General features: G+C 43.3%; 1 protein-coding gene across 1 annotated transcript; it reads right to left on the reverse strand.

Annotated features, from left to right (window-relative positions):
• Positions 1 to 21,228: 21,228 nt before the first annotated feature.
• Positions 21,229 to 96,518, reverse strand: LOC147890504 (uncharacterized). Its single transcript, XM_087390995.1, has 18 exons — positions 96,321 to 96,518; positions 95,206 to 95,287; positions 88,900 to 89,020; positions 78,840 to 78,925; positions 78,552 to 78,628; positions 68,975 to 69,031; positions 68,714 to 68,826; positions 58,531 to 58,628; positions 58,310 to 58,396; positions 58,119 to 58,199; positions 39,076 to 39,252; positions 38,485 to 38,913; positions 37,952 to 38,362; positions 37,740 to 37,820; positions 37,336 to 37,473; positions 37,151 to 37,237; positions 35,547 to 35,600; positions 21,229 to 21,715 (listed from the first exon to the last, which is right to left on the reverse strand). Exons 1-18 carry the CDS (start codon positions 96,383 to 96,385, stop codon positions 21,401 to 21,403), a joined length of 2,559 nt encoding a protein of 852 aa, XP_087247121.1. The 5' UTR covers positions 96,386 to 96,518; the 3' UTR covers positions 21,229 to 21,400.
• Between the last annotated feature and the right edge of the window lie 47,661 nt (positions 96,519 to 144,179).

Here is a 144,179-nt window from a genome sequence, read left to right on the forward strand (position 1 = left end):
CAGTGACTTAAATCAATGCAAGCCCAAAATATTGTTGCAGGATTACCTAAATTCAAGGTTGCAGAAATGCATAAGGTTTTTGAAGCCTATCAATTTGGAAAACAGGCAAGGAAACCATTTCCTAGGCATGTTCAAGAGAGTAAAAAGCCATTGGAATTAATCCACTCTGACGTGTGGACTACTAAAGCTGCATCTATTGGAGGCTGTCACTATTTTGTCACTTTTATTGATGACTTCAGCAGAAAAGTTTGGATGTATTTTATGAAAAAAAAAAGTGAAGTGTTTGGGCACTTCAAAGCTTTTAAAGCTATGGTTGAAAAAGAAACAGGCCTGCAAATAAAATACCTAAGGTCAGATGGAGGGGGAGAGTACCTCTCAAATGAGTTTGCAAGGTTCCTACAGGAGCATGGCATAAAGCAGCAATATTCATGCAGTCATACCCCACAGCAAAATGGACTTGCAGGAGAAAGGAAAAACAGGCATATTGGAGAGGTATCTCGGGCCATGCTAAATGAAAAAGATCTACCAGATTATTATTGGGCTGAAGCAGTTGCTACAGTAGTTTACATAATGAACAGGACTCCCACTACAGCAATACATGGCATGACGCTAGAGGAGATGTATACTGGTAGGAAACCAAACATTTCATATTTGAAAATTTTTTGTTGCATTGCCTATGTTCATGTGCCAGATGAGTTGAGGTCCAAGTTGGATCCAAAAGCTAAAAAGTGCATCTTTATTGGTTATTCTTTGCAACAGAAAGGGTATAAATGTTATAACCCTTCTATTCGTAAGTTTACAGTGAGCAGAGATGTTGTTTTTTATGAGATGAGCAGCTGGTATAAACCAGTAAATGTGATGATTGATGTAGATGCACAAATGGTAATGCTGCACAGAATTCACAGCAGCAATCACAAAATATCAGTGGACCTGCAATGTCCTCTAGTAGTGGTCCACATACTTCACCATGGACAGGCAGATTGAGATCAGGAGAATCTCCTCAAAGCAATGTAGCTAGTGGTCTGCAGGTATCATGAAAAAGAAAAGAGAAGGTAGATCAGCCCATGTTTGATGTGAATGCAGGTCACTCTTATGTGGATGGTGAATCCAGTGGCTCAGAATAGAGCATTGATGATGAGTTGGGTATTCCTTCTGTTGTTACACCTAGAGTAAGGAAGACCAAGGATGTTTTGAGAGAACCTGGAATTGAGCCTATTTTGTGCAGGTCTACCAGAGCTAGGTATCCTGTGGATAGGCTGAAATATGATGGATTTATAGCCATTCACTATGCCTATATGGTCAAAGTGATACAGGAACCAGAACCCACTTCTTTTGAGCAAGCCATGGGAAATGAAAAATGGGAGAAAGCCATGGATGAAGAAATGGATGCCTTGGAAGCAAATGCTACATGGGAATTGGTGTCTTTGCCTAAAGACAAGAATGCAATTGGCTGTAAGTGGGTTTATAAGATCAAGCACAATGCAAATGGTTCTGTGAACAAATACAAGGCAAGATTAGTTGTCAAGGAGTATGCACAAACATATGGCATTAATTATGAAGAAACATTCAGTCCGGTTGCAAGGATGGCGACTGTAAGAGCAGTCATTGCTATGGCTGCATCAAAGGGATGGTCTTTACATCAGATGGATGTAAAGAATGCCTTCTTGCATGGTGATTTGCAAGAAGAGGTCTTTATGGAGCAGCCACCAGGTTATATTCATGCTATTCATCCTGAGTTTGTTTGCAGGATGAAGAAAGCCTTGTATGGCTTGAAGCAAGCACCTAGAGCATGGTCTGACAAGATAGGATAGTATCTTGTCACTATTGGCTTTCAGATTTCCAAGGCAAATTTCTCACTCTATGTGAGAAAAACAGAGAAAGGTATTATGCTACTTGTCATTTATGTTGATGATTTGATCATCACAGGTGATAGTGATGAATATATTCTTCATGTGAAAATGCTATTGAAGCAGAAGTTTGAGATGAAGGATTTGGGAGAGCTGCGTTATTTCTTGGGCATTGAGGTGATTAGATCACCAAGTGGGATACAGCTCTTGCAGAGGCAGTATGGATTGGACATGTTGTCCAAATATGGGATGACAGGCTGTAAGCCTATTTCAGCTCCTTTGAAGTAGAATGTGAAGCTAAGCACAGATGCAGGTGAGCTTCTGGAAGACCTTACTATGTACAGACGCATAGTAGGAAGTCTGATTTATATGACTATTACCAGGCCAGATATAAGCTATGCTATTGGATTGGTAAGTCAATTTATGCAGGCTCCAAGGAAACTGCATTTGGATGCGGCTAGACGCATACTCAGGTATGTGAAGTCCACATTGCAGTATGGACTATTTTATGAGGCTAGGGTTCAGATACAGTTGCATGGATACACTGATGCTGATTGGGCTGGTAGTACTTCTGATAGACGATCTACCAGTGGATATGTGCTCTCTTTAGGGAGTGCTGCAGTCACCTGGAGCAACAAGAAACAGCCTACAGTTGCCTTTCGAGCATAGAGGCTAAGTACAGGGGTGTAGCAATGGCTGCATGTGAGGTAGCTTGGTTGCATAAGCTACTTTATGATATGCATCAGTCTATAGATGGGCCAATTGTCATTTATTGTGATAACATGAGCAATATACACTTGGCAAATAACCCAGTCTATCATGTTAGAACAAAGCACATTGAGTTGCATTATCACTATGTGCGGGAGAAGGTTTTACTAGGTCTTATTGATCTAGTTTATGTCAGCACAGAGAATCAGGTAGCTGACATATTCACGAAGGCATTGGGCGCAGAGAAGTTGCGCAAGTCCAGAGACCTGCTTAGTGTGCAAGAATTGGGATTGAGCTCGAGGGGGAGTGTTGAGATATCGAGCTCCACTTGCAATATGCCAGGGTGACCGTTGTGCATTTATGTCACCGACTTGTTAGCTGCAAATGCAGTTGGTACACTACCCACGAATAATAGCTAGATGACAGCTATCCTTATCTACTCTAGTTCGTGGCTTAGTTAGTATGCCACCTTAGTTAATTGAGTTTGGTTTGAGACCCACATATAGGGTTCTTCTATTTCTTTGTACTAGAGTTCTTTTGGCTTTCACAACTAAGAAGAGGAAAACTGTTTTCAGCCTCTACCTGTGTGTGTATTCGCCCATTATGTATGTGAGAAAGCTGCAAGTGAGACTCCTTCCCTCTCTCCCACTATCTTCATAGATGTAACATCTTCAAACTACACACATTTATTTTCAAATTCTCAAATTGAACAACTAGAAGATATACTAACCTCTAACACGTGTGCTTGTTGTGAACAAGCCCAAGATGGAGACGGATTCTTCATAGAGGCCCAACAAGATGCCCTAGTTGGATGAGCAAGTGGAGGGGGAGATGAGGAGAAAGACAAAGGGGAAGGCAATGATGGAAGCAATGATGAGGATGATGGGAGCGACCCGAGAGCGATGAGTCCATTTTGTACTCAAACAATGTAATTACATAGATAAAATGGCCAAAACATTGTAATATAGGCTTTTATACAAAAGGGTAGATTAGGGTTTGGCAAGCCCTAATCTACCCTTTAAAAAATTCACTCAAACAAAAGCATAGATATTTTCATCAATATAGCCTTGAAAATTTTATCAGAGTTGATATTTCCAACAAAACAGTTTCTAGCATAAAAAATACAGTCAATATTTCAATCAAAAACATGATATATCGATGGAAATATGGATGATAATATCAATTGAATTCCCAACACATTCTAGACATTTAAAAAAAATGTAAATTCCCTTGGAAACAAGATGAATGATATCTATGATTCAATAGGCTTCCCTGAGAGGAGGAAGAAAGAGAGAGAAAGGAAGAGAGGGACTCGGAGAGAGAGAGAGAGAGAGAGAGAGAGAGAGAGAGAGAGAGAAGGAGGGAGGGAGAGAGAGGGAGGGAGGGAGGTAGGTAGGTAGGGAGGGAGGGAGCGAGCGAGGGAGAGAGAGAGAGAGAGAGAGAGAGAGAGAGAGAGAGAGAATCTTGACAAAATGGGAGAGAGGGAGAGAGAGAATCTTGCCCAAATAATAGCAAGCAATTAAGGCAGCCAATAAGAATGCAAGGCCAACAAAAAATGAAAATATCTAATTTTTCCTTTCCAAAAACTAGAGAACATTACTATACCCTACCCATAGGGCAGGCCAAAAAGTCAATATTTGTTAAATGGTTATAGTGTAGCACCCCTTTTCAAGGGTGCGATGACTCCACTTGTGCCTAGGATTTTGTGTCAAAGCTTGGTAGGGCATGCTCTTTACAATGGTCACGTGCTTAGTCGCATGGGCCCTTGTAATAACCTTGGTTTCATTATTTATAGCCCTTATTATGTGTTGCTGGATGTGGTTTAGACCATAAGCACCTATACTAGCTCTCTAAGTCAACATTCTCTATGGTTTAGACCATAAAGACCAATACTAGCTCTATGTTAAGATTCTCTATGGTTAATACCACAAGGACCTATACAAGCTCCCTTTCCCTCTTCATTCTCTCCATTCCCATTTCCCCTCTTTCTCCATCTCTCGATCCCTGTTGTCTCTATGCCAACATGGACTTAGGTGCAACAAAATGTGTGTGTAGAGTGGCGGCAAAGCTCTACTTGTACTTGCATAAGGCTAGAAATAATCCCTCTTAGAAATCCAACTTGCATGTTCTACATGCAAGTTCTACATGCAACTCCTACATACAAGTTCTACATGCGAGTTCTACATACAACTTCTACATGCAACTCCTACATGCAACTCCTACATGCGAATTCTACATACGAGTTCTACATGCAACTCCTACATGTGAGTTCTACATGCAACTCCTACATGCAACTTCTACATGCGAGTTCTACATGCAACTCCTATATGCAGCTCCTACATGCGAGTTCTACATGCAAATTCTACATGTAGAGAGAGAATGTGTTACAACTCCTACATGCGAGTTCTACATTCAACTCCTACATGCAACTTCTATATGCAAGTTCTACATGTAGAGAGAGAATATGTTACAATTCCTACATGTAGAGAGAGAAGCTCTCCAACTTGTATAAATACCCCATAATGGAATAAAGCCCACACTCTTTGGGGCATTGTGTTGAGTTCTACTTTGGTATTACAAGCAATTGTCTCAAGTGTCCATGCTTCCTTGCACTCCACGTCCAAAAGCATGTCCTAACCTTTCAACCCATCCTCTCTCTCTCCTCCTCCCTCTTCCTCCTCCTCCTCCTCCTCCCTCTTCCTCCTCCTCCTCCCTCTTCCTCCTCCTCCTCTCTCCTCCTCCCTCCTCCTCTTCCCTCCTCCTCCTCCTCCTCCCCTCCTCTCTCCTCTTTCCCCCATGCTCTTATACCTTCTTCCTCTCCCACTCCTATGCTCCCCCTATAGCCTTAGTTCCTGAACCCTTAATCTCCATGATCTACAAGGGAGACGAGTTCTCCACCACATACTCCTTCTAAACCTTGGAACTCCTTCTAACCCTGGAACCACCTTCTAAACTAAAAACTCTTCTACTCCTTCTAACCCTGGAACCTCCTTCTAAACTTTTGGAACTCCTTCTAACCCTGGAACCCCTTTGGACTTTGGAACCTCCTTCTAACCCCAGAACCTCCTTCTAACCCTTAAACTCCTCCTAAACCCTGCAACCCCCAATGAAGACGAAAGCCTTCACTACCTTAACCATGATGATACACGTTCCTTTTACACATGCATGCACTATGTTTGCTTACCACACTTAAGCCTACGTCTCTCAATGGAACATGACTCTCCTCACAACATGTTTTGAATCTTTCACTGACTTGTAAGAATTCAACAACTCCTCTTTCGCTCTTGGCTGACAACCCCAATATATTTGTAGGTGAACAAAAGCCTCGGAACCCTGCACACTGAGAAAACCCTACTCTTCCTACGGAAGCCATGGGAAAGAGCCAACATTTGGCACTGTTGTTGGGGAGACTAGTGTCTCAAGTAACGAGTAAACATACATACATATGTGTAAAAAAAAACAAACTACTTCGAACTTTTACGAGCATAACACTCAAGGGCATGGAAAGTAAAATCCATTTCTAGCCAAACATATCAACCCCAAGCATCAACCTTGGGTTACTACCTTAAGAAATTTTCTTATTTTCTTAAACAGAAGCCACTTGGTGAACAATCAAGCTAGGTAGTGGACACGAATACATAAAGCTTGCAATTTTGATAATTTCACCTTTTTGTAGAAGAGCAAACCGAGCTATCCATAAAAAGTTATGGCTCAGGAAGAGTTTAGGGCTTAACCGTAAACCTAAACCCATTTCCTATAAAAAGCCACTCCACCCCCTCATTCTTCATCTTTCCTCCATCCTCTTCTTCATTCTAAGCCCTATGCAAGACACTCCTCCCTCTCAATCGACCACCACCCTACTCCCATCCTCACATGGTAAGTGACTTCAAGCCCATCTCATAGTGATAACCTAGCCATCCACCCCACCGTCCATTGGTCCTCGACAATCCATTACAACGAGAAAGACTTGGAGAGCATTCAGGTGACCACCTCTTTCTCCCTTTTGGATTTCCGTCAAAGTTTTCCACCCGTCAAGTTTTTTTTTCTTCTCTATTTCCCCCCCCCCCCACCATCACCCCTCCCTCCTCCCCCCTTCTACCACCACCACCTCCCCCTCCCCCCTCCATCTCCTCCCCCCCTCCCCCCTCCATCTCCACCACCCCCTCCCCCCTTCCCCTCCATCTCCTCCCCCCCTCCCCCGTTTTCGCCTCCCCCCTCCCCCCTTCCACCACCACCCCCTCCCCCTCCATCTCCTCCCCCCGACCCATGACAACTCCAAATCCAAGTGAGAAATAATAACTTGTCACTGATCTCCTACTGTCCACGTCTCCTACCCAATCCGAGTCACAAAATCCGGTCAAGATGTTGCCCTTGGTAGAGGTGATGCCATAATCAAGTGTGCCTTTGATGTATTTCAGCACCCGCATCCCTGCCCTCCAATGGTTCTCTTGAGGTTTATTGAAAAACTTGCTTAGTATGCTAGTCGCAAAACTGATGTCCGGCCGTGTGTTGCACAGGTAAATCAAGCTGTCCACAAGTCTTCTGTACTGGCTTCATCCACCAGTGGTGATGAATCCTCGTTTGAGAGCTTCACGTCAACCTCCATAGGGGTCCCAATTGGCCTCCCCCCTCCATCTCCACCACCACCACCACCTCCCCTCCCCCCCTTCCCCCTTCCCTCCCCCCCCCCATCTCCACCACCCCCTTCCCCCTCCCCCTCCCCCCTCCATGTCCACCACCCCCCCCCCCTCCCCCTCCATCTCCACCATTCCCCTTCCCCCCTCCCCCTCCATCTTCACCACCCCTCCCCCCTCTCTCTTTCTTTCTCTCTCTCTCTTCTCTCTCTCTCTCTCTCTCTCTTTCCCTCCCCCTCTCTCTTTTTTTCTCTCTCTCTTTCCCTCCCCCCCCCCCCCCTCTCTCTCTCTCTCTCTCTCTCTCTCTCTCTCTCTCTCTCTCTCTCTTTCCCTCCCCTCTCTCTCTCTACCCCCTCTTTCTCCTCTCTCTCTCTCTCTCTCTCTCTCTCTCTCTCTCTCTCTCTCTCTCTCTCTCTCTCTCTCTCTCTCTCTCTCTCTATCCCCCCTTGCCGGTCGCTCCCTACACTAACCTAACTAACCTACCTACTAAGCAAGGGCCTTAAGGCCCTTACTGCCAAGGGCAGTGCTTGCAGTGATGCCCGCGCACAGCGCCAGACCCCAGGGGGCGCCTACCCCACCAGCGACGAAGCCCGCCTAGTGCCACCCCTCCGTAGTGTCGCCCTACTCCCGCGCCAAGCAACCCACTCACTGCCCGCTCGCCCCGCCACCCTCTTCTCCTCTACCCTCCTCACGCCCTCGACCTCCCTCCCCTCCACTCTGTCTCCGCTCCCCCTTCCCCTCCCCTTGACCTCCCTCCCCTCCCCTCTGTGTACGCCCGCCCCTGCCCCTCCCCTCGACCTCCCTCCCCTTCCCTCTAGCCTTTCCCCCCCGTGCAAAACCACCCCCCCACCCCTTCGCCACCGCGCAAAACCACACCCCCGGGTCGCTGCTGTGACACCCCCCCACACACAGAGTCCAAGCCAAAAAAAAACACCCTACTCTAAACCTAACCCTAGGTTAGTTAACCTAGGTTAGATTAAATTAGGTTAGTCTAACCTAATTAGGTTAGTTTAAGCTAGGTTAGTTACTAACAGTTAGGTTAGTATAACTAACCTTCAATTAGTAACTAACTATAGTTAGTAAACTTAGTTAGGCTAACCTCCCAATTATAATAACTGGGAGGATATAGGTTAGTTAATCTAACTAGATTAACTTGGTTCCAACCCCTCAGTGGGACTTAAAGTCCATTCACACCACCCTTAGGACCCCCCAAAAAGAGCAAATTTTAACCCTTCTTTTACCCCTCATAACTCATCCTTTTGGGACCTAAGCTGAACCCCCTTTGAACCTAGATTTCACACACAAAAATACCATGCTATGGGGTATTTTCCAGCCCATTGCACACCATTTTTGCATCCCTAGCACTCGCTCATTCGTGCCCTCATGTGGGCCTCATTTTGCACAAATTCACTCATATCTTCACGCTGTGACCTCCGATTAATGATCCATCTGCACCAGCACAGTTCCCTAACCACAAAGGACAATCTTAGGCACATTATTAGCACAATAGTCCCTACACAAACTAACACCACTCTAACCCTCCCAACAAAACTTCATCCACACCTGCACTTGTGGCAGAGACACCCTTCGCAAATCTCGCCCAATCTGCATGCAGCTACATTTCGGCTAATGCCTCTGACTCCACCACTCGCCAAATCCGCATAAAACTCTGCTGCAACCACCGCCCCTGACAACCCTCTACCCTGAATCCCTCCCTCAGATTCAATCACTCTCTTTAACTCCTCCATGCCCCAACATGGCTAGATGCCATCATGACAATGATGGGGATATTGACCTCGATGCAGAGGCTGACAATTTCTTTAATCAAAGAAATAATAACAATCAAGGCAGACACCCCTTGGGAAAACTAGAACTTCCCAGATATAATGGTAGGGGAGATCCAACTTGATTCCTCTAGCATTTTGATGCCACATGCCGAGCAGGTGGAGATCAATCCCATGAAACCAAGGTGGCTTGGTTTCCCATTGCCTTAACTGATGAAGCATCTGAATGGTACCTAGACCTTCTCGTGGAAGAGTGCGCCACATGGGACCTACTTCAAATGGAATTTAAAAGACGCTTTCAAACGGAAAGGCTACAAGATGATCCCGCTCTCCAACTAAGCAAGATCGAACAAGGCCGGCGAGAAGATGTACGCACATACCTAGGTAAGATGAAAAGGTTAATCACCAAATGTGACCCACGCCTAGACGCAAAGTACCTCATGGCATGGTTCATTGCAGGACTAAGAAATAAAATCCAAAAGGATATGAAAAAGATAAGCAGCTATGAAACATTTAGTGTTGCTCATGTGGCAGCCATTGATATCGAGGATGGCATGACTGACTCATACACAAGCAGTGATGATGGCAGATCTAGTACATGAGATAAGCACTCGAAAAAAGGCAAATCCAAGTCCACTACCGAAACATCAAATGAATATTGCCTAGAGGCCATGACCATGAAGCTGAAAGAAGACATGATGCAGGCCATGGAACAAAAACTTTACTTGTCTCAGCTGCCAACTCAGACATATCCACAGTGAGAAAATGTCTAGTGTCCACACTGCATGGCCAATCATACAGCAAATGAGTGCCCGGTCCTAATAGCTAGGATCACTGCACAAGAAAATCCACTGCCAAGATTGTGGTGCCATATCTGCATCGGCGGTGGCCATGATGAGAACAGTTGCATCTTCAACATGTGTAACAACCCGCCTCGACCTCAACAATACCAAGCGGCACCCATGCCAGTATACAGGCAACCGGCACTTGTGCAAGTGCCCCCAGCTTCGAGACTAAATCTTGTTCCCGTTCGACACAAGTCCCACAACTACTTAGGAATCCGAATCCATGACCATATCCAAGAGCACCAAATCCAGCTCCTCAGGTAGTTCTAATACATCAATTACAAGCCAAGGAAGTAGACTCGCCATTTGAGTATAAAATAGAGTACCTAGCGTACTATATAGAAGGTGCAGAGGGCCTAATACCAGTTTATGCAAATTAAGTATGTCCCAACACATATCGAGCACCCATCAAGTGCTACTGTTGTGGCAAAAATCACCGGATCGTAGAGTGCCATCATCCTGGTAGCCCCGCTACTTTCCAACCACTTTGCAAAGATTATGGCATAGGACATGCTTGTATGAATTGTCCCATGAAAAATAAGGTCCCAGAACAAACAGAGGTTAAGCCTGATGTCCCAATTAGCATCATTGGGGTGGACCATCAAAGTCTGGGTCTGGCAAGTGTAATATCACAACCTATAAATGTATTTACATGCCAACATAAAGAGGCCACCAAGGACCCTAACATTTCAATCCAACCAAAGCGACTTCAGAAAAAGAAAGCACAAGTGCCTCCACCTCTGCTAAGCAATGAGCAGCTAAGCTCATCCACATCAACTCCTGAGCCTCAAATAAAAGAAGCTCCATACCCAAATGCAAAGGTGGAGAAGGCTCGTTTTCAGGCACTTCAACAATGGGTACAAAAGGAACAAGCTCAATTTGAGGCTGAGAAACAAGCTCAAGACCCAATCCATGACTTGGCTCCACAAAGTATTGATACTGTACTCGAGCCTTTGTTCCAACAACAGACTCCACAACATAATGTACCACCACGTCAACTTAAAGGAGCTACACTCTCTAGCATCCTGAGTTGTCCTATGTCAATTCCCATTGGAATCCTCCTACAGAATCGTCCCAATCTCTGGGAGAGTTTCAAAGGATGGATTGAACTCGCAAATCCCCCTCCACCTATGAATGACATTGAAGATATCCCTATGCGGATGGGTGAGAGAGATGACATATGCAATATTACTGTGCCTTTGATCCACAAGGCATATAATGAAGTCCAAGCCATAGTGGATAGTGGAGCAGGTGTAAATGTCCTATCAAAGGAGCTCTACAAAGAATGGGATCTCCCACCAATGCAAAAGACTAATTTGAATATACGGCTTGCCGATGATTCATGAGCTAAACCCTTGGGAATAGTGAATGGCATGTCCACAAAGATCGCAGGAGTCCGCTTTTCCCTTCAATTCACAATCTTGGATCTCCCCAAAAAATCCTATCAAATCTTACTAGGACGTCCTTGGTTACGGGAAACATCAATCCTCCATGACTGGGTAACTAATAGACTGACAATCCAGAATCGAGACACCGTAGTCATGGTGAATGTGGGAACAGAAGCTATAAAACCAATTGTGCCTAGAGCATTGGACGACACATCTTCCACGACAATCTCAAGCACATCAGCTCCCTTGCAACAACATGCCATAGCGAGTGACTCACAAAGCAATGTCAATAACTGGATACAAAGATTGGCAACCATCGACAAATTCCATTCATTAGACCCCATCTTCTCACAGATAGATGCTAAGACGCTACAGGTAGATCCTCCACTCCTAGATGAAGAACCAATTGACCTAGAGATGCCATTATTTATGGCTGACCTCGAGTGGGATAATGAACCTGAAGAAGGTACCCATACCAATGATGACTCAGATTTTCCTTGGGACCTTGAAACTGGAACATTTGCAAGGTGAGGCTAACAAGGGAGGGAGAGGTTCCAATGGGAGGGGGGGTGAGTGCTTTCTATAATTACTTAATCTTGAGGGAGGGATGTTATTAATAGGTGCACCTTACCGTAAAATCCCTAATTAATTTGATGGGGGGAAGTATTTTTTTATATTTTGTTCAATGGGGGGGACATAATTACTTAATGACACATTGAGTAATACTACCCAAGAAGATTGAAATTGACTGTTTATAAAGGAAAAAAATAAAACTTTGAATGGCACATAGGTCACCCATCTTACTACTATAAGAATTACCATCTATATTACTACAAGACTGACCTTCTATAATCACACGAATTAGTTTTCAAAAGGGCCATCTATCCTCTAAGCACAAAGATCTAAAATTCTACAAAATCATCTAAGAATCAATTATACAATCAATAAATCACTCCATCAATATAACAACAAAGGTGATAATGAGCACTGACCTTCTTTAGAAACACAACGAATGGATTGAGAAGTAGTAAGATGGAGATAGCCTTCTTGAGAAACAAGATGGAGGTAACATTAGGGACTACAACAAGAACTTGAACATTGGTAGCAGAGCAAAAAGAGTTCAAAATGGATGATGATTCCACTTCTTTAGATGGCATCCATCCAATCTCTACTCGATCCACAAAAAGAGATCATCAAGAAGAAGAAGAAGAAGGCTAGAGTCAAAAGGGATAAGCCCAATGAAGGATTAGATCACAATTTATTCTTTTTCACAATCTCAATAACCATCCTTTCCAAATTTAGGTGAATATTCAGATCTTGACATAGACAAAACATCTTCAAACTATAAGGTTCTAGATAGAGAATGACTTAATTTGTAACTAGAAGGAAACTCAAAGAAATTAACTTCGATAACCATAGCCACTCCTAAGGATAGCTCCATGCATCTCATCAAGATCATTATATCCTTGCAAAAGGGGATGGCCACAATTCTACCAATTAAAGCCTATGAGTGCATAAGTGCATGAGTGCAAAGCCTGTCACACCTTATTGTAATTCAGCAAAATTTCTACAAAGCTATAGGGAATCCCACCTTTCGAGAATATTCCTTTGAAGTTCAAGCTATCAAACCAAGGTCCAGCCTCAGGCCTCATGTATGACATACCAATATATATGACCAAGCTATGTTTCAATGTCACCCTTGTGGTGATGCATGTTCCACACACTCTCAAAGAATTAGATGCTATCTTGGAAGGCCATAGATGAGATGATCTCACTTAATTCACAACTAGGTCACCAATAGTTTAATAGGGAGCATACAATAAAGGATGGCCTAGATTCATAGAGGACAAAGCCATCCAAGGTTACATGCACTGATGCTTTTCAACCTCAGCTCAAGTGTCTAAAGGAATCTTTTATCGAGATAAGCTACATCAAATATCCCTCAACCCCTCAAAATGATAATGTATGGTAACTCATGCTATGACATTTTGACATATTGTGTCCCAATATGGGATACCTACTCATGGATGAAAATCAAGGTGATCTCATAACTACAACCTGTGAAGAACTATAAAGGTATACAGTGTGACATCTGGGCTAGTACTAACTCTCATCTTCAAATTTTCCACCTTTGGCAAAGACCATGTAGTGCATGTCTTTAAATGGAGTAAGGAGTATGAGAATTCTTTAAAAGCTTAAAGAAGGCTCATCATAGTGCCTAGCCTTAAGCCTCATGACTAGGAAAAAATTTTCATGTGCATATTGATGCATCATGTACTAACCTATCTAAGTGAATTTCAACTTGATTATCATGTGTAGTTTCCCGATAAATAGATAGCTAATGATGATGAGAGAAACATCACCACCACCATTGAAAAAGGGCGTATCCATAGTCCGTGCAATTAAGAAATATAGGCACGCTATTTGTTAGCAAACAATTTTAACTTCTATGTAGATCATCAAGCATTGTTTTGCCTTTGAGGAACAAGCCATGCGATAATTTGGGGTTTCTTTTGAATACAAGTGAATAGCCTACAAGGGATGAACATGACATTGTTGATGCATCTCTCTTTAAATTGGACATCTCCTCAATGTGGTGTAGGATGTATCAACTTCTTGACTATATGATGGTCCTAGCAGAAAATTACCAAATTAGAGGCATGAAAATTTATAAATAATGCCACTCTCTAGAAAATCATTATAAGAGTAATTTATATCCAAGATAAGGGTCATGTAATGAGGGTCTGTGTCAAGGAGGTTGAGATAGAATCATCTTGCAACGAAGCCCATTGTGGCATGGCATATGGACATTTCATAGTAGATGTCACTACCTATAATGTGCTCCAAGCAAGACTATGGTGACCTCGTTTGTTCAGGGATTCTATTGAAATTGCTAAGAAATGTGATGTGCCAAGGAGCATCATCTTTTCTTGGACATGACTACATGCCTCAATCCATTCATTGCTAAGTTCATAAATTAAAACATCATTGTCAGATTCAATAGTTGTGATAGTAAGGAACCGAGATCCTCACTTTGTGAATGAAGTTACTTTCCATCGAGTCTCATAATTCATGGCAACCCACCACAAATCCAAATGTCAATATACCCAAGGAGATGGTCAAGCCGAAGCCACCAACAAAACTCTCAAGGGTAATCACCAAAATGATAGAAGTGAAAAAGACTAATTGGGAACACAAATTTCAAGCTGCCCTATGGGCATATATAATTACATTCAACATAAGTAAAACTCATACTCCATGCAGTGAAAAAGACTAATTGGGAACACAATGATAGAAGTGAAAAAGACTAATTGGGAACACAAATTTCAAGCTGCCCTATGGGCATATATAATTACATTCAGCATAAGTAAAACTCATACTCCATGCAGCTTGATGTATGGGTTGGAAGTAGTTGTACCAATAGAATTCACTCTCCTAAGCTTAAGGATAGTGGTTTCGGAGAGATTGGAAGGAACTGCTATGGCATAATGCTATTGTAGGTAGAGAAGTTGGTAGAAACACTCTATTGTTGATAATAATAATTGTGATGGAATAATCATAATGTTATGCTTCTACCAAATCAATTAAATGGGAATCAAGAGGAATAATTGTGATGACGAGAGATGGTGCTAAAATTATTAAGCCATCTATATTGGTCACGTGTTGTGTTTCCATAGGGGTGGGCATTTACACTATAGTAGTGTAGAGCCTAGACTTCACTTGCATATGAGGGTTATTTCAAAAATAGTCTAGCTTTGAGATCATCATATCAGGGCCATGATGATAATACAAAAACAAAGGCGAGACTACTAGGCAAAGCCGCCAAAAAAGAAAGTTGAGGGTGGAGGTGAACAAAAAAGGAGATGTTGGAGTGAAGAAAATTGAGTCATCACAATGTTGAATGCCAAATATGAATATCCAACCTATCATGATGAAAGGGTTTTAATCTCCAATGTCGTTCAAGCCCATGTAGTATAACCAATCCCCTAATAAGATGTGCCTCCACCAAGGGCACTGTATAACTTCCACTTGCCATATATGGCCACTCACTAATTGAGACACTACATAATCTCTCTCTCTCTCTCTCTCTCTCTCTCTCTCTCTCTCTCTCTCTCTCTCTCTCTCTCTCTCTCTCTCTCTCTCTCTCTCCCCAAAGGACTTTTGGTGGAGATTCCTAGAGAGGCGGTCCCCTTCACCTCTCACAAATACTAGAGTCTGCTAGGACTATCCTGATCATCCCAACTCCTAACATGTCACACATACCTCGCCCTACCTCCTGTACACTCTTCACTAAGGGGGGAGTGTTATGGACACGGTGATAAAGCTTCATAATGGTCGAGCGAAAGATCATGAGGGTATATGCTATGAATTCATTGCACTAGCAAAGCTATAATGAAGCCGTTTGCCTTGGCTTCCCATGCACTTAGACTCTTAACACTATCTCACCTATCCACCACAAGGTAGGGGATCCCATGAACCCGGGGAACTACAGGACCATTATGATTGGGAATGTCATGTCCAAGATTTGTACATCTGTGCTTGATTTTGAGGTCAGTCGATTTGCAGAGATGCGGGGACTCAGAGCATATGGACAGGCTCGGTTATGACATGATCATGGGACCAAGGACCACATTCTCTTGCTCAGATGTATCATTGAGGAGGCGACATCGTGGAGACAGAGGGTTTAGTTTTTCTTTAAGGATTTTCGCAAAGCCTTTGACACCGCTCCCAAGGCCCACCTCATTAGGTGCTTACAGCACATGGGTTATGATCAGGAGGTCATTTGGGCAGTTATGGCACTTTATGAGAGAGTCTTAGGAAGGGTTCGAGACAGGGGCTGGATGGACAGATGAGATTCCGAGTACGATTGGGGTCAAACAAGGATGCCCTTTATCACCCACCTTGTTTGGCCTTTATAAATCAATGAGCTTCAGTCATGTAGACATTAGGGGGGACAGGATGCTCTCTTGCTGGTACTATAATTCAGATATTGCTATATGCAGATGATGTGGTACTTCTATCATCCTCAGTAGAGGGGCTACAAAGACATATTGATGCACTATAGTATTTCTGTGAGTCTCATGATTTGAAGGTCAACCTTGGTAAAACCAAGGTTATGATCTTCAATACATCTCAGGTCGTGATGCATTGGAGAGTTTTACCTTTGACGGGTCACCAATAGAGATTGTTTCAAAGGACACATACTTAGCGGTTATCTTTTGCAGACCCATTTTCACCATGAGACCAGTGATACAGGCTCAACTGAACAAAGGGTATCCTTGTTAGCTAGGTTCGAGAGGCAGTGCTTCCGTTCACATTTCCAAGACCCTCAGACAAAATGCCTTCTATTTGACTCCTTGGTTCGACTAGCAAGGATGTATGGCATCCCATGTTGGGAGCCAAACCTTTCAGTTATTACATATGGGCCTGTGTGGAGCGGCTTCGAGTTCTTATGCTATCACGAATGATTCGGAGTAAGCCATCAGTACCTCACCAAATCATTCAGGCTGAGTTTGGGTCTTCACCATTGTAGCTTGATGCAGCTTTCCAATTCATTACCTACTTATATCGAGTCAGGCCATACAGAGATCATACCTCCAATCACAGTAGACTACCATGGTTAGCACTGTCCTCCTCCATGGCATTATTAATTGAATGACCAGAGATGCTGGTATGTGCACATAGTGAGATGGTTTGAGTGACTAGGGTTATATATGGATAGACTTCCTCCTTTCCCAGCATTGATGTGCCATTCTCCCCACTGCAGTATCATGAGGTCAACCAACTACACACATTTCGGACCTAGTTGGAACTAGCTAAGCTCCCTGTGAAGCTTCTCTTCTACAAAGATCACTGACTACATATTTTGGATGAGGATTTTATTGACCCACCGAGGTATACACGGGTTCACCTACCCCATTCATTGAGGATTTTCATTGGGTAGTTTTGGGTCTCTTCAGAGAGGCTCCACACTGAGAGTGACAAAGCAAAGAGGGCAACCTACAAGAGGTTGAGTCGGTGGAACATTTCATCTTCAGATGCCCCATTTACTATTAGATCAAGGAGCAATTCTATTTTTTATTTAGAGATGGCTCTAAGGTGTTATCCAAATTCCTCTCTTATCCAGATCGAAGATGCCTGGACGCGTTCTTTCATGAGGCAATTAGGCATCGTGAGCATCTACTCCGACTTTAGAGACATGAGGAGCAAACCCAGTTGGACTCATCTCAGAGCATGATCACTGAGTTCTTTCAGTCGAATCACACGGATGCCCATTCCACAGGTCTAAGACATGATCATGACCCATAGCCAGTGACACGATAGCTCAAACGGAGGGTTGATGCATATATTACACTTGGGGACATTCCCTCCATGTACAGACTGGGAGCCAAACCAATAGATGTGACTGTTACCTCATCACACGCAAAGCTGTGACCAAGAGATAGCGTAGGATGACACCTATTGGGGGTCACCGGCACTCATTTGATTTCATGCTATCACTCCCTCACTCTTGACGAGGGGAGGGGCCACACTGTCCTATAGCACACTTCATTATGTCTTATGACAGTAGTGGAGGACGGTTTTGTTGTAGATGACTACTCTTATTATTTGATGTAACTATGTATGATACACTTTTTTGTTTCTACATGGGTGTGGATGCTCGGTTAGTAGCTCCACCCCTCTAGCTGGATTTGTATCAGGTCTTTCACAATCTCATAAACCCATTGGTCTTCCAAAGACTTTAATAAATCTCTCTCTCTCTCTCTCTCTCTCTCTCTCTCTCTCCCTCTCTCAAGCGGATCAACATAAACTCGAGGATATATCATACCTTAACATGTAAACTTGACAACAACAAAAGGTTCTTTCTATTCATACATGCAAAAATCAAGGTTCAAGAAACACTAATGCACTAATAAAGAACTTGCATAATTAGTTATACAAGCATGAAGTCTCTCTGCCACCCACATGATGAAATAAGGAAAATAGTAGTATAAAGTAGTAGTTCAAGATGATAATCTTTGGCGTTGCTATAAACTCTAGTAATAAATCAACTTAGTCAGAAGGGATCCTTTGTTCACTAAGCACCAACAAGATTGGTGCAACTCTATAGTAACCTTTTATGGTGAACATTCTTAATTCAAAACTTGTTGAGTGGTTCTCTCAATCAATCTTGATTGTATCTTCACATCGAAGTCACATTTTTGTTACATGCAATCATGGCACAAAGGTTGAAGGCTGGGGACCAAAAGATAGAGTTGGTGGCAATTACAGTTAGCATTATTTCTCATGTTTGATCATCACTATTTATTGCAGCACTGTGTACTATATACCATGAAAGATCTCAACATTCATTTGAAGAAATCAAGAGGCTTTTTTTTTTTTTGGGTGGTGTTGGCTATCAATTTTTGCTTCAAAAGTGACAATTGAATGATGCATGTGGGAGCATCGATTAAAACCTCTAGTAGTTGCTCAATGCTTGCAAGTTTAACAAGTGAAAATTGCAAGTATGTATGATGCATATCCATGCATTAATCAAAACATCTACTAGTTCATAGATGCTTTCAAGTTCAACATGATGCTCGATAACATCTTTCGGTGAATGGAAATTTTGCTCATATTTTCCACTAATTGCACATTTTATCATGTTACAATAGTTGAAATAATGTGATCAAATGCCAAGAAAATATGGCATCCACTCATGCGATCCTGCATCCCAATATGTAGACTTGACATATTAACCAAAATTTTCTCCCTTTCTTGCCTCATTCTTCGCTTTCATCTTCGTTCTCTATTTTCAACCCTTAAATGTATCATTGCATGGCATAACTAGAAGGCACATTGAACTCATTTCCTTGATCATAGTCAAGCTTCTCTTTCAGATGTTCAGATGCTTAGGTTGGCATTTGCTCCAACTTGATTCACTCTCTTTTAGACCATTGTCGATAGTTCTCGGGCTCCAAAGATCATTGTGAACCTTTTTTGTGCGCTTCAAGTAAGGCTTTATTTTTACTTTGGACGTTACTCCAACATCCTAACATTGAACTTGGGTTTGGTACCTTGTAGGTATGTTTGTTGATGCAAAGGCTACTTTGACCTTCATGGTCAACCCTTGTGTTACAATTTCACCATCGATCATGATCATTCATGAGCTTTCATACGTTACGTTGCTTTGTGCAACCAATGTGCATGCACACATGCTTATGCATGTGCAAGTGTGTGCACAGACGATGAGTTGCAAATATTATGTAATGGCATGGAGGTTTATGATATATCAAGGCCTTTGGACCAATGCCATTTTCAAGTAAAGGGCATTTTGATGTGGACAATGCATGATTATCTTGCTTACATAATTGCTCATGTTGAAACATTTTGTTCCGCTCAACTCACCAAAATTAATTTGCAATTGCTTGTGTTCTTACCCTTCTCAAGACTATCTCAATGTAGCTTGTTGCTTAAACAAGTCTCCAAGTGTCTGGATACTACACATGTCCAACTTATGGAGATAGTTTGTCCAGTTAGTATTCCAAACATCTTTCAAAGATGGTATATGAGAAGCACATACGGTTTCTTCCTATGAACCATCCATATGGAGCGGATCCATATTTTGGTGCTGTAGAACTAGCTGACATTCCTCCGGTCATACAATCCAAAGATTGGGAGTAACTTTGGCATGATCTTGAGGTCACAACACCTCCACTAGGCATGTAACGTCTTTCCATATTTTACACTCTTGCTTATTGGAGGCATCATAAAGTCACATATCTATTGGACTCAATGCACATATTCCAAAACATGGAAAAAAGTGTATGGAAGCATATGATTGGGGATAGAGACAACGTGAAAGCATGAGAGGACTTGAAAATGATGGGAACCAAAAGGACCTTTTGGAAAAAACGCATCAATGGCAAGGCAATTTTACCAAAGGCACCGTGGGTATTGACAAAAATGGGAGAGAGCTATGTGAAAATTATTATTATGGGTATGAAAAACCCAACCAGATATATGCATAACTTGAAGGGTGGGTTCACTTCTAACGGAAAACTAAGTGGTCTCAAGTCGCATGATTGGCACAAAATGATACTAGTAACATTATTTACTCTTGAATTCAAAATATTCAAGAACTCTTGGAAAAAACGCATCAATGGCAATTTTACCAAAGGCACCATGGGTATTGACAAAAATGGGAGAGAGCTATGTGAAAATTATTATTGTGGGTATGAAAAACCCAACTGGATAAACCTACATGTATTTCAAGATGTGGAAATAGAGGATGAAATGGAAATCAAGAAATAGATGGGTTGGAAGCTAGCACTTCCAATACCCCTTCTACTAGAGTTTTGGAATGCAAAGATAGTTTGAGTATCTCAGAGGGTTTCTCAGACACTAATTTTGAGGGTTTCTCAGACACTAATTTTGGAGGCCTCAATCTACATGCTAAAGATATGCAAGACCTAGCTACGGATGATCGAGAGGATGAGAATCATACTAACAATGAAGATTCCGGTGAGTCTTTGATTGATTAAAGAATGAAGAGCAAATTGATGCAATTTCTCAATGGATTTCATTATTTGAAGTTTTAGGGGTAAATTCACGATTGTAATATGCCTAGTAAATATGGACGCTTTTATCGACACGGTGAATTTTCCAAAGAAGTTTTCAACGCTAATATTGTCACTAATACCGACCTTAATATCAAGGCTAACATCGATGCATGCTATCTCTCAACTTATATTGCCAGACGTCATTTTCATTGCAAAAAGAAGTAAAAAGCATCATTGAAAAATGTCAAAAAAGAGGCTAATGGTAGTAGTGAATAGCCCTTTGGTGGGCTTACGTGCCGGTGTGCGTGTTACTTTTACTAAAAATGACTCTCTCTCTCTCTCTCTCTCTCTCTCTCGGGTTGGGGGGGGGAGATAGAATATAGCTGTAATGTCTGTGCATTACCTCAATTCATCCAACACATGCATAAAAGTTTAAAACAATAACCTAAATGCCCTCCATGAAAACAAGCTTTTTTTAATACTAAATATATGGAGCTGCGCTGTAAATAACACTCCCCCTCTCTGATACTTTACATTGCAAGCTCCACATAAGAAGTGGGCTTATTCCTCTCTCTCAATTAATATGAATAAATTTACACTGAATATGCACAAGATAATAACACAATCTCCTTGCCACGAGAATCACCCAATTTCAATATTCATCATACTCATCATCTCCATATTCCTCACCGTAAGGCAATCGATAACTTGGAAGCTGATCATCTTCCATGATAACTACGTTTTCATCCAAAAGTTCTTCCTCATCATCTATATCCTCCTTGCTGATGCCTTCCTCACTATTAGCAACCACCTGATCTGTGTTTATCTTGGTTTGTTGTACATCTCCAGCAACAGCATCCACAGCCCTATCTGCCCACTTGACATGTTTTCCGTTCACATTATGTGTCTCCTTATCCTCACCCTTGATATCATAGGTGCCACTTGTATTTACAGCTTCAGCAGTATCCTGTTCCACATGGGCTATTGTGAAAACTCTCTCTCTCTCTCTCTCTCTCTCTCTCTCTCTCTCTCTCTGTGCATGCGTTGTTAGCCCATGCGAGAACATATGTGTCTATGCAGTGGATGTCTGCCCATGCAAGAAGGCACAAATATGTACACATGGATACATGGGAGTGTTAGTCGATGCACCCATGTGAGCATGGCTTTCCTTTTTTTGAGTCACAGAAGGGAAAGAAACGGCGGAGGCACTTGATGGTGACCGCAACAAGGGGGAAGGGATGGCTAAGAGGTTTAGTTCCAGCATCAAGAAGGGGACAAAATGGTTGAAGTTCGGAGTGGATATAGATGACATCCCAGAAGAACTATGTCAATCAAGGAGCCAGTGTCACAAAGCATCGATGCCCCATCCATCCAATCGGCATCCAAAGGCAGGATAGCTAGGACAGCCACAAAGGGCTATCAAAAGATAAAACAGAAGCAGCAGCCATGAACGCAGCCATTTGACAGGCAACTGCAAAAGACAGCAAAGCAGCACCTGTACAGGGATAAAAAAGGTGCAGCAGCCACATCGCCAGCTGTGGCTGCTGTGTGGGCATTGACAGCAGCCAAGACAACTCAGTTGCCACATCAGACGGGAGTTCAACCCCATGCTTGTTTTTAAAAAAGATCAACATGCGCAAAAGCCCAGGGTAAGAGAAAATCTCATGACGTAGAGGTGGAAACTACGATGGAAGAAGGCCAACTGAGAAGAGAGGACGTGCAAGCTATGCTTGAACAATGGTGGAGGATGAAGCTCGCATACTGGCCTATAGCAGCGAGTATGGCTTGAGCACATTAGACTAAAGTTTTGACATCCATAACTTGCATACTCTTACCCTCTATGCCTTTTTGAATTAGCCAAATTGCAGACATCTGGAAGCATAGAAAGTATTCATTGGAAATCTTGGAGCTAACAAGTATACCTTCATAAGACTACAGAATATCCAATGTTGCAAATTAGAGTTTTGTAAGATTTAATAGATGAATAATGAGAGAGATAGACAGACAGACAGATAGATAGATAGATAGAGAGAGAGAGAGAGAGAGAGAGGCTATTTAGAGCTGTAGCAAGAGTATCATATGGTATAGCTGTACCTGTTCATCCCATGGATCCTACTGTGTCTACAGAGTACATTGTGGTAGAACCAAAACAGCAGACCTTCATGGCATGCCCGACAGTCTCATATAACAAAGAGGTACAGCAAGATCCTCAAGACAGTTCTCTGAACTCCCTGTTAAAGGGACCATTGAGACCTAGTTTCTAGAGGTACTTAAATAAAAGCAGAGTCGAGTGTGCTGCAGCTTTCCTGTCAAGGCCTCAGCTCACTGTCTAAAGTACCCCAAAAACAGGCGCCAGCAGCCAACCTGGAGGGGTATACAGCCAACGGATACCTCGATCCCTGAGAATATAAAAGCTACTTGCACGACAAGCCTCACAAAAATGATCATGCCTTTCAGCAGTCTCCCAAGAGTCCTCTGTACGTGCTCCTAGACAGCATGCAGTGTAGATGACATCATGCCAAAGGATTTGGCAATGCTTGTCTGGGGGACTTATCCCAGCCAGCCCATGGTGTTATGAGGAGTTTGACCACCAGCCCCTTCTCTGGCATACGGGAGGTCCAAGATAGGAGGGCTACATGCTAGGGCAATGTTGGACATATATTGCTTGGCACAGTGGGACATTAGCCCGGCTAGGTCCTATGGAGCATGGAGTCATCTCTAGTGTTTTTTTTGTAAAATCCCCCTCGAAAAAAGAGCGCCTGAGTGGACTTTCCTACTATCCTCAGCCTTGAAAAATGATAGCCTAAAATGGTCAATCATGCTGTAAACTTGGTGGGAAAACTAGCCATAACTTCATAAAATGCTTATTTTCATGTACATGTGACATAACTTTACTAAATGGTGCAACAACCTGTTAAACATATAAATCATGTCTTTGATATGCTACATGATTCCATTTGGATTTGTCAATCAAAAGATATAGGTTTTCAAAGCTTGGCGGGTTTTGGAAATCAACATAGATTTTACAACAGCAACAAAATGAGTGCCATGGTCACGCAGCTTTTTGTCCCAAATCCAAATGAGTAACTAATTGCTCCCCCAAGAGACGAAGGCACATGCAAGACCTCTCTCACCGAAGGGAGGTGGGTACAGTTCATAAAATTTAAGCTTCAGAAAGACTTTAGGGTTGGTGATTTTATTACCAAAGAAGGTCTTGAGGAGACTCCAAATCTGCTTAGCTGTTGACTTGAAATCCACATGATGGATGAGAGAGCCGGCTAAGCAAAGACCAATGAGGGCAATGGCCTTAGAATTTTGCTTCCAAATCTTTTGGTGTTGTTGATCAAGTAGCTCAACCTGATCATCCTCAACAACATCCCAAACTCCTTCACGCATAAGCAGCAATTGCATCTTGGTTTGCCATGTGGGAAAACCTTCCCCCTTAAACTTCTCAACAAGGATAGAACTTGAAGACAAAGAAGTCATGATTGAAGAAGAGAATTGCGTGAAGGTGGGAAGAAGCCTCAAAATGAAGGACAGCTTTGAAATGCAAAACCGGCTGTCCAAAGTACACCAAGATGCTACAGCAAGTCTTCAAGGAAAGAGTCGGCTGATTTGTATGAGCTGGAAGGCTGGAAACACCTCGAAAATGATGTTGCTGAAGGCAGATATGTAGTAGGAGCACTGAAACTTGGAGTTCGGCGATGGAGAGCTCCACACATGCACCAAAACCTTGAAAAATGTGCCGACTAGCTAACTAGGCGCAGCTTGCAAGATAGGTGCGACTGACAGGAGCCGGACTGGTATGGCGCATCTTGCAGGAGCAGAGCTGATATAGCGCTATAGGAGGAAACGGTACAGTACAATCCGTACAGCTAGTACGGATTCTACAACTAGCTATGGAGGTTCTATGTGGGCAGGTAGGAGTACGAACTGAGGCGAAATTGACGGAGCTGCAAGAGGAGACGGCGGAACTGAGGCAGCTGCGAGGCCTTGAGCTAAAATGACGATTTTAGGGTTAGGGAAAGGGTGACATGGCAGCTTTGATACCATGTTAGTAACATGGTGGAAGAGGAGAGAGAGAGAGAGAGAGTTAGGGTGACAAAATGGCAAAGCTTACACTTGGGTCTATGGCTTGAAGAAAAAATCAGATATAGTTATGATGCATTTCAAACACTTTGTGCCCAAGGTTGAAAATGAGACAAGACTCAAGGTGCACACACTTCGCACTGGCAGAGGGGGGGAGTATGTCTAATGAATTTGAGGCATTTTTAAAGCAGAAAGGCATCACACATCAGCTTATAGTGAGGCTTACCCCTCGCCTCACTGATTTTGGCTCGAAGGTCTCATGTGTGCCAATTATGTTTTGAACTCACTCAAGTGTATCTTTGTTGGGTATAGTGCAGAAAGCAAAGACTATCATCTCTACAATCCAGCCACTTGCAAGATTTTTGTGAGTACAAATGTGATTTTTTCAAAGAATTCATACACATGCTGAATTCACTACTCCAGCTTCTTCAGATGATGTTTTTTAGGTTACCTTCCTATTGTTTTTGGTTCCCCGATTGATGCTCATGCTGAAAATTAGCATTTACAGCAACCTCCAATCCCTCCACATGCTGATTTTGTTCCTCCACAGGCAGTGGATGATGTTGTCAGGCAAGAGATTCAAGAGATACATGCAGAAAAAACAGTTCCGAACTGGTTGCTATAGACTCTCAAGGAGAGTAGACTTGAGAGACCTCTGCTTAGCAAGACTCGTAGTGCAGCAAGGCACGCAGAGGGGGCTCTTTCTATTGAATCAACTTATGCAGGTACTCTTCTTGATGAAGAAGAACCTGAAACTTTTCAAGAAGCCAAGGATGATGTGCACTGGATGAATGCTATACACAATGAATTGTAGTCCATTGAGAAAAATCAGACTTGGGATGTTGTGAATTTACCACCACGAAAACATGCCATTGCTAAGCCAGATGGGTCCATTGATAGGTACAAGGCACGGCTGGTTACCAAAGGCTATGCTCAGAAAAAGGGCATAGATTATGAGGAGACTTTTGCTCCTACATCCCGGATGACAACTATCATATCAATTATTGCCATGGCTGCAACTTTTGTTTGGAATGCCCATCAGTTTGACATGAAAACAACTTTCCTTAATGGGAACTTGCAGGAAGAGGTTTATGTCAAACAACCTCTTGGCTTTGAACTTTCGAGCAATGCACTTGAAGTTTGCAAACTGAATAAAGATTTATATGGGCTGAAACAAGCCCCACGTGCATGGCATGCCAAGATTGATGCCTTCCTGGCAAGTAAGGGGCTACACAATAGTCCCACTGAAAGCACCCTCTACATCAAGAAGGATGGGGTGAAAGAATTGAGGGAGAGAGAGAGCAAGAGAGTGAGCTGAGAGCTGAAAGCTTGAAAGCTTAGTTGCAATAGAAGAGTGTGAGAGTACAACTGAAAGAGTGAGAGAGAAGGTTTTGTCCTAGTGACAAAACCTTAGTAGTCACTAACCATAGTTAGTGAACTAACTGCGGTTAGGGAAAAAAACCTCTTAAAGAGGGAAAAGTGCCCCTAACTAGCTTATTAAATTACAATGGTCACTGCTGAATTATATCTATAATTCTAACACCCCCCTGCAGTGCCAATGTCATGTACAAGGCTGATCAATCACCAAACGGATATAAGTTCAGGGCACTGCGAAATGCCTCAAACTTTTCACGTGGTAGTGCTTTGGTGAAAATATCTGCAACGTTGTCATGTGTGGACACAAAGATCATACTGATCTCTCCTGCATGCAACTTCTCTCTGACATAGTGATAGTGAACCTCAATGTGCTTCGTGCGAGCATGAAACACTGGATTCTTTGCCACTGCAATGGCACTCTGACTATCAGTGAGAATTGGAGAAAGACCCTCCAATGACAGATGAAGATCAGCAAATAGACGTCGCAGCCAGACACATTCAACTGTTGCTGTGAAAGCTGCCCTGTACTCAGCTTCACATGATGAGGTAGCCACTGTAGATTGTTTCTTGCTCAGCCAGGAAATGCAAGATTTACCCAAAAAGAAACAATTGCCACTAGTGGACTGCCTAGTGTCATAATCACCAGCCCAATCTGAATCACTGTAGCCATGCATCTGCAAGTCACCCCGCCTGGGAAATAACAAGCCAAAAGACTTCGTGCCCTACAAATAACGGAAGATGCGCTTAACTGCCTGCCAATGCATAGTTTTTGGGCTGTGCATATACCTGCTCACCTGAGATACTACAAACTGAATATCAGGTCTAGTGTTGCAGAGATATATGTGGTTGCTAAAGGCTATGCTCAGAAAAAGGGCATAGATTATGAGGAGACTTTTGCTCCTACATCTCGGATGACCACCATCCGATCTGTTATTGCAATGGCTGCACATTTTGAGTGTAATGTTCATCAGTTGGACATAAAAACAGCTTTCTTAAATGGAGACTTGTTGGAAAAGGTTTATGTCAAACAACCTCCAGGATTTGAAATTACAGCAAATGCACTTCAAGTATGCAAGCTAAACAAAGCTTTGTATGGGCTGAAATAGGCCCCTCGTGCATGGTATGCCAAGATTCATGCCTTTTTGACCAGCAAGGGGCTGCACAATAGTCCTACTGAGAGCACCCTCTACATCAAGATGGATGGGGGGGAAATTTTAGTCATCCTTCTTTATGTCGATGACTTACTGCTCACAGGGTCCAATGAAGATAATATTGCAGATTTCAAAGCTGATTTGCAGACCACCTTTGACATGTCAGATTTGGGGCTGCTTCACTTTTATTTGGGGATCCAGTTCTCTCAAGAGAGACGTGGCATTGTTATGTCTCAGTCCAAGTATGTGCAGAAACTCTTGGACAGATTTAACATGCATGATTGTAAGCCCATAGCCACTCCCATGGAGCTGGGGCTGAAACTCACAATGCATGATGCAGGAGAATCAGTTGATGCCACATCTTACAGTCAGGCTGTTGCCTTGTATCTGTCAATGGAGCCATCTAGCTTCCGTTTCACCTTAAAAACCCATCGTGTACCAATGGCATGTTTACCAAGTGGCAAGTCTACGACATCCCAAGTCTGATTTTTCTTAATGGACTACAACTCATCGTGCATGGCATTCATCCAATGCACATTGTCCTTTGCTTCTTCGAATGTTGCAGGCTCCTCATCAAGAAGAGTACCTGCATATGCTGATTCAACTGAATTAGCACCTTCCATGTGCCTTGCTGCACTGCGAGTCCTGCCAGGTAATGGAGCATCAATCTTACTCTCCCTGAGAGTCTGTAACAGCCAGTTTGGGACTGTTTTTGCTGCATGTATGTCTGCAATTTCTTGCTGAACTACCTGTTCCACTGCCTGTGGAGGTGGCAAGACATCTTGTGGCTGAACTGAAGCATCGGGAGGTGGCTGTAAATTCTGATTTGCATCAGAAATATCAGCAGGGGAACCCAAGGCAATGGGTAGCAACCCCTCAAAAACATCCTCTAAAGAAGAAGGCATATGAAATTCAGCCTGAGTGTGAGCTGAATTTTCTGCAAATATCACATCTCTACTGACAATGATCTTGCGTGTAGCAAGATTGTAGAGACGGTACCCCTTGCTTTCTGCACTGTGCCCAACAAATGTGCACTTAATTGCCTTATCTGACAACTTATGCCGAAATTCAACTGGCACATGAGCATATGCAAGGCATCCAAAGACCCGGAAATGATCCACTGAAGGCTTTCTCCCATTCCAGACCTCATAGGGAGTTTTTGTTTTCAAAGCCTTAGTGGGAGCCCGATTTAAGAGGTAGTTGGCACACATCAGACCTTCAAGCCAGAATTTGTGAGGCATGTGTTTGCTTTTCAGCATACATCTGTCCATCTCCATAAGAGTTCTATTTTTCCTCTCAGCTTTGCTATTAACAAGTCTGGCCCCCAGCATGGACTGCCATACATCCCTATTGGGCGGACCAAGGAGTCAAAAAGCAACCCTTTAGTCCCTGGATCCTGAAAGTGAGAGCAGAAGCACTGTTCTAGTCTAGCCAATGAAGCATATCCTCTGCTCAGGCGTGCATGCATCGCAGGTCTCATAGTGAAGATGGGTCCAAAAAAAGACGACCCTAAGATAGGTGTATGATGAAACTACCTCAACAAGGGACCCATCAAATGCAAAATGCTCATCGCGTATGATGGCTCGAGATGTATTGAAGATCATAACCTTGGTTTTATCCAAGTTGACCTTCAAATCATGAGACTCACAAAAGAACTGTAGTGTGTTAAGGTGTCTCTGGAGTCCCTTTATTGAGGAAGACGAGAGCCACGTCATCTGCGTAAAGCAATATCCGGATCAGCATGCCTGCGAGAGAGCAACCTGCCCCACCCTGTGCCTGCATCACTGTTTGAAGCTCGTCGATGTAGAGGCCAAACAAGGTAGGTGATAATGGGCAACCTTGTTTGACCCCGATAACGCTCATGATCTCGTCTGTCCATCCAGATCCTGTCCGGACTCTGTCTGACATAAAGTGCCATGACAGCCCAACTGATCTCTTGGTCATAACCCAAATCCTGTAGGCGATGTATGAGGCGGGCTCTCGGAACAATGTCAAATGCCTTGCGCAATTCCACAAAGCAACAGTAAACCCTCTGCTTCCGTGCCCTCGCCTCCTCGATGATACATCTGAACATGAGAATATGGTCCATGGTCCCATGGTCCCGTCTGAAACCAGCCTGTCCCGCTGCTCTGAGTCCTCGATACTCTGCAAATCTGCTGGCCTCAAAATCAAGTACTGATGCATAAATCTTGGACATGACATGTCCAATCATAGTGGTCCTGTAGTTCTCCGGGTTCATGGGATCCCCTGCCTTGTGGATGGGTGAGATAGTGTTGATGATCCAGGTGCGTGGAAACCCCAAGCAGACAGCTTCATTAAATAGCTTCGCTAAGATTAGGACTAGGAGATTATTCCCATATGCAATGAGCTCAGTGCATAGTCCCTCATGATTCTTCACTCGGCCATGAAGTTTCATTACAACATCCTTTAACCCACCCTAGTGAAGAGGGTGCAGGATGTGGAGTGTGGCATATGTGATAGGTTAGGGACTGGCTGATTTGGGATATCATAGAGCGTGCGTGCATAATCAGGACATACCTGAGTGTCAGTGAGTGGTGGGGGGGACCGTCCCTCTAGAAATCTCCGCCAGAAGTCCTTAGAGTTGTTACTGAACAGAATGTTCAGTAGCTCCTCCTCGTTCCGGCGCACGAAGTCAAGTTTCTTCCTGCGTACTAGAGAACGGTACTCGCATAGCGTCTTTGGTTCGCTCGAAAGGCTGTTTTTTGTTTCGAATCTGAGCTGATGACGTAAAGCCTTACACTCATCATCGTACCAGCTATTACAAGATACGGTCCCGGGTGGTGGTGGGCGGGTGGAGCGGGTGGTGTGGGGGAAGGCGTGAAGAGCAGCCTCGTGAAGTGAGCGAGTGACTAGGGCAGCATGATCCTCTAATAGGGGTATAAAGACAATGTATGCGAGAAGTTTGTATAGACAACTAAGGTAAGTAGGTGAGTGATCGCGATCAAAGCATATATCATGGTAGGTGGAGTAAGAACTCAACGGGGTAGAAAGTGATGTGCGGCGGGGGGTAGAAATGCTAAAGAAAAGATATGTATGATCAGCCCCTACAGGGAGAGGTGCTACCGTAAAGTTAGTAATGCGAGATGTGAAGGCAGCCCATGATGTAGTCCACAACACTGGAGCCACCCCCATGTGGGAAGCAAGTGAAGCCACTTGAAGCGGGCCATCTATCAAGACCATTATAGATGATGAGATCATGCATCTTGCCGAGGTCTAATAGGGCTTGCCAATAAGATGTGAGCGGTCCTTGTCTGTCAGCCGAAACTCATACCATACCTGCCGCCTCAAGGTCAATGTCTGGCAATAGAGTGGAATCATCTCTGAAGTCAAGGAGTGATGCCTGACGAGCGCCTGTCCTCGCGTTGAAGTCCCCAACTAGGAGGACTTCCCCTCGGCTAGAGAAGTCAACAATGGACTGATAAAGAGCAGCAAATGGTGATGTCTCATCCTCCCCTCGAATATATCTGGCAAAGTGGGAGGTCTCGGGGGAAAGCACCAAACTGCAATAAACAGATCCCGGCTATCCGTGTTTCAAATCCGGATCCAGAGAAACCTGGAGTGTGGATCTCTCTGCTCCACTGAGATGGCCCCCAAAAGTGTGGCTCTGTAAAGGACTGCAACTCCTCCTGGCCCTCGAACCCTCCTGTATCCCTCCACTCATCTCTGAAGGCCGACTCCCATGTATACCCGTTGACTACTGGTACTGGACGCTTTGGGCTCTGATGTGTCTCTGTGTAAAAGACTGTCGTGACCTATATAGGATTCCGAGAAGTTCCCTGGTTCTGACCATAAGGTACCATTACAGTTCCAGATGGTACAGGATAGGGTCTCGGATGTCTGGGTCTCATAGACCCCGCCTCCCTATGCGAGAGGAGAGGTGGGTGCCCGACGGGGGCCTGTAAGGAGTCGTCCATCTCGTACTACTGCCCACTTTCCCTCCCTGCGGACCTGATCCCGCTGCTACAACAGAAAACGCCTCTCCTCAACCTGTAGTGGAGTGAGGTCCTCATCTATGGAGATCGCTGGCTGGTCTCGTAAGGCTGGCCTACCTCCTGCCTCCATCTTCATCGCTACTACTATCGACAATTTGCTACTTATTCAGCCAATTTCTTGCATTTGATCTGCCGCTTGCTATCAATTGATGCCATCACAGTTGGTACATTGCTATGTACTGTTTGCTGCATGCAAATTTACAAGGAACTGCAGTCTGACTTACTCTTGGAGCAATCAATTAGCGTCATTACAGCCAGTTTTGTTTACAATTCCAAAATCATGCCTAGCCATTGAAGGTTGCACTCATTAGACTCATCATGAATCATCCTGAACAAAGCAGCAAGCAGACCCCAACCCTTGATTATTCTCTGATTGAGCTCGAGGATGAAATTGCTTCCCAGCTTAATCCACGATCTACTCTGAGACTATTATTCAGGAGATAAAGGGTTTACAAAATGAACACTGATTGAGCTCGAGGATGAAATTACTTCCCAGCTTAATCCACAATCTACTGAGACTATTATTCAAAATGAACAAAAGCCTCTTTGAAACTTTAGTCTTTTCATATCCCAATGACTGGTTGGGATAGTAACAGCAGTGAAGAAGAGAATTTTAATTGTGACTTCTCGGGATGGAGAAGTTTTGAGGTTGGAAAAGATGAATCAAAAAAATGAAAATAAGAAATCTGAAATATATTAAGCAAAACCACCATTTTGTTTATTGGATGGGAAATTATAAGATGATGTCTTGTCCTTATTAAATTTTGCCACATATATAAAAATTAATATAGGCTGTCCTTTTTTGAATAATTGCTACCATGTGATGTCCTTTGTTGAATTCATGTTTCATAATTCAATTTCTTTCTAGAACAAAGTTTTAAATGTTATAGATTTAAAACTTGTGTCTGGAAAGGCTTAAAAAGTACTAAATGTTCTTTAATGATTTTAAGAAATTTAGATGATGTTATTTCATTTTGTTAATGTCCAGTCTCATATCCAACTGCTTGTGTATCCTTGTGTTTTACACATCTTGCCCTATTACCCGTACAGGGGAATTCCCGTGGTGTAGGACACGAGAATTAGGACAAGAGTGTGAGTGATTAGTCATACTTGTACTAATCAGCCATGTTAATTGCTTGTCATATCGCCTTAGCAATAGTGACAAGAACAGTGTGTGGTTGGCTAACCCGCTGTCCATGAAAACCAAGGGATATCATTCAGTTGAGTACTGAAGATTAGTGACCTTTTATATGACGACATATACCTAGATGAATCCAAGAACATTCCCAAACTCATCCTCTAAAAACACAACATAGTGCAGTTTCAATCTCACGATAGTCACTCATAAGATTGAAAACCATAAACTCCATCACGCATAGCAGGGACTAGCTACTATGACATCCGCACTGACGTCATCAGCGCCCAATAGTGGGTGTAGACCATAGTATAAAAGTATGCTCTCACAGATACAAATCCACACACCCACACATACTTGAGCATCCATTTATACAAAGTCTTCGTACTGAGTTTCTATCGGCACTCCAGAGGTGAAGGGCAAACTCAGCTATGACGAAGGCTAGCACTAAAGGAGAAGGCTCTTCATTCAAGCTACAACTGCTTGTGAAGTCTAAACGATGTCATTTTAGTCTCTCCCAAACGAGTATCTAAATCTAAATCTAGCTGATAGGGCAACGCACCATTTAAGACAGAAAGAATTATCGCAATACCAGCAGGCCGCAACTTGGACGAAAACTTCACAAGGTGAAATTTGCATCTCCGCTAATACAGCAGAAGCATATACCAAGATGAATCCAGGAACATTCCCAAACTCATCCTCTAAAAACACAACATAGTGCAGTTTCAATCTCATTGAAAACCATAAACTCCATCACGCATAGCAGGGACTAGCTACTTTGACATCCCCACTAACATCATCAGCACCTAACATTGGGTGTAGACTATAGTATAAAAATATGCTCTCACACATACAAATCCACACACCCACACATACTTAAGCATCCATTTATACAAAGTCTTCGTACTGAGTTTCTGTTAGCACTCTAGAGGTGAAGGGCAGACTCAGCCATGACGAAGGCTAGCACTAAAAAAGAAGGCTAATCAAAAAGTAGTCCAAAATCTCTTCATTCAATCTACAACTGCTTGTGAAGTCTAAACAATTTCATTTTAGTCTCTCCCCAACGAGCATCTAAATCTAGCTGATAGGGAAACGCACCATTTAAGATAGAAAGAATTATTGCAATACCAACAGGGCGCAAATGAAGCATTTACAAGTATAGTCTAATTTAATTCTCCTACCCCGATTTACGTAGGCATGTGTAGCTTTATAGTGCCCTCGATATGCACAAATCAGGGAGGACTACCAGCAGATACTAGAGGACTCCACTCAGTTGACATCAGTTCTCTCTACTGCCTCTCCGGCAGCGTTGGGATCTTTTGTCACCCGTCTTTTGACATGTCGTCAGGAACTCATAGGTTCCTGATCCCTCTTTTTTAGGAGACTTTCTTTACATTGTATTGAGATGGTCCCATGGGTCATTTTTGGCCCCCGGTGGACATTAATAAATTATACTTCTACTTCTACTTCTCTCTCTCTCTCTCTCTCTCTCTCTCTCTCTCTCTCTCTTCTGCCTCAGTCGTACAGTGCCCTACAACCGCCATACCTGCTTGCTTACTTGCCATACAGTCGTCGTACGATCCTCGCGCAGCCGCCGTACTAGCTCGTGTACTGCTTCCACAGCCGCTGTAACAGTCCGTGCACCCACCATACAGCTAGTCATCAATTCACCACACAGCCATACAGCTCGGGCTCACCTTCATGCAACACAGGTCCTCTCTTCTTCTCCGTACACAGAGGTCTCACCTCACCCCAATCTGGGCTGAATCCCTAGCTCAGTCTTGGTGGTTAGCTTTAGCAAGGGGATCCTCATATTTGGAAAGGCCATCATGGAGTTGTTAAAAACGGAACTGTGTGCTTCTTACAGCGACGCCTAGCCGACTTTCAAGCAAAGGATTGGATCTGATCCACAGGAATATATCTATATTATTTAAATTAAGAAATTATAGAGCGCAGACTTATGGTTGGAACTCTTGGAAGAAAAGTGAAGGAGGTGGAGAGCAAAGGCAAGTAAGAAATCATTTCAGAGGTCATGGAAAAATGCAGCACATCCCCACTGCTAAAGGATTGCCTTGACTGTTTTGATGATGAGGAAGGACACACAGAAGAGGAGAAATTTACATGCCCCAGACCACAAGTAAAATGGGTTGAGAATGACATCAGCTGTATCTTCCAAAAGGGGACACAAGTACAAGTTTATTTCAATGAGAAGGAAAAATCACTGGCAAACAAACAAGCTGAAAGGTACACGGGTATGGATATCTGAAGAACTCACTCCAACTAAGCTTAAACAAAGGAATGCTGAACTTACTAAAGTGAAGGATGCACACAAAGCAGGAAAATGGGCCGTCTACCGTGATGGAATGGCTCTAATTAGAGACTTCAAATCTAAACATAAAGAACCTCAGTCTTAAACTGATGTAATGAAGGCCACTTTTGATACAGGATTAGAAATTAGATATGTGCTAAATAATCTAGAGCTGAGATGCCATGTGCACTCCTCGACTCTCTAAGTTTTAGAGATGTAGTGGCTACTCTTTTTTGGTGTGTACTTTGTCTCATAGTCCTGTGAGGGCTTCTGAAGACATTAATATAATTTCTATTTCTTTCTATTCTCTCCCCCCCCCCCCCCCCCCCAAAATCCAAACCCAAAGACTGATAGTCTTAACCTGATGTTATAAAGGCCATCCTAAGATAGAATTAGAATGTAGCTACGCTCTATAATAACTCGGATGGAGCTAAGCTTTGTGCACTCCCCCAACTCTCTGGTTATCCAAATGTAGTAAGGCACGTTTTGGTGTTTGTACTTCGTCTCATAGCCTTCTGCAGACGTTAATCTCTCTCTCTCTCTCTCTCTCTCTCTCTCTCTCTCTCTCTCTCTCTCACACACGTGCACGCGCACGGGCACATAGACACCCCCGACATGAATCGATGCAGCTTCGACTGTGCTCATATGCTGAGTTTTGTATTGACAGTACAGGAAGAAAAGAAAGGGCTCAAGAAAAAACTGAATTGAATGGCAAAACCACATACCTCTCCATCAAACAGCTTTTCCAATGCATTGTAGTTAACCTTCGAACTAAGCTTCTGCAGTGACAAAACCCTTGAAATTTAGCAAAAAATATTTCATTTACACAGTTCTGTCCTACACGAGCTGAAACATCTCTCTTGTTACACGGATAGTGATGATTCTCCATAATTACAGCGCAACACACACACACACACATCTTTTTTTGTAAAGGAAACTTTGCATTAAGAAGAATGTACATTCATAGCTGTCCCAGCTGGAACAACTACTCCTCAAAACTTAACAGTAATAAACGACTTCCAACTGGGCCTGAGGAAGGTCTCCAAGGGAATGAGCATCCTAAAGAGACCAAAGCAAAGAAGCTCGAAAGTAGAGCAAAACACACACACACACACGAGAGAACTATATGAGCGAAATAGACAGGTGTATGCATATGCACCTAGGCTTATACATGCATGATGTCAGTGCATAAAATCACAGAGCACCCAAAGTAACAGTTTACGAAGACGTCAATTTCCATGCATAGTTGTCATTACAAGCATCTCCACCTACCTACCTTATATATATATATATATATATATATTGTGCAGATGGTTTTTTCCCCTTGTCCATCCAAGTTATGTCTAGAACTCTTGACCTTGTATTTTGTAATTGCTTTTTTTCAAGTCCCATGCATCCTAACAGGTCTCCCGCGGACTTTAATACAAGCATTTCATTTCCCTCTCTCTCTCTCTCTCTCTCTCAGCCCCCATGGAATCCCCTGTCTATGAATTTTTAGTATTAGTTTTGAGTTTTGAGTTTTTCTTAGCATAGCACTCAGCAAGGGCCCTAGCCAGCCCTTTGTCTGAGCCCACAATGGCTTGTTTCAGTTACCCTTGGATTGTACTTTGTCTCCTAAGCCTGCAAGGTCTTCTGAAGAATTCTCTCTCTCTCTCTCTCTCTAGGCATGAGGGTGCATAATGAGATAGCAGATAACATGTATGCATTGGAACCTAGGCTCATATTAAAAAGCAGAAAAAATTGTCAGTTTAGAAAGACATCAATTGGCATGCATATTTGTTTCATGATTAGAAAATTTTACAAAGTCCAAAATACCATCAAAGCCAAGCAACAAAGTGCCATTCAACCCCATGTGCCATTTGGCATACTAAAGTAAGGCGGAAATGTGCAGTTGAGTCATCCATATCCTGATGTGTTCTCCAAAAACATGTTTCTATGGCATTGCATACATTCCATTTATCCTTTTCTGTTTCCAGAGACTGCGAGACATGACACCTTGGATGATAGGCACTGTTTGTCTGTCAATAGTCTATATTATTTCACAAAACCATAAATGTAACCACACAGGACAAGTCACAACAATTTTACATTCTCATAAAATACCAAGGGAGCTATTCCTTGTAGAGAGCGCAGACCTATAAACTAGATCACTCATTATCATTATCTGGGCAAGTTCGAGTAAGACTGCCTCAGTAGATGAGGAAATATGTCCCCCATGCAGTGTCAGAACAAAAGCCTGGATGTTGGGACTTGTGCTCAAACTTGCAAAACAGGATGATATTATACCTTTAGGAAGCTGTAAGGATAAATTTAGGATTTACTGAATCACCTTGCTTTGAAGCATTTGGCGAGTCGCCTCTGTAGCAGATTCAGCCGGTCCCTTATTCTTTGCTTCAGCTCGTTTTCGCTTTCGGTCCTTACATCAGAAATAATAGGCTTCAAATAAGTGCACAGCCATGCACTATACATTGCATTCAGAAGTTTATGTGTTTGTCTAGTGAGTTTCATGCGTACCTTCTTCAATTCAGCAACAGCAGCTGCAGCTGCAGCTGCCAATTCTACAGCACTGGCTGAATCTGCACCAGCAGCTGCTAGAGCAGCGGCATGGGCAGCCTGGCTTGCAGCAAGCGCCTCCTGTTTAGCTTGCTGTGCCTGCCATGGAAATCAAACATAAAGCAGAGAACATTAATAAACCAAATATATTGATCCATCTTAATTTAGCCTCCTGTTCACACTTCAAAATCAAGGAAAATGAATCAAGCTGATCAGCGTTTTTCATTCTCTTTGAATTTGAGCTAGTGTATCATACAAACTACAAATTTCATTATGCTAATCACAAGAGATCTCAAGCATTTTAAGACTTTATAAGTACTATAAGAAGTAAAAATAAGAGCAGCAATATATTGGAGAATATTTACCTCCAAATACTCTTTGTTCATTTCTGTCCAGATGATGGTCTTTAACCGAACCTCTTCTTGATTATGAAGATATCCATCAACCTTTCCATTGAGTTCATTAACATTAATACATCGTACTGAAACACCCTGACAAGTTTCTGCAGGGACTGAAGAACCAAAATGCATATGATCTACAAAAGCAGCATAGATACTAGTGTATTTGAAAAACTCACTTCATTGTCGTCAATGTCAGAAAATGTGTCTCCATCTTCACCAAGGAGCTCATTAATTTTGGCCGCTTCATCAAAACAGGAATGCTCAATATTCGTGTTTTGAGTAACTTGTACAGCGTCAGTAATGCAACTATCAAGAGCATCACCAATACCCTCCCTGATTTCATGCAGCTGAAAGCCTTCAACTGGATCACCTCCTAAGGCTTTGCCTGGTGCATCTTTCAGAGGCAGTGGAGAACTTTGTTTATCCACATCAGGACATGAATGTCCATCATTTTCCCAGTCATCACGACCATCAAAATTGATTGCTTCAGATTCTTGATTACACTTAGACACAATCCCTTCAGCTGTCACCATCTCGATGGGAGGGCAAGCAGACCTCAGTACTGTCCGTTCCTCTTCCATACAACTCTGATCAAACAGCAAAAAGAAGGGACGTTCAAAAGTTTATAGTTAGTTCAAACAAATATAAAAACTCCTCTTCATTGTCAGCTACTTCAAAGAAGTGCATTAGCCATCTGGCTTAATTGTACCAGAGGATCCGTTTGTTGGTGGGCTGTTGATGCTTCAATCTCATTTGCTACTTCAGTCGTCAATCCACTTTCACCAGATTTCCTTGTACTTGTACCCCTTCTTCCTCTGCCTCTCCCTCTGCCCCGTCGTCCTTGTCCTTTCCCTCTGCATCTTTCTGATAATTTGCTGCTAATTCCAGCTGTTTCCTTTGTGATTGTACTACTTTCAAGCCCCTCTTCACTCAGCCTTCCTGTCTTTCCCTTAGGTCTGCCCCTTCCACGTTTTGTACATTGCTCATCCAGCATACCTTCGACTTTTCTCACATCACTTTCACCATCTGAAACGGAACCCTGTTCAAATTTTTTATTTGCCCTCATCTTTTTTTTTTCGGCACGTTGAAATGCAGGGGGAGCAGCACCTCCCTGAATACCTCCCGAGACTCTGACAAACTGATGAAGTTTCAGAGCTTTTGACAACAAGTGCTTTGATGAAAATAAAAGGAAATCTCTTATAATAGCCTTAGGGAATTGTTGTTAGACACTGGTGCGAAACCACTGACTCGTTGTTTGGATGCTTTTGCAACATAACCATCAAAAGTTCAGGTTCATTACCTCTTCATAACAACTCTTGCATAGACCAACCGCAAAGTGTGCAGCCCCCAGCTCTTTGTGCTCACAAACCACCTCTCGTTGGGGATTTTGACTTTCACGGTTACTGCTAGTCGATGGTGCTTCAGAATTCTGAGAATGTAGCTCAAATTCCTTTGCCCTGGCCTCAAATTCTTCTGCCTGCAAGAAACACATTCTTAATTCAAAACTTCAGGGCTTTGGAGAACAAATATCTTGTGCATGGAATCTTGAAACAGAAACAAGGAAATAGGAGAGATGTCCGAGTGGATTCTTACCAAACTTCCTCTAAGGAGAAGAAAATAGATCACATCTATCTATCTATCTATTTATTTGTTTGTTTGTTGTTCTTTTTGGTGTTTATCCCCCCCAGCGCACTTAATTTAATGTGCAATTTGTTTAATTATTTGCTCTATTTCAACTAATTGCTAGCTTTTTTTTTCCTGTTTAATTACGTGAGTGCTTTATTCAATTTAGTCGAACTTTTATTATTTACACACATGTATACAACTAAAATGTGAAGTAAGATATCATATAACAGTTACAAATCAGTAAATAGAATGTTTTGCAAATGGTTATTGACATTTTGGAGTTTTGCCTAAGCATTTTATGGAACAAAGGACCCCCTACGATGACTCTCGCCTATACAGAAGAGAGAATCATGCAAGTGAAAAATTGGTTCTTGATCATGGAAGGCAATGGAAAGAACTACAACATGTGGAAGGGGGGTGATATTATATTTTGGCACAAACCATTACATACCGTACCAATTTGCCTTTAATTGACCCTTCTCTAGACTTCATTGTTGATTTGGCTTGTCTAGGCTCTCCTTGGGTCCATCTTGGCCATGCCACAAAATCAGATGATGATTTTAACGGAAGTTGGCCTAGCTAGTTAGACCTCAAGTGCAAACCTAAAGAGTATGCAAGAGATGAGAAATAGTGTTTAAATGGAAAGGGATAATAAGCTACTAGAGTTACAAGCCCTGGTAAGCCCTAGGTAAAATCACCCCAAGGAAGTACCAAAGAGGAGGCACACCTCAATGAAGGCAAGTCCCGTGTGCGACCTCACCAAGCACGATGGATGCCAAGGGATAAATTTGAAGAAGTGCCTAGGTGTTATGCTAAAGATGAGATAACATGACCTCGGAGGGGCACTCAACATTAACTTCCAAGTGGCCCACCTTTGTAGTGTATTTAGATTGCATTTTATGTGTATAGTGAAGAAGTTTGATCTCAAGGTCATCGATGAGAGCGATTACATGACTAGTGAGTCTAAAGGCCAAAGGCCTAGATGCTCCTACTTGTCAATTGTGCCTAGTGGCAAAAGGTATCCCAATAAGGGGTAAAAGAAGGCATCCAAGGAAGGCTTTAGAAATGGGCATGTGGCAATCTAGACTCTCAGGATTTGTAGAAGTAACCTCATGAACTGAACTAAGGATGATCTTTTTTTGGCAAAGAAAATTTTGTTTATATTCTGATCATCTGTACAATGTTGTCAAACCTTTGACAGAAAAGTTCACCTCTAATGAGGGCTACCAACATACAAAAAAGCCTCTTTCTATAAATAAGAGGAAGCAAAACCAGTATCTTAACTGTACCAAGTTGAAAGGTCTCAAAATATATATCCCAGTTAAGTCCTTGATAGTCCAAGGAGGAGACAGAGATCCATGGTAAACAGAAGAAAACAGCAGGGATTTGATGATATGCCATCTTTCAACCCTAGAGCCTTCAGCAGTAACCTGTGCATATGGAATAAACAAGTAAGGAGCAAGATCCAGTTGGAGTAGACTAATCAGCTCGTTCTTCTTTGACTGGGCAGAGTGGAGGGAGGAGAGCCTGCATGTCCAGCATTGCACTTGAACATCTGCCTGCCTCTTGAGTGTGTTCAGACAATTCTGCTTGTAGTTGAGTAATCTGATCATTGTAATCATGAAATTCCTAATCCAAGAGAAACTTTTCCTAGGGCACAATAGAGAATGTTCAGTTAGTGAGCATCAAGCAATCATACCATTTACTAAAGAGGTGGTTAGCATGCATGAGCTCATCATTGAATTGAAAAGCATTCCTGGAAATCCAAATAAACCATAAAGCATGGGCTCTGATAAGTGACCATTTGGCATAAGGAGTTTTGAGAGTATCTCCCAATAGTATGGCCTTCCAATTTATAGGCTCCCCAATTCTGATTTGCACATGTTTCCATACCTTCCTTGCTCTAGGACATGCAATGAAAATATCTTCTCTGTTTATCCACACAGGATTTGCATGTACCATCCCCCTTGCCAATGGTGAGGCTTCTACTATTAGTAAAGTTAGCCATAGCAGGGTAGACATCTTCTCACGGATTTCTCTATTCCATATCAACTCAAATCTGAGTGCCCATTTTTTAGCATTATCAGAACAATGCCACCTTTTGTTTAACTTAACTACATTCTCCTCTATGCATTTAGAGAGTGTGGGTATAGGTAAGAGAGATGAGCTGCCAACCCACCCAAACTCTCTGGTGTAGCCAAGTACTCTACCTCCCTTCCAAGAAATGTCCTCCTCCCACATATGCAGTCTTCCCATGATCAGATCTTGATCTACATTTTGAAGTCTGAACTATCTCCTTATCTCAAGCCAATTTTTCCATCTAATATTATTCCTGTCCCAAAGATCACCCCAGCAAGAGACTCCCTTCTTTACCAAATGCCAAGCTCTTAAAAATTCATTATCACTCAACTGCTGGCTTGGAAAAAAAGTAGATACCCATATGGAATCTAGAGTCATGTAACTTCCTTTCCCAGTGAGTGTGATGAAACATTTGATCTGTTCAAAGGCTCCCCACAGGGATTTCCACAGTTGGCTCCCTAATGTAGAGCAAGGCTCTGGGTTTCCAATAGCTGCCAAAACAAGGTAGTCCTTCCATCTAGGGGCTCTGAGTGGTCTGACATGCTTAAAGTTCCTAAGCAGAAGGTTAGCCCAGTCCCTACCAGGGTTGGTAATTGCTTTAATTATCCAAGTGGCACCTAGCTTACAGGCAGCCAATTGGATATTTATAACACCCAACCCTCCTTTCCTTGGTCTGGAACAAAAATTCCATTTAACTTTAGCAATCCTTCTTCTGGTGTCATTTCCACCCCATAGGAAGGATCTACATATCCTTATGAATTGTTTTGGATGGGCACCAGCAGGAGAGATAGAAAATAGATATTGGGTAGATACAATGGTTTAGGAGTACCCTCCTCCCTGCCAAGTTTGCCTGCAGCCCCCTGATATTATTCAGCTTCTTTTTTGATTTCTCAAGGAACCAATCCCATCTGTCCTTCATCTTGACATTGAAACCCATAGGTGTAGGATCGCTTGAGAGAGAGAGAGAGTACAGATAGCAAAACGTAGCACAAGCCTTAGCCGTCATGTTAAACTTGGATTAGATAATCAAAAACAAAGGAGTACAAGTACCTAGACCTAGGACTAAGTGTCCTAGGTGTCACATAGAACTAAGTGTCCTATGTGGCCTAAAAGACACTAACACTATAAGTGTCTTTATTTATGCCTACAAGGCACATACCATGGCCTATAGGGCATCACTAGAACTACTAGAGGATGGCCTACAGACCCCCCTCCATGGGAGGGCTGAAGTACTCTGGAAACGTCTCAGAATTCCTGGTATTTTCTGGTCATGGTGGCACATGTTCATCCAAAAGGATATAGCCACCTAAGGGATGTCAGATCATCTAACAAAGGGAACCAAGTGTAAAGCCTGTCAAAAGACTTCGAACTTGGGACGAGGAAGTGACTTTGTAAACATATCTACTATGTTGTCCTCTGTGGGAAGATAGGACAACTCTATGTCTCCTGCTGACAACCGCTCCCAAACATAATGATAGTGAACTTCAATATGCTTGGTAGGCGCATGAAACACTGGGTTACGCGTAATGGCCAAAGCACTCTGGCTATCAGTGTAGAAAATAGTGGAGGATGTCTGGCGAATACCAAGATCTGTAAGTAACTGTCGAAGCCAAACACACTCTACTGTAGCGGTGAAAGCTGCCCTGTACTCAGCCTCACAGCTAGACGTGGCAACTGTTGGTTGCTTCTTGCTAAGCCAAGAGATACATGAATTGCCAACCAAAAAACAATTGCCAGTATGTGACACTCTGGTGTCGGAACATCCTACCCAATCACTATCCGTGTAAGCATGCATGGTAAGTGAACCCTGATCACCGTAGAAGAGGGCTAAATCCTGAGTGTCTTGAGATATCTGAAGACTCTCTTCACTGCCTGCCAATGCTGTGAACTGGGCATGTGCATGAATCTGCTGAGCTGAGATACTGCATACTGCAAGTCAGGTCTGGTGTGACATAAATAAATAAGGCATCTAACAGCTTGCTGATACAGAGTGATATCACATGGTGGACTCCCATCATGAGTTGAGAATTTGAAGCCACGGTCCACTGGAGTAGAGATTGGCTTGCAATCCTCAAACTGAAAACGATCAAGGAGCTGTCCAATATACTTGGACTGAGACATCATGATACCCCCCTCAACATGAGCAAACTGAATGCCCAAATAATAATGGAGCCGTCCCATGTCTGACATGTCAAAAATCTGCTGCAAATCAGCCTTGAAAGCTGCAATTTGCTGAGTATCTGGGCCCGTGATGAGCATATCATCCACATATAAAATCAGCACTAAAAAATCAGATCCACTCCCACGGACATAAAGAGTGGGTTCTGTGGGGACTAGTCTGAAAACCAAGGGATAGTAAGTGTGCATGAATTTTGGCATACCATGCCTTGGGTGCCTGCTTCAAACCATAAAGGGCTTTTCTAAGTCGGCATACCTTATTTTCAGAATTAACAACCTCAAAGCCAGAGGTTGTGTGACATAGACTTCTTCCTGCAGATCCCCATGAAGAAAAGCAGTTTTGATGTCAAGCTGGTGCACTTGCCAATGGTGATGGGCTGCAATGGCAATGACACATCTAATGCTAGTAATCTTGGATGTAGGAGCAAATGTCTCCTCAAAGTCAATGCCTTGTTGTTGGGCATACCCTTTTGCAACAAGACGGGCTTTGTATCGATCTATACTACCATCAGATTTGCTTTTTTTAATTTGTAGACCCACCGCGTTCCAATGGCATGCTTGCCATGAGGGAGATCTACTAATTTCCATGTGTCATTTTTGGCAATAGATTGTAACTCAGCTCTCATTGCATCCATCCACTCTTTGCTGTCAAAAGCATCTTTATGGCACAGAGGCTCTTCATTGCAAGCTGTAGCAAGGAGTGCAAACTCAAGAAACTGACCATGCTGTCTATTCCCTGATCTTGTCCAGGCAGCAAAAGGCTGATCTTGTTTACTGTCCCTCAATGTATCAAGAAGCCATTTGGGAACTTGCCTGTCTATTGACAGCTCTTTCTTCAATGACTACATCATGAATAGTGGGATCATTTTGTGCTGGAAGAGAAACCTGCAAATCAGCACGAGGTTATGGCTGATTATTGCTTAGTGGAGGGCCTGCAGGAGGCTCATGTTGCTGGTCAAAATCCTCTTCTGATGATGGCAAAGATAACCAAGATTCAAAGGCATCAAACATGTCAACATCTGGCTTTGCTTTGCAGTCCACAAGAGGAGAAGCCGAATGTTCAGCAAAGATTACATCTCTACTGACAATAATCTTCCCAGTATTTGGTTGATATAACCAATACCCTCTGCTCTCCTGGCTGTAACTAATAAATATGCATTTGATTGCCTTGTCATCAAGCTTATGTCTTAGCTGAGATGGTACATGAACATATGCAAGAGACCCAAAAACTCTCATGTGTGAAAGTGAAGGCTTCTTGCCTTTCCATGTTTCATAAGGTGTAACAATCTTCAATGCCCGTGTAGGTGATCTATTCAGCACATAGTTGGCACACATTACTGCATCAAGCCAAAATTTATTGGGCAAAGACTTGGCCTTAAGCATACATCTGGCCATCTCCATTGTGGACCTGTTTTTCCTTTCAGAAATAGGATTCTGCTGAGGAGTTAAGGAGTAGTGCATGAGTGAATAATGGCCCGTGAAGACAGAAATGCATCAAACTCCTTTGACATATACTCTCCCCCCCTATCTGTGTTGAGGGTGACAAGCTTGCATCCTGATTCATTCTCAACCATGTTCAGCCATCTCTGAAAGCATAAGAAAACTTCATATTTGGCTTTTAAAGGATATACCCAGCAATATCTTGTGAAATCATCAATGAGAGTCATGAAATACATATACCCCCCAATGGCATTTGTCCTCATTGGGCCACACACATCACTGTGTACTAGCTGCAATTTCCTTTGTGAGAGTTTTGGACAATTCTTTTGAAAAGGAAACCGATGCATCTTACCCAAAAGACAACCCTCACACACATGTTTGGAAAATGTGTGAGTTTGAGGTACATCATTTGCCATCTGCTGTGAATGTAGCTTTGCAAGAGCTCTATAATTGAGATGATCCATTCTCTCATGCCAAAGATGAGTTTCAGCAAGCTATGAATCTAAAATTGCAAATGCTTCAATAGAAAGTGCGGTTGAGTGAGGATCAAGGTGATAAAGCCCCTTTTGCAAAGTGCCAGTGAGAACTATGGCATTGTCATCACGAAGATCATAAACTAGGCATCTGTAGCCATAAAAAATAACTCTGAAACCTGGAGTGGCAATTGCTGAAATTGAAATCAAGTTGACTTCAATTCCAGGCACAAAAAGAACATTTGTAAGAGTAACAGGATGGCTTGAAATGGATGTGAGCTGCACATCTCCAATTCCTTTAACAGCATATGAAGCATTATTAGCACATGTGACACTCCCCCCTCAAGGTGCATCAACTAAAGAATGAAACAATTGTCTGCAAGATGTGACATGCTTGGAAGCACCACTATCAAAGTACCAGGTTTGAGCATCATTAGCAGTAAAGAATGCATCAGCTTTGGAGGGATCAAATGAGCAATGGACAGCCCATGCCCAATCATCCTGAAGAGCATGTGCATGTGAAGCATCTTCTGGCTCATGGAATTCAATAGCATGTGAGGCATTAACTGTCAATCCTACTTTCTTTTTCTCCGAAGCAATGCGCTTCCTGCATTCTGAAATGTCATGTCCACGCTTGCGACAATGGTTGCATCTTTTCTTCTTTGACTTATCTGCTGTATTTTTAGATGCATGGGAGGAATTGCAGCTGCTATGCGCAGATTTTGGCTAGTTGCCCATAGGCTTGGAAGCCTTGCCTCTTCCTGTTTGTTGTGAAGCAAATGCATGATCAGGAATAATGGCTTGTCTATTAGCTCTACTTTGCTCTTCCTGCAAAAGCGAAGTCACTAGCTGATCAAAAGAATAGTGGTCTGGATTACCCATGGCCACTAATCGAAGGGTTGTAGCAAACCCTTGAATAGTATCTGGCAGTCCATTCAATGTCGTACTAACAAGCTGTGAATTTGGCACCACCTCATCAATGTTGGCAAGCTGTTTCATGAGGTCCTTGACCTTTGTCAGGTATGCATCCATAGACTCACCTTCATTCATACTGACTTCCTGTAATTGCCTTCTCAAATATGCAACACGAGCTTCATTGCAAATACGATAGAGAGAAGCCAATTTATCCCAAGCATCCTTTGTTGTCCTGCAAGACCGGATGTGTGGAATAATGATTCTCTTGCATCATAAAGCAATGCATGCATCTCTTGCATCCCATCTTGACTGTTCTTGAGTTGGAAGAGCAGCATCAGGAGTGCTAGAGGAAGAGGCATCAGGAGTAGTACCCCCTGCACAAGGATCAGCAGTAGAGGCAACCACTGTACCATTGGCTGGCCTCAGATCAGCCCCAGAAACAATATTCCACAAATGCTTTGCAACAAGAATATGTTTCATGAAATAAGACCACATCGGATAGTTGGTGCCATCCAACTTATCATCTTCACGAAGAACTCCAAATAAATCTTGATTGTTTCCAGCCATAGCAAATGTGATACCTGAAAAAGACCTGAAAACCCAAAAGCCTCAAGGCTATCACTGCAAAAAGCTGGCTGTCCAAAAATGACAGCAAATATCTGCAAATTTCCGACCCAAATCAAAGGGCAAATGCAGATCTGACCCAAATGTGACTGTAGCAGGCAATGTTCACTGCAAAAACAGCAAATCTAGCAATTTATTGAGGGCAAATAGGCCAAAAAAAAGGCAAATGCAGAAAGCCCCAAATTTTGCCGAAATTTTTGCAAATGTGACCCAATGTATGCAAATCTGACTCAATGTCCTGCAAAAGTGACTCAATGTCCTGCAATCTGACCCAATGTACTGCAAACAACAAGAGATTGCAGACCAAATCCCAAAGCCCCAATGTTCTTGCAGGAATTTACAACCAAGGAAGCTGAAATGAACTGAAAGCCCCAAAAAATACCTATGTCCAGAATGTAACCTTGCACGTGCAACCACCTGTACGGGGACCTTGAAAGATGTACTAGCTGTACGGACAGCTCAAGTACATTGTACATTAACTGTACGGATCAAGTACAGATCAAGTGCACCGTACGATGTACGGTTGAAGTACGGAGCTAGTACAAGTGCAATGGTACGCTGGTACGAAAACTGTACGGAACAATACATTCCCACATGCATGTACGGCTTGCAGTACGGACAAGTATGCAGGGCAAGTACGGAGTTGTACACCTGCTCATGTACAGAGCTGTATTGCATTAAGTACGATGGTAGGTACGAATCTGTACGAATGCAGGTGCGATACCAGTACGGAAACGTACTGATGAGTACTACGATGCAGGTTCACCTCTGTACGGCTGCTCAGGTACGTTGTACGAAACTCAAATAGGATGTATGGCGCAAGTACGTACGGACTGTACGAAACCTTCCGTACGCTTGTACGAAAGATGTACGGCGCAGTACAGGCATGTGTGAAAGTACGTACGAAAGGTGATGCAGGGAGTCCGGGGACAGGAAGACGAGTCAAAACCAACTCTGATACCACTGTAGGATCGCTTGAGAGAGAGAGAGAGAGAGTACAGATAGCAAAACGTAGCACAAGCCTTAGCCGTCACGTTAAACTTGGATTAGATAATCAAAAACAAAGGAGTACAAGTACCTAGACCTAGGACTAAGTGTCCTAGGTGTCACATAGGACTAAGTGTCCTATGTGGCCTAAAAGACACTAACACTATAAGTGTCTTTATTTATGCCTACAAGGCACATACCATGGCCTATAGGGCATCACTAGAACCACCAGAGGATGGCCTAAAATAGGGATACCTAGCAGCCTAAATATTTGTCCATGTGGTATCTTTTTGCATCCCAACTGATCTAACAAGTTTAAGTTGTCCCCTGTTAAAACAGCATACCATGTTTTGGTATGATTTATCTTTGATCCAGATGCTCTGCAAAAAATGACCATGCACTCCATTGCTCTTTGGATGTCCACATCTGTGTTTCTGATTGTGAGGGTGGTGTCATCTGCAAATTGCTGATTGACCAACTGGTTTCCTGAGGGGAGTTCTATGCCATTGATTTCACCTGCATCCACTTGTTCTTTAATAAGCCACCCCAAGGCATCAACAGCAATTGCAAATAAGAGAGGGGCAAGAGGGCATCCTTTTCTTATGGATCTTTTTAACATAAAAATCTGAGCCATTAACACAAACCTTAATAGAATCATTGGAAAGTAGCAAGGCTACATAGGAGATGAAGTTCTTCCCCAAACCCAAGCTTTTGAGAGACTACGGAAGAAAGTCCCACTTGAGTCTATTATAGGCCTTATCAAAATCTATTTCATAAGACATATCTCCTGCTTGGTTTCCTCAGCATGTGTGGACCCTTCCGAGAGATTGATAATTGCCTCCAACAAGTAACTATTCTTGATAAAGCCTTTTTGTTCTTCGAAGATCCACTTGTCCATTTTGTGCCCGAGTCTCAAAGCCATTGCTTTAGCATATATCTTGTAAGAGCAGTTCAGCATAGTTAGGGGTCTCCAGTTTTTTAGCACTGTTCTGTCCCCTTCCTTTGGAAAAAGTTTAATGACACCCCCATTTAAATGCTCTGGGAGCAGTCCCATTTGGATACTCTCATTCCAGACATCCAGTAGAGAAGGGCCAAGAGTGTCCCAAAAGACTTTGTAAGCTTCAGCTAGAAGTCCATCCTCTCCAGGGGTTTTTTCATCAACCATTGCAAAAACAGCCTCTTTGAGCTCTTTAAGGGATAACCCTTCTTCCAATTGATTTCTATCTAAATTAGAAACAGAGGGTTGTCTGGCTGCATGACACTTCAGTCTTGCCTCTAAAATATTATGGTCTGTTAAATCCACTGTGCTTAATAGGTTTCTAAAATGGCTGACTATTATCTCTATGCTTTCTGTTTCTGAATGGGCCAAATCTCCATCTTCTTTTTATAGCAAAGGTACTTCCTCCTGTTTCCTCTTTTTTCTGATCCTCCTGAAGTTTTCTTTGGTTGGCCTGTCTATCTTACCTGCCCACCACTCTCTGAAGTAGATGTTGGCATTGTGAAGTTTGATCTATTCTTGTATTCTGGCTTCCTTTCTTTTGAGCAGTAACTGTTGTTGAGCATTGGTGTCATTGCTTCTAGCTTTTTGTTCTAAATCCTAAATGTCTTTTCTTAAGTTTATCCATCCTTTTGGCTCTAATAGCTGCTCTGTTCTTTCTGGCTTCCTTAAGTATTGATTGTACCTTTTCAATAGCATCCTTCCATCCCTATACCTTAAAATCAATTGCTGCAAAAGAGGAGCACCAACCCTCTATTATTTGTCTTTGTATTGTCTGCAGTTTGAAGAGGAAGTTTGAAGAGGAAAGGGTCAGCCTTAAACCAAGAGTTACCTTTCTGACCAATACCCAAGTCTATAGAAGCTAACACTGGTTTATGATCAGAAAGAGTGAGAGAGGAAAAGGTGACTTGCTTAAAATCTAGAGCTTGATCAATCAGTGATTGAGCCAAGTAAACTCTATCTAGTCTGGCTTCTCTTCTTAAGTCCCCTACCTGTCTAATGCTCCAAGTGAAAATATTAGGAGTCCCAATGTCTACCACTTCGAGAGATTCTTTGACATCTTCTCAAAGATGAAGCTCAGATTCCCTGAGAATTGAACCCTTCAGCATCCATCTATCTTTAGTAGTCTCAACCATATTGAAGTCCCCCAAAATGATACAGTCTGTCACGATCTATGACGTATTCCTTTCTCTATATCTTAGACTTATGGATGGACACTTGTGGAAGGGTATGCCCTTTCGATGGGACACTTCCTATGAGACACAACCCTTCACAAGAGACACTCCTATTGTAATGTGCCCTCTCATCAAGGGTCACATCCTTCACAAGGGGTACACACCTCTTCATGCACATACACTTTGGACTACACACCTTTTCATGTGTGACTCTTCACTCTCTATATAAGAGAGGCCCAACTGTATGGATGACACACTACAGACACTCAAGCAATACAAATATTCCTTGTTCTCTGCTATTTCAGTCTCCTTTCTGTTCCTTAGCACATTTCTAAATATAATAAATCTAGGATTTCTTACAGTGGTATCAGAACAAATTTCGCTCCTGCCTGTAGGAAATGCCCCCCACCTTCTAGCGCCTATCTGATACATCTCTTTCCGCTAGAAGGATATCCGTGCACATTGTGCATGGAAGAGATGGAGAGAATGAGCGTAAAAATTTTTAGCGCCAACCCCACCTAAAGTCATCAATGGCCTCTCCATCTCCCCCACATCACGAGTTAATGTGAATGGACACGACGAAAATCGTGTCTTTTAATGTGCTTGGGCTGTCTCAAAACAAAGGGATGTACCTTTTCCACCATCGGACACACCTTTTGATGAAGAGTTTTGACTCCTCACCCAAGGGACACACCCCATCGTGGAAAAAAGGACACATCTTTTCGTGTGCGGACACCCCTTTTTAAAACAAGGTCACACCCCTTCATGAAAAGGTACACCTATTCCAAGGGTCACACCCCTTAGAATAGGCACACCTTTTGGCACCAAGCACCCTACAAAAGGGTACCTAGAGGGCCTAAAAAGGGCAACCAGTCCTACACCCAAGGCCTAACCCTAGACTACCCAAGGGTTAATTAAACCCACGTTTTGATTTGTTGGTAACCACCACCCAGCAATAGGCGCACAAATCGAAACGTGAATTCCTGCAATACGTTTCGCCTTTTCTGCAGTACGTGTTTGCACCATATCCCTGCTGCAAGCCGTGCCCCTCGTCAGGCCTCCATCATGCGTCGTTCTCGATGGCTTGCATCAGCCGGCTCTTTTGCATACCTGGAACAGATCCCCTTTGCAGCCTCTATCGTCATCTTGCTGCCCTGATTTCTGCAAACAGCGTAGGTGCCAGAAATTCGCCATCTTCTACCGCAAATCAGCCCTGGAAGCAAGCAACCAGCAGCGCCAGATGCAAGCAGGCTGCGCCCTTTATCAGGCTTCCATCCTACAATCTACTGGATCGTTTTGGCAGCCGGCCCTCGCTAGAGCATCGCCACCATAACTACCTGTGACCAGCAGCCCTTGCTGCCCATCTATCGCGATTCAGACCAGCCTGGTTCTTGCTGGCTCATCTCACCACTTTAGCTTGTTAAAAACGGTCTTTTGCAGCCTTCCAATTCCGACCAGCCAGGCCCAGTCCTGCTCCTCACACCCCACAGGTTCCACGCAGAAAAAGCGTGTCTGGTTCCACGCAATCTGCCCTTTTCTGCACCACACCTCTGCCAATGCTCCTATCTGCCTCGAAAGTCTCGCCAAGCACCTTTTTCTTGTTCACACATCCACGTGGACTTCAAATTATGGTAATTGTTGATCGACTGTCCAAAATGGCACACTTTGTTGCTTGCAAAAGAAGTGCACAAGCTCCGGACATCACCAAACTCTTCATACAACACATCTTCCGACACCATGGATTGCCCACGAATATCGTATCCGACAGAGATCCTAAGTTTACCAGTCACTTTTGGATTTCAATGTTCGAATCTTTGGGTACAACTCTACTGATCAGTTCAGCCTACCACCCAGAATCAGATGGCCAGACTGAAAGAGTCAACCAAGTTTTGGAAGAAATGCTTCGACATTATATTCAGTCACACCTAGCAGCTTGGGAAGAGTATCTACCACTCCTTGAGTTTGCTTATGATAACTCTTTCCATAGTGCCATCAGCATGACTCCATTCCAAGCAGCTTATGGACACACTCCGATTGTACCAATGAATTTTGTACTTCAACATCGAGTGGCCCTAGCTGATCAACTAGTTCAAGAAATGCAAGACATTCTACTCCAAGTCAGGGATCATATGCGAAAAGCGCAAGAGCGGTATCAACGGTCTGCCAACAAACATAGATGTCACTTGGAATTTGACATTGGTGACATGGTGCTATTATTTGTAGCCCCACATCGCTATAAGACGGTTAAGTTTGTGTTTCCTAAGTTGCGACCAAGATACTATGGACCTTTCCGGATCGTCAAGAAAAATTCAGCTTTAAGTTACAAATTGGAATTACCACCATCATGGGGTAAAATCCATCCGACATTTCATATTTCTTGGCTAAAGACATACATTCCAGGCGATGAAGCAATTCCTCCTGCAGGTGATTATGTCCCAGAAATCGAAGACAACTATGTTCTTATTCCTGAGCGTATTCTGGACCATCGACAGCGCGAGACTCGACATCGACTTATCACGGCAAGATCTAGATGACTCCAACGCTACTTGGCAAACTCATGAGGACTTACAACAGTACCCTGACATTTTACAGCAGTATTTTCAGAATTTACCGTGATATTTTCTACATCAGTTCATTATCTCCACCAGGGTCTTATTTTGAGTGGGAGGGGATGTCACGATCTGTGACGTATTCCTTTCTCTATATCTTAGACTTATGGATGGACACTTGTGGAAGGGTATGCCCTTTCGACGGGATACTTCATATGAGGCACAACCCTTCACAAGAGACATTCTATGGAAGAGACACTCCTATTGTAATGTACCCTCTCATCAAGGGTCACATCCTTCACAAGGGGTACACACCTCTTCATGCACATACACTTTGGAGTACACACCTTTTCACGTGTGACTCTTCACTCTCTATATAAGAGAGGCCCAACTGTATGGATGACACTACAGACACTCAAGCAATACAAATATTCCTTGTTCTCTGCTATTTCAGTCTCCTTTCTGTTCCTTAGCACATTTCTAAATATAGTAAATCTACGATTTCTTACACAGTCACTCCCTAAGTTCATCAATGAATCCCATGTAATTCTTCTTTCCAAAGAGCCTGTGGGAGCATACACTGAGACCACTGTGAAGCAAAAGTTTTTTATTCTGCAGTCCAAAGCAATCCATCTGTCGTTGGGGTCCTGTCTGAATCTGATAACATAGTCCTGATAGTGAGACAAAACACCAATTGCATTGCCACCCCTGCCTTCATCATGACTTGTATAGAACCATACTCTTCAACTCTTCTCTCGACCATTCAGCTAATTCCTGACTCCTCGAAGGGTCAATTAAACCACAGACATTAAAGGTAAGAAAAGAGAATGGTTTATTTACCATTCTTGCTCTTCCCCTTTTTAGCCTTGGGGGTTGGGCTTTTAGGTTGGGCACTTTGACCTTTTACTTGGGAGATCCTTCTTTTGTTAAGAGTTGTGGCTTGAGGTTTAGCTGGAGGCCCAGGAGTTATTCTGTTTTTGGGCCAAGGGGAATTCTTCCTCAGAATCTCCTGGCTTTGACTCACTCATACTGACATCCACTTAATTCACATCTTCTTCAAACTCTCTGAACCATCCAGGTTTAATCTCAGCTTCCTCCATTTGGGCATCTTAAATCCACTCTTTAGTTTCTTTGTCAACAAGAGCTTCAAAAGTATTATTTGTAGCCAAAGGAAAGGTTACCCTCTCCTTTTTTAGAGGTACAACAGGTTCCTTTTGCATCTCTGTCTGCTTGACTGATTTGTTTTCTGTCTCTGCTTCAACAGACTTCACCAAGTCCTGATTTTTTGTCTTTCCTTTGACAGTCCACTTTGGTTTGGGAGGAGGAATCGGTGGTTGTTGGGCTGGCTCCTGTGCTGGCTTAGGACCATTTCTCTTAAGTGGGCCTTTTACTATGTGACTTGAAAGCCCACACAGAAAGCAGGAATTGGGGAGGTTTTTGTAGACAAGGGGCTGCTCCATGAATACACTTCCATTCCTGTTAACTATAACCAGGGTTTCAAGAAGTTCTTCAGCTACATCTAGTCTCACACAGACTTGAGGGTGACCTCTGGGGTTGATAAATTGCTCCTTTTCAACATCTATAACTTGGCCTAAGCTTCTACACAGGTTAGGAGCTTGGTTGACTAGGGAGAAAGGCAAATCAGGAAGTTCTACTCATACAGGAACAAAAGTGGATCTTGGTTTGTCAGGGTTAAAATCTTGAGACCAAAACTCAAGATATAGAGGTTGGTGTCTTATAGTCCATAAAGCATGGTGTAGGGCCTTCCAAGCCATATCTTCAGTTTCAAAAATAAAGAAAAAAAATCCTTTTCTTAAAAATCTAACACTGGTAACTACAAGGCTTTTTCTATTTTTGAGCCAACCTTCTAAGAAAGCAGCAAGGGGCCTAGGGCCAGGCAAGTACCCAATCAAGGCATGAGATTCTAACCAGTCAATTGATTGCTCAAGCCTGTCTTCGTCTAGGAAAGCTGCCACCTTACCTTTAAAAGGTGAGCTCTCCTTAGCTTCAGGCTGTTGATCCTGATGTTGAGGTTGTCGTGGATACGCTGATGAATGGCCTTCAGCTTCTCTTCTCCTGTCTTTCTAGATGGTTCCTCCCTCTGTCCCTGTGGCTTTGGGAGCAAATCCTGGGCCATCTGTTGGTTGAGTACTGGGGCATCCTCCCTTTGATTTTCATGCTGTGTTTGCATCAACCTGGAGGCGATAAGCGAGGTTCTGGCTGGGCAATGGAAGACTCTTCTTTCTCGCTCTGAAAGAGCCCATTAGGCAAGCTGTCAGTATCAGGAGTGCTTGACCTTCGTTCTGGTTCTCCTCGTTTAGGTTCTCCTCGTGACGAAGCTATTGTGTTCCAACCTGGTCTGTTGTCAGCGAAGCGTGCCCTGAGGGGGCTGTAAGCTCCTCCAGATCCTTAATGGCTACCTTTGCTGGTAAGGCTAGCAATACTAAGCGTGAACGGGGGTGAAGAGCCCTCCTCTAAATTCTTGCACCACCCCCGCGTAAGAGGGCCTTGGAATCTGCTGGGAGTCTCTACTGCCAGAGGCTTTAGTGATAGAGTTTGAAGCGAGAGGCCTTTCACGTCCATTATGAGAAGGTGGTGAAGAAAAGAGGTCTTTCAACAATGGGAAATGAGCTTCGTTTCGTTTCAGGATGTCGTCGTCAAGTCCATGCACATGAGAGGTCACATCAGGAGAGGAGGCTAGATTTGCAGGTGCTCTGCCTCCCGTATCCGTCCCCCTCAAGGGCAAATTTTTCAACTAAGGATGATCTTGATTAAGGTTCTACATATGTTAGCTGGGAGAATCAATTGATAATTGCCCCTGGAGTTTTCTTTTGATTATACAACCGTCCTTGAGAAATCGTTTCTGCACATTTCATTTGGTATCAGAGCTCCAATTTGATGATACTGGCTCAACGTTGGGGATAGAAATGAATACTCAGTCGAGATTCTGTAATTGAGCATCTGTACAATCACGTTTATGTTTTGGTGTTGGAGAATAAGGTTGCGAATGCATTGTAGTGTATTATGCATAATATGAGCTTCACGGTATTCGAGAGTGCTCTAATGACCGAGATTAGAAAAACTCAAAAACTATACAAGTTTAAACCCTGGGAAATAGATGACCTGGCATCTAGAAAAGGCCAAAGTTATGCAAGATATACCATAGTGGACGGTATGTAAAACGTAATGATAAGGTAGTTGTACCTAGTTGAATGATCCCACGTAGAGGGTCATTCAACAGTGCCATGATAACCCATGTATGGGACATCCAAGTATTGAGAAACTGTATGATCTCATGAAGCGAGATTTCTTTTGGCCAAAGATGAAAAAGCGTATTCATGAATATGTGACAAAATGTTTCTCGTGTCAAGCGAGTAAGGCAAGGCAAGTGAAGCCACCTGTCCTTTTACAACCCTTGGAAATACCATTAGGCAAGTGGGAGAGCATTTCCATGGACTTTATTGTTGGCCTACCTATGACACAAGGTGGACATGATTCTATCCTTCAGGTGGTTGACCGTCTTACCAAGATGGCTCACGTCATTTCGACTAGGGATTCTATTAGTTCCCTGCAAGTTGCAATTTGTTTCTTAATAATATATTTCACCTACATGGACTACCCGAATCCATAACGTCAGATAGGGATGCTTTGGACTGCAGTATTTGAGGCACTAAGGACTGAGTTGTTCACACTATCTAGTGAAAAGATGGGCCAAAAGAAAGCATAACATAGAGAAAAGTATCGCCTCAAGATTACAAAGGTAGTTTTCAAAGAAGTAACCATTCTTACATGCAAAAAAAGTTACATCACCTGTAATGACTGTTATGGTCCAATTATTGAGATCTTGAAAGAAGACGCGTAGGGCATTAACGATAAGGTGGGGAATAGAGTTATTAATGCCAAAGAACAAAATTTTAAAGCCTTCAAGCAACGAAGCCAAAGGAATAAATAGAGGGGCAGAAAAAGGGAGGGAATCCTTCATGAACATGGCCACCTCAATGGGCCACGAGGATTTCCACCTTGGATCCTAATCCTTCTCCAACGCAAGAGTTTTTGCATTAATGCTTCTCTCAGGATTTACAGCGATTTGCAGCTTCTAGTCATTGGTAACATTTTTATTCTCCTCTTTTATTGCCAAGGGTGACTAGGAAATCTAGTATGAGAATATCAAGCAAATGTAACTAGCAACCGAAAAACGACATTAAAGCAGAATTGCCATCACAATAATCCCACCCATTCATTCTATTCTACCACACCAATCTAGTTGACTAGACTATCTTGCCCCATCTTACACAGATTATTCACCACTTGTCTTCATCATGCCAGTATATATTACATATGGGCACCTGGACTACTTGTCTTCTAGCCAGACCTAATCCCAGCCAGAAAAATCAGGGTTCTAGCATCCTGGTCGCCTTCTTAGAATACACTGCTCCATAAAATATGTCCCATAAGAGAGGCCTAAAATCAGAATATAGTTCTTAAACTACTTGTGGCCAGAAGGCCTCCCTGAAACAATTGCATTTGCCCCAAACTGTTGGAATATGGAGAAGAATCAAAGATGAAGAATGGTTCCCATTTTTGGAAGGCAACAGCAACACCTAGTGGAGGTCAAAATTTCCAATTCCTTCCAAATATTTCCAACAAAGTGCTTCCTGCCACTGACTGAGTTATGGCATACACGAAAGAGGATTTCCAGCTTCCTGCCATTCCAGCCCACTCATCCCAAAGGCATGCAGCAGAGTTTAAAGCAACTACAAGCCATGTGCAAGAGGGATGCTGCAATGCTGTTCTGTCTTGAACCACGTTTCTGTTGAGTTCTCCACATCAGCAGCCCTCCATTTATTCAATAATGCTCCTGTTTTGGCTTTGGAACGTGTATCTTTTTTCAGACTAGTATTGAAGGATGGTTCATCATCAATGCAGAAATTGTCCCAACATCATGCAGAAATAGTCCTAACATACACGCACTTGTAGCAACCTTTTCTTTTACATGAAGGGCATTGCATGCCTAATAGTTGTGAATATGTGTGATGTATGAAGCGGCTGTCAGAAGCAGCTCGACATATCATGCATACTCACTTTTGGAATGCACTTCATGGGATGAGTATAGAGTTCACCTTATTGGCAAATGTGAGCATATTTAGAACGGAAGGTCTATTGTTTTCAACAAACCAACACCTTCATCCACACACTGAAAGGAGCCACACCTACATAAAAGACAGAACAGCACCTACAAGTATTCAACCTATGAGCAAATGCTCATCCCGATTTGAACATCTAGATAGAGTTGTACTCACAGTCAAGCTGCCAGATTCTGTTTTTTCAAACTCGATCAAACGCCTGTTTAAAGTTGCTTCGCATACGTGTACAACAGTCACCTGCATTACAAATCCCGATATCATTTCATGAACTCTTATCACAGCCTACTTTAATAGAGAATCACACAAATAAAGAATATAATTCTTTTAAAGCATTAAACAGCTCTTACCACATCTGCTTTTGTACATTCAAAACCATGAATATGTGCTGATATAAATAATGCTGCACCACAGACCCCACTTGGCCTTCTTCCTGTCTGGAAGACAATGGCAATTATTCATGCTTTAAGACCTTAGATAATTACTGAAACCATTACATCAACAGCGCTCAAATCATATCTGGAATCGATTCAGGAAAAGATACAGCCTATTTGTTAATATGCTGAAAGACCTGCATCCAATCCCGCTTCATGCTTGCTACAAGTCGCAGCGCAGTGTTTGCAATTGAATGGAATTTCTTCCCGTGGCCAGTAGTCTTCCCAACTAGTCCTGTAAGAGATACACCAATATATGCACTGATTATTGCAGGCTACCATCACACCTCTTTTCTTCCCTGAGCCAGCCAAACAAGGGAAATATTGCTTATGACTAAACCCCATAACAGCCTCCCTGAAATCAAAAGTAATAACCAACTTTCTGAAACCAAATGTGAACAAGCAGATGGAAAGCGAGTTCACAGACTTCCTGAATTGTAACTAGACATGTATGTATGGAGGGTGAAACATAGAATGCTGAAACAATCTTTTAAAGAAGCAGGTATTTCATGAATAGGATCCAGTTAGCATATTGAGCTCTGTGGTATTAGGCCTTAGCTCACATTTGCAAGAAATTTAATGCAGTCTTGTGTTAACCTCTAAGAATACAACATTCAGAACATAGACATTTCAGAAAATTCAACAACTTTCACATACACATAGGAAGCCTTGTAGTAAGACCATAAGCAATCAATAGGTGCAATTGATGCACAGCTATCCTAGCTGATAACAATTAGTCTTCAACATCCTCCTCAAGAAGTTCTATGAGCTCAAATTGCACACTGCATGCATGCTTGCTTACACATTCATACAGATATTTAGCTATACTTTCTGGGAAAACTTAAAATTTTAATTATATGCAAAACAATTTTTGTAACTATATATGTCATTATCTGTAAATAAATACAGTATAAATGCATTTATATGCAGGCATGTCTGTATGTAAGTATCTATGCATTGCCCTACTTTGTGAAGTAGGACAATGCATACCATTGGGAAGCGTGGACACTTTTGAAAGAGTAGGGGATACACTATCTATGCATTAGTTGATCGATCGATCTATCTATCTATCTATGCATACATCATACATAAATACATACAATATATCCCAAGCATGCATGTGTGTGTGTGTGTGTGTGTGTATGTAGAGAGAGAGAGAGAGAGAGAGATGAATCCAGGAACATGCCCAAACTCATCCTCTAAAAACACAACACAGTGTGCAGTTTCAATCTAATGATAGTCACTCATGAGGTTGAAAACCATAAACTCCATCACGCATAGCCGGGACTAGCTACTAAGCATGCCCAAGCTCATTCTACATGAAGAACAAAGTGTACTTTTGACCTCATGATAGTCCTCCATCCATAAACTCCATCTTCTAAAGGAGCCATGGGCATCATTAGTGCACCACATGGCTGTGGATTATAGTACAAATATGTTCTCTCACATGCACATACATCCACAGCTACTGGCTCCTACTGAAAATTTTTTGAACTACTCAGCAACTTCATCTGCACTAATCCCTATCCATGAGATTTCTCAATATACTCAGTCAATGAAAGCCTTTGGAAGGTTGTCTCAATTGTCTCAGCATTTAGATTGATCCTAGATCACAAAGAGATTTTATCTCAATGCTAGGTGGCAATAGAAATGCCAACCACAATGCTCAAGGGTTAAACTAATGGATCAAAGCAAATTTATAACCATGAAAAATGCCATTATTGTATTGAAGTTAAATGGAAGAATATGAGAAAGACGGCAGTCACAAATACAAAGGGCGTGAAATCCAAGAGACCTCAAGCGATGCATCTCAGTCAAACAAAGTGGGGTCAAGCAATTATTTCTTGGAAAACTTGTGTTTATATGATTTGGGACACCAAAGTGCACCCCACTCTCTTGGCAAGCCGAGGAGAGATGGCATCTTCTGAACTCCCCATATCAAACAAGACAATGAACTGATGCCCTTTAGCTATGTAAGCGCATTCTTTTTGCCTGAGAGGTCGCCCTCCTTCTTACCATGAAAGGCCACCGCAGGAACGGCGTTCAAAGCAGGTAAGACTGCATTTGTAGCTGAGGCTAGTGGCAGAGCTGAAAGAGCCAATGCAGTGGCGACGGTAGAAGTGGGCACTGTTGCATCCTTTTCGTCAAGCCACTTAGGAGAATCCTTCTTGCCGTGCCCAACAATGTGGTGGCAATGAAAGCAACGATGTTCTTGGAGGTACCAATTCTGTTCATCGGGCTGTAAATAGCCTCTTGTAAAGCCGCTTTACCCTTCTCATCTCCTTCTCACCAGAAGACTGGCAATCTTTCTTTTGGTACTGGTTGTCCTTCTAATGATCCTTACCCGCTGGGTTGTTTGACTGCTGCAGGGCTTTGGAATCCTTCTGGACATGCTTGGGCTTTCCCCCGTTCAGCATCATTTCTTGATTCTGGGCAAGGTCATGCAACCCATTTTGGGAGAGATGAGAAAACTCATCCTCCAGGTTAAGCATATACTGCAGTGGTAGAAAATGATCTTTGAGATCGGTAACAAACATTGCCCAAATGTTCGTCTTATAAGTTGTTGGGTAGTATGCTTACTAGCCCAATGCTGCCACCAGGTAACCGCCTTACCAGTGAGATGAGGGGCTGCTAGGTGGACTTTGTCTTGCTCATCTTGAATTTGCGTTAATGTAAAACGAGCGATGAACTGATGAATAAACTAAAGGATAGCTGAGTGGTCACACTTACCATCATACTTCACAAAATTTGGTGTGGACCGGGTGAGCAAAGTTACTTTTATCAATGACGAAGTTGTGGCGGTGACTGCTGCTACACTCCAACTGGCCGGCATAGTGGCTAACATCTGTTTGTGTTGGATAAGCATTGCCTCTCGATCAAGTTTTTGTTGCCTCTCTACTTGGGCGAGCTCTGTGCGTCGCAATGCCTCCTCTGTCTCCAAGAGGCTTTTCTGCCTCTTTTTCTTCAAGACATTGTCTTCTCTGGTCCAGCTGTCTTTTGCTTTCTTCCAACTATTCTGCATGTTCTTCAACTTGCTGTAGGAGATCCAATTCTGCTCCTAAAGATTCTCCATCATCTCTTGAGCACTAGGCGGAAGCGTTTCTTTCTGGTTGTCTTTCTCCTCTTCGTAGTCTTCAAATCTGACATCTTCCCCCAAACCTTCCATGGCGCTTCCTTCCCGGATCTCAACACAACCATACACTCGCGGTAATACATACCAAAGCTCTGATACCAATGTAACATGCAACAGTTATATGATCGTGTAATCACAGCAAGAGCTTCTTTAAACCTTTAGCGAGGAATCACTGTTATGCACCATTGGGAAGAGAAAGAATAGAGACGACAACCGATTGGGTCCTTGTATTCGCTGAGGGCCCCTTTCCCCAATCAGGGGAGAATTTGCATTAATACTTGGAGAGCTGAAAGATACGCACGGAAACGCGCTTTTGAAGAGTACATTGTGCACACATATTGCAGACCCAACGACCTGAGACGCAACTCCAACCAATACCACGACCTTGATGCTGTTCACACTGACAATGTAGGGCACTTTAGCAAGGCAAGGAAGAGGCTTGTGCTGTCCACCGGAATGCAGAGTTACTGTGTGAGTGAGAGAGTGAAAGCTGAGAGCAATAGAAGCTGAGAGAGAGCTGAGATATGACAGAGAGATAGAGCTGAGAAGTGAGCTGTGCATACTGCAAAAGAGAACTTCAAAGAGCTGCTGAAACAGTACCCAAACCTTACTCCATTTGCTGGTCCAAATCCCCAACTGTTGTGCTGCGTAGACATCTTCCAGAAAGGCTGAACAGAGGGCCAAGAGCTGAGGCTGATCAGGGCCAGATCTGGAAGTGCTCAGGGGCTGCACAAGGGGGCTGGAAGGGAGCTGTAGGAGTGGCTGAAAGCAGGGAAGCTGAGTGAAAAATAAAGGCTGGTGCCCCCCTTTACGTTTCCATGCAGGAAACGTGGTAGTTTTGAAACGTTTCTGAAACGCCACTTGAGTTAAGAGGAAACGGCAGAGGTAGGCTGAATAAAGTATATTTCTGCTCACATACAGAAACTAGCAATCAAACAAAACATGCACCATATAAGCTAGATGTATGCGCAAGGTGAGCAATTGGATTCTTGGAGGGCATGGAGCAGATGATCCTTGAAGATGTGATTCGTATAGTGCATTGACGAATTAGTCGTGACCCATGTAGATCGTCTATTCCGAGTCTTGTGTTACTCCTAGAGCCTTCGCTATGCACCCACCATGATAATGCAAGAGCCTGCCATCATCTCTTGTCAATACCTACCCTTGTTGGCTTTCTTCTGGTGCACTTGTAGATTAGGCATTTCCAAAACGTTTCCAAGTTTCAGAAACGCCGCAATTTTGGAAACGTTAGGAAACAGGGTTTCCTAACTCTTTTGGACGTTTCTTGCAACTAAGTTTATATAGGGGGCTGGGGGCTGAGCCATCCAGCCCCAAACTGGCCGACTTCTAGCCGGCTGGTTTGGGCTGGCTATTTGGGCCCCTTGCCCCATAAAAGCGGGGTGCAGGGCAGCCTTTAAAGGCAGCCCTTCCCCAGCCTATTCTTCCTCATTGTCCCAATCCTAAGGGGGCCCTTCTGGGCTCCTATCCTAGGCTGAGACCTAGATCTACCTAGAATCCTAAGACGGAAACACTAACCTACTATTCTCCAGTGGGTACTAGTGAACAAGGACTAGCTGTCTGACTTGACCTAAGGCTGAGAGACTTACCTACGTAGCTTGTGCATGACTGTCCCTGGACAAAGGGGTTACAACATACGACAAAATCTCCTATTAGGGAGCTATAATGCACTTGTCAATGTAGCCAATGTGTCACATTGCACCCAAGTGCAGGGGTGGGTGCATGTGACATATCATTTGGTAATTTACTAGCCACCTTGCCCAATATCCTTTGGGTAACAACAGCCCATTGGGTATGCCTTTTCCAACACACTTACCAATAGGTAATGCAAGATACCACAGTACTTTGTCACATTTATAGATGATTCCACAAGGAAGGTGTGGGTGTATCCTCTTCGATTGAAGAGTGATGTCTTTCCAGTGTTCCAGAAATGGCTTGCTTTGGTTGAGAACCAAACAGGCAAAACACTGAAGGTTTTGCGGCCAGATAACGGTGGGGAGTATATATCTAATGCATTCAATGCATTTTGTGATGCTAGAGGTATTAAAAGGGAACTCCCTGCTCCTTAACAGTCCAGTGCAGAATGGCACTACTGCAGAGCGTATGAATAGAACCATACAGGAAAAGTCCCGCTCTATGATGTCACATGCTGCTTTACCTCATGGATTTTGGGCTGAGGCTGTAAAAACAGCAGTACACCTCATCAATAGGTCACCAAATAAAAGACTAGATGGCAGAGTGCCAGAGGAGCTTTGGACAGGAAAACCTCCTTCCTATAAGCACTTGAGGGTCTTTGGCTGCACTGCGTACGTGCATATACGCAGAGAAGATCGCAGCAAGCTTGATCCTAAGTCTCTTAAATGCATTTTTCTTGGATATGGTGACAGTGGTGAGATGGGTTACCGCTATGGGATCCTGTGAATAAGAAGCTAATACGCAGCAATGATGTCTTATTTGATGAGTCATGTATGTTTAAGGCAGCAGATAAGCCTTCTGATGCTTCAGAGGTTGACATTGATGACTCGGGACATCCTGTACAATTCAGGTAGGCTGCAAATCAGCGACAACAGCAGCGTAATCAGCCAATGCATGATGCTGCAGCAGGTCCAAATGGACAGCCCGCAGTGGCAGAAGATGTCCTACAGGATATGCCACCTTTGGAAGATCTCCCAGGCATAATTCTGCAGCCTGATCTACTGGAACAGCCACCTGTTTTAGGTGAGCAGCAAGCTGGACAGCAAGACCAAAGGGTCCGAAGGTCCACTCGACAAATGAGGCAGCCAGACAGATTTGTTCCAGGGGCAGATTTTATTATGCTTACAGACTGTGGAGAACCTTCCTGTTACAAGGAAGCCGTGCAAATGCATGATAAAAGGCTATGGGAACTAGCCATGAAGTCTGAAATGGACAGTCTCCATAAAAATAATACTTGGGAATTGGTGCAGTTGCCTAAGGGCATGAAGTACTGCCATGCAAGTGGGTGTATAGATTGAAAGTCACACTTGGAGCTAAGCCAAGGTATAAAGCCAGGTTGGTTGCCAAGGGCTTTAAGCAGGAGTATGGTGTCGATTTTGATGAGATCTTTTCTCCAGTGGTTAAGATGACCACACTCAGGATTGTACTTGCTTTGGTTGCATGTGAGAATTTGGAATTATGCCAAATGGATGTGAAGACAGCCTTTCTTCACAGTGATCTTCATGAGGAGATCTACATGCAGCAACCAGAGGGATTTGCAGTCAAGGGCAAGGAGTCACTTGTATGCAAGCTTAAGAAGAGCCTTTATGGGCTAAAACAGGCACCAAGGGAATGGTATAAGAAATTTGATACCTTCATGAAGTCCCAAGGTTTCAGGAGAAGTGATGTCGATCACTGCTTATATACCAAAAGGGCTGCAAATGGCAGCTTAATCATTCTCATTTTATATGTGGATGACATGCTTATTGCTGGTAAAGCTCGTAAGGAGCTTGATGACCTTAAGAAAAGATTGCATGAGGTCTTTGATATGAAGGACCTTGGTGATGCAAATCACATACTGGGAATGCGGATACGGAGAGACAGGGGACAGCGTTTGTTGTATTTGTCTCAGACAGAATATATTGGCAAAGTATTGCACAGGTTTCATATGGAGGGGGGGAAGACCCTTAGTTCTCCATTGCCTCCATATGTGAAACTCAGTGCAATGGATAGCCCACAGTCAGATGCTGATAGGGCTGAAATGGCCAAGATTCCGTATGCTTCAGCTTGTGGCAGTCTCATGTATGCCATGGTTGCTACCAGACCTGATATTGCGTTTGCAGTGGGAGTGGTTAGCAGATATATGGCAAATCCAGGCAAGAAGCATTGGAATGCAGTGAAAGGTATCATGAGATACCTGAAGGGCACACAGGAGTTGTGCACATGCTTTGGCAAGCGGGATGCAAAGGTGCATGGTTATGTGGATTCAGATTTTGCTGGTCATCCAGATAACCGGAAGTCTACTATCGGTTATGTTTATACATTCACTGGAGGTGCAGTGTCATGGATGTCAAGGATGCAGCAGTGCATAGCCTTGTCTACCACGGAAGCTGAATATATTGCAGCCACAGAGGCATGCAAGGAGGCCTTATGGCTATCTCGGCTAGTGGGAGACTTGGGCATTACAGGTGATATTCCATTGTTGCATTGTGACAGTCAGAGTGCTATTCAGTTGACACACAATCCTGTCTTTCATGCAAAGACAAAGCACATTGATGTGAAGTATCACTTCATCAGGGAGGTAATAGATGATAAGCTGATTCAGCTTGTCAAGATTCACACGGATGACAATCCAGCAAATTTGTTGACAAAAGGCTTGCCTGCAGAGCGGTTTGCACATTGCCGACAATTGATGGGTATAGGTTGAGCCTCATTTTGGCCTTGTACTCCATTGTGTATATGCTGTATTTCTCATTTATTTTTACTTGAGGGCATATTGCCTTTAAGTGGGAGGTTGTTGGGGTAAAGGCACTATGGCCACCCCAGTACAGTTAGTACACTTAAGTACAGTTAGTACTTTTATTGTTAAGTACACTAAGTACGGTGTACTTAGTGTTGTAACCTTATCCATTGATATAAAAGGTTGACTGTGTGCTAGGGGAGGTACACACATACTTCATTATCCCCACACTCTTGTGTCTACTGGTGTGTCGGTGTGCTCTCTCTTTCTCTCACACTCCCACCTCACAACTACTCCAAACCTTGGTGCCCCTTTTGGTATTTCTTTATTAATTGAAGAACCCGAAAAACGAGGTACACAATGGACTCAATCTCACTTGCATTCAACGCATATTTCACTTCTAGTAGGCATCAGTGAGGCCAAAGCCTTCATTACCCTGACCATATTCACACAAGCATGCGTGATGTTTGCTTTCCACACTTGAGCCTACGTAATATGACCCGAGGTCTTAAGCTACCCTTACACTACAAACGACAACACCGATATATTTGTAGGTGACAAAAAAGCCTCGGAACCCTGCACACCCTGCTCATTCTGCGCAAGCCGTGGTATAGAGCCTACACAATCTCTTCATTATTTTCATTTTTCATCATTTCAATTTCTATTTGCAAACTAACCCTTTCTTGTGGCAAAATTGCAATTTGTATAGTGGGCTTTGGTCCTTTCAAATTTCACTATATTCTAGTAATTGATTGAACTTTTTGTAAATTGCTTTGATTTTGTGTAGGAAGTCAAATTTACCCAATATGGTAACTACAACCTAACACTTTCTTCAATGTGTTGAGCATCATTCAACTGCTTAAACCCAACATCAAACTCCATGCATACATCCATATTTGGACCTATCTTTAAAACACTATGATTGGTGAGCTCATCAAATATTTTGTTATGTTTATCTTTTATCACTAGAGATATGAGACTCAAAGCATCAATCTAGAAAAGGGAAGAATTAATGTCAGCCTCAAGCTCATTACTTGTTGTATCTAACGCATCAGCTACTAGTTTAATCATCACCTGCATTCTCTTCATCAAAATACCCAACCTATATCCACGTCTACATTTCTCAAAGGAGAAGAGAACCAACCTAAACCTGTAAGCACACATACTAAAGCAGTGATGCCCACTATAAGTGAAGTATGCATTGAATGCAAGTCAGATTGAATCCACTATGTATCTCGTTTTCCGAGTTCTTCAATCAATAAAGAAATATCGAAAGGGGCACCAAGGTTTGGGGTCGTTGTATTGAGCAGGAGCATGCTAGCTCCCATTCCACTAGTTGATTACTTGTCAATTGTTTATGTGAGAGCATTGGCTGGTTATTTGTGTTTTACCGCCCTTTTGTTGGCCTTAAGGCTGGTTTCATCATCAGCTCCCACGTCGAGCCACCCTCGAGTCTAAGTCTAGACCACCACAGAGAGCTAGCCAGCCCCAAAGTCCAAATATACGCCCCATACCACTTGCCCTTTCCTCTTGCTGCTACTCCCAGGCCAGCACGTCTAGGTCCAAAGGAGCGCACTCCTCGGACCCCTATTAATGAGCCCTTGGCCTATACTTATAGGCTAGGCCCTGACTATCTTAAGCAGTGAGCCTCATCTTTGGCCCATGCATGCCCTAAAGTGACTTTATTTGGGGGCCACCCTTGGCCATGTTTAGCTCATCCATGCCACGCCTTTACACCGGGTGAGACCATGCTTTAACCTTAGATCTAATCCTAGATCCCATGTTAGTCTAGCCTTGGCCTTGGTTTAGCCTAGGCCCTTGTTTGTCCAACCATGGATGTAACAAACCCACAAATAAACAGCCCAAAAGAAACCACAGAATGTGATTCCAATGATGATGATAGGTTCCAAGAAGTTAACAAGGACTAGCATACTTTGCAAAAGAAACCTCGAGAAAAGCGTCTTTTCATTGTACACAAGAGTTGCCCCACTCTCTATGAGCAAAATACAAGTACTATTAGAAAGATCCACATGGAGCACATGTGCAATATACTTGGCTCAATTATTCAATGATGTGGCAGTGCCAATAATCCCTCTTTCACTCATGTGAGCTTAAGGTTCCTAACGTCAAAGATGCATAGATTCGTGCATCCATGAGATGATGCACCTTTGCTTGTGTTTTGTCAGAGTCTACCATCCCAACCATATGGACAGCATCTTGCAGGATGTATAAAACCTTACTCTTTACCTTATGCTCACTCCCTTATAAAGTTTTGAGCAGACAACATTTACAAGAACCAAAATCTGAAATCAGCGCCTCAATCTGTTTTTCATGGTCTAAGCTTTGCAGCATCAAAGTACACAGCTCAACCAAATACACGCATGCATGTAGGTAGGTAGGTAGGTAAGGTATGTATGTATGTATGTATGTATGTATACACACACAACACTCCCCCCTAGTCCTGAAGTGTATCGTGATCAATTGTGGGCGTTAAACATACACCACTTACACAAATAGCATCATAAGCTATTCCTTCCATTTTGCATTTTGCAATAGAGAAATGGAAGGAATAGATTAAGGGGCTGCATCTAGGTCATAGGTAGGTAGATGTATGTATGTATGGATGTACACACACATACACACACACACGAGCCTGAAGTATATTATGTTAATTGTGGGCCTTACATATACACCGCTTACATAGTTAGTCACATCATCTATTCCTTCCATTTTGCGATAGAAAAATTTTCCTTACGGTCAGTGAAGCGATGGATGAATAAACTTGGATCAACTGGTTTCTGTATCATAGGATGTTGCTCTAGACTCAAGAGCCTGCACAACTGAAGAAATACAGCACCTAGCACATACCTGCATCCAAAGATATAGGAAAATAGTTTGCCTAAGGAATGAGAAGTACCATAGTCCATCCACTCCAAACAGTCTAATGCAAGATTTGATGTTAAAGACTCAACATTTTTTAGAGAACAGTTTTTCGCATAAATGGAGTAGAACTTACACATTTGTCTGAAGGCAGTCAGAAAAGTCAATAAGTAAAAATGGCTTCTGGTCTTGCCTGCATGAACACAAAAATTCAGTTAATAAAAATGACTACTTAACCTGATCGAGCATATAATATGCCATTGGAAATATGTTCTCTCTCTCTCTCTCTCTCTCTCTCTCTCTCTCTCTCTCACACACACAAAAAAAAGAAAGCATCGATGGACCTCAACTTGGGCAATACACTCATGTTGGCTATGTTGCTGATGATGTAGTGCTCTTTGCATATAGCCAGAACGACCTTCAGAAGTTGATGCATATTCTAGATCAGTTTTATGACAGCATTTGCCTCTGTTAATGAGGGGAAGACAAAGACAATGGTAGCTAAAACAATTCAACCTAAGAAAAAATGGTACAAATGCTTTCAACCAAGAATTCATGCTAGCTGGACCAACTACTATGCTTTTGAGAACAAATGCAATCAAGGGGACATCCACAGATGGCACCTTAGATCTTATCTATTCAGCACATTGGTCACGCAGGTCTTACTCTATGGACTGGAGGTATGGGGAGTAAACATCTCCAAGAATACTTCGAATGGCATCAAAAAGTTTTCTAAGGAGACATATGGGGATCAAGACCACAACCCCTTACTCCATCCTTCTGTTGAACACTTGGAATAGGCCATTGGAGTTCTTTGCCTTGGAAAGGGTATACTGATATGTCACAAAGGTGAAGGAGATCCCCAATGATAGACTACCTGAGCTAGCGTTGAAGATTCAATCTAGACGGTCAAAAGCAAGATCCTTATGACAGGGTGGGTCCTTGACATACGAGCATGGTTCAAAAGATGGAGCTTGAGTGGATATTTGACTTACCTCTTAAAGAAATGAAGCTGAAAAGTATTAGTCACCATCTGCACGATACTTTATAAAGATAATGGATAGAGGCTCCCAAGTTTGAGAACTACTGTGCACACATCAATCCCCAATATTGGGATACTTACATGGAAGCAAACACAGCCACACCGACAAACACCAATCTCACCTCAAACTGAACATGGCATAACCTTGATCCGTATCAGGTACCATCATCTTGGTGGATGGGGGAAGCAGCCACCTGATGCACACCTTTGAACTTTCTGTGATCATAATGAGGCAGAGACGCAAGATCCAACACTTCTCTTTTGTTCTGTATATGCACACGTCAAATAGAGGTATGAACACATCTTGGGTGGATCTCATCACCTGTCAAACGTACCCACAACCCACGACACTACATATTGATGTCACCTTTGAAGGAGAGCCCTTGGAAATAGTCAACACATATAAGTATCTAGGACTGGAATTTGCAAACAACTACAAATGGAATGCATGCGTGGGGAGGAGAATTCTGGCAAGTTTGAAAGCTTTGGACAGCTGGCAAGAAGGCACGTCTATGGAATTGAAAAATAAGAGAGTTTGTATCAGAAAACAAGAGGTGAGAAGGACCGGAAGTATAGCCTCATTTGGACAAAGGCGCAGAAGATAGAAGACCCGAGCATCAAGGCTTGCATATCAACACTCAAGGAAGTCGGCAAGATACAAGACACTGAAATTGAATGCCTACACAAGAAGTTGAGAGAGACTAGAGGAGACGAGCTCTCAAACCTCCGAGCCCAAATGCAAGATGAAATGAAGAAATGGCAAGAGGAGATGAAAACCAAATGGACATACGAAAAAAGTAAAATGTTGCAAGACATGAATTGTGTCTCTCAGATTGAGATATTAGAAGCCCAGGTTGCTGCCCTTAAAGATGAGAATGACAAACTGAAGGCAAGTGCACACTAGGAGGAAGGGGAATTTCAGATGCCGTTAAACGAGGAGCTGAACACCATTAAAGAACAAGCGAGTACAACTCGTGAGCACTGCCTTCAATTGGTTCTGTCAAAGGAAAACAATTGTCAAGATGAATGAATTATTAATTTGCAACACTTGTGATGGAGGCCCGAGTATGTGCAGAGAGAGAGAGAGAGAGACACACACACACACACACACACACACAGAGTTCTAAAAAAAAGAAAGTGTGTGTGAGTGAGTGTGTGTGTGAGAGAAAGAACCAAAATAGAAGGGGCCACGTGGCGAAAAGTGGTGTGGGACACTTTTTTAAGGAAAGTGTTACGATAGCTCTGCCTAGAAGGCAGTGCTAACAAATGCAACAGCTCAAAGATGCAAAGGGGGTTGCTAGAGGAAGGATGCAAGATCATTGATGTGCTGAAATCAGAGAATGAACAGCTGCTTGCATGGAAAGATGCGCTAAAGAAAGACACAACACCAAAGAAAAGGGAGCTCATCTCTGACACACTTGAAGAAGAAAAACGATGGGGCAGCAAGACTTTGAATGTGCTGGTCAGAGGTCTACCTGTAGGTGATAGCCTCATGTCAGATACCAAAACCCTCTTTTAAAGTCAACCTTACTTGTGAATCAGCTTGGAGAGTGGGTAAAGCAGATGCACCGACAAGACCCTTGGTTGTAAAATTACGAACAACCACAGATAGATCCACCCTCATGAGTACATGGACAACACTAAAGGGGACCAAGATCTATCTAGATGAAGATCTGACACTCCTACAGCAGGAGCATAGAAGGGAAGGAATGGTGCAGGTGACGGCTGCAAGACAAGAGGGGAAATGGGCAGTTTACAGAGATGGCAAGGTCATCATTCGAGAGAGGGCAGAAAGACAAGTACGAGATGCATGAGAAGGGGACAACACATGACGGAGTCTAAACAATGGGATGAGTATGCAAAACAAATTGAGGATGGTAGTGTGGAATTGTAATGGCACCCTTTGGTCCTACCCAGGAGGGTTCTTGGAGACATACAGTAACAGAGATATGGTCTTTTACACCGGAGAGAGGGTATGCTATCACGGATGATGCACAATAAGCCGTCAATTCCTCACCAGATCATTCAGGCTGAGTTTGGATCTTCACCATTGCAGCTTGATGCAGCCTTTCAGGTCATTATCTACCTATATTGAGTCAGGGCATACACCTCTAGATGCAGCAGATTGCCGTGGTTGGCATTGTCCTCTTCCATAACGCTATCAGAGGCAGGCGATCGGAGATGTGGTTTGCACACACAATGAGATGGTTTGAGCGACTGGGGTAATCCTTTCCAATACAACATTGATGTGTTGTTTTCCCCACTCCGATATCATGAGGCCAACCTTCCTTGAAGCAACAACTGCTTCTAAAGACAACATTATTTTATATAGAAAACATTATTGCTTAGAAATTTCAGCTAGTGCAAATGCACCACTGACGTCGTACGTGAGGATCTCTTGCAACTACACACATTCCGAACCTGGTTGGAACTGTATGAGCTCCCAGTGAAGCTCAGTTTCTACAGAGATCATTGCCTGCATATCTTGGATGAGGGGTTTATTGATCCACCAGGATATACACGGATTCATTTACCTCATTCATTGAGGATCTCTATTGGGCAGTTGCGGGTCTCTTCACATAGACTCTGTATTGAGAGTGGTCGGGTAGAGGGTCTACCTAGGGAGCGACGCTATTCACATAGACTCTGTATTGAGAGTGGTCAGGCAAAGGGTCTACCCGAGGAGCGACGCTTATGCACTTTGTGTGGCCTACAGGAGGTTGAGTCGAACGAACATTTCATCTTCAGATGCCCGGTTTATTATGAGATCAAAGGACAATTTTATTGTCTATTCAGAGACAGCTTCCATATCAGAGGTGCCTCGCCATGTTCATTCGTGAGGCAGTTATTGTGAGCGCCTACTCCAATCTCAAAAACAGGAGAAGAGTACCCTCGTAGACTCTTCTTAGAGCATGATCACGAAGTTCTTCCAACCAGACCACATACACTCTCTCCTACACACCAAAGCTAGTGACACAGCAGCTCAAGCAGAGGGTTAATGCACAGATTACACTCGGGGACATTGCTTCCATGTTTAGAGTGGGAGCGTGACCGACTGGGGTGACTGTTGCCCTTGTTAGACGTAGAGTTGTGACCAGAAGACAACATAGGATTGCATACACAAGGAGCCGGCAGCACTCTATATCTGATTTCATGCTATCACTCTCTCACTCTTGACGAGGGGGGGACCACACTAACCTTGGAGCATACATGACTTTGTATTTTGATGACAGTTCCTCTGATGATGATGTTGATGATAGTGAGACTGTAGATGACCACTACTTTGTTATGACAATGTAGGATATAGTTTTTTTTGCTTTTATATGGGTGTCCACCCTTTTCAGCTGGCTTGTATCAAGTTTCTCACAGTCTCAGACCCATCGGTCTTCCGAGAAGACCTTAATAAACTTTCTTTCTTTCTTTCTAGCCCTCCCCAATCTCCCTAATCAGCCCTCTCCAGCTTGGTTTCTTGATCGCGCCAGCCTGCTCTAGCCATCCCACTCCAGCCTTACATTGTGCCAACCTGTTCTAGCCCTTCCACTCCAACATGCACACAAACCTTTGCTGCCTTGATGGAGCTCCTGCTCATCGCGCATCAAGCCATGCTGCATTGCGCCTTCCTTGCTCATCGTGCTATGCTCAGCCCACCATCCACCAAGTCTTGCATTACACTTGTATTTCATCTTTGTGGCTTGCATGCATTTGTCTCTCTTGTCTCCCCCCATCCAATTCCGTCCCTTCTCTTGCTGCTTGATGCAGCCCTTCTCAAAAACCCCCCCCTCCCCCCAAACATGGGGTGTGTCCTACTCAACCTATACCATTTCCCCTCTAGTGATGCTCTCCTCTCGAAGCCTACAAGCATGAAAGGTGTGGAGGGTCTTGTATTCTTCTCCCCACTATAAGATTTAGCAAGAAATCTACAGCCAAAACCGGCAAAAGAAAAGCGGAAGAATGGATCAACTGAAGGTCAAGGTGGTGAGGGATCAACTGGCATCAGTTGGTCACATGCCATTTGGCCTTGATGGTACCATTACTGCTACAGGAAGAAGCTAGGGAGAAGCTCTACAACAACGACAAGGATAACAAGGCGTTGCTGGCGAAGGATTACGCTAGCAAAGAAAAGGCCAAGCCTAACGGTGGCAAGTCCAAGAAAGATGACTCTGATGACGAAGACACTTCCAAGAGGAAGCAGAAGAGGAAGTGCTTCTATTGTGACATGCCAGGTCATATTGTGAAGGACTGCACAAAGAAGAGGGCGGATCAGAAAAACGAAAGGAAGGAGTCCGACTCAGATTCAAAGGGTGACACAAAAGCCAAAGCAAATGTGGGAATCGAAGAGTTGTTCTTCGTGACATGTCCGTGTGTTCCAAAGGTCAGATATGCCGACCTAGAAACCACAGTGATGATGAGATGTGGGTCAATGAGCAGTCAGATGCCTTTGTGAAGGTGAAGGACAGCATGGAGTGCTTGGTATCTTCTAGGTGTGTGGCTGTTGATATTGACACGAGGGTGGATTCCATAGTGCCCTGGAGTCTCAGAGTCTCTCCATAGCATGCTATAAAGGCTTAAATTGAGAACATCAAGTACATACCAGATCGTTGTACTGCCTGTGTGCTTGCTCTGAAAGCAAACCATGCACCTCGTCAAGGCACACACCAATAACCTGTGTAATCCTGTATTGTCCCCTTCTGAAGTACAGCATCCATCTGAACATGCTCTTCATTTATCTCAGGTAATGCAAGATTGGAAGGAATTGGCCTTCTTCGAAGGCAGAAGGGGACATGTGGGTGCTTCTTCAAATCTCAGACGCAGATTGCTAGAAGGTGATGGGCGAGGTGTACTGAAGCCAAAAGAGTACCTGTTTGAGAGCTCAGTGAGAGTTCGTGGTCCAAGTTATCTGAAGATATTCATTTGTTGCGGACCTTGCCAAAGGAAGGACGGGTTGAGACAGACCCTCAGAGCATGGTGCCTGGAAGACTCCAACTTGTTCACTCATTATGAGGGGGACAACTGGAAGATCATGGCGGCTAGATTTCTCGAGTTCGAAGGCGGGAACGTGACTGAAGGTGGTGGTGCCAAGAGGTGCTACCAAAGATGGACCTATGCACCAGGATGGTGTGCGGAAGCTGGAGCAGGAGCCACTGGATGAAAAGCCAAGAAAAGATTTCGACATCGAAGTGTTCCATAGGACTACGACCAGGGTGTTACTGGAGCATCGTCATCGACGTGTTGGCATTGGGCCGAGATGTGTCAGTGAGAGGGGGTGTTGGAAAGGTCGCCTCTCCATCTGTAAGCTCCCATATGAGGAGAGCATGGGGGGGTGAACCTGGGTCTTGAGAGACTGACACATGGGCAGGGTAATGTCTGCCATGTGGGCAGGAATCAAAGAATGAAGAAAAGAGAGGTACCTAGAGGAGCCATGGAGGGGCTACAACAAATGGAGCTCATGGACGGAAAGTCGGCTATGGCTGCTCAGCTTGGATCAGGCCTGGCAGAAGCATATTGGGAGCAGCACCAGATGGCAGGGTATTCCCAAGAGATAGGCGCCTGCGTGGCAAGCTAGGTGGCAGGGTTCGTGGGCAGGAAAGCGACCTACAGCAGGCCCTAGATATGGCACAGCATGGTGAGCCAGAGAGAGCCTGCAGAGGGATGCAAAAGGCAGGGGCAGAGAGAAGGCAAAAAGGCCTGCAAGAGGCTCCTACAATGGCAGAAGAAACAGCCCAAAAAGGGCCTGGCAATAGCCCTTTTATAGGGCTGGTTGGACCAGCCAACCTAGTCGGATTTTACAGACCAGTCTGGTCAGCCAGACTGGTCGGTTCTAGTCAGCAGCCCTTGGAGGCTATAAAAGGAGAGGCCCCAGGCCTCATTTCAACATCCAGCAGCCAGCACACTTGGGAGCAGCAGGAGCAGCAGCATACACTCCCTCAGGCCTACATTCAGGAGGTAGAGGAGAACAAGAACTGCAGACTGAGCTCACAGAGGGCTGGGATTTTTGGCTGTCTTCTAGGGCAGCAAGAAGCTGAGATCTAGACGGAAAGTCTACATACACTCCAGGTGGAGCACGTGGGCTCAAGTCTAGAGATAACCGGCAGATAGGAGAAGGACCTTGTGGTAAGATCAGAGGACCACACCATTGGTGGGACTCTGGATCTCTCTTTTGTATTGTGTCCATAGCTTTGGACGAAAATATATTATTTTGGTGCTTTCTCTATCTGGCTGGTTCATTGTCTATTGATGAGTCTGCACACCTATGCTATGCACATAAGTTTAAGAAGTTTGTGATTCCACACCCCACACCACACTATGTAAGCTCCTGGGCTATTCTATCAGTCTTCCGTTGTGCGTACCCTCTGTTGGCCCTTGGTTAATTTCTAACAATCGTTTCAATAGAGCCTTGAGGTGCCAGCCATTCACTCACTTGTCAAGAGGTGAACCACGTCATCAGAGAAGGATCTATTGCAGCTTCACACATACAGCACTTCGTGAGCACCTATTGAGCTTTCGGTTAATAAACTCAGCTTCTACAGAGATCACTGCTTACAGATCTCAAAGGAGGCTTTGACCGAACCAACTAGCTACACTCAGATTCATCTCCCACATGCATTGAGGATCTCAATCAGACAGTTCCTGGTATGGGTTGAGACAGAATGGGCAGAGGGCATAGGTCTGCCCTTTATGTGATATGCAAGAGGGCCAAGATAGATGATCACTTTGCATTCGGATGCCCTATGTAATATGAGATCTGTGGACGCATCACTATCTTTTCAATAGTGGGGTTGTGGCCCACTCATAGATTTTCTAGCACACCCTAATCAGCGACACAAGAGTACTTCTCTCCTCGAGGGCCAGAGACAGAGAAATAGCTTATACGAGCACAAATGAGGGCACAGAAGGGACCGTCAGAGTTCATCCAGAGGACGATCATGGACTTTTTCTCCAGTGATATCTCCTCTCTACTCTTTGACATTGTCAGACAACAAGCTTTCTCTTGGAGGCTACAGAGGAAGGAGGGACCCCCATAGTCAATCAGCAGCAGCAATCCATTGATAGGTTTTAGCCCCTGGTAGGGCCTTGTAGACTTGTGTGTGAGCTAGTGTGCACATTGCGCACTATTAGTTCATAAACATAAAGTCAACCTTAAAAGTTAAAAAATTTGCCCCATGGAATGTCCGGGATAGGGCTTTAGGGTTAGCCCTCAAACTGATGTACCATCACTTCACTTGTACTTGTCTTGCACTCTTGTGCTGCTCCAATAACTCATACATCTCGTCTTCTATTCTTCAGCTCAGTTTCTGCTGCTATACTGCTTTCCAAGCAACCTAACAGTGGTATTAAAAGTAAGTTATGGTCCTACCTCAAGCTTCAGCTAGCTGTTCCAGCCTTCGATTGCTGCTCCAAGAGACTCTAGTGGCTGCGTGACCTGCCGCCTTGCTGTTTCATGCTGGTTCCAGGTCCGACGGGTAACCACCCTATCTGCTCTGGAGGTCCTATTAGGTCATTCCCACGTACATCACCACTGTACCCATGCCCACAGACATACGGTCACACACACATAGTAGCCTCTAAATACCCAACAATAGGTCAGTGTCAACGTTAGCATAGGTTCCGACACCCTTAGCCCTTTCTCTTCTCTCTCACTTGCAGTAGAAGGTCTATCTGGGGTGGAAGGGGATCTTTTCTTCCCTCACCCACTCTAAGCTGGGCTGAAGCCTCTTACCTAACTTAGGGGTTCTCCCCTCCAAGTAAGCAGTCCTATTTAGCTATCACAGCTCTCACACCAGCCCCATTTGAGAAGCCTTATCAAAGACAATATGACAAGCATAAGAGCGTTTTTTCAGGGCCATAAAAACAAATATTTCAGTTGCAAATGGAGATTAGACACCTCAAGCTTTGACTCACAGGAATGAAGTTAAAAGTTCAAGAAATATGATGCACTATGTTGTACAAAGATAATGACGAAATGCAGGACATCTCCCCCTACTTTACATGGTTTCTACTGTTAAAGATTTTCCTTTCTCTCTGGCCTCAAACACTTACTTCATGAATTCTTTTCCAGTCTTTCTCTGCTCCTGTTGCATCTAGTTAGGTCTATATCCATCCCTTGCCCTTGTCTATTGATAATGAATACAAATGAGGGGTAAATCGTTTGACGCTGGAGGTATATCAGATTGCTTGAATTCAATTGGTTAATTAGCAAGCAGTGATCAGCTGATGGTAGGCAGCAATCAAGATGAAGGCAGTGAGTGATTGAGCTCGGTGTGAATAGAAGCAGTGAATTGTGCAGGTGCTAAAGCAGCGATCAACGATTGCTATCCCCCCACCCAGGTCATCAAGCTCCCTCGTTTTAAATAAGAAAAGTTGGTGATTGAATTAAAAGCTAATTTTAGCTTTACTTGAAGCACCATCGCTTACTTTTAGGAAAAGCTACGCCCAAAATCCTCTAAAAACCATTTTGCGCTGACCCTGGCGATTCCTAAAATCTAAATAGTTTGTCGTGCTTGCCAAGGATATTCTTATTTTAAACAAGCCAATTCACCCAAAAAAACACTCACACACACACTAGTGCATGAATCTACATGTGCATATATGTAAACATATAGAGGATGAAAATATGTGAGTGTGTTATAGGCACATAAAGACCTACATGAGCCTCAAACAACCAACTAAATACCTGCAAATGATGTATAGGCATGCAGCTGCTACTTGATTTGTTCGCCGACCCCTTGTGAAATTCCGTTCGACTGCGAGCTGGATAGACATTCAAATATTTTAGAGGCCAATATGAAGATTAAGCAGCATATGTTTTTTTTGTTATTCTTTGGGATTCCTTCATATGCAACCCTGAAGATGAATCTCAAAAGCAAGATTGAGCATCATGGGACAATATGATTGTGACTACACAATAAATTATTGGAGAGGAGACACTTCACATTCAGGAAGAAGGATGAAAAAGACTTGCCGTGTATAGACGATGAGCAGCTCCCACAACATCCTCTTTCCCACTCATGGCAAGGAAGTCTGTGATATCCCTGATCTCATTCCTTCCTGAATATAAAAAGTTCATAAATGCATAAGACATATGTATGTAAGTAACTACGTATGTATGTCAGTATGGACCCTCGAAAGCTAGTTTGCAAACATCTTCAAACATGTTTGAAAAGTAATGCTGAAATGAACATGGTGCCAAAAAGATTTCATTAAATTACAGCACTAAGCAGATATGTATATTTCAATATTGGGCTCAAAAAGCCATATGTAAATTTCAAAAATCCCTATGTAGACTTTAGTCAACTATTTTATAGCTATTCCACTAGATCTGCAAATAAATAACCCGAAGAAAAAGCTACAAATCCATTAACATAGAAGACCAAGAATTACCCATCAATTTGTATGTACGTATGTACATTGTTATGACCCCAAAGTCATTGCATGTAGCTGGGTGGAGAGCCCCACCAGCTTTCCTTACTAATGCTTGTATAGTCTTGGATAGCTCTCAGGATAATTGGCTAGCTGGTATCAAAGCCACAATGTTGCCAGTTGGGCCATACACCTCATGTGTGTGGAGAGTTGTACCTGCAAATTTCGGGTGCCATCAAGGTTGAAGTTCATCTTTCCGTGTTCTGATTTGAGGTGTGGTGTAGAAGCGTGAGAAAGTGTCTCAAGAGGATAGTCTCTCCTTGCAAGTCTTGTCTATAACGATGTGTCCCACAATCTAGATTGCTAACCTAATCCACAACCATCCACACATATTCACAACCACGCCAAAGATCAAACTTTGAACCAAAACTGGATTACCGTCAGTATGGGCGTCAATATACCAGACGAAAATACCAACACCTATAGCCAACGCTATCGTTATATCTCCGACGAGAATACCAACTCCTATACGATGTTGTGGAAGCATTCCAAGAAAACTCGAAGTGCTTTTTCGCCTCATTTTCTCACACGTTTACGTCTGATTTGCCTCTCCTTCATTTCAAACTGTTCACCGCTCCTCCCCCGGTTTACGAGGCCCTTCCCACCACCGAGACTCAGAGGATATGCTAGAATCCGTACATCATGACCAAGATCTTCGTCTTGAGACACAACGTTCTAGTGGAGTCGCCACCACCAGCCCCATTGGCAGAAGAGCTATAGCAACCACATCTAGTGTCCCTCCTCTAGCCTCTCCCAAAAATCTGCCATATGTATCGATGAGTCACGATAAATCATCAAAGATGCCAGAAAGTCCAGAGTCATAGCTTGCATGAGACAGCTCATGCACATGACCTTTGAGATACATTTATTAGATAGATGGCCACACCAGTGTTGAGAGGGAAAAAATCACGTCATAGAGCAACCCCATAAGGAGTTCCATACCTCGTATGAGACAGCTCATGCGCGTGACCTTTGAGATATTAGATAGATGGCCACACCAGAGTTGAGAGAGAAAAAATTACGTCATAAAAGAAAGAAAGAAAGAAAGAAATTTTATTAGAGTCTTCGGAAGACCGATGGGTCTATGAGACTGAAAGAAAACCTGATACAAACCACGGTAAGGGTGAAGCTACTAAACGAGCATCATCACCCGTGCTGAGTCCTAAGTCTGATCATACATAGTCAATTACATCTGGGTGTGACAATGAAAAGAAAAAGGACTGAAGCGGAGCGGAATCCTCCGTATGTCATGTCACCTTAGCTGGTGCGTAGCCATAAAGCAACCCCATAAGTTCCCTGTATCTCCCAATCGTGAGTTTGATATGAAGTACATACTATCACGCATGTGCAAAGTAATAACACATCAGCGATCAGAGATCTGAGATGCAAGGAGGAAAGATAAGACGAGGCCACCTATGTGAGAAAGTCAAATTGGAGGAGGGCCAAAAATGAATTAGTGATGATCCCAGTCAGTGATAAGTGGAGCCGACAACGAAAAGTGACAAGAGTCCACATGCGGGGAGAGGTGCTTCACATCTCGGGAGTAGTGACAAGAGAGTGCGTGGTAAGTATGTGTGCTACGTACTTCTTTTGTAATTTTTAGTTTGATTTGAATACACATTGTTTTGTTCATAGCATATTTTTTATTTGGGTTCACAATATTCCACGGTTGATATCCTACCGACGAGGAGTACGACTATGCATATGTTCATGGCACGCAGGCTCTCTTCGACAGGCTAGATCGCGAGGAAGTCCCTACAAATAGATGGCAGTTGCATGCCATGTAAGTCTGATCCTCCTTGTTTGCTTTCTGTCCATTTTTTAAATCAAGAATTAGTCATATTTCTAAATTGTTACATGCACCATTCTTAGTGTGCGAGCCAAGATGAGGACGCAAGAAAGGCACGGGAGGAGACAAGACTGGAAATGCAGATGAAATTAAAGCTTTCTTTTGGCATTTTATACATAACCCCTTTTGAAGAGAACTTTTGTAATACATGATGTAAGAGTTTATGTAGTATTTTTGTAATGTAACCAAACACCGCGGGATGCTCCACATGGTACTTGAAACTGATTTTGGTTTTCAATTATAGTAAGGCAGAATGGGGCTCAAAAAAGTCTCAATCTGCTCCATACAAAATTAAAAAAAAAGAGCACAACGCTGGTGCCCGTCGCGTATCCCAAGGTCTGTTTCCGTCGAGATCCGACGCGTATATTAACAATGCTCTTCCAATAGACATACCGACGCTTATACAGTATACCGATAGGGCATGTGAAATAGATGGATCTCTCGAAAAGAGATCTCCTTCTCGATCATCAATAAGGCTTGGGTAGAAGCTGTGTGCTTGCTTGAGAAGCACTTTCCCTCAAGCATTCTAACAACTCAAGGACACTTGCTTGTTCACATGGTAAAGGAGGTCGCCATTGCAAGAATCGTTCATAGTGGTTGGATGTCTTTCCTCGAATAGCTTACAAAAACTTTAAAGAGATTTGTAAGGCAAAAAGCAAGATCGGAGGGAAGCATGGCAGAGGGCTGGCTTGTGCAAGAGTCATTGGTATATACCACTGAGTTTCTTGTATGCATGGATCCTAATATGCCAATCTGTTAGCATAACAAGGATTGTAGCCGAGGTTACTCAAAGAAAGATAGGAGTGTTGAGGGAGCAAATCATCAAATTTTGTATCCTCAATAGCAACAACAAGCAAAAGTGGATTCAAAGATATGAAGAGACCAAAACTGAAAAAGCAAGTCGAGGAGGAGATTTTATAGCAAGGCACAAGAGATACATGTATCCATAGGACCTTACTCTTCTCCCCAAAGACATGTCACGTGCTTGGCTACATCAAGCTCTTCGTCGAGCTGAAGATGATGCAGAGATAGTTTGCACGAGAATGTCATCTAAATGCACGTTTCTTTCTTTTTTATTTGCTTAAGTTAATCATGGTCACAATCACTATAAAATGCATCCTCATTGTTTTAACAATTCTCTTTGTAGCACAAAAAGTACCGTGCATTATAGTCATATGGACAACATTTTCTTGTGGAACGCATCGATTACAAGAGAGACACAATTGATTGTGGAGTCAAGGCTAACATCATACAAGATAGCCAAGCAAGTATATCTAATACCACTCTCTTTTCCTCACAGTTAGACGATAATGGGACCATAATCAATATCTTAGAAGTTAGATTTAGACAATTTGGTATTTTTATTCTTGATGTAAAATGGCTTAGAGCTATCTACAATGGTCCCAATGCTGCAGTCAAGAAAGTGATAGTAGACTTTTTGCCATAGACTCCACCAAAGTCATGACCAATGAAAGTGATAGTTTTGTTATTCCTGAACATTGTGAACAAGTACGTACTAATGAATTCATTTTAAAATAATTGTAAGATTTCATATGTAATGTAAATTAATATAATTAGTCCTTATTAACGATGGTGATATGTAGTCCAAGATGCTCCTTCAAGTAAACCGACTTTCGAAGATAGGGATGTAAATATGGAGATGCCAATGGATCTAGTTGATGCCGATGGATCTAGGAGTTGCAAGTCAAAATGATTTTGGATCCTCGTCTTCTTTAGTACAATTATGTTTTTTGCCTAGGATACATGGGGGTTTGAATATTCTCAATATTCATATTCATCTATTAGCTCACAAGTCCACGCTCTCTTGCTCTCCTTTTTCGAGCAACATCAACTAGATGGGCTATTATGCTTTCCTGTATGGTTGACTCTCTTCGTACAGATGCTTCTGGCCATTCATTTCCTGCGATCTCTAATGTTATTTTCGGCACATGCATGGTCGAATTCCTGACTATCCCTTTTTTTGTCACCTGATTCATGATTGCAGCAGCTTTTGGCTCATTTTCCTTGGTCGGGTTACCCTCCAGCAGATCCAGACAATTCCCTCCGTATAGAGCATTCATTGGAGTCGGTGGCCACTGGCACCTTAATGACGATACTCTTGTAACGACTCGTGGCCATTGGGTGTTGATTGGTGTAGCATGATGTAATAAACCATCCAATGTGTAGACTCAAATTAGCAAGAGAGTGACCAACGTTTGGAGGTGCTACATGTTAATTAAGGAAGAAAAAAATCACTTGTAATGTATTGCAAACTACTTTCCTTAAATTATTCTAGAATGCCAGCATCGGTATGTAAGTCGGTATAGGCATCGGTATAGATGTCGGAATATTCGTTGGGTCACACGATCCGGCCAATTGCGATGCAAAGAACATTCTAAGGCCCGCAAAGCATCGAGAAATAAGCATCTGAAATGGACCCATGAGTAGTAGTGGTGGAGCAGCAAGCATGTCACAATTTTGGAGCAGCAATCTGTCGCAATTATGGTGCTGCTTCTTGGGTCCTAATGAAAGTGGAGCAACATATGTCACATGGCCCCCTCCACTTGGGTGCAAAGTGACACATTGGCTACATCGACACATGCGTAATAGTTCCCTAATGGGAGATTTTGTCGTATGCTGTGACCCCTTTGTGAGCCCTTGTCCAGGGACAATCAGGCACAGCCTAGGATAGGAGCCCTTTTGGGCCCCCTCAGGACTGGAACAAGTAAAGGATGGTAGGGGAAGGGCTTCCTATATAGGCTACCCTGCACCCCTCCCTAGGCTGCCATCTATGGGGCCTAGGGCTGCCTTTTATGGGGCCAAGGGACCAGCCAAGAGAACCGACTGAAAAGTCGGCCATCTTGGGCTGGTTGGCTCAGCCCTTCCAGCCCTATAAATAGGGGGCCTCCAGGCCCCCATTTCTCATTCAGTTCCTAGTCATTTCCCATTCAGTTCCCTCAGGTCTTCAGCCTCCTACAGCTCCTCCTCAGCCCCCTCTGAACAGCCTAACACCCAAAGCCTTTTAAGCCATTCCCTCACCGGAAATCCTTTCTCTTGGGCTCCTTCTGCATTGGCGAATCGTTAGAGACCATCTGCTGCTGGTTTTTTTGTCTTCATACAGCCTTTACAAGCTGTTATCATCCATTTGTTGCAGCCGCCTTTCACACGTGGGAGTTTCACTGCATTCTGGAGCATCTGCATCCGCCTCACTATTTCGGAGTTTTTTTGTTGTTGTTTGGACCGTATTCCAGCCGAATTGGTTCTTTGAAGGCTGCTGCTGCATTTATGACCTGTTCTTAGGCTGTTGCTGCATAGCTGCCCCTAACAGAGCCATTTCGGAACTCAATCTTGGCTTCCAGCTCATCTACAACTGCCATTTTTCAGAAGGGTAACCTGCTGCAGCACTTTGGAGTTGCCTTGCTGAGCCGCCTTGCAACTTTTGAGACCTGCCTTCGCATTTGGAGCACCTACAGCTACTGCCTTGCACATTTCCGGCCTGCGTGTGCATTTTGGCGTTCTTCAGGCCTTCGACCAGCTGCAACTATCTACAGTAGCACCTCTTCAGCTGTCTTGCACACGTGGAGGCTGCTATTGCGTTTTGGAGTCCTAGACCAGCCGCCATACTTGCTGGTTCTTCAGCTGGTGCTGCGAGTTTGTTACCTCAGTTTGCACACATGGAGTCTCTCCCTTGTGGTGAAGATCAATCCGCACAAGTCTTAGCTTGGGATGAGAAGAATGACAAGGCACTAGCGCTTATTGGTGTGAGGTTGGCTAACAAACTACTTCATCATCTTGACCTCACTACTTCAGCCAAGGAGACACTCGACAAGCTGGAGAATATATATGCCACATCTACATTATCTATCCCTCTCTGAAATGGTAGGTGATGCTCAATGATGCTATGTGTGTTTGTGTTGAGTCAAATAAAGGTTCTGAGCCTTGAGTTGTCCCTCTAAATTGAATGTATTTGGAGTCAATAAGAGGTACTCTGCCCTGGGTTGTCCCCCAAATATGCATGTATTGTCTTTTACTTTGGTTGATGGTATTGACCAAGTTCAGAGTAAGGGGGGATGACGAGTGATGGTTTGCCCTAACAGGTCGCAAGCTGACTGAGAAGTCACTATCACACGGGAGGTGTTGGATAGTTGGACTTGCTCTTTCCAGTATTGCGGTGGAGGGGGGATCTCGGTCTACTCTTTGCGTGTTGGGTCTCACACTCTTTGCTCTGAAGGGGGGTGTTGGAGATATCATAATCAAAGAGTGTGTTGGTGTGAAGTGTTGGTGTGTAGTACTACGTGATCTAGTACTAGTCTACGTGTGTGAATCTTGTGTGAGTGCCACGTGTCATCATGGGACTTATCCCATATGCACTAGGTGCAGTGTGTGAGTGAGTAGCCTATATAAGGCTTGTATTTCACTTGTCTTGTCATACTTGATGAATGAATGAAAGCCTTTGGCATGTCTTCATTTGTTAATCATTTCCTCACACCCTAACCTTCTCTCTCTCTCTCCCTTCACCATGTTTCTAACATTCTGGACAGCGAACGGAGTAAGGTTTGGGGTCTGTTTCAGCAGCTCTTTTCAGTTATCTTTTATAGTTTTACGTAGCTCACTCTCAGCTCTATAGTTCAGTCAGCTCTCAGCTCTCTTATAGGATCTCTCTCCTAGATTTCACTCTCTCGCTCACGCAGTAACCTTGCATTCCGGTAAACAACACAAGCCTCTCCCTTGCCTTGTAGAAGCGTCCTACATCGTCAATGTGGATAGCATCAAGGTCTCGGTATTGGTCGGTGTTGCCTCTCAGGTCTTTGGGTTTGCTATACGTGTACACAGTGAGCTCTTCAGAAGCGCGTTTCCATGCTGTTTCGAAGAGTGTTCTTTGTATTTCTCAGTTCTCCAAGTATAAAGCAAATTCTCCCCTGATTGGGGGAAGGGGCCCTAAGTGGGTACCGGGACCCAATCGGTTGTCGGCTCTACTCTCTCTCTAGCCTCATCTCCTTTCTCTCTCTATGGTGGATTACGCTAATTCCTCGATAAAGGTTGAAAGAAGGTCTTGCTCTAAATTACACGATCAAATTACCACTGCATGTTACAACATGTGAGGAAGACGATAAGCAATGTAGTCAAGTTACGGTGCCCCTCGACTAACAACCAGTGGATTGTAATGCGCAGCAAGGCACACTAGCTGACCAATTGCGAGTAATCTCACCGCAGAATCACCTGGAAAGCAACCTTAGCCTGGAATCAGCCCAAAATCTCAACAAACAACCTTCCACTGCCCAACCCCGGAAGACCCAAAAAGCAACTTGTCCAGCCTGTAGGAGCTCCGGAACAGCCCTAAACTGCCACAAATCAATTTGCCCTAACCTAGGGAGCACTTGCACAGCCCTAGAACCAATTTCGCCCTGCTACCAAACCTGAATATTAGCCGAAAACGCCTCCAGATGAAAATCGCCCAACCCTGTGGCCACTGGAACAGCAAGAATCCCCTCTTAGTGAAATCACTCGTCTTCCGTGGCACCAGAATCAGCAAGATTCAGCCTTGCATGAAATCACCCTGCCTCCTAGCACCTACTCTTTTGGATCACCAAAAAACTACGCCAAGGCACAATTAATACACCAACACATGCACAATTTGCATGGGATCACTAGGAATTCATTCCTTGAGCCTGATACACGTACTAGGACTCCTGGAATTCCCGTACCCCAAAGGTCCAAGGTATTCACACATAAATTCAATTACATTAGAAAATTCACATCCTCGTGACAAAATGAGCTTTAAGTAGGCTTCACGATACAAAGCTCTTACAAATGAGCATCTCATGATCCACAAATTACTCCTTGAATCTCTACATCATACCAACCACAATCACACCTTACACATATACATACCACATTAAATACACGCATATAACTTGAGCACACACCTAGAGATACATATTTGCCTCTATACTTAAGAAGGCTTGTACTCCAACAATAATGGAGTGTCACATTCACCAAAATGAAGGTGGTGAGGGATCAATTGTCGGTGGTTGGTCACCAGACGAATTCGGTTTGGATTGCTAGGCTTTTGTGTGGCACTGAGCGGGAGAACCTCTTTATAGTCATCAACTAGCAGCCCAGTTCTCAGCTTTGTAATAGGTCCGTTGGCCCCAAAACAGGCCATCCAATAGGCCCATAATCGTTGGCTGATCTGGTGGTTGGCTCAGCCTAGACCCAACCTTCCTTGCGCCAGCCCACACTGCCCTTCCCACTTATAAATAGGGGCTTTGTTCCCTCTCTACATCATCCCAAAGAAGCCTCCAGCCTTCAACATAAGGCACACAGGAGAAATAGGTAGCACAGCCCTTAGTCCCTCAGTTTGGTCAACCACTTTTGGCTGTAGTAGTCCCCAGCATAGAGCTGGATATTTGTAGCTCACCTTAATAAGTTTCTTCCCGTTCTTGTGGATGTTTGCAAAAGATACTTTGTGCCTGTACTTGCTACTATTCCATTTCAGTCTCATGGGTTCATGACGGAGCACTTGCTTGTGAGTGATTGGAGAGAGTTCGCATTATTACTTGAGAAAATTTCCATTTCATGGGTTTGCTACAGCAAGTGCAACCTGTTCTTTACCATGCTTCATTGTCAGGTTCTTTTTTTAAGACATGGGTATTACTCATCAAAGGACGCACAGCAGGAAGCTCTAAAGGCTGGCCAGCTATTACTGTAAATTAGCCCCATCAGGTTCTTAGTTTCCTAATTACCATGGATTCATTGCAGATTATATTTCTTTTAAATTGAAACTGTTCAAGAGGTCTTCCAGCCAGTTAATGCATGCCCCAGTGGCCATTTGGCAAGTCGTGCATGTGAGTGGCCTTGCCCTAATTCTAAATTGAAGCATGCAGTCTTATTGAAAAATAGCATGCCCAATCTCATTGATAGTAGCTTTGGCCACTAGTTGTCAGTGTTCAGTGGCAGGTTTTTCTTCTGTAGGCATGGACTCCAGCCAGCTTTGTTAGTTCTAATGCCTGTCATGACAAGAGAAATGACTAATCTGTGATTAGTACACATTAGAACATTATTATATATTATACGCCAATGGTGTAACATGTATTTGTATTTATGATGGACACCAACCGAATTGTTATGGCAGTGGATCATATGAGTAGATAGGGCTCACTGCTTCACACCATCAAATTTGGACATGTGACACTTATTCTATTAATAAAGATATGCACCCATGTGTCTAGGTCCTAGGGGCAATAGGAAGGGAAGGGTGCATTAAAGTACGATGGAACAAGCACAGATTGGCTACACAACTATAAGACACCCAAACTTTGTCCATTCATACCTCAAAGGTCTCATAGTATAGAAGACACAAGGACTCTAGCTCCCCCCACCCCCCCAACACCGCAAGGGGCAAGGATGGAACAGGCACAGATTGGCTACACAACCATAAGACACCCAAACTGTGTTCATTCATGCCTCGAAGGTCTCATAGTATAGAGGACACAAAGTCTCTAGCTAGGGGGTCAAGGGGTCCATTCACTTCAATGTATTTCAAACCATGCTATAGGCATGCTATTGTCTAATTAGGACATAAAGACCATTCTCAAGCTGACCTCATCAGATTCAATGCAAGAATTCATTTATGCAATGTCTAAACACGCATCATGTCATGCAGCAAATAATATTATCTGCTTTCATTGCAGTATCCACATGATAAGTTTGTTTCGAAGCAACAAAAGGAAAGCTTGATCAGAACACTAACCTTTTTCCAAGGTCTTCTCATGTGAATCTGTTGCAAAGCCGTATCCAGCACTTCCTGAACCTCCAAGGCGACCATAGCTGCTATAATGTGTGTCCTTGACAAAGTTCCCTTGCAATTGACTCTGCAAAAACAACAAGCAAAAGATTTAGAGAAGAATATGCCCAATGCTGAGCCACATTTCCAATCATCCATGCTTGTGGTACGGGTACAGGAGGCACTGTACGAACGTTGAAATAACACAACTTTGAATGTGTGTTTTTCATGATTTATATTGCAAAGGGACTTTCTAGATGTGTGTGACAATTTAAAAACGCTAATTTTTTAAAAACGCATATAACAAGTTCTAAAGTCACACTGCATAATGCACATCAATGAGATATATGTAAGATATAGCATCTGGAGAAGAGGTGGGATGTGATGCATGTACACAGGGAGAAGACCCACCGTCCTCTAGCCTACATAGGAGGCTCTGATGTGTGTGCATAAAAGTTCGGAATGTGGGGCCCATATGCTGCTGCCTAGTGGATGCACAAAGAGAGACAAGGTAGAAACTGGAACACCAGCTGCCTGTCTAAGTTTTCTCTTGCTTCTTTTTTCTTCTCTTCTACTTTCTACATCGTATCAAAGCCCAAGGTGTTTACGTAGCACAGATCAGCCTCTCTCTCTATCTCTCTCTCTCTCTCTCTCTCTCTCTCTCTCTCTCTCTGTGCACAAAGGAGGCTCACATGCACTGAGGATTTCCACTGGATAGATGCCGGTCGCTTCCCATCAGCTAAGGATTGAGACAGGGAGAGTTGCAGGCATGCAGCGGATCTACAAGCTAAGCACGTTGGGGATCGAGACATGGGAGCATTTCTTATGTGTCTACCCAGCCTACTATTAGATTCGAGGACGATATGACAGCCTCTTTCTGTTGGAAGTCAACATCTCCTAATGTCACCTTAGTGAGAGAGGGCCGGTGCTTGTGGGTGTGCCCGCCCCCCGCGAGGTTAGGCTAGTCTAGAGAGAGGGCCTTGTTGTGGGTGTGCCCACCCCCGTGAAGATAGAGTAAGGTAGATCTACCTGTGCTTGCAGGTGTTTATGGGACAGAAGACTAGGCCCAAGCAGCCCCTTCTTATAGGCTGCTGGGTCGGCCCTATCACCAGGCCAGGTCGGCCTAGGCAGGGGGGCCAGCCCACTTTTAGCGCTACAGCAGGGGAGTGTCAGCCCTATAGGGCTGATGCCCCCAGCCCTCATATGCAGGGTATGGGGGAGAGGCAGCCTGGTCGGCCCATAGAGAGCTGTGGGGTCGGCCCACTTGGTTGGCTGGTCGGTCCCCTAGCATACTGGCCAACTACGGGGGGCTGGGGCTATATATAGGCCCCCCTCCTCCCCTCATTTCTCATTCATAGAGCAGCCATCTTGGTGGACTAGTTCTTCCATCTGCTGGAGCAGTTCCTCCAGTCTTGCTGTGCATCTCATTTTGGTGGCTGTTGAGCAGCCTGGTGGAGCTCGAGCAGACTGTTGTGCAGAGGTTTTCCCCTAGGTGTAGAGGGGTTTTTGCCAGAGATCACTTGCAGTTCTCTTGTTTCTTTCTCTTCCTCTCAGTGTGGTGTGTGTAGGTTTGCTCTCTCTCTCTCTCTCTCTCTCTCCCCCCCCCCATTTCTGTTCGTTTCTGCTGCACTTCTCATTGGCTAGAGACCCGGCTAGAGACCCGAGGAGCGGAGGGAGTGTTGAGCCAGCATATAGAGAGGAGGTTTAGGGTGCTGTTCGGAGGTGTCTTTGAGGAGGAGCGTGTGCAAGGAGTGGACTGTTCAGGTGCCCAGCAAGGGGTGACTTTGAAGGGTGTTTACAGATTAGAGAGGTGGTGTTCCCGAGGGACTTATAGCGAGGAGTGAAGGTACATTGGGCTGTCAGCCTCTTCAACCTCTTCCCCAGCCCTCTCCTTTCTTCAACCTTCAGTCCCCTTCCATCCCCATCCACCTTCTCTCAGTTCAGCTCTCTCTTCACTCCGACATGGTGACTTTTCCCAAGATGGCAATGAACAAGACAAAAATCCCAGTTTTGCCCACGTTCTCAATTTCCGTCAATTGGATGGGCTCAATTACGGGGTCTGGTGATGGAGTCTGTGTTACAGTCACATGATCTGGAGTTGCCAGACCCGATCTCCTTGCATCCATCAGCTCTGGGACCGTGAATGCAAGGGTAAGGTCGTTCATTTTCCTTAACTATACTCCTCAGGTGATTAATCACGTGAAGCACATGACAGTGGCTAAGAGTATTTGGGAGCACTTGGTGTCCCTATATAATCGAACCTCTCCCGAGGGTTTCCCTGTAAGTTTTGGAGCCCAAGGCGTCCTGTACGTGTAACCGTTGTGGCCAAAAAGGTCATTATTGGCGGCAGTGTCCCCAAAGGATTAGTGAGGGGACCAATAACCACTTTGATAGTGTTATTGCCACAACAATGTATAATCCAGCCTTCTAGTAGCACGATGCAGGATACATTGCTAGCTGACTTTTCGGATCCAGATGGTGGATTGTTTGCTTGTTTGTGGCAGTGGTACCTGGCGGTCAGGAAGGGAGTCTTTCATCAAGTCAAGCTTTCACGTAGGACCTTGAGCCATGAGGAGTTGTTCCCGTTGACTCAAAAGGCAGTATGTTATCAGTATGTATTTTGTTTGGACGTTATGACCTAGCAGATCCAGAGGGGGTCTCCTAGTGTTCTGCTGCATCTATTGTCGGATGAGCTGTTGGAGATCCGGATGGATCTGCATATTGCCAATGCTGGAATCCACACACAGTTGATTGATCCTTGTGAGTTGTTGTCATTGGAGCACTGAAGTTCATCGATCTCGTGATAGTGTACCAGTTTGGACTTGAGAGGGGGCTTCACAGGGGGCTATCTAGCTCCGAGATATAGGTGCCCATGCAGGAAAACTAACCTTGCACCGGTGGCAGTATCAGTGGGATTATTGTTCAAGTACCTTCTGTTGGAGTGGCATACCAATACCAACAATTGGATTGTTGTACCAAATGACCCATTGTAGCAGGGTCCAGTACTAGACCAAAGGAGTATACGGCACCTGTGGCCTCAAAGCAACAATTCCAGGTTTCTAGTAATCGTGCTAAGATGGTTTGCGCCAAGAGAGGGCTTCTTGATAGTACCTGTAGCAGTCTTCCATGATGGAACATCACACGATGGATTCCTCCAGTTGTTCCGGCAGCACACCCACTCCCTGGCGTTTGTGTTCTATCCAAGAGCTGAGAGGGGGTATTGGAGGCCAACATCTACTAATGTCACCTTAGTGAGAGAGGGCTAGTGCTTGTGGGTGTGCCCACCCCCCATAAGGTTAGGCTAGTCTAGAGAGAGGGCCTTGTTGTGGGTGTGCCTGCCCCCGTGAGGATAGAGTAGGGTAGATCTACCTATGCTGGCAGGTCGAATTGGGGCAACAGACTAGGCCCCAGCAGCCCCTTCTTATAGGCTGCTAGGTCGGCCCTATCACCAAGCCAGGTCGGCCATAGGCGGGGGGGGGAGCCCCTTATAGGGCTGCATGGCAGCCTCTATGTACAGCAGGGGAGGGTCGACCCTATAGGGCTGAGGCCCATCCTTCATATGTAGGGAGGGGGTGACTACCGTGGTTAGCATTGTCCTCCTTCATAGCATTATCAGCGACAGGTGACCAAAGATGTTGATATGTGCACACAGTGAGATGGTTTGAGCGACAGGGGTTACATATGGATAGACTTCCTCCTTTCCAGTACAACATTGATGCACCATTCTCCCCACTTCAGTATCATGAGATTAAGCAGGTCATACATGAGGATCTTCTATAGCTACACACATTCCGGACCTGATTAAAACCAGTTGAGCTCCCTCTGAAGTTTAGCTTCTACAAAGATCATTGCCAACATATCTCGGATGAGGAGTTTATTGACCCACCAAGGTATACACGGGTTCACTTACCCCATTCATTGAGGATCTCCATTGGACAGTTTCGGGTCTCTTCACATAGGTTCCGCATTGAGAGTGGCAGAGCAGAGGGTCTACTCAGGGACAGGATTATTTGTACTCTGTGTAGCCTACAGGAGGTAGAGTCAGAGGAACATTTCATCTTCAGATGCCCCGTTTACTATGAGATCAAGGGGTGATTCTATTGTCTATTCAGAAATAGCTCCAGGGTATCCAGATCAGAGATGCCTGGCCGCGTTCATTCATGAGACAGTTAGGCATCCTCAGCATCAACTCCGACTTCAGAGACATGAGGAACATACCCATTTGGACTCATCTCAGAGCATGATCACAGAGTTCTTTCCGCCAGATCACACGAATGCCCATTCCACAGGTCTCAAACATGATCGTGACCTAGAGCCAGTGACACAACAGCTCAGACAGAGGGTTGATGCACAGATTACAATTGGGGACATTCCCTCCATGTTCAAAGTGGGAGCCAGACCGACAGGTGTGACCGTCGCCCTCGTCAGACACAAAGCTGTGACCAAGAGATAGTGTAGGACAGCACCCACTAGGGGTGGTCACCAGCACTCCATATCGGATTTCATGCTATCACTCCCTCACTCTTGACGAGGGGAGGGGCCACATTGTCCTATAGCACACTTCATTCTGTCTTATGACGGTAGTGGAGGATGGTTTTACTGTAGATGATTACTTGTACTGTTTGATATGACTATGTATGATACAATTTCTGTTTCTGCATGGGTGTGGATGCTTGGTTAGTAGCTCCACCCCTTTAACTGGACTTGTATCAGGTTTTTTCAGAGTCTCATAGACCCATCGTTCTTCCGAAGACTATAATAAACTTTCTTTCTTTCTCTCAGCTCCTTGAGAGTGTAGGATAGTGTGTTTGGCAGGAATGGCAACGACACTTTCAGGTCTGCAAGCTTGATGGGACGAACTATCCGTTGAGGAAGTTCAGGGTGAAGACCCAGCTAATAGCAGGATTGTGAACAGCTCGGAGAAGCTCCATTACCCCAAGGAAGAATATCTTTACAGATGATGATGATGCTAAGGACCTACTGATGACCGAATGGGAGGAGAAGATGCACAAGCACTGGGATGACGGTAGTAGACAGCGTAATACCACTAATCCAAGCTGTGGGAGATCCTTCCAGACCAATGACCCATGTCATCAGTACAATCTACAACTTAACAATGGAGATCCAATGATGAAGGGTCACTCTAGAACCTAGAGTCCCCCACTCACCTATGGCACGCAGGGTGAAACTGCAATGGGTGACCCAGTTGCAAGCAGTGATGCTGGACACCATCTCCCAAACATTGTCCTCTGGAGGAAGAAGTGGGCGTAGGCCAGCAGGAGGAGACTCATCATATGCCTCTATCCTGAAAGCATGCTGGGCTTGAATCTAGGGAGGCTGGGTCGATGAGACGGCGTGTCCTCCTTCCATCAGCCACGCAACCTCACACCAAGTGAAATCACGCTGCATCCTTTGCATGCTGATCACAATCCGGAGGGCTCCCAACCAAATTCTCTGCGCTGCCTGGCAGCCCCGAAGAAATGAGGGATCGTCTCTAGGTTTGTGTGCACGAAGGAGGCCTGTCCATTGGCCCCTGGTTGGAGCAGATGCAGGTTTATGGTAGATCTTCCCAGGCCTAACACTGGTCCACATACATATACATACACACACACATTGGAGATCACTATGAAGCCCCATATGAGGATGCCAGGCAGTAGATCAGGATTGGCCGGGATAGGTAGCGGTTATATTTTTACAGGTGTAGCAGGCCTTGGTTTGAGCGGAATGATGGTGCCTCGGGCTGCATACTGCAGCAGTTTGTGTGTGGGGTGGAGGGCTGCCCTGGTCTGGGCCTATTTATAGGCCAGGACAATGGCAGCCCAATCAGCCACTATGGTTGGCTGGTACAGACAGGCAGGTCAGGTAAAACAGAGCCTGCTCTACAGACCAAGTTGGCCTGGTCTGTGCTTTCACCAGCATTACATAAGGGCCTCTTGTGGCTGAAGCCCTTTCACTAGCGCACAGGAGCCCAATAGAGGCTTCAGTTTGCCCCCTTAGTTGACACTGATGTTTTTTAGCTCTTCTCTGAGCTCCTTTTGCCCACAGTTATGGAGTATTCTACTGCATTTTTTGGCTTTCTATTATTTCTCTGCACATTTGCAGTTTGCAGGTTCTTGTACCATCTTGAGTGAGATCGAGTGTGAGAGAACATTCCACAGTGTGAGTTTGCTACAGCCATTGTGGCATCAGTAAGAGCACGTATCGCAATGTCGACCTTCAAGTACACTATCAAAATGATTTAAAATAACTTAAAATTTTGGGTAAAAATATCACCTGGCCATCTGCACTTTTTGTAAAAGTGGGATCTGACGAATAAATGTTGTCATCAAGCACACGTCCACATCCAGTACAACACCTAGACCATATCAAAAAGTGCACAATGACAATCAGTAATTGCTCCTTGCAAGATTTCTTGCCTACATATTGTGAAACGCTGATTTGCGCAATAAATCAAAAAACATTTTAAATTTTCATGTGAGGCATCACATTTGTCTTCTCTACCAAATCCAACTCATGCAATCAGTGGCCAATACCTCCAACTCAAAACTTGTCTTAAAGCACTATTATTTGTGACATTACGCAGTGTACATGTCTAAGTTGACGGGAATTTCAGGAAGAGACAACATACACCTGGGAAGATCTTTGCAGAGTATAATTGTCATCACATTAAAAGGACGCCATAATCTTACAACTAAGGGATGTAATCACAAGATCTGAACATTTTCACCATGTTGTAGATCTGAGCCCGCGATATCCTTGCAAAATTAAACGGAGAGCATGGTGTCCTCAAGACCTACAAATAATTGGATTTCTCCTGAGCATTCTGACGTAAGCTGCATGTCCTAGGCGTCAATTGTCACCTGTTTTCCTATGCACGTTTACAAGCTGGGTGTCATCAAGCAGTAGCACTCTGCAGCTGTTTGCAGGGCCAGCAGAGCCTGAGCCGTTATGCACCAAGTGGTTGGAATCACGAGGCCATCTCATTCAAGTGGTGCACAACTCTAGCAAGGCTAACCTTCCTGTACTTGAGGACCTCCCTGAGCTTGATGGTCCCAGTCTTAGGTGTAGCGAGAGGTGAGCACCACTCTTGGTGAAGGGGTGAGGGGGACAGTTGCTTGATTTGAGTCCTCTTAAGGGCGGATCTCTCTCTCTCTCTCTCTCTCTCTCTCTCAACTATCCCATAAACCTTTACATGCTGCTCTTGTTTGCAATATGCCTTGTAAAATAACAAATATCAGGTTTTTAGCTCCTGAGAGTAGGAAACTCGGTTCCACCCATCGAGATCTAAATAACGCCGCTTCAGACGTTCACCCCTTCGCCTTCAGCCAAAATCTTAATTACAGAAAGTGGGTTCCGGCAGCAATATCTGAATGTGTCGAGTTACGCACGTGAAACCGTTGATGTCATCGTTTTCAGTCTCCTGATCTTTGGCGCAGTAGCTGCACCACACCATCGTCAATCCCGTCCAGAAGACGAGTTCATCGTCTAGCCCAAAATCGTAAAGAGCTTCATAAGTCGATACCGAATTGTTGTCGGTTGGTCATGAAAGATTCCGTGCTTTTCACTCTTTTTTCTTTTTTGGGTAGTATGTTTGAACGCTCGCGTTCTTGTTTCTCCCCAAAGCCATGGGTACCGCTCAACGTTTTTAATTTTCAAGCAACGGTTTAAGCCTCATCAAAACAAAGAACTTAACCCAAATGCAAAACCTACTGGAGACCTTTGTGAAGACAAAATCTGTGACCACGCATGTCACTTTGGGGCAGAAACAATGCAGTTCTGTCGTCTCTTGGGACGTGTATCCAACCTGCTCCGAGCGCATCCTAAGGGTTTAATTTGCTTCTTTTGAATAAGCACATTCTTTATTTGTTCTTTCCACAAAGAAAAGTTTATCCCATCAAACTTTTTAATGCTAAAAAACTCCTTTTCAGACATGGAAGAGAATGCCATGATATAAATGAAACAAAATCCCAAATGCTAGTGCCTACAAGAAAGAATCACACCAAATACCAAGTGCACCCAAATGTGTATGCCAAAATGGAAGGTAATATCACTAAACCTCAAAGGCTCAAAGCATCAAAATGCATCTAACTCATGTGCATATACTATGCATCCATATGAGCAAATCTGACCTAAAAGAAAATGTCAACCTACAATGGCAAAACAATGGCATTAAGAGCCAAATGCCTCAAGCATAAACACCATCCATGGTCATATGCGTCACCAAAATTTCATCCAAGAGATCATAGCACAACCTGTGCATCCACTGCAATATGTCAAAGCTGTCCCTCAACATAAAATAGCATCTGTGTGCTAAACGTCCATCAATAAAGCATCCCACAAGGCAATCTGAGCCTATCAACACATCCAGCGAGGATCGCAATGCATCCAAATGGCCTATAAAGCATCCACTGTAACCCAATGCAAAGCACGAATGAGCACACACGACTTTGACTGCAACTAAAGTGATCTGCATAAGGTATATCTAAGAAATCACAATCCCACGACAATGACCACTAGTGAAAATAGAATTTAGGATTGCTCAAAACATGGGCGCACTGCATAATTGGACTCGGCAAGACAATCTGTAAATATCTCCCTTCTGCTGAAACTCCAAAATCCCAACCGATGAATGGAAAACGGGGAGTCAACCCTTGCAATTGACCTACAATCCCAAAATCAAAGGTTTGAACCTTTGAATGGATTTCTGACAGAGAAACAGATGATTCAGCGCCTCAAAAAGATAAAACTTCTCCAAATCTCCACGGAATTACGCAAGAGCTGGCAGGTAGGGGTTTGGAATGCAATGGAACAAACAATTTTGAAAACCGTGGTTCCAATTTTGGGTCCAAAACACGGACCAAAAAACGTTTGTGCAAACAGACTTGTTTGTAAACACCACCGGAGTGCAAATGATGAGCAACACAAAAGTTTTAGGACCTCTTGAGTCCACTGGAACTGACAGATCTGCGAATGGTTGCTTCAAACTCAAGTTCCAACACACTGGCAAAAAAACGTGGAAGCAGAGAAGTGAATCAAAAATCCAACAAAATGATGGCAAATTCAAGAATGAAGGTGTTTTTGAACTCCCAAAGTGTAATAGATACCAAAAGCAGGCAATGGTTGTCTCTATAGGTCATTCCGAGCTCTCAACAGTAGTTGAAAGGAACAGGGGAATCATAAAAAAATGTCTTTTTTCTCCAAAACCGCATGCTGGCTTGCAAAAAGCCACTCAGAGAACTTTCCAAAGGTTTTTGCAAGGTCTCTACACACCGAGATGTTGGCAAAGTCATCCAATGGAGCTTCTCCTTCCTCCCACAGAGTTGTAGCAGCAGACTTCAGGCTCCAGGCTCACACCCAGGCTCAACTAGAACACCCGTGCTCTGATACCAGTTGAGAGATCTCAACAACAGAAGCGGCACGAAAGAAGGTGTGAGAGAGAGAGAGCCAGAAGAGATAGCCACACAAGTTTTGGTGGGTGTAGAACACCCTTATCTTCTATGTCATCCATATATATGTGTGTTTGAATATTGTACATAGCTGGGGTTAAGGTACAGTTGCCTTTAACCCCCACAGTTGGTGCTCAATGATTGTATTTATCCTATCTTCATTTTTTATTTATCTTGTTGGGCTCCTTCCAAATTTGGTCTGGACAGATTCGTTAGGGTCTATAAATCTTTTGTATGAGGAGGTAACTCCAAATTTTCTAAGGTAAGGATGAAGGAGATTTAGGGGTCACTGATATAGCTACTGTAGCTAGAAAACTCTCTGCAACTTGGGTTATCAAAGCTATCTTAAATCCTGAGTGTGATTGGGCTCAACTTTTGATGAGAAACATGAAGCAAGTCAAGCCAATTAGGGCCCCTAAATGGAAAAATTATCATTTTCTCTGTGTTGTCTAATCCTGAACCTTGTAAAGCTAAGGGTAGTTCCCTTTGGCAATCTATATGAAGGCCTTTGAGGAGATAAAGGCTTTTTTGCAATTCTCTAGAAAAGGAGCCTTTATGTCTAGTGATTCTATATGGGTCTTAGCCACCATCATCAGAAATGCTCAACTCACTAAGGAACAATTTTCTCTGACTAGTAGTTTTTATTAAGGGATTTTGACATTCTGCAAGTAAGTTTATGTGAGTTTTGTGAATATTTACTGAATGTTCTTTATAGCTCATGGCATGCCATATCTTCCTTCTGCTCTAATCATGAGCTTCATAATTATGAAGTTTCTTAAACATTTTAGTGTATATTTAAATCATGGTCATATAATGAGTTTGAAGGAGTGATAGACCAAAAGCACCACTTCATCTCAACCTACTATGACTAAGCATTATAAACTTTTGTCCTTTCAAACTTCAAAGAACTAATTAGATGTATTTCAAGTTGCTAGAATCAAAATTTCCTCAACAATACATATGATTTTTCTTCAAAAAAAAAATCATACTAATCCAAATGAATCTCTTGTACTTTTAAGTAGGATCAAAAACCCTTTAATAATGCCATATATAAAACACAAAATCTTGGCTAAGCAAGGAGTTTCCATGGAGCAACAATAATCCAATATGGTATCTCAGTACATCTAGTGTCTTGGACGGCTAAGGATCGGAAACAAATCAGTCAATGCAAGTCGTGGCTGGTGAATACACATGTTTGTATTTATATCAAGACCCAACACAACCACATAACAGAAGTACATGTGTTTGCATGGTGTAAATTTTCCCTTGTTAGCTCTTTTTGTGAAGTCTTAAAATGAACAATGTGGGCTGTTAGAGGTATGCACCCTCCTCACCCTTTGGGTTTGTGTCCAAGCTCCTAAGATGGAATATTCCATATCTTTTTGATATTTTAATCTCCTCCCGTAGCAAAACTACCTTAAGATCCAAAGCTCGCTTAATCCTTTCGTTTGCTTCCTTGGATACCGATCTTCGACACCTTATTTTGCCATTTGAATTCCCCCCTTCTTGCTCATCCTCAAGTGTATAGCTGGATTGGCCCACTAACGGCTCTGTCGATGCATCAATTTGTGTGCAATCCAACTCTAGTAGGTAGCCATCTTTATTGAGATTGTCAACCTCAACTTGACTCAAATTAGTGCCATGTGCAACACACCACTGTTGAAGAGGCAAAGATGGCGGGTTGACAATAGCTTTGTTCAAGTGCCATGTGTGAGTGATGTCATCTGGACAAAACTGCATAAATATGCTTTGGCCTGCACTATGATCCCTTTTGGCAAAAAAGCTTGCAGCCACAACACTCTCTGAGCTAATTCCACTAGATATCAATTTACCACACTTCTTCCTTCCATCAATCATTCCCATGCAAATGATTTTACTTCCTATAGGAATGTGAAGTATTGCCCATATTGTTTTATGAACATTGGATTCAACAACCATGCTTGCCAACTGCGAATGCCTTGTCACATGATGTTGTTTATGAGGAGTATCCTTATCCGATCTTACCTTCCTTTGAATGTTTTTGTACTCAATATCTGGCCTATGTGAGATAGAAGATGTCTCTTTCAACCACTCCACATGAGGCCTTTTCCTCCCAACAATGACCTCATCTCCATCTAGCCCAACAGTTGGCGTGATTAATGATGCAAAACCAACTGCATCACGGACAATATTCCCAAGGCTGTCCCTCTTATAGCATCCTTCCTATTAGATGTCACTCTCTTGAGCAAACATTCCATACTTGGTCCCATACCAATGTGGCATCCTTTTACATAGGATGCATACCTTGTACTCTGCATTATGGCAGTCACCATGTCCCCAACACAAGCATCATATAAGGAAATTTGTGACTAGTATGATTCTGATGCCAACCAACTGGCATGTTTTGACTCGGAAAGATTTGTAGTTGGCAAAACAGCAAGCTCCTCATCACCAGCCACCTACATAGAGCCACACTTAGTAATCAAGCAATCCACAATTTCACGAGGTGTGCCAAAACCTACTCCATTTAACAAATTCAACAAATTTACAAAAGCAAAACCTACTCAATGAAAGAGACACTCACAAAGTTCATGTATCTCTCCCAGTGAGAGTAGCGTACATGCCACCATGTTAACCAATAGTCCAATGATTGGATTTGGTCCGAATATGCTGCACCTGATCTCCGAAATGTCTTAATCTTATTGTATTTTATAGTAGCATCATTATTGTCCTCTGCATTTCTCCATTCTTCACAAAGTTCTAGGTGTCTATGACGACAATTCTTGGTAATGCATTGGTTTGTATGCTTTGTCAAGCTATCTTTGAAGTGGAACAAACATGTTCTCTCCCTTCCTTGTAGTGGAATTTCCTCTTCCTTTCCATATATTGCTCTCACAACACCCCAATTTGCAGCTGCTTCATCTGCCATGAACCCATGGAAGTCCACACCATCAAAATGACAAAATATGAAGAGGGGAGAGGAGAAGAGTGGAGATGAGGAGAGAGGGCACAGCTAGAGAGCACACCACAAATGACTAACTTTACACTAGATTTAGTTGAAAAAATAGAATATATACAAACCCTTTTAGGGTTAGGGTTAGGGGATCTAACCCTTTCCTTTATAGCACTCTATAAGGTTAGTGCTATGCACATATGATCACGTGATGGTGCTATGCACACATGATCACATGATGTTGATCATGAACTCTCAACACCTTCCCTCAAGATCAACATCATGAAGTAGGCCTTCCCTCAAGAAGATGATTCTGGGGAATCAAAGAAGGACTGAGCATTACATTCATCACAGCCCTTTAATGGGAATGTCCTTCCTCTGGGTCAAACCAAGAGCTAGTCGGTGTTTCTCAAATAGCTCTTTACCGAGTGGTTTGGTAAAGATGTCTGTAACATTTTCTTTGCTATCACAATGCTGCAGAGTGATGTCACCAAGTAACACTCTTTCTCTGATGAAGTGCTCTCTGACATCAATGTGCTTTGTCCTGGAGTGATATACTGGATTTTTGGCCAATGCTTGGGCCAATTGATTATCATAGTATATTGTTGTTGGCTTTGACTCATCAAAGTAATCTGTTTCTGACAATAGTCTTCTGAGCCATATAGCCTCACATGCACCTATAATGAGTGCTCTATATTCTGCTTCAGCCGAAGACAAAGAAAGAGTTGGCTGTTTGTTTGAAAATCATGATATAAGACCTTGACCAAGGAAAAATGCATATCCCTCTGTCGATCTCTTGGTTTCATGATCCTCGGCATAGTCACTATCACAATATCCATGCAACCGTGGATGACTTCCTCTATATTCTATCCCAAATTGTCTTGTACCGTGCTATCTGAATCTCTCCAAAACTCAATTCCAAGACAATAGTGCATAAGTCCAAGATCTTTCATGTCGAACTCTGCAGATAAGTCTTGTGTCAATTTTCTGATAAAGCTATCCTTGCTTCCTACCACAATTAGATCGTCTACATACAAAAGTGCAATAGTAATGTCTTCCCCTTGAACTTTGTAGTAGAGAGTATGATCTGCATTGGATTTCATGTATCCTAGATCAGCAAAATACTTGTCAATTCTACTGTACCAACTTTTGGGTGCTTGCTTTAAGCCGTAGAGACTTTTCTTGAGATGGCAAACCTTTTTCTCCTTTCCTGGTTCAACATAACCTACTGGTTGTTGCATGTAGACTTCCTCGTCTAGATAACCATTGAGAAATGCATTCTTGACATCGACTGATACACATTCCATTTGCTAAGTGTCGCTAGTGATATCAAGAACCATATGGAATCCATCTTTGCTACTGGAGCATAAGTCTCATCATAGTCTTGACCATATTGTTGTGTAAATCCTTTTGCAACTAATCTAGCTTTATATCTCTGAATACTGCCATCTGGATTGTACTTCACTTTGTATACCCATTTGTTGGCTATGGCCTTCTTTCCTGGTGGAAGGTCGCATAATTCCCAAGTGTTATTTTTATACAAAGCATCCATTTCTTCATTCATAGCAGTTTGCCATTCTGGCTTGTCTACTACATCTTTGAAGTACACTGGCTCTTCTGTAGCCATGATGGTGGTCATAAAAGCATAGTTGGTGGTTTCCACCTGAATTGCTTTGCCTTTCTGAGCATATGTCAATCTAGCTGGTGGTCTGCTTTCCCTAGTAGACCGTCTGAGTTGCTGTGGCTCTGCTTGGGGTGTTGCTAGCAATTCTTGCTCTTCTTCATCAACCTGTTCTGTAGATGACTGTGAAGTCGATGCTTCTATCTTCTGTGTAGGTGAGGTTTTCCATTCTGATTCCTCATCAAAGATTACATCTCTAGAGATAATGACTTTGTGGTTGATGGGATCATACAGTTTGTATGCTTTGCTTTCTTCACTGTAGCCAACCATGATGCATTTGCATGACTTCGCATCCAATTTTCTGAGATGATCATCATGTATGTGAGCATATGCTATGCAACCAAATATGCGGAGATGCCCAATGCGTGGCTTGTGTCCAGTGAATGCTTCATAAGGAGTCATACCTTGTATCGGTTCAGTAGGAAGCCGATTAAGCAAGTAGTTAACTGTAGCTATTGCTTCTGCCCAATACTGATTTGGAAGATGCTTTTCACTAAGCATTGCTCTAGCACTGTCTGCTAAAGTCCCATTCTTCCTTTCAGCTTTTGCATTCTGCTGAGGAGTATCTGCACATGTGAATTCTCTTCAAATGCCGTGATTTTTGCAAAAATTCATGAATGTTGAAGACATGTATTGACCTCCTCTATCTGATCTCATGACCTTGATCTTTCTGCCTGTTTGGTTTTCTACCATGGCTTTGAGTTCTTGAAATCTGGGAAACACTTCAGATTTCTCTTTCAGAAAGTAGACCCAATAATATCTGCTGTAGTCATCGATGAAGGTCAAGTAGTAAAGTGAACCATTGATGCTGTGGGTCTAGGCATAACCCCATACATATGTATGTATCAAATCAAGAATACCTCATGCACAAGAGGTACTTCTAACAAAGTTGGTTCGCTTTTGTTTGTCGAAGCAGCATGCTTCACGAACCTTTCCAAGAAACTGTAGCTTCGGAATCCCAATTGCCATATTCTGATTCCTGAGATCTAACAAGTACTTGAAGTTGACATGACCATATATCTTGTGCCATTTTGCAGATAGTGGCATCTGTTGCATTTGAGCTGACATGGCATGCTTATCTGGTACTGTAGCTAGCATTCTGTATAAGCGTCCTTCCTTGACACCTTTTGCTACTAGCTGACATCTTTTGGATTTGTCTCTAATAGTGCATTCATCACCGTCGAAGATGACTTTGTAATTATGTTCTGTCATTTGACCTACTGACAAAAGGCTCTTGTTGAGCTTCGGAACATAGAGCACATCTTTGACTAATCCTTTTGTACCAGTGAAATTGTTCATAGGGATAACACCTGTCCCTTGAACTGGATTCGGTGTATTGTCTACTGTATAGATGACATTTTTCTGACCTTCTAATGGTTTCATCTCTGTGAACCATTCCTGATGATTTGTCATATGAGATGATGCACCGCTGTCGATGTACCAAGGATCCTGTTCCACTTGGTCGACTTGATAGCTGAAATCCTCTTTGGGATTGAAATCAGTGTCTGAGTACACTGTGTCAGTCTGATGCAATTCCTCATTTGCAAGAAACATATTTCCATGTTCATTTGCAAAATGACTGTGACTAGAATGTCCACCATGATGATTTCCTCTTCCTCGGGAATTCCCTCGATTACTGCTGGATTGACTGCCTTGGTCGCACTGCTTCTTGCAGTAATCTCTTTCATAGTGTCCAAACTTGTGACAGTAGTTGCACTGAATGTTTGACACATTGGTGGATGCATTTCCTTGTCCTTGAAATCTTCCTCGATTGGAATGATTTCCTCTTTGCTGATTCTGATGTTGCTGAGGATGATGCTGATGTTGATGCTGATTCTGACTTTGATTTTGTTGATGATGACCACTTTTCTGGTATGATCTACCTCTATTTCTGCCTTTGCATCTACTTCTATCTGAAGCTGTGAATGCCTGATCATTAGAATGACCTTTACGTGCTTGAATGGCCTGAGTCCTGAGTTCTTCACCAAGTAGAACTGACTAAAGTTCTTCCAGTGTCGGAATTTACTGTTGGATGGCAATACTTTGGACTAGATTCTCGTATCCCTCTCCTAGTCCGTTCAAGATTACTTGAACCATTTCTGTAGGGTCCATAGTCTCTCCTCCTGTTGCAAGTTGATTGTTGTAGTCTTTTATGCAGAGTACATAAGCATGACCGGTTTCACTGCTGTTGCGGAAACTCTGGTTGATTTGGTTTCTCAGGGTGAGAATCCTAGATGTGTTCTTGGACTCGTAGAGAGCTGCGAACATATCCCATGCTTCTTTTGATGTCTTGACTGTGTTGAGTTGTCCTAGCATGGCATCTTGCACATTCTGCTTGATCAGGTGATAGGCATACTTGTCTTTCTTATTCCATTCTGCTTGAGCTCGGGCAATGGCAGGTTCTACTACTAGTGCGGAAATTGCTTGTGTAGATGTAGATCCTAATGTAGATTTTGTTGCTGGTGCTATGACAACAGATGGAGTAGAGCTACTGGTGGTTGGATCAGCCAATGGTCTTGGTGTAGATCCATCGACATACTCCCATTTGTCCTGAAGCACTAGAATGGTCTCCGTTCGGTATTTCCATATACCGTAATTCGAGTTGTCTAACTTAGCAGATGCCTCTAGATTGAGGTTGCTAATCGACATGGTGCAAAAAATGTACTCAAAAAGTGTCTTGAATATCTCTATATGAATCAACTGCAAATACACTGAAGATGCCAAGTGAAATCTCTGAACCATCGGTGAAGATAGAATTGCAGTATATAAAATCTATTCTGTATTACAAGGCTTGTGGCAATGATGCCGGGAATAGCCAAGAGGCTTTACAAGGTTGAAAAATGATGTGCATAATGCCATGAGATAGCCGAATAGGCTTTACAATGGTGGCATGTGTGTGTGAAATCAAATGCTATCTACCCACTGAATCAATCTGCAATGCCTCTGTACTCTAAAGTCTGCTCACTGAACTGATGAACGTAAGGTTTCAGGTAATGTAATGATGTGAAACCGTATGTGAGCATATGGACTGACTCCGAGTAGGTACCAGTCAGGAATTTCGAGCATGGCTTAGATTGGCAACTTGGGGAAATTCAAAGCATCCCCTCTATGGCGATCTAGTCTACTCTAATCTAGATCTAAACCAACCGTCGATTGATGAAAGGATAGCAAATAATTCCTTTTCTTTTGTTCTTTTTAAGTGCTAGGTCAGATGCGTCGATGTAGAGGCAAATGTGCATGAAGTGGTTTTGTCAGCGAGGCTCAAATGTGAGTGTAACTTGCGCCGAAATGTGCATGTGATGTGACAAGCACATAGAGCTCAAAAAAACAAGTGACTTTCCTTTTTGGAGTGCCCTCAAATTCTTCCTGGATCAAGAGATATGACTTGATCTAGGTGGAGGGGCAAAAGGAGTGCAAATGGTGCTCAGTGATGATGTGTCACTGTGAGTCACGTGCAGTGATGATGTGGAACTGTGCTTAGCAAGAGCTATGCCTGTGAAACTCTATGCTGAGGTGGCAGGAGCGTGCACATATAGTGTGTGCACAGTGTGTCTGGCAAGGGACTGTGCCTGCAGAGGGTCAGTGCTGATTGGACTGTTGAGGTGGTAGTGCTGAGGTGGCACTACTGAGGTGGCACTAGTGATGTGGTAGTGATGACATGGCAGAATGACGTGGCTGATGAGTGGCCATAATGATGTGTCAACTGACGTGGTAGCTACGTGGCATTGATGATGTGGCAGCTGAGCTGGCAGGGTGACGTGGCACAAGTGACGTGGCCTACTGACATGGCTATCGATGATGATGTGGTAGTGGTGACGTGGATTGCTTATGTGGCCGATGATATGGCACTATGGATAAGGGTGCCACATGTCAGTTGATTGACCACACCTCTATGTGGTGACCCTTGTGATAGGGTAGATGCCACGTGTCGATTTTTGGAGCACCGAAATCTACTGGAGATTTTGTTGAAGATTCCGATTCTGTCGTGGGGGGCTATACGTCATCTGAGAATTCCATTGTTGTAGCTCAAATCGTGTGCAAGAAGCTGGCTATGGAGCTCTACTACCAAGCCGTTGTGGAAGCACCAAGCATGCTATAGAAGGAGGTCTTGCGGTTGAGCACGTCATGGGCATGAAGCCATTGAGCCGTGGAGAGGTCGAGTAGCCTGGCCGTGCAGTGGACGGCTTCTGGTCACTCCATTGAGTGTATGAGATCCCGTAAGCTAGAAGCGCATTGAGTTTGTTGTTGAGTTAGGTCGACGGCCGTTGGGAGGTAGGAGTTTGAGAAGGAGCTCGCAGTTTGTTGACGATGGAGGCTTTGGAGAGCCGTTTGGTGCTGGAGTTTGGTGATGGAGAGGCTTTGGAAGCTTGGAGACTTAGAAGTGGCTAGGCGATGCATTCTGCAGTGGTCGTTGGGTAGCTACCATGTGAGTCGAAGGAGCTTTGCCTTAGGACTATAGGTTGATGGGCCGCCTTGCTAGACGTAGCTGATTGCCTTATGCAGCTCGTTGAGGCCCGTGAGGTCTAGTGAGGCTTAGAGATCTTAGAGCCGCTGCCACTGCTATTCTATGAGTTGAGAGCTTAGAAGAGTGAGAGGCCATTGAATGATTAATAGGAGGCTTGCCTTGCTTTAGAACTACGTGGGCTCTTGCTTATTGCTTGCTTGGCCTTGCTATTGAAGCTTTTTTTTTTTCTCAGATGCATTGAGTCGAGAGAGCAAGTAGAAGGCCGACTGTGTAGAGGCTCGATGAGAGGCTCGTAGAGGGTAGTAGAGCTAGAGCAAAGCCTTGGCTAGATTGTTGTAGCTCATAGGTGCACAATTGCTCTCTCAAAATCTCTAAAAACAAATAACAAAACTCTCTGAGACACTTTCTCTCACAATGATATCAAATGGACGGATATCTATAACAGAAATCTCTCTATCTTGGATTAAGAGAAAACAATTCTCAAGAGTGAAACTCTCACAATAAGAAGAATAGATCTCTCTTTTCTCTCAAATCTTTCTCAATGAAGAATCTCTCTTTCTCAAGAATGAAATCTCTCAAGAACTCAAAGAAAGAAAAATGGATGGAAATTTCCTCTCAAATGGACGGAATTTTTCTCAAGTGGATGGAAATCTTTTTCATCAACGGAATGAAAGGATGCTCACTCAATCACTCTCAAACTCTCTTACACTCTCACGAATCGCAATGCCTCAGCGGAAGGCAAGGGAGCTCTGATACCATGACAAAATATGAAGAGGGGAGAGGAGAAGAGTGGAGATGAGGAGAGAGGGCACAGCTAGAGAGCACATCACAAATGACTAAGTGTACACTAGATTTAGTTGAAAAAATAGAATATATACAAACCCTTTTAGGGTTAGGGTTAGGGGATCTAACCCTTTCCTTTATAACACTCTATAAGGTTAGTGCTATGCACATATGATCACGTGATGGTGCTATGCACACATGATCACATGATGTTGAGCATGAACTCTCAACACAAAAGTCCATGCATTTTCATCACATGGTTTAGCATCTCCCAAAATTTTTTTTGAGCCACTGTGTCCTCCACCTTCATCTCACATACTGCAATGCTCTGCAAGGTTTGAATACTAGAAGACATCTAACTTTTGTTAATTTTTTATATTAGTGCATTGAATCCGATCACCACAAATTCCTAAGCTAGAAATTGGAACATACCTTGGATCATAGACATGAGCTGCCATTGTGGTCCAATCATGCACCCTTTTGACATGGTCGAAGCAAACCCATGCATGATGCAAGTTACCACCATTCTGCATGCATTTCACCAAGTCTACCCCAGATGCAAGTCCAACTGTTGACATCTTGAAAATGTAGCATCTCTCTTTTGAGCAGTTAACCAGTTGTCTCGGGAAAAGGGAACCTTGAAAATAGTCATACTGGCATTTTTCTTTCAACCTCAAAATGCAGTCCAATGAATCAGGTCTTTCAATGTTGGAAGCTCTAGATTCTTTAATCCATTTCCTTAGTTTGCAGGTTAAAAAGACATAGAGAAATGTGAATGTTTATAAGAAAAAAACTCATGAAAAACTGAAATAAAGATTTTGAGATGTACCTTCTTTGATGTGTCAATGGCTGCAAAGCGTCAAGCATGGAGTTAAATTTTTCCGTTGTCAAAAGCTCCAAGCCTACATTGTCCTTTTTTAGAAGATAAGACATGATGATATCCTTAGTCACATCCTTCTCAAATTTTTTTTGAGTAGCTCTTAGCTATTTTAGCACACATTCATCCACAACATTTCTCACATTGGCAATAGCCTCTTCAGATACTCCCTCAGACATGGCATTAGTGTGTTCCCCAAGATGTATCACCATCCTTGTGTATCGGATGTCTAAAGGAATAATGTTATATATTTTGCATGGATAATGGTGCAAACAAAAAGGCTTTTGTGTGCAATGGAAGCATGAGAATCCACCATGTGTCTTATCCATTGCTCCCAAAGGACAATGTTTGGAAAGATGCCCTTTCCATTGTGTAGTGTTTGCAATGCCTCTAAGCACAAGGTACCCACAACTTGTATTCTTACATATAAACGACCCGCCACAGATTGATACTCTCACATCACCCTTTAAACAAGCAATTGTTGTTGTCGAATATCTAACCTAGGAATGCCCATCCTTACTCTGCTCCATTCCTTTCATCAAGTTTTCTTTCTCATCCACACTAGGCAACTTAAATAAATGATCACCATCATATTTTGTAGGCAACTTGGTGACATATTCTTGCTTACCAACCTTTTCAAATAATCTTCTCAGTTTGCTACTGCTTGGCAAGGCAAGAATCAAGTCCTAAACACGAAGCAATGGGTTGTCACCTATTCTACTTTTGGTCACATGGTCTCTAGCATTACCACTGGGATCCTTGTCGTCTAGTATTTGTAAATCCTGTGAATCATTGAGCCAAAGAGTTCCTTTATTTTGTACTTCAACCACAATGTGCCTTCCTATTGTAGGCTATATTACATAAACGAATCCCTCCAAGACATGCATTTTTGCACAAGGTATGTGTACTGGAGCACTCATGCATTCATGAAGTACTCGATAACTTAGATGGATAGCTTCATCTCCAAGTGAAAAGAAATCACAAATGGTCGCGAATGGACTCCTTTGGAATCTCTGATGGTAATGGAGGAGTAGGAAAGGGAAAATACTGTATAGGCTCAGGCAGAGTGGGTTCAGGACAGTGTTCATAGAAAACATTTTTCTCAACAAATCATAAAACTTGGGGTTTCAAATTTTGAAGGTTTTTCTTGAGAATTTGCCGACCTTTTACCTAAAATATAACTAAATTGCCTAAAATTTTGCAGATTTTATAATATTGAGAAAATAATTTTTACAGGTGAAAATGAAAATGTTACAGGTTCATTGTATGTAGTTTGCAGGTTTTCTCTGAACACTAGTTCAGGACCAACAACACAAATGTTTAGTAGGCCATTGATTCCATTGGGCAAACACGCCTCCAAAAAAATGCGTTTGCTCTTCATAAGACCGTTAATTCAAATCGAGAGGATTAGATTGGAGAATCGAGAGGATATGGGTCATTCAGCAACCGTGGACTTAATGCAACCGCTTCCAGAAGATTGGTTAGGATTTGAAATCTTATTGTAGTTTTGTACTTGCTGCCTCTGCCAAAGCTTGCTGCCCTCTGCATTGTAATCATTGCCCGCTGCATCGTAATCACTGCATTGATTAGGATCACTTCTGCCGGACAAGAATGTGTCTGACTGAACCACTTTGCGTGATCGCTTTATCATTAATTTTGAGTTTTCCTCAACCCGTCGCCATTTCTCTACTGGTCTTCCATTCGCAGATTTTTCCTCCATAATCAAGCGACCGCTATTTTTCAGAAGAGCATTCTTAGTATTTAGTTCAAGAAATGCCATTCGCAGATTTTTCCTCCATAATCAGAGGAGCATTCTTGCTACTACACCGCCTTTCTTATAAGAAAATCTTGTTCAGAAAAACCAACAACAATTCGTTGGGGTCTTTCTACTCAGAGCTGCATTTCCTGTTACGAGGACATTTCCTAAATTGCAAGTTTGGAGCTGTTGGCAATTCTTGTTCGTGAAGTTGATGGTACCGTGCTTATTCAGAATATTGTCGATTGTTCATTTTCTCTATCTGGATATATTTACCATCTGCATGCCATCTTCTCTATCTTAAGCGTTTTTGTTTTCTATCGTCTTTATCAATCGCTGTCAGGGCGGAAGTTAATCACACTCAAAATCAACATTAGCGCGGAAGTTAATCACGCTCAAACGTTGGTTACTTAGAAAGCGAAACCATAGCCACGATGTGAAGTAGGCTTTCCCAAATGTGAACGTTGGATTATTGAGCTTCCGTACAATTGGATGAAAAATTGGACGTATGAGCTAAATCTAAATCATTTGACGTATGAGAGCTAAAGCTAAATCCGTATAACATAGTCCAGAGTCGCCCCAAATGTGAATGGGATGGAGATAGCGTTCCAAATTGCGACTTATCCTGTTTGTAAATGCTGCACCTCTCCAACGATTTTAGACAGCGATGCCACCACCAGAAGTAGCTGGTTGCTTCACAAGCCGCACTCGCACTCGCATCTCTCGTGCAGAGATTGATTGATTGATCTCATTCACCAACGGGCTGCACATCCAGCGGGCTGCCCAAATCGCCAACTACCCAAGTTTGTTGGATGCCAACAAACTTATCTCCAACGGCTCATCCAAAACCTGCTTGAAGCAAATACTCTGCGAAGCGTCCAAAACCTGCTTGAAGCAAATACTCTGCGAAGCAAATACGTTACTCTGCGAAGCGTCCAAAACCTTCTCTGCGAAGCAACTACGTTACTCCATGAAGCAAGTAATCTGCGAGCAACATGCCATGTTATTCTAGACTCTGGGCCACCAAAGTGTGCCATACTTCCTACGTTTCGATTCTACGTTTGGATTTTGCCATAGTTCCTACGTTTCGATTCAAGGCTTGATCTCCCTCAACAAAACCTGGCAGAAGCGTCTCTCAACAAAAGAAATGATTGCCTTTGCCTCGCACTTCAGCTCGCTTCTCGTCAAACGGCCAGTTTCCCATCCACAACTTCAGCTCGCTTCCCGTCAAACGGCCAATTTCCTCGCACCTTCTCTGTCAAACAGTCCGTTTGCTGTCTTGATCGAAGTAACTTCCAAGTTTGCTTGGCTCGTCGAAGTAATTTTCTTTCAAGTTCGCCTCGCATCGTCCTCAGATTGCATCGGCTCTCTCTCTTACTATGTACCCCACATTCAATCTTTACTACGTACAAATTTACTGTCTTTTGTTGTGATTCATTTCGTCCCTCAACAAAACCTGGCAAAGGAAGCAAAGGCAGAAGCGTTGTGCAAAATGTGGGGGACACTATCTAAGAACAAAGAGTATGAGACAATGAGGGATTTTCTTCTCTCTAAAAAAGGGTTTGTCCACCACATTGGCTGCAGATATGATTTTTCTAGACTTGCCTTCTGGCTTTTTGGTTGAGGGTTTCAAAGAAATCCCATCATGGATCTTTGAAATTGTTGGAGGCTACTCTTGGTTTGGGTATGGCACTAGTTGATGATGGGGGATGGGTTGTATTGTTCTCTTCCACACAACACAAAAGAGAAACAGAGCTACAGATTGGAAGGTTCAAATATGATGTTCATTATCGTGTGCACTTGAGAGGCATAGAGCCTTTTGGAAGTATGGCCAATGGAGTAAAGGTAATTTTCAATCCAATCATTTTGGTCCATTGTTCTTTGGTTCCATTTATTTTATAAAATCTCGGCATGTAAATATCTTATGAACTTGTAAATTCTTTTCAAAACATGAAGTTGTGTTGGTATGGCTTGCAGGTTTTTGCACTCGACTTGTACGTTCTATGTAGAGCTGGTTGTTCTCCTATTTTGCACGTTGATATAGCAATGCTTGTGGATGACAAGATGTTTAGCTTGAAATTAGATGTTACCTTCCACATTTAGAGTGGTCTATTGCAAGTCAAAAGACATCTTGGCGTGGAGGGTTGGAAAAAAGTGGCTTGCTAATGCAATTCCTAATAGCTGCATTCTGCAAAGAGGGAGGAGTGTTGTTTGATGTCTTTCTTGGTTGTGGTGGTAGCCTAGAGGCAGCTCGGAATGTTGGATTTGATGTTGTTGGCATTGATTTTGACAAAGATGTGATAGAATGGGTTAAAGATGAAGAAGCTGACAAGCACGGATTGTTGCATACAACTATGGTGGATTGAAGGCGACTGCCATATTGTAGAGAGAGAGAGCTCGGATCAAGAGATACAAGAAGATATTGCAAGAACTTGATGCAAATATTGATTGATCGATGCTTCACCAAGTACATGCTTTTGTAGGCTAAAGCCTTATCTTTTGACATTATAGGTGAGGTCACTAGGCCTCCACCTCACACCTAACTCTAGGATTCTAGGACACCTTCACACCCACACAACTGTAGGACACCCTAGGATTCGAGGACACCTACTCTTACACACTCTTAGCATAGGACTCCTAGCCCTTAGGCACACCCATACATCAATTTGACTTTGCATACCCCCTCACAAATTGATGACCTCATCCCTCGGCAATAGTATATGGGATGCTCCATAATGGCCCCTACTAATATCTCACTCCTCTCTTAGCAGTAGTATCTAAGATGCTCCAAGTCACGGCCCCAACCAATACTCAGTCCTAGGACTCTTGATTTCTTATGTATCTTGGGGTTTTCTTGGTAAATTGACTAAGGGTATAGACCTAGGACCTAGATATCTTAAAAAAAAACACACTCAAAACCCAATACAATCATTTTAGGAGGACTATCCATGGCAAAGTATCATTATTTGACTCAAGGGCACATCACTCATTATTACAAGCATTTTTGGGGGGACTACCCAGGGCAGAGCACCCACTGACTCTCAAACATATAAATGAATACATAATGAATGTAAATCTCTCGAGATGAGAGATGTTCCCTGAGTAGCTGCCTGCACATAAGTGTGCACATCCTCCCTGTCAGTGATGTGTTGATGAAGCTCATGGCAAAAATGCCCCAAAAGATGCCAGTGAAGTCCATGGGAGTAGCTACCAAGGGCAATCAGCCCATGACTCTCAAGGTGGCAAAGTGAGAGTCACCATTTGTAGGATAGAGGCCCAAATTTGAGTGAATGTTGCTTAATGTAGCAAAATTCCCAAATACATGTGCACCAAATAGTGATGAAATTACACGAATTTTGCAGAAGACCCAAAAGTTTTACAAGAATGTTGAATCAGATCTGAGTCTTCTCAATCCAAGATTGGGGGAAAAGATGTTGCAGGTGGATTTCCTCTCTAGCTACCACTCATGCTATTTGGCTTAGTTCCCCATCACCTTGAAACCAGTTGCATAGATTATCACATCCACTTCCTTCTCGCACTCCTCCTTCTTGTTGCAGCACACAATGCTCTTCTCCCTCACTTCTGATATGCTCCCCATCACCAGCTCCACAGTGGCCCCTACCACTCTTATGCTTCCACATTCGGCCTCGCCATCGCTGGATAGAATTTGCTCGACAGTAGCACCCTCTTACACCCCAGGTTGTATTTCGGCGTTAGAATAGCCCTCAGCCCCAGATTCTTGATCACCTTCTCCATGTGCCCCCTGGTTAAATCAGAGCAACATCACGATGAGGGCAAATGTAATTCACTCGTGTCTCCTTGCTGAGTATGAACAGCAGAACATAGGCAGCAAATCCTTGAAATTCAGAATTGAATATGGGCAGAAGCAGACCAGCCATGTATAGGTGGTATAAATCAGTAACTGGGGCAGCATAAAAATAGCAGCGTGGGGCAGATTTCCTCAAGCACTGCCTCCCAAACAACAGGTCAGTGCAAGATTTCAGTTGTAGGCTAGTGCAGACACCAAAAATTCAGAGGCGGTGCTACTCATAAAGTAGGTCAGCTAGTAGAAGGAGATATCCTCAAGATATGGCGATGAAATACTCTGAAAATAGTGAGGCTAGAGTAGGCAGATAGTAGAGAAGAAGTTCTCAAAATTGTGGCGACAAAATTTGTCCAAAAGATGGCAACAGTTCTTTCAGAGATAGGGCTCTAATACCAATTGAAGAAGCTGACAAGTAGGGATTTTTGCATACAACTATAGTGGATTGAAGGTGACTGCCATATTGTAGAGAGAGAGAGCTCGAATCAAGAGATACAAGAAGATATTGCAAGAACTTGATGCAGATATTGATCGATCGATGCTTCACTAAGTACATGCTTTTGTAGGTTAAAGCCTTATATTTTGACATCATAGGTGAGGTCACTAGACCTCCACCTCACACACCTAGCTCACCTGACTCTAGGATTCTAGGACACCTTCACACCCACACAACGGTAGGACACCCTAGGACTCTAGGACACCTACTTTTACACACTCCTAGCCCTTAGGTATACCTATACATCAATTTGAATCTACAAAAGATCACAAGGGTGGGTATAACACATACTTAAGACTCTGCTCATTTGTCATGGTGATATGAATTCAACATTGCTTCATAGATTTCATAAACTATGGTTTAACATGCTTATGTGCATTATTGGGGGGGAAGTAGATTCCATCTACATTGATGACTCAGATGCTCCCAAAATTTGAACCTCCAAAGCTAAATAACAGCAAAAGATCCCGTAAGAAAGCTGAAGGAGGAAATCACAGAAAAGCCAAGGCCGAGCACTTCAATGAATTCGAACGAGTCCAAACAAGGATCGTTGAATTGTACCTTGCAAAGCCAGCTCCCTCAAAATCAGAACCACCACCTCTTGAATGGTCCCCCGAGGGATTGGAAGGAGTATGCTCAGCAAATGAACCCTTACTTGGAAACACCTTACCAATGGAAAAGTTACCCCACAGTTCCCAGCATAAGAAGTTTAGAAAGTATAAGCCACGTGTGCATATGAAGATCAATCAAGAGAACTCACTCAACCAAAAAAAAAAGAAAAAAAAAAGAAAGAAGGAAAGAAAAGAAAAGGTCTCCAAGAGTCAAACAAATTGGTTATAATACTATGCCACCCCGTACACATGGCACATGTCAGGCTAGTTCAACACCAACAAATGTTGATCTTCAAGAAGTGCCGGAGTACTTCAAGAATTATACAACTGGCAATGTCCCCATAGCCATGCCAAGACCACTAAAAGAATAAGTTCAAGCTGTGCTGCTTGAGACATTGGACGGAGTCCAATTCAACACAATCATAAATGGGAGCCGATTGAAGTGATACAATATCATCATGTGGGGGTTAAAGGTCACTGTGCCTTAACCCTGGTTATGTACAATACTCAAACACATATATAAATGAATGAAAAAGAAGATTAGGGTGGTTCTGCACCCACCAAACTTGTGTGGCTCTTTGTCTCTCTCTCTCGCTCTCTCTCCTTCTTCCATTCTTGCTTCCGTTGAGAGCACTCTCAACTGGTATCAGAGCCCGGATGATCTAGCTGAGCGTGCGTGAATGCTGGAAGCTCAGCAGCTCTGTGGGAGGAAGGAGAAGCTCTTTGGGAAGCTTTGTGGGTGACTTTACTTGCATCCGAGTGTGCAGAGACCTTGGAGGAACCTTTGGAAAAGTCACTTTGGCTTTGCGAAGTGGTTTTGAGAGCCTGTTAAGAGCTTTCAAAGAAAAAGTCGTTTTTTGAGCTTTTCCCTGTTCCGTTCGATGACAGAGACTCCGTATTGACTTGTAGAGGCAACTATTGCTTGCTTTTGGTGTCCACATTACTTCAGGAGCCTGGAAACACCTTCATTCCTGAATCTGGGATCATTTCATTGGATTTCTGAGTCACTGTGTCAGTTCCTGCGTTTTTTGCCCGGGTGTTGGAACTCAAGTTTGGAGCAACCATTTGCAGATCTGTCAGTTCCGGTGGACTCAGGAGGTCCTAAAACTTCTATGTTGCTCATCATTCGCACTCCGGTGGAGTTTACAGATAGCTCTGTTTCCAAAAACGTTTTTCAGTCCGTGTGTTGGACCCAGTGATTGAGACCACGGTTTCCAAAACCGTCTGTCCCATTGCGTTCCGGACACCCAAAAACCCCTACCTATCAGTTCTTGCGTGATTTCGTGGAGGATTTTCAGAGTTATAAATCTCTGTGTATTCGATTTCGTCTCTCTGTTATGCATTTTTCATTCTAAGGTTTTGAAACCTTAGATTTATGCCACATGGCAGTGGATAAGTGTTGACTCCCATTTCTCACTCATCGGTTGGGATTTTGGAGTTCTGGCAGAAGAGAGATATTTGCAGATTTTCTTGCTGAGTCCGATTATGCAATGGCGCCCATGTTTTGAAGCATCTCAGGTTCTATTTTCAGTAGCGCTCATTACCGTGGGACTATGATTTCTTGAGCATACCTTATGCAGATCACTCTGGTTGCAGTTTGAGCAGTGTGCGCTCATTCGTGGTATGCATTAGGTTGCAATGGATGATTTATAGGCCATTTGGATGCATTGCGGTCCTTATTGGATGCGCTGATAGGCCCAAATTGCCTTGTGGGATGCTATTTTTATGGACGCTTTGCACATGGATGCTATTTTATGCTGAGGGACAGCTTTGAAACATTGCAGGTGATGCACTAATAGTGCTATGCTCTCTTGGATGAGACATTATTGATGCATATGCCAGTGGACGGTGTTTATGCTTGTGTCATTTGGCACTTATTGGCATTTTCTTTTGGGCCAGATTTGCTCATATGGATGCATAGTATATGCACATGAGTCAGATGCATCTTTTTTTGATGCTTTGAGCTTTGAGTTTTGGTGATATTTCACACTGTTGTGGCATATACATTTGGGTGCACCTAGTATTTGGTGTGATTCTCTCTTGCAGGCACAAGCATTTGGGATTTTGTTTCATTTGCATCATGGCATCCTCTTCCATGTCTGAAAAGGAGTTTTTCAGCATTAAAAAGTTTGATGGGACAAACTTTTCTTTGTGGAAAGAGCAAATAAGGGATGTGCTTATTCAAAAGAAGCAGATTAAACCCTTGGCAGGTATTGAAGCTAAGCCTGCAAATATGTCTGAGGATGATTGGAATGAGTTGGATGCATTAGCAAAGTCTACTATTAGACTTCATCTTGCAGAGTCAGTTTATTTCACAGTAGTAAATGAGCAGACTACGGAAGATTTGTGGAAGAAACTGTGTGCCACTTATGAAAAGGAAACTGCCTCTAATAAAGTTTACCTCATGAAGAGGTTGTTTGAGCTACAGATGAAGGAAGGGGTCTCCATTGCTTCTCATTTGAATGAATTCAATATTATTTTCAGCCAGCTTCAGGCTCAGAAAATGAATTTTGATGCGGAGACTAAGGCAATATTTCTCTTATGTTCATTGCCATCCTCATGGGATACCTTCCGTACAGCTGTCAGTAACTCTGCACCTGGTGGAGTACTGAAATTTGATGATGTTGTGGGTAGCTTGTTGGCCGAGGAGATTAGACGGAAGTCTATGGATGGCAACAAGCAGGATGCAGCCTTAAATGTGCAAAGGGGCAGATCACAGTTCAGGGGGAAGTCCCAAGAAAGAGGGAAGTCTCGTAGCAAATCCAGGGCACGGAACATTGAGTGTTACCATTGTGGCAAGAAGGGCCATATGAAAAAGGATTGCTACAAGCTGAAAAGAGAGCAAAAGGATAAGAAAAAGAATGCAAATTGGGGTGCAAATCAAAAGGAAGAGAGTCCAAGGGAGGACAAAGGAAAAGTGAAGATCGAGGAGATCAATGCAGTCACACATGATAGTGACAATGATGTTCTCTTCATGTCTACTTTATCTGCAGAGTTGCTTACCACTTCAGATGATGCATATTCCCAGGATTGGATTTTGGATTCTGGTGCTTCATTCCATGTTACTCCCCATAGGGAATGGTTCTCCACTTATGACAGTGGAAAGACAGGTTGTGTGCATCTTGGAAATGACTATGCATGTGACATAGTGGGAGCAGGTGACATAAACTTTTCTTTTGCAAATGGGTCTGCATTTGTTTTGAAACATGTGAGACATGTGCCTAAGCTGACCAAGAGTCTTATTTCAGTGGGTCAGCTAGATGATGCTGGTTTTCACACCACTTTTGGCTTTCAGAGTTGGAAAATTCAAAAGGGCTCTATGCTTTTGGCTAGGGGTGCCAAGTGTGGGACTTTGTATCCCTTACATGTATCAGGGGTATTTGATCATGTTGTTGCAATAACCGAGCAGCCAAGCACTTCTTTGTGGCATTGCAGGTTGGGGCACATGAGCCAGAATGGAATGAAACTCTTATGCCGTTTGGGTTATGTACCGCATTTGAGTTTCTCTGATTTTGAATTTTGTGAGCACTGTCTCTATGGGAAGCAGACTAAATCAGCCCATAAAATAAGGGGAAAGAAAGAGTTTGAAATGCTTGATTTGGTGCATTCAGACGTATGTGGTCCCATGCCTACACGGTCATTAGGCGGGGCTGAATACTATGTGACATTCATTGATGATGCAACTAGGAAAGTGTGGGCTTATGCTATAGCTCGGAAGAGTGATGTGTTCTAGGTATTTCAGAAATGGTTGGCCTTGGTTGAGAATCAGTCAGGTAGAACGCTTAAATGCCTACGGACTGACAATGGTGGAGAGTATCTCTCTCATGACTTTCAGCATTTCTGTGATACTCGTGGGATTAAGAGGGAGCTTACATCCCCTCGTACTCCAGAGCAAAATCCAGTTGCAGAAAAGATGAACCGTACCATTCAAGAAAGGTTGCAATGCATGCTTTCCAATGCAAGTCTTTCTGGTGGTTTTTGGGCTGAGGCAATGAAGACTGCAGTGCATGTGATCAATAGATCACCTAGCAAGAGTTTGGATGGTGGTATTCCTGAAGAGGCATGGAGTGGCAAGAAGCCCTCTTACTCTCATTTGCGTATATTTGGGTGTGAGGCATATGCACATGTGCCAAAAGAGCTTCGAAAGAAGCTAGATCCTAAGTCTAGGAAATGCATCTTTCTGGGTTATGGTGAAAGTGGAGAGATGGGCTATCATCTCTGGGATCCAGAAGCAAAGAAGATCATACGCAGCCATGATGTGGTCTTCAATGAGAAGAAGATGCATAAGGCACCCATGAGGGATGTGGAAATGAGGAGAATCACTTTCCAGGATGTGAATCCACCTGCCTATGTTGATAGACAGCAAGCTGTCCATGCACCAAATGTGCAAGAAATGGTACCACCAAGTACTCCCACAGGTATACAATCAAGGGTAGATGATGGATCATCTATTGGTGGAAATGATGAGCCAAATGTGGCTGATATGCAAGTGGGACAGCAAGCTGAAATGCCCTTGAGAAGATAGGTTTGTTCCAGGGGTAGACTATGTGATGCTTACTGATTGCGGGGAGCCTTCTTGCTACAGAGAGGCTATGATGCGTGAGGATCAACGCAAGTGGGAGTATGCTATGCAATCAGAGATGAGTTCACTTATGAAGAATAAGACTTGGGACTTGGTTTCTTTGCCACATGGAAAGAAAGCATTGCCATGTAAATGGGTCTACAAAATGAAGGTCACAGGTGATGATGTGCCTAGATACAAGGCCCGTTTGGTTGCTAAAGGGTTCAAGCAAGAGAAGGGTGTGGACTTTGATGAGATATTCTCTCCGGTTGTGAAGATGACCACACTTAGATGCATGCTTGGACTAGTGGCAGTAGAGGATATGGAGCTTATGCAAATGGATGTCAAGACAGCTTTCTTGCATGGGGATTTGCATGAGGTGTCCATCTACATGGTGCAGCCGGAAGGCTTTGAAGAAAAGGGCAAAGAGCATTTAGTTTGCAAGCTGAAAAAGAGTCTCTATGGTCTTAAGCAAGCACCTAGAGAATGGTATCAGAAGTTTGATGCTTTCATTCGGTCCCAGGGTTTTAGAAGGAGTGAAATTGATCACTGCCTCTACACTAAAAGGGCTAAGGATAGTAGCCTGATAATCCTGGCACTATATGTGGATGATATGCTATTGGCTAGCAAGAATACTTATGAGCTAGATGCATTAAAGGCCAAGTTGCATGAGGCCTTTGATATGAAGGATTTGGGATTTGCAGGTCATATTCTTGGTATGCGCATCACGCGTGATCGGAGTAGGAAACTCCTTTGGCTTTCACAAAAAGAGTATGTTACAAAAGTATTACAGCGTTTCAATATGGAGGGGGGGAAGGCAGTGAGTACTCCATTGCCTCCATATGTGAAACTGAGTCATACAGATAGTCCCAAATCAGATGAGGAGAGGGCCATGATGGCCAAGGTTCCTTATGCATCAGCAGTTGGGAGTCTTATGTATGCTATGATAGCTACTAGACCAGACATTGCATTTGCAGTGGGAGTTGTTAGCCGGTATATGGCTAATCCAGGAAAGAGGCATTGGGAGGCAGTTAAGTGCATCATGAGGTACATGAAGGGTACCAAGGAGATGTGCATTTGCTTTGGTAAAGGAGACATGCGTGTACTTGGGTACACAGATTCAGACTATGCAGGGCATGTGGATAGTAGGAGATCCACTTCTGGTTATGTGTTCACCTTTGCAGGTGGTGCAGTGTCGTGGATGTCTCGTGCACAGAAGTGCGTGGCTTTGTCTACCACAGAGGCTGAGTATGTTGCAACCACAGAGGGTTGCAAGGAGGCTATATGGCTTGATCGGCTAGTGGGAGATTTGGGGATTCATACAGGTGTACCGACATTGCATAGTGATTCCATGAGTGCTATTCAGCTAGCACGGAATCCGGTCTTTCATGCAAAGACCAAACACATTGAGGTCAGGTACCATTTCATCAGGGAGGTACTTGAGGACAAGCGCATAGAGCTTGTCAAGGTTCATACAGATGATAACCCTGCAGATATGCTGACGAAGAGTCTACCTAGTCAGCGGTTTGAGTATTGCCGTGTATTGATGGGCATTGGATAGTATGCTCACTAGTTATTCTCCCTTAAAGGCACATTGTCCTTTAAGTGGGAGGTTGTGGGGGTTAAAGGTCACTGTGCCTTAACGCTGGTTATGTACAATACTCAAACACATATATAAATGAATGAAAAAGAAGATTAGGGTGGTTCTGCACCCACCAAACTTGTGTGGCTCTCTGTCTCTCTCTCTCGCTCTCTCTCCTTCTTCCATTCTTGCTTCCGTTGAGAGCACTCTCACATCACGCAAGCCATCCCCAAAAATAATGAAGTTTTGGGAACCCCAACTCTTCAATAGTTTGCACTAGATTGTTACACGTGCACTCACTAGCATATGCACGTTTTTGCACATATAGTTTGCACTAGATTGTTACATGCACACTCACTAGCATATGCACGTTTTTGCATATTTAAGAAGACCTAATCAATTCCATATTAGGGATGATTTAGTCTTAGTTTCACTATTAAATCCCAAAAATAAGCATATTGTTAGACACATCACGTACACTCACATGATTTTGCATAGGCACATAATAGATTACATCAATAATAGTATCACACACTTTCATTCCATACTCTCAAAGCATGCAATGAATTCATAAGCAAGACAAGAAGCTATGCCAAAACTCAAGATGAATTGACAAAAGAGTCTGTAGCCTTACCAACGAGACCCTCGCCAAACATCACAATCGTCTCCTAAATGCAAAAATATCAAACTTGCATACAAACTTTGTGAAGAGAGTGGGAGAGAAGTAAGGAGTTTCACTTGCAACTTTCTCACATACACAATGGGGGAATATACACAAAGGGTGGAGGCTGAAAACAATTTTCCTCTTCTTAGTTGTGAAAGCCAAAAGAACTCTATTTGCTCTTATATAGCCACCAGTCATAGTCGATTAGGCTCAATTGGGCGACCGACCCAGTCCGCCCAAAACGGTCGACTGGGGGTCGGTCTCGAAATAGGCCACCGACCATACGATAGAACCGGTGTGCAAAACAGAGCCATCCAGGATCATCTGAGGCTCGAAATGGGCCCCACAACCCGAGAGTGGGCTGCCTCGAGAAATGCTCCATCTACCCTCAGTGCAACTACCCTTAGTGCAGTCAGTCAAGGGATGCCTTCCCGCACTTGCATGTAGCCTAGTGGGCAGTGTGCCAACTCTATCTGAAGCTGTCTAGCCATCAGGCCACGCATGGCCCCCATTTGGTGTCCGAACCAGGACCTACCAGATAATCGAGCTACTCAAATGCCTTCTCATATGGGGGGCTTATAAGTAGAGTTAGCTAGTTCCCGCGTAGTTACACGAGAGTGGAGCATTGATATCTAACAGTACTCAAGCATAGGGAGAAGGAAAGGATCAGCAAAGGCCATAATCTCAACAAGCCGATTTGCACCAAAGAGAAGAGCAATACAATGTGTTGAAAGAAGATCTTGCGGCTCAACATGACATGAACTGATATATATCAAGGAGTTTGAAGGGGCTGATTGGGTTTGATGGGTAGGTTCTGATGAAACATTGCACCTCCTTCATAGATACGTTTACACAGCTCAAAACACTCTGCAAAGTGTCATTAGACATAGAGGCCTATAACTTTCAATAGAGATATGATACTAAAGATTCAAACACATATAGAGATGCACCTGTTGGGGTAAAGGCACATTGCCACCCTTTTATTAAAGATATGACACCTATGACTGTCTCAAGACAGTCATAGGGTGAAAAACCTAATCCTAATAAAACCTACGAGTTTGTGGTGTGGCTCAACACTTCACACCCACATCTTTTGTGTTTCCCCTTCTCTCACTCTCTCCCCGTTGTTCATCTCCCTCACTCTTTCCCTCTCAACTGGTATCAGAGCCTTCATCTCTCCCTCTCCACTTCTGCCTACCCCTCCCTCTACCCCTCCCTCTCCCCTCGGGCCTCGTGCCCTCAGCAGCGGCAGCAGCGAGCTCGGCATTGAGCAGCGCACAAGGCAACGCGTGCGGGTAGAGCTGGGCAGCGCACCGACAGCGCACACGGGTAGAGTAGGGCAGCGCGTGAAAGCGCGCACGGGCAACAGCAGGGCATCGTGCAGGCAATGTGCGTAGGGCAGCGCGCAGGCATAGCAAGGCAGCGCGGGGCAGCCTTAGCCGCAGCAGTAGCTAGCTGCTGCTAGCTGCGTGTGCGCAGCCATTTCGTGCACCGTACAGCCTCTGTACGGTCGGGTACGGACGTCCGTACCATCGTACGGACACCGTACAGGCGGTCGTACTGTACGAACACCGCCGTACGGACTGCGTCAGGGAGAACTGTGTCAGGGCGGACACTGCGTCAGGGAGAAACAGATCGATTTTTTTTTCTTTGGATTTGTACCCTGCACAGGTACAGCAGGTACAGTAGGTACAACAGGTACAGTAGGCATTTTTTTTTTTGCGGGGAAGAAGAAAAAGAGAGAGCACTCTGCTCTTCACATTCCCGGTTGTTCAGTTCTCAAAACTGTGTGTTGAAGGTATAGCAAGTACCCTCGTGTCCCTCGTGCTTGAGGTGACTAGTACCACAGTGTGTTATGGTTGCATAGTTATCTTGTTTCGGGAAGGTCAAATGCCTTGATTTTGCAGAGGGCTTTTATGCTTTTGCTGAGTGCAAATCTTAGCTTTTGGGTGACATTTTCAAAGGGCTTTTGCCTGGAAGTTTATGCAGTGTATGCCTTGAGGCAGTGTGGAGCCAGGGTGCCCACATTGGTCTTGTTTTCGCAGTGTATTCAGTGACATTTCTTGCAGGTCACATTATGTGTACGACACTTTGAAAAATCTCAGTTGAGCCACGCTTGGCCAGGGCGCATCGAGTTTACTCGGTCCCTAACTATCCATCGTTGACAGTGCTCAAAAGATTTCTTCTTTAGTGTTTGTACTTTGGGATCTGTGTTGTTACTGTGTGTACACAGGGCCGTGTATACATCACATTGTCAGGTGAAAGTACCAGGAGAGCACTGTATTTTTTTTAATGCTACCTCAGTGTTGAGGTGTTTTTCACTTGGTATAGGTGTCAAATCAAGGGGCTTTTGCCCAGTTTTTGCTTGTGAGCACTTGAGTTACTGTTTGAGACCTTCAGATGCCTTTTATCCCCTTGGCAGAAGGGTGATTGCTTGGGATTTGTCCCATTCTCTGTTGCAGGTTTGTGACAGGCTGAAGTGTCTTGAGCTTCTTTTCAGTGAACAAAACAGTGTATGATAAGTGATTTATGCATATACAATCAGTGCAATACCTCATCTGAGGTGGGAGAAGTGTCCAAGACAGCAGTGTTTTGTGCTTCGTCAGCTGATGATGCACTGATAAAGCACTTGTGGAACAGCTGCAGCATTCTGAAATTACTGTTTTATGCCTATTTGAGCACGGTACAGTGTGTCAGAAGGTACAGTAACTGGAGGGAAAATTTTCTGTTTTGCTGCAGATTTTTTTTTGACAGTAAAAACAACACTTTTGTGAGTGCTCCTGGCTCTTGATAGAGCAGGTTTTTCTGAGAAATCAGAATTTTATTTAGTCATTTTTTGACTTACAGGGAGTCAGGTACTTTCCTTATCTGATATGGCATCAGGGGGAAGTGAATCATCAATTCTGAACATAAAGAAATTGGAAGGGGCACACAATTATGCATTATGGGCAGAACAGTGTTTGAATGTACTTCTACTAAAGAAGATTTCTAAGCCCATAAGGGTGAAGGGTGTCAAGCCATCTGGGATGTCAGATGATGAGTGGGAGGAGCTAGATTTATCCACTAGGGCTACTATCATGCTTACTCTCAGTGATTTTCTTGTGTTCAATGTTCAGGCTGAAAAGACCTCTTATGGCCTATGGCAGAGGCTAGCAGAGTTGTATGCCCAAAAGAGTTCAGCCAGTAAGGTTTATTGGTTGAAGAAGCTGGTTGATCTTCGCATGAAGGAAGGTACAACTATGACCTCACACTTGAGTGAGTTCAATGCCATCTTTACACAGCTGATTGCACAGGGGTTGAACCTTGATGAGGAGTTCAAGGCTACCTTCTTGTTGTGTACCCTCCCTGAGAGTTGGGACACTTTCAAGACCACCCTGTCTAATTCAAATGTCACTCTTATGTATGCTGATGTAGAGAGCTCTCTCCTTATGGAGGAGATGAGCAGGAAGAATAATGCGGGCAGCAAGTCTGCAGGTACAGGAAAGAGGCAGGACTCAGCAAAAGGGGAGATCTGCTGGCAAGTCCAAATCTCACAGTCAGTCCCGTGGCAAAAAGGATATTGAATGCTTTTACTGTGGCAAGAAGGGACATGTGAAGTCTAAGTGCTTCAAGTTTATACGGGATTAGAAAGCCAAGAAGGCTGAGGCAAAGGATGCAGGCAGTGGAAGCAAAGACAAAGGCAAGGCCAAGGCAGATGACTTGGATGCAATGAATGTTGCAGCAGAGGACAGTGAAAGTGACAGACATGATGAGTGGTTTACTTCCTACACAGGTACTCATGGAGTTGTTCACCTTGGGAACAACTATGCATGTCAGATTGCAGGGATTGGCAGTATACAGATAGTATTCCCTGATGGACGCATATTTATGCTTGATGGTGTTCGCCATGTGCCGCAAACCAAGAAAAATCTAATTAGCACTGGCTTGTTGGATGACAGTGGTTACCACACCACATTTGGGGATTCCAAATGGGTGATTACTGATGGCCAGGTTGTTGTGGATGAGGGTTATAAGAGTGATACATTGTACCCTCTTTATGTTTCCAGTGTAGGTAATCATGTTGTTGCCATAACCGAGCTGCCAAAGGTTTCATTGTGGCATAGCCAGTTGGGACACATGTCCGTTAAAGGAATGCAAGAATTGTCACGTTTGGGTTATCTGCCGTCTCTTTCATTTTCAGATTTGCCTACTTGTGATCATTGCATATTTGGCAAGCATTCTATGACTCCTCATAAGAGGAGAACTCCCCAAAATAGAGCACCGCTTGATCTAGTGCACACTGATTTGTGTGAGATGCCACAGCTATCACTAGGGGGTGCAAAGTATTTCATTACTTTTATTGATGATGCCACACACAGAGTGTGGGTCTATTTCTTGAAGCATAAAAGCGATGCCTTAGATGCTTTCAAGAAGTTTGTCGCTCAGGTTGAGAATCGGACAGGTCGCAGGCTGAAATGCCTCAGATCCGATAATGGGGGTGAGTATGTGTCACATGCTTTTGTACAGTTTTGCGAAGCTAAGGGCATTAAACAGGAACTCACAGCCCCTCATAATGCATCTCAAAATGGTGTGAGTGAGTGGATGAATCGAACTATTCAGGAGAAGGTTTGATGTATGTTGTCTTATGCTGCATTGCCCCATGGCTTTTGGGCAGAAGCCGTGCAAACAATAGTTCACATAATTAACAGGTCGCCGAACAAGGCTTTAAGGTTGAAAGTGCCAGAGGAGGTGTGGTCTGGCAAGCCACCTTCATATAAGCACTTACGTGTGTTTGGCTGCGAGTGCTTTGCTCATATACGCAAAGAACTGCGCACCAAACTGGAGCCAAAGTCTTCCAGATGCATCTTTATGGGTTATGGTGACGAAGGTGAAATGGGGTATAGGTTATGGGATCCCGTTAAATGGAAGATTATACGCAGCAATGATGTCATCTTTAAAGAGGATAGTGTACACAAAGAACCCGTGCAACCTGTGGAATACAGGAGGATTATTTATGATGATGTCGGACAGCAAAGAATGCCCATTTATATGCAGCAGCAGGCTACTGTAGATAACCCTATTCAAGAGGGTATACAGGCTGAAAATCAACCAGATAATTTTGCCAATGATGCACCACTAGATATGCCAGCAAATGGGGCTGTAGAACAGCCAAATATGGTGGTACAGCCACCCGTCATGCATGATGAACAGGCTAGACAGCAGCCTAATCCGGACCATTTTGTTAGGAGGAGCACCCGTGTACAATGGCCTCCTGACAGGTTTGTTCCAGGAGCCAATAATGTGGCTGATTTTATCATGCTGACAGATTATGATGAGCCTTCCAGCTTCAAGGAAGCTATTGGAAGAACAGAGAAAAGGAAATGGGAGAAAGCCATGCAATCTGAAATGGACTCCCTACTTCAAAATGATACATGGGACTTGGTGCAGCTACCTGCAGGCAGAAAGGTTTTGCCATGCAAGTGGGTTTACAAAGTCAAAGTGGATTCAAATGCTTTACCGAGGTATAAGGCCAGATTGGTTGCCAAGGGATTTAAGCAGAAGAAGGGCATTGACTTTGATGAGAACTTTTCCCCTGTAGTCAAGATGACTACTTTGAGAGCAGTGTTAGCTCTTGTTGCTCATGAGGACATGGATTTATGTCAGATGGATGTGAAGACTGCTTTTCTTCACGGAGATCTCCATGATGAGATCTATATGAGTCAGCCAGAGGGATATGCTGTTAAAGGGAAAGAGCAGCTTGTGTGTAAGCTCAAGAGGAGCTTGTATGGACTCAAGTAGGCACCAAGAGAATGGTACAAGAAGTTTGATGCCTTCATGCAGTCCCAAGGGTATCATAGGTGTGAGACCGATCATTGCTTGTACACCAAACGGGCAAAGGATGGTAGTTTGATGCTACTCATTCTATATGTGGATGACATGCTGATTGCCAGTAAATCTTAGCAGGAGATTAGTGCTTTGAAGAAACAACTGCATAAGTCTTTTGACATGAAAGACTTGGGTGATGCAAACCATATTCTTGGTATGCGGATTACTCGTGATAGGTCCAAGGGACTTTTGTTTCTGTCACAGAAGGAGTACATTGACAAAGTATTGCAGAGGTTTAAAATGGAGGGGGGGAAGTCTATTAGTACCCCGTTCCCTCCACATTTAAAACTCAGCAGTAAGGACAGAACCCCAGATTAGATGATGATAAGGCTAAAATGGCCAAGGTTCCGTATGCATCTGCAGTTGGTTCTTTGATGTATGCCATGGTTGCCACTCGTCCGGATATTGCTTTTGTAGTGGGAGTCATCAGCAGGTATATGACAAATCTAGGCAAACGGCACTGGGAAGCAGTGAAAGGTGTCTTGAGGTATCTCAAGGGTACCAAAGACTTGTGCATATGCTATGGTAGGCAGGATACATTGGTGCATGGTTTTACAGATTCAGACTATGCAGGGAATGCAGATAACCGGAAATCTACTACCGGTTATATTTTCACATTTGCAGGAGGTGCTATATCATGGGTGTCTCGGTTGCAGAAATGCATTGCACTGTCAACCACTGAAGCTGAATATGTTGCAGCCATTGAGGCTTGCAAGGAAGCAATATGGCTTACTCGGCTGGTGGGAGATTTGGGCATTACAGGAGATATGCCAGTTTTGCATTGTGATAGTCAGAGTGCTATCATGTTGGCAAAGAATCCGGTCTTTCATCAAAAGACCAAGCACATAGATGTGAAATACCATTTCATCAGGGAGGTACTGGAAGACAAGTGACTTGAGCTTGTGAAGGTACATACTGATGATAATCCTGCAGATTTGCTCACTAAGAGCTTGCCTACAAAGCGGTTTGCACATTGCCGCCACATCATGGGATTAGGATGAGACCATTCTTATTTTATGGTCTTGTATACAGTAACTGTATATTGCTGTAATTTTTATTCTTTTCTCCCCTTTAGGCACATTGGCCTTTAGGTGGGAGGTTGTTGGGGTAAAGGCACATTGCCACCCTTTTATTAAAGATATGACACCTATGACTGTCTCAAGATAGTCATAGGGTGAAAAACCTAATCCTAATAAAACCTATGAGTTTGTGGTGTGGCTCAACACTTCACACCCACATCTTTTGTGTTTCCCCTTCTCTCACTCTCTCCCCGTTGTTCATCTCCCTCACTCTTTCCCTCTCAGCACCTGGGCTTCGCACTAATATACATTTTGTAAGAAACAAAGAAGCGGCCATAAAGTTATGGGCAGTTTACTAGACAGGGTAAAAATTGTCATGAAAATAGACTATCAGACACTGAGACTCATAACTTTTTACAATAGTATCTGATTCAAAGTTTAATCACATAAAAACATGCTCTTGAAGAGAGCTTTGCGCTGATATAAGTTCATCAAAATCGGACTACCGAGCAGAAAGTTATGAGCAAAACACTAACAGGGGGTCAAACTATCATAAAAACTGCCCTCCACCATGCTAATTTCGGCTGAGCAAGATGCTCCCTCAAGACTCCACCTTCATCAATGATCCACTACTCATAGATTTTGCCTAGAAGAGAGTAAGTAACTCCCTTGGTGGCTTGAGAAATGGATGGACCATGTGTGTGCAATGAGCGGCCGAATAGAAAGAACTTTTAAGGCTTTGAAAGAAAGAAAAGGGAAGAGACACTCAAGAGAGGGAATACGAAGTGGTCTTCATTGTCAATAGACTGAGGCTCCAGTCTAATGCAACTCCAAATACTACAAACACAAGGGAGAAGAAGAGGTTTCATACATACAAAAGGGAGTGGAAGTGGCAAGACTACTCATAGAGAGAGAATGAACTAGAGAGAGATCCCCATTATGTATGGGAGAAAGCTGCAAGTGAGACTCCTTACTTCTCTCCCACTCTCTTCACAAAGTATGGTCAAGGGTTTGCTCTAAGGTGCATGTGTGCATCTAGGGGAGTCACATGTTTGTGTGTGTGTGTGTGTTGTAAAGGCACATGTAGTGCTATGATGTGTCTAGTGTGTGACCTAAGTGATGATGTAAGCCAGAGGCCCCCACATGGGAGGTTCCTTTGATTTAGGCCAGTCCCACTGATGTAGGGGCTGATTGCCAGTGATGTAGGGAAGGTGCCTTTGATCTAGGCCACCTTCTCCCCATTTCTATAAGAGAGAGTCACCTCTCTCACAATCAATAGAGAACAACATTTTTTGTTACATCTTGTGCTCTCACTCCTCTTCCAAGATGCATCTATTCTATCCCATGAGTTTCTACAAGGTCTAGGTAAAGGTTCTGGATAGAGCTGGAGGTGGTGAGGTTGGAACTGGAGCTGCAGTGGGTGATGGATTTGGTGAGGTTGGATTTGGAGTTATAGTGGGTCTCTATGAAGGAGGCGGTGAGCTAGTGAGGTTAGAGGTAACTAAAACTAGAGATAGAGATGAAAAGAGAAGGGCAACTCTACTTAGTGGTAGTTTGGTCTAAAAATCTATGCAAGTAATGATTAGCAAATAAATGCACGTGTACCTAGAGGATCTTTTTTTGCATGTGTGGTTGAGAAGACTAATGTGACATGCATTGATAGCTGTGCCATCTCCTCTTATCTACACTTTTCTCCATCCCTTCAATAGTTTTGATCTTCTTTTCTTTTCTCTAACACCACATCCTTATCTGCATCTAGAAAACATCATCAATGCCATCATCCCCCCTCTTATTGCACCTATGCAGGAGCCACAGACAAGTCACCATGGCTAGCCATGGACATAAAAAATATAGGTATTCATATATCCCACTTTTGAATCTGCTATATTTGTGGCCAATAGTGTTTTCTTGATCCGTGATTATCTAGACCTCACTTTTCCTTAGATCCTATTTCTTCTCCATAGAGAACAGGAGTCTTTGCCAGAAAACGGAATTTGAGGCCCTCTTTGCATAAAAACACCCCATATCACATCTATGGACAAAACATACTGTGTGCGCTATGATTTGGGAAAAATGCAATTTGGAGCAATTTTCTTAAAAAAACTAGAAAATCACATTTTTGAGCAAATGGGTATGCAAGAGTCTATAGAATGCATAGATAAATACTAGTTTACAAAAATCACTAACTTTATTAGTATGTAGATAACATGAGCTTGATGGGTGACAACTTGATGGGTTGGAGCTAGAGCTATAGTGGGTCTGGGTGATGGAGCTTGAGCTGTAGTGGGTTAGTGTGATAGAGCTGGTGAGGTTGAGGGTGATAATTTGATGGGTATTGTCAGCTTGATGGGTTGATCTACAGCTCTAGTGGTTATGGGTGATGGAGCTTGAGCTATAGTGGGTCAATGTGATAGAGCTGTTGAGGTTTTTGGTGATAGTTTGATGGGTTGAGCTAGAGCTATAGTGGGTATGGGTGATGGATATGGAGTTGTATTGGGTCAGTGTGATGGAGCTAGTGAGGTTGCATAGCACAAGCTTGTAGGGAGGAAGATGAAACTCAAGATGGAGATGACAAGGGGGATGATTAAGTCTGGCAGCTTGGTCTAAAAATAGGTGCAAATGATAACTAGATACTTAACTCACTAGTACCTTGAAGACCGTTTTTGGCATGTGTGGTTGACAAGTGTGACTTGCATAGATATCTGTGTCATCTCCTCTTATCTTGACTTTTCTCCATCCATTCAACAGTTTTGATCTTCATCTTCTCCTACACTGTAGCCTCATCTTCTTCCTCATCTTCATCTGGACAATAGTTTAGACCTTGGCTTGTCTCCCACCATCATCCTCGCCTAGCTACACTTGTGCAAAAGCCATGGAGAGAAAGGATACAGGTACTTCAATACACCATAGTCTTGATCTACCTTTCCAAGTGTTTTCTTGATCTATGCAACTCCACTGCATCAGATCTTAGGCATTTGCTTTATCTTTTGCATGATCTAAGACCATTTTCTTTAAGATTTACCTAAATTTGTCTGGACCTGATGTTTTGCATGGAACCTAGAGATTAATACTTTGTGGCCAAGGGGTTTCCTTGAAAATGCAATTTGATCCTTATATAGCTTAGGAACACCCCATATCGTGTTTATGGGAAAATCTTGTTTCTATTGCTAGAAGAGTATTTACATAAGCAGAAGTATTTACTAGAAAATGCGATTTTAGTGTATTTAGCTAGAAAGACCCTCATATTGCATTTATGTCAAACTTTCAAAGAGGAGGAGCTCACCATTCAGGTGATGTAGCAAGATCCAGTCCGAAAGACCATTGACCTCTCAACTTATGCTGTAAGGGAGGAGGAATCTCTTGGTGAGATTTTCTTTTCGAGTGCTTCTGTTTCATTTAGCTACATGTGTAGGACCCAAATTTAATTTTGTATGATGCAGTCAAGAGAAGAAAGCTCAATGAGAAGGGTTCAGACCAAAGGTGAACAGACAATTGCTAAGGAAAAGGATCGAAGGAGGAAAAGAAGTCACCCTGATAGCAGCTCTTTGAATTTCTACAAAAGTCTGAATGTCAAATGCAGTATCACGAATACCATGAGATGTTCAATAAGGAGATGGATTTGTAGTCTCTTCTGACACATCACAAGTATTTTCTTTTAGAGGTGTATGAGTCCTTCAACAAGCTAACATTTGAAGGATCTAAAGTTGTCAACAGTAAGACTTTTGTACATATCAAGGACATTGCCAAAAATGACAGTATCAAGTATCAAATGCACAAGCTCTTTGATAGTTTTGAAGACTACCACAAGGGAATTTGCACTGTACACAAGGGCAATTGCAAGATACTTGAAGAGTCACTTGCATTTATTGAACCATAGAGAGCAAGTAGAGGCAAATCACATGATGGAGGTAGTAGACACAAAGTAGATTCTTTATTCATGAGTTGAAGGCCATGTATGTACACTATGCTAATGGATCAGTTAACGACACAAAGGGTAATAATGAGGAAGATCTACCAGAGGTGGAAGAGAAGATAAGCCGAAAGAGGAGGAGCTTGTAGTTGCAGCATGGGATCTAGTGGCCTTTAAAAAATGAGATGCTAAGATATGCTATCCTAATGGATGACATTGAGGTTGAAAGCTTAGACGAGATGATTAATCCTTTGAGTAGGAGGGCTCTATGTATACTTTCTGTCATATCCAAGAAAAGGATACATGAATTCATACTCCGCTCTCATCTATGCTTAATCTAAAGCATTGGATATACTGAGCTTAAGAAGTTTCCTATCAATACAACTATCATCTGAGACTCAAGTGAATCGTCACTTCGATAGGATAGCCTAGCTAATTGAATGGAAACATTTGAGTGATGTAGCCATGTCGTCAAAAAGGTCACTAATCTTCTCAGTACTCAACTGAATGATATCCCTTGGTTTTCATGGACAGTGGGTTAGACAACCACACACTGTTCTTGTCACAATTGCTAAGGCGATATGACAAGCAATTAACATGGTTGATTAGTCCAAGTATGACTAATCATTCACACTCTTGTCCTAATTCTCGTGTCCTATACCACGGGAATCCACCTGTATGGGTAATAGGGCAAGATGTGTAAAACACAAGGATATACAAGCAGTTGGATATGATACTAGACATTAACAAAATAAAATAACATCATCTAAATTTCTTAAAATCATTAAAGAACATTGAGTACTTTTTAAGCCTTTCCATACACGAGTTTTAAATCTATAATATTTTAAACTTTGTTTTAGAAAGAAATTTAATTATGAAACATGAATTCAACAAAGGACATCACATGGTAGTAATTATTCAAAAAAGGATAGCCTATAGTAATTTTTATATATGTGGCAAAATTTAATAAGTACAAGACATCATCTTATAATTTCCCATCCAATAAACAAAATGGTGGTTTTGCTAAATATGACCTCATATTTTAGGTTTCTTATTTTCATTTTTTGATTCATCTTTTCCAACTTCAAAACTTCTTGATCCCGAGAAGTCACAATTAAAATCCACTTCTTCACTCCCAATCAGTTATTGGGATATGAAACTAAATCCGTGGTAGGCAGAGAGTGAGGACTAATTCTAATCTTTTTTCATTTTTCCATGTAATGTAACAGTGGGTATTAATTTGTTTTGATGATTCCAGTTATAATTTCTGTACCCTAGTCTATTTCCACAATAGACCAAATAATGAAAGATTTCTCTAAAAATAAAGAAAGTGCATAGAAATGAATTATGGACTTCAGTCATACAATTTAATTATAGTAAGGTTTCAAGAAAGTGAAGATAATAATTGATCCTTTGTACGATCATTTGATTGAACAATAGACCAAAAACAGGAGATTTTCTTTTTAAAGAAGAAATGAATTATGGAAGTTTAACGTAGGCCAGTTAAAGTAGAAAATGTAAAAAGTAGCCGAAATTGTTAATATCGAGTCAATGTATTTGTAAAAAATATCTGAAACGGTGTAACAAAAATGTAGGCTCGCTTTGAGCCCTCTCAAAAATGCAATTAAATAATTTTTTTCCGTTCAAGTAGTAATACTTCCTACGGCATGCTGGGTTATGTGTTGGTGCTCCGACATTTGCCTTCTTTTTGCTTGCCGTCGATGCTATTATGTGTTAGATATCAATGCTCCACTCTTGTGTAACTACGTGGGAACCAGCTAACTCTACTTATATGCCCCCCATATGAGGAGAAGTCATTTGAGTAGCTCAGTTATCCGGTAGGTCCTGGTTTGGACACTAGATGGGGGCCATGTGTGGCCTAATGGCTGAACGACTTCAGATAGAGTTGGCACGCTGCCAACTAGGCTACATGCAAGTGCGGGAAGGCATCCCATGTATGACCGCACTGAGGGTAGACGGAGCATTTCCTGGGGCAGGCCCACTCTCGAGTTGCGGGGCTCGTTTGGAGCCACAGATGATCCCAGATGGCTCTCGGTGATGGTTCTAACCTGTGGTCGATGGCCTATTTTGAGACCGATCTACAGTCGACTATTTTGGGCAGACTGGTTCGGTCTCCCAATTGGGTCTAACCGACTATGACTGGTGGCTATGTAAGAGCAAGCCTGTGAAGCCCATCATCATCACTGGCTATAGCAACCCTGATTCCTTAGCATCCACCCTCTGTCCTCTACTGTTTCCAGCATGCCATTGAAGCTTCTCACATAGGAGCGCACGGCTAGGAGGCAGTGCCATCTATTGTATCAATTTTACAATAATCAAATTTTTGATTCTCCATACTATTTGCTTTTCTCTCTTGCATACGAGATCCTGTTATCTGTTGAGCACAGACGTTGTATTGTTTTCTTACATGGTATCAGAGCTTGGGCTCTAGCAAGAAGATTTGGTAGTGTGTTTCTATTTGCGAGCAGATTGTGAGAGATGGCCCAGCCCACAAGATTGTGAATCCCACCGTTTAGCGAAAGCGAAGCTTTGGGATACTACTACTGGGGAGGACGTGAAGCCGATTGCGAGACTGAATCCAGCCAATGCAGGACAACAGATAGTACCAATTGCGGATCAGGTTCTCGCGTGGACAAGAAGAAATGTAGATGCACTGTGTTCTATTGTCTGCAATGTAAGTGATTCTGTCATGGCATTAATTCAACATGTCACCACAGTGGAGGAGGCATGGACGGTCTTGAAAAATTAGTACGAGACCACAAATCAGATGCAGATTCAGAATCTAGAGACTCAACTCGCGAATGAGAAACTGTGTCTGTCTAAAACAGTAGAGAAGTTCATCACCAAGGTGAAGAATCTGTGCAATCAGATGACTGCGATTGGCATCACCATTACCAACGAGAATCTAGCACGAAGGTGCATACGGATTCTCCCACCAAAGTACGACGGTCTTGTTACGGCGCTGAATATGTAGAAAAGAAATCCGCCCCTCAACTTTGAGGATTTTAGCGCGATGCTTCTGGAGGAGGAGATGCATCAAAAGATGAGGACTAGAGAAGATTCGGCTTTCTCGGCTGGATCAAAGAAAGGTAAGGGTACGGACTCTGGTAACCCATCTTCTTCTGATGATAAAAACAGAAAGAAGAAGATCAAGTGCTTCTATTGCAACAAGGCAGGGCACAAGTAGAATGAGTGCCAGAAGAAGATTGCAGATGAGGAGAACGGAGTAAAGAAAGAGTCCAGCAATAGCGCGCAAGCAGTACCAGTAGAGTTGTTCGTAGCAATTGAGGAGATTTGCACGGAGGCAGTTCATGTACCTGCGGATGAACCTTGGATTATTGACAGTGGTGCATTATGCCACATGACCACTCGGAAGGATTGGTATACCTCTCTACATCTGGTAGGGAATGACATCCTGATGTTCTTTATGTGCCAAATATCAAGAGGAACTTGTTGTCCGTTTCTGCGATCATGGATCGGGACCTCAAAGTTCACTTTGATAAGAATGGCACAGATTTTGGATCTTCAAGGGAAGGTCATTGGTAAAGGTACACGGCACAACAACATCTACAAACTCTCTAATGCCATGGAGGAGGACAGTGCTAACCACGGTAGTCTGCTGCAATTGGAGGTACGATTTCTGTATGCCCTGACTCGATATAAGTAGGTAATGACTTGGAAAGCTGCATGAAGCTACAATGGTAAAGACCCAAACTCAGCTCGAATGATCTGGTGAGGTACTAATGGCTTACTCCGAAGCATCTGTGATAGCATAAGAACCTATAACGACTCCAAATGGGACCATTTTGTAATAACTAAAAGGTCTAGCTCCCAACACGGGACGCCATACATCCTTGCTGGACGAACCAAGGATTCAAATAGAAGGCATTTGGTTCGAGGGTCCTGGAAATGTGAACTGAAGAATTGCCTCTCGAACCTGGCTAACAAGGGATACCCTTTGCTCAGCCAAGCCTGCATCGCCGGTCTCATGGTGAAAATGGGTCTGGAAAAGATAACCCCTAAGTATGTATAATTTGAAACAATCTCTACCGATGACCCATCAAAGGTAAAACTCTCTAATTCATCTTGACCCGAGATGTATTGAAGATCATAACCTTGGTTTTACCAAGGTTGACCTTCAAATCATGAGACTCACAGAAATACTGTAGTGCATCAATATGTCTTAGTAGCCCCTCTGTTGAGGATGATAGAAGTACCACATCATCTACATATAGCAATATCTAAATTAGAGTGCCAACAAGAGAGCATCCCATCCCCCCTAACATCTACATGACTATCTCAAGCTCATTGATTTGTAAAGGCCAAACAAGGTGGGTGATAAAGGGCATTCTTGTTTGACCCCAATCGTACTAGGAATCTCATCTGCCCATCTAGCCCTTGTCCTGAACCCTGCATGAGACTCTCTCATAAAGTGCCATAACTGCCAAATGACCTCCTGATCATAACCCAAGTGCTACAAGTGCCTAATGAGGTGGGCTCTAGGAACGGTGTCAAAGGCTTTGCGAAAATCCACAAAGCAAAAATAAACCCTCTGTCTCCGTGCTCTCGCCTCCTCAATGATACATCTGAGCGAGAGAATGTGGTCCTTGCTCCCATGATCATGTCGGGTCCATATGCTCTAAGTCCTCGCATCTCCGCAAATCCACTGACCTCAGAATCAAGCATGGATGTAGAGATCTTGGACATGACATTCCCAATCATAATGGTGCTGTAGTTCCTTGGGTTCATGGGATCCCCTACCTTGTGGATAGGTGAGATAGTGTTAAGAGTCCAAGTGCATGGGAAGCCAAGACAAACGGCTTCATTACAGCTTTGCTAGGATCGGTTGAGGCACGGATATTAATCCCATATGCAATGAATTCAGAGCATACACCCTCATGATCTTTCGCTTGGCCATTATGAAGCTTCATCACCATGTCCTTAACACCCCCTACTTAGTGAAGAGTGTACAGGAGGTAGGGTGAGGTATGTGTGACATGTTAGGAGTTGGGATGATGAAGATCGTCCTGCCAGACTCTAGTATTTGTGAGAGGTGAAGGAGACCGCCTCTCTAGAAATCTCTGCCAAAAGTCCTTGGGGAGAGAGAGAGAGAGAGAGAGAGAGAGAGAGAGAGAGAGAGAGAGAGCTTATGTAATGGCTCAATTAGTGAGTGGCCATATATTGCAAGTGGAAGTTGAATAGTGCCCTTGGTGGAGACATCTTATTAGGGGATCGGTTATACTACATGGGTGTGAAGGACATTGGAGATTGAAACCGTTTCATCATGATAGGTTGGATATTCATATTTGGCATTCAACATTGTGATGACTCAATTTTTTTCACTCCAACATCTCCTTTTTTCTTCACCTCCACCCTCAACTCTCTTTTTTGGTGACTTCCTAGTAGTCTCGCCTTTATTTTTGTAGTATCATGATGGCCCTAATATGATGATATCGAAGCTAGACTACAATATCAATTAAGCTTTTTGAAATAAGTCTCATATGCAAGTGAAGTAGAGACTCTACACTACTATCATGTAAATGCCCACCCCTATGGAAACACTATTAGATATCAATGCTCCACTCTCATGTAACTACGCGGGAACCAAGTAACTCTACTTGTAAGCCCCCCATATGAGGAGAAGGCATTTGAGTAGCTCGATTATCCGGTAGGTTCTGGTTTGGACACCAAATGGAGGCCATGTGTGGCCTGATGGCTGGACGGTTTCAGATACAGTTGGCACACTACCAACTAGGCTACATGCAAGTGCGACAAGACATCCCATGACTAACCACACTGAGGGTAGACGAAGAATTTCCCGGGGTAGCCCACTCGGCTTGCGGGGCCTGTTTGAAGCCCTAGATGATCCCGTATGGCTATGGGCCGAACGGTGTCCATAGGTTAGTTGCTCTATTCTGCACCACGGTTCTATCCTGTGGTTGGTGGCCTATTTCGGGACCGACCTCCAGTCGGCCGATTTGTACGGACTGGGTCGGTCTCCCAATTGAGTCTAACTAACTACGACTGGTGGCTATATAAGAGCAAGCTCGTGAAGCCCATTATCATCACTGGCTACAGCAACCCTGATTCCTTAGCATCCAGCCTCCATCCTGTACTGTTTCTAGCATGCCATCGAAGCTTCTTACACAGGAGCACACAGCTAGGAGGCAGTGCCATCTATTGTATCAGTTTTACAGTAATCAAATTTTTGATTCTCCATACTATCTGCTTCTCTTGCATACGAGATCTTGCTATCTGTTGAGCATAGACGTTGTATTGTTTTCTTACATGGTATCAGAGCTTGGGCTCTAGCAGGAAGATTTGGTAGTGTGTTTCTATCTGCGAGCAGATTGTGAGAGATGGCCTAGCCCCCAAGACTACGAATCCCATTGTTCGGCGAAAGTGAAAAGTTAGACAGCACTAACTATCCACTTTGGAAGTTCAAGATGAAGACCATTCTAAGCGCATACGAGCTTTGGGATACTGCTACTGGGGTGGACATGAAGTCGGTTGCAAGACCGAATCCAGCCAATGTAGCATAACAGATAGTACCAACTACGGATGAGATTCTCGTGTGGACAAGAAGAAATGCAGATGCGCTATGTTCTATTGTCTGCAGTGTAAGTGATTCATGCCATTAATTCAACATGTCACCATAGCGGAGGAGGCATGGACGGTCTTAAAAAATCAGTATGAGACCACGAATCAGATGCGGATTCAGAATCTAGAGACTCAATTCGCGAATGAGAAACTGTCTGAGTCTGAAACGGCAGAGAAGCTCATCACCAGGGTGAAGAATCTGCGCGATTAGATGACTACGATTGGCATCACCATCACCAGCGAGAATCTAGCACGAAGGTGCTTACGAATTCTCCCACCAAAGTACGACGATCTTGTTATGGCGGTGAATACGCAAAATAGAAATCCGCCCCTCAACTTTGAGGATTTCAGTGTAATGCTTCTAGAGGAGGAGATACGTCAAAAGACGAGGACTGGAGAAGATTCGCTTTCTCGGCTAGATCAAAGAAAGGTAAGGGTAAGGACTCTGGTAACCCATCTTCTTCTAATGATAAAAAGAGAAAGAAGAAGATCAAGTGCTTCTATTGCAACAAGACAGGGCACAAGCAGAATGAGTGCCGAAAGAAGACTGCAGATGAGAACGGAGTAAAGAAAGAGTCCAGAATAGTGCACAGGCAATACCAATAGAGCTGTTCCTAGCAATTGAGGATATTTGCACAGAGGTAGTTCATGTACCTGCAAATGAACCTTGGATCATTGACAGTGGTGCATCGCGCCACATGACCAGTCGGAAGGATTGGTATACCTCTCTACATCCGGTAGGGAATGACATCCTAGTAGCAGTCGGCAATGATGCAAAATGTCCAGCAAAAGAAAAAGGTATGATTTCTCTCAAGTCATATGTTGTAAAACAATTGTCTGATGTTCTTTATGTGCCAGATATCAAGAGGAACTTATCCGTTTCTGCGATCACGAATCGAGACCTCAAAGTTCACTTCAATAAGAATGGCACACAGATTTTGGATCTTCAAGGGAAGGTCATTGGTAAAGGTACATGACTCAACAACATCTACGAACTCTTAACTTTCAGTGCTCGAGCTGATGTGAGCAACACCAAGCTATGGCATGAGATGTTTGGTCATCTAAACCTTAGTTCTTTAAAGGAGATGCATAAAAGTGGAATGATTGTAGACCTATCAGAAACTACAGATCTACCCGATGCATGTGAAGCTTGCATCATGGGCAAGCAGCATCGGCAACCCTTTCCTAAAGAGGCCAGCAGAGCAAAGGCTCCTCCCTTAGAGCTCGTTCACACGGACCTCTACGGAAAGATGGAGACGCACACGGACCTCTACGGAAAGATGGAGACAGAAACTTTAGGTGATTCCTACTACTTCATGACGCTGATCGACGACTACAGTAGAAGGATATGGATATACTTCCTGAAGACTAAAGATGAGGCTTTTAGTAAGTTCAAAGAATGGCATGTAATGGTCGAGAAAGAAACGGGGAGGAAGGTGAAGAAGTTGAGATCAGACAGAGGTGGGGAGTTCACATCAAGTGAATTCGAAAGTTACTGCAAAAGTCACGGGATCAAGAGGCACATACACCACAGCAAAATGGAGTAGTAGAGCGCAACATGCGCGTCATCTGCGAAATGGGTAGAAGTATGATGAAAGGGAAAGATTTGCCAAAGACTTTCTGGGCTGAAGCATGTAACACGGCAGTTTACATTCTGATTAGCAATTTCAATAGAATCCCTGAACAAATGAGGTCACCATAGTCTTGCTTGGAGCACATTATAGGTAGTGACATCTACTACAAAATGTCCATATGCCATGCCAGAATGGGCTTCTTTGCAAGATGATTTTATCTCCACCTCCTTGACACAGACCCTCATTTCATGACCCCTATCTTGGATATAAATGACTCTTACAATGATTTCACGCCTCTAAGTTGGTAATATTATGCTAGGACCATCATATAGTCAAGAAGTTGATACATCCTACACCACATTGAGGAGATGTCCAAGAGAGATGCATCAACAATGTCATGTTCATCCCTTGTAGGCTATTCACTTGTAGTCGAAACAAACCCCAAATTGTTGCATGGCTTGTTTCTCAAAGGCAAAACAATGTTTGATGATCTACATAGAAGCCAAAATTGTTTGCTAACAAATAGTGTGCCTATATTTCTTAATTCCATGGACTATGGATACACCCTTTTTCAATGGTGGTGGTGGAGTTTCTCTCATCATCATTAGCTATCTATATATCGACAAACTACACATGATAATCAAGTTGAAATTCACTTGGATAGGTTAGTATGTGACGCATCAATATGCACATGAATTTTTTTTCCTAGTCATGAGGCTTAAGGCTGGGCACTATGATGAGCCTTCTTTTAGCTTTTAAAGAATTCTCATACTCCTTACTCCATTTAAATACATGCACTACATTGCCAAAGGTGAAAAATTTCAAGATGAGAGTTAGTACTAGCCCAGATGTCTCATGAACATCTGTACTCCTTTATAGTTCTTCACAGGTAGTAGTTATGAGATCACCTTGATTTTCATCCATCAATAGGTATCCCATATTGGGACACAATATGTCAAAAAGTCATAGCATGAGTTACCATACATTATCTTTTTGAGGGGTTGAGGGAGATTTAATGTAGCTTATCTTGATAAAATATTCCTTTAGACACTTGAGCTGAGGTCGAAAAGCATAAGTGCATGTAGCCTTGGATGGCTTTGTCCTCTATGAATCCAAGCTGTCCTTGATTGTATGCTCCCTATCAAACTATTGGTGACCTGGTTGTGAAATAAGTGCGATCATCTCATCTATGGCCTTCCCAAGATATCTTCTAATTCTTTGAGAGTGTGCATCACCACAAGGGTGACATTGAAACATAGCTTGGTCATATATGTTGTTATGTCATACATGAGGCCCGAGGCTGGACCTTGGATTGATAGCTTGAACTTCAAATGAATATTGGGATTCCCTACAGCTTTGTAGAAATTTTGTTGAATTACAATAAGGTGCGACACCTCTATCAAGCATTGCACTCATGCACTCATGCACTCATGGCTTTAATTTGGTAGATCATCCAACACATGCATAAAACGATAATCTAAATGCCCTCCACGAAAACAAGCTTTTTTTAATACTAAATATATGGAGCTGCGCTGTAAATAACACTCCCCCTCTCTGATACTTTACATTGCAAGCGTGGGCTTATTCCTCTCATTCATCATACTCATCATCTCCATATTCCTCACCGTAAGGCAATCGATAACTTGGACGCTGATCATCTTCCATGATAACTACGTTTTCATCAAAAGTTCATCATCATCATCTGTATCGTCCTTGCTGATGCCTTCCTCACTATTAGCAACCACCTGATCTGTGTTTACCTTGGTTTGTTGTACATCTCCAGCAACAGCATCCACAGCCCTATCTGCCCACTTGACACGTTTTCCATTCACATTAAGTGTCTCCTTATCCTCACCCTTGATATCATAGGTGCCACTTGTATTTACAGCTTCAGCAGTATCCTGTTCCACATGGGCTATCGTGAAAATTCTCTCTCTCTCTCTCTCTCTCTCTCCACGTGTTGTTAGCCCATGCGAGAACATATGTGTCTATGCAGTGGATGTCTGCCCATGCAAGAAGGCACAAATATGTACACATGGATACATGGGAGTGTTAGTCCATGCACCCATGTGAGCATGGCTTTCCTTTTTTTGAGTCACAGAAGGGAAAGAAACGGCAGAGGCACTTGATGGTAACCGCAACAAGGGGGAAGGGATGGCTAAGAGGTATAGTTCCAGCATCAAGAAGGGGACAAAATGGTTGAAGAAGTTCGGAGTGGATATAGATGACATCCCAGAAGAACTATGTCAATCAAGGAGCCAGTGTCACAAAGCATCGATGCCCCATCCATCCAATCGGCATCCAAAGGCAGGATAGCTAGGACAGCCACAAAGGGCTATCAAAAGATAAAACAGAAGCAGCAGCCATGGACGCAGCCATTTGACAGGCAACTGCAAAAGACAGCAAGGCAGCGCCTGTACAGAGATAAAAAAGGTGCAGCAGCCACATCGTCAGCTGTGGCTGCTGTGTGAGCATTGACAGCAGCCAAGACAACTCAGTTGCCACATCACACAGGAGTTCAACCCCATGCTTGTTTTAAAAAAAGATCAACATGCGCAAAAGCCCAGGGTAAGAGTAAATC

Source organism: Dipteris shenzhenensis, chromosome 19, assembly GCF_047967505.1.
Source record: "Dipteris shenzhenensis isolate YYH24624 ecotype China chromosome 19, Dip_SZ_1.0, whole genome shotgun sequence".
NCBI classification, from domain to species: domain Eukaryota; kingdom Viridiplantae; phylum Streptophyta; class Polypodiopsida; order Gleicheniales; family Dipteridaceae; genus Dipteris; species Dipteris shenzhenensis.

Excerpts from the sequence above, each read along its gene's own strand:
- LOC147890504 (XM_087390995.1), bottom strand. The coding sequence starts at position 96,385 with ATGGTGTGGTGCAGCTACTGCGCCAAAGATCAGGAGACTGAAAACGAT. Across the intron at positions 58,629-68,713 it reads CATCCATCGCTTCACTGACC|GACTAGTTGGGAAGACTACT; the intron begins GTAAGGAAAATT and ends TATCTCTTACAG. Across the intron at positions 58,397-58,530 it reads TGAAGCGGGATTGGATGCAG|ACAGGAAGAAGGCCAAGTGG; the intron begins GTCTTTCAGCAT and ends ATTGTCTTCCAG.